The sequence below is a fragment of the Diabrotica virgifera genome, chromosome 6 (genome assembly GCF_917563875.1).
Source record: "Diabrotica virgifera virgifera chromosome 6, PGI_DIABVI_V3a".
Lineage (NCBI taxonomy): Eukaryota > Metazoa > Arthropoda > Insecta > Coleoptera > Chrysomelidae > Diabrotica > Diabrotica virgifera.
Window position 1 is genome coordinate 227,611,305 of NC_065448.1, and position 144,179 is coordinate 227,755,483.

Genomic DNA, 144,179 nt, shown 5'->3' on the forward strand with positions numbered 1-144,179 from the left:
AACATATTTTAGTATATATTCAAATATAACATAATATATAACATAACTATATATTTTAATATTTGAAAAAAGTAAGACTAAAAAGTACAAAATAAAAAAATATGAAAAAATTTTTTTTAAGAAACGCCTTTCTTTAGAGTGTCTAAAATTACAAATATAAAAAAAATGAACTAAAAGGCAAAACCTAAACAAAAATAAAACTCGAAGGATTATTCCAAAAAAAAACCGTTAGACATAATACAAAAATCTCACACATTCGTTAAAAAATTGAAAAAATCAACACATTCGTTAAAGAAAAGCGTGGGGCGAAAACCGTTGATTCGATGAAGACGCGCCCCACTCTTTTCTTTAACGAATGTATTAGATTTTTTTCAATTTTTTAACGAATGTGTATTTTTGAGAATTTTGAGAATGAGATTTTTGTATTTGTAATCTGTCTTTTCGAATATAGTAAACAGTTAATTTCGAATAATCCTTCGAGTTTGATTTTTCAAGTTATACTTCTTTAGGCGCGATTGAGGTTAAGGGTGAATTTGTATTGATCTGCGCGCATGCGCACACCGACACTATGGTATTAGTCGTTATACGGGCTCTGATTGGGTTTTGAAATGTCTGTCAATAATAAATAATTGTTCAATATGAAGGTAAACAAATGTATAATATATTAGTTTTATTGTTGTGAGGGCAGAAACAAAAAAGTTTATAATTGTAGTGACATTTAAATAGTTTTTAAAAGCAACAGGTACGTAATAATTATAAATGTATCATAGGTACTAGGCCGGGCCGAAAAAGGGCAAAAAACATTTTTTTAGGAAATTTTAAACGGGCTAGTAAAAAAAAGTTGTGTATGGTAGTCCTAATACTGTGTACCAAACATAGGCCGAATTAAATTATTTTCGACCGGGCCCCCAGGGGCCTTAAAAAATTATTGTTTTTTTGTTTTATTTTTGGGGCGGGTTAGTGTGTAAAATATTAATATGAATGTTACTATCTTATTAAAAAATTTTCATCATGATCTAAAAAGATTTAACCGCCCCCCAGGACCAAAAATGTAAAAGAGGGGTAACCAATGCATATTTATTTACTATTTTTGCCCTGTGAACTGCGCAGCTTTTTGCTTGAATTAATATTCGGCACAAAAGGTTTTTATATTAAACTATTATGCACATATTTAACGTTATTTCGTATATTCATTTAACCCAGTACTCACCACGATGAGGTTACTGCACGGTGAGTTCCACTCACCCACCCTCCTTTGCTAAACATTTTTACTTACTCATTCCTTGAAGCATAGTGTCGACATTTACTTTCAAATATTGCTTAATTCTTCCTGGCATCAAGTTTAGCTCGAATATAACTATCTCTAGATTCTTCACCACACACTTTTATTGATGCATCAGTAATTATCTTCACACACCTCTACACCGCTTGAATGTGACAAGGAAAATTGTCAAACTTTGGAACTTGTTTCACCATGTCCCACAATTATTCTTCGTCTGCTAAATGCTCTATTAGAGGAGGATTTGTTACAGTACTATTCATCCAGTCTATGAGATATATGTAATCTTCTGCATCGAAATTGATTTAGGGATTTGGGATACTATGAAAGCACAATTTTTATACCGGCCTTCCTACATTTTAAAATCCTTCTGAGAGCATTCTCTCTAATACGTTGACGTAAATCTGTTAACATACAAATTTGAATGATTTCCGGGTGTGCAAAGTAAGCATTGTCTTAAATAACTTTATTGATAAATTGATGAGATATTATTCGGAAAATCTCTCGAGGGCTGCATTGATTTCCATAGATGCCTGGCACCATATTCCAATTTTGGCTGTGTTTTTATCTCAAACCTCATACGTGAATATACTTGTATTACAAATAAAATCTTTAAGCTTTCTCAAGGATCAGTTGTAGCTACATAAACTCTAAGAATGCGGTTAGCTGTCGTCTGTCGTGAACCAACGTGTTTGTGCCATCTTCCCTGGACTTTTCTCTGCCAAACTTTGAGAACATATTCCATCTCCAATTATTGTTTAGGATAGTTTGGACAAATACTATTGATCTGAACTTGGATCATTTTCATTTACAAGAGGCAGGACAGCTTCCATGGTGTTAAATTTAATAACAGGCATTTTTTCGTAATTGGGAAGAAGGGATTCAATCGTCTCAGAATATGAATAGAAACCTTTTATGTTGCCATCTAGTTTTTGCAGCAAATATCGCAAGGGAAGTTCATTAGCGTGCAACGGGCATACAACGCACTGTACTGGTTTATTCACTCGCCTTTCTATAATTCGTATGATTACACCTTCCAGCCCCGTATTTACATTTGAACCATCACATCCCATAACACCTAATTTGCTTAGATCTATATTATGGCTTTGTACGTAGTCTAATATTCCTTCGACAATATCTATGACTTGAGACTGGCTAAGATCAAAGTACCCATAATATAAACTAAGGGGTCCTTTAATTAAAGCTATATGGTCTTTAGTTTTCATAATTCGTCTCGCCTTTCCGAATACCATGGTTTGATCTTTCCTTTCATCAAAGTGTAGCCCTTCAATATTGACTTGTTTAAATTTTTATTCCCATGCTAGAGTTGCCGTCTGTTTCCCTTAACTCCTCTCCGAATTTTATTTTTGTTGATGACTAGCACTGTATTATCTTTGAAGATTTAGTTTAGATCTTCTAAAACGGCATTTAAAAGCTTAAGTATTTTTCCTGTATACTGTATTATCTTTCTTTTGCTTAATAATAGAATATGACAACAGAAGCGTTTTTAATAGCCCCAAACATTTTTTTAACAATATCAAAATTCTTGAAAGGCCAGGGGGCCCGGTTAAATATTTTTTAAACCGGCCCAAATTTGGTATAGGATTATATAAATACTAGTCCCAACTTTTGGCAACTAGCCGTGTAGAAAAATTAAAAAAAAATTTTCGGCCCGGCCTATTAGGTACCTACCTATTTGAACCTACCAAAATACATAGTATGTAATACTTTTATTTACATAATCTGATTACCATCAAAATTTCTATCAATGTTCACCTAATATATTGTTTTCTTACTCTATGTTTTGTTGTATTTTTTCAATTATATATCATTTCAATTCAAAATCAAAATAATTTAATTTAATTCGAAAATCTAACATCCTTAATCCGTTTAGTTAGTCGATCTTCGCACATAATTACACATTGCCTCCGTGGCGAAGCGTTTAAGGCGAATGAACCCCAATATACCCACCGCGCTGATAGCTGGTTCGAATACCTACCAATAAAAACTTTTATTTTTTTATTTTTTTTGTACATTTTATGATTGTAAGTATATTTATTATATAATTTTATTTTTAGAAAATACGTATTTAGTTAAAAAAATGTCCGACAATTAATGTTCAGAAATCATTTGTGGCATTTTTAATATGTTTATGTGTGTTTTATTCTTTTATTATTTTAATTTTTGGCACTGTTTTAATAAAAATGTTTGAAAAGTAGTAAGTATAAATTAGTTTAATATTTAAATAAAATATAAATAAAAAGTATATTAATTTCGTTTAAATCATATAATAGAAGTATAACTTCTTACGTGCGTACAAAGTACACACACACTCTTTTATTTTATTTTTTGCTTTTTAGTTTATTTTTTTATATTGTTAATTTTAGACACTCTAAAGAAAAGAGTTTCTTAAAAAAAATTTTATATTTTTTATTTTTATTATTGATGACTAATTATAATTAATGTGCCTTCAGTAAGTTTTCGTTGGATGATTCGTGATCTTCCCACTGATCGTCTTCCTATTGGAGAACAGTCTCTCGGTGTCCCTACTATTTGTTTTCATTTAGTTTATGTGGACGTTTAATTCTACTATTCTGTTTCTTACTTATATTAGTAATTAATGTGACCCACATTGCATCCCTATCGTATACAGTCCGTCTTATACAGGGTGTAACAAAAATACAGGTCATAAATTAAACCACATATTCTGGGACCACAAATAGTTCGAATGAACCTAACTTACCTTAGTACAAGTATGCACATAAAAGAAGTTACAGCCCTTTGAAATTACAAAATGAAAACCGATTTTTTTAAATATATCGAAAACCATTAAAGATCTTTTGTTGAAAATGGACATGTGGCATTCTTATGGCAAGAACATATTAAAGAAAAATTATAGTGAAATTTGTGCACCCCATAAAAATTTTATGGGGGTTTCGTTCCCTTAAACCTCCCCAAACTTTTATGTCCGTTCCAAATAAATTATTATTGTGGTGCCATTAGTTAAATTCAATATTTTTAAAACCTTTTTGCCTCTTAGTATTTTTTCGATAAGGCAGTTTTTATCGAGTTGCGGCTTCTTTTTTAATATGTTTACATAAAATTTTTATGAGGGTTTTGTTCCTTTAAACCCCCCAAATGTTTGTGTACGTTCCAGTTAAACTATTACTGCAGAACCATTAGTTAAACACAGTGTTTTTAAAACTTTTTTGTCTCTTTGTATTTTTTTGATAAAGCATCTTTTATCGAGATGTGGCTTCTTTTTTAATATGGTTCAAAATATACTTAAAAATGTAAATCATAAATAAATTTTCATATTATTACCAAGTCTCCATAATCGTACTTTACCATATAAAAATATGTGGTGGATTTGACAAATATTTAAATATCTCGATAAAAACTGACTTTTGGAAAAAGTACTAAGAGACAAAAAAGTTTTTAAAAACTTGTGTTTAACTAATGGCGCTACAACAGTAATTAATTTGGAACGTACACAAAAGTTTGGGGGGTTTAAAGGAACCAAACCCCCATAAAATTTTTATGGGGTGTCCAAATTTCATTATCATTTTTTCTTAAAATACTACTACCATAAGAATACCACATGTCCATTTTCAATAAAAAATCTCTGATAGTTTTCGATATATTGGAAAAAATCGATTTTCATTTTGTAACTTCAAAGGGCTGTAACTTTTTTTCCGTGCATATTTGTACTAAGGTAAGTTAGGTTCAATCGAACTATTTTTGGTCCCAGAATATGCGATTAAATTTATGACCTGTATTTTTGTTACACCCTGTATACTTACCGTTGCACGTCATTATCTATGTCAGAGATCTAAGTTGACATAGTTGCCAAAGTATAAAAAAATTCTGAATTTATTTTAAATCAAATAGATCACATAAATATTGCGAAGTGGATTATAGAAAAAACAAATTAATATTCAATGTAAATAAATAAAATCATTAGAAATAGAAAACAAAAATTAAGTTATAATCTTATTTAAAGTAAATAATATAAACAATAAATTTAATAAAACAAATACTTCTAGCAAAAAATAAGAACAAATCTGATGTATTAATATCGCAACTATCAAATAAATGTTACCAGGAAAACAACGAAAAGCCCCAGATACAAAGTTTACTACTTTTTAAACAATTAGAATAATTGAAATAAAAATATAATAAACAATACTTTAAATCTAAGACTTTTCGTTAATAAACTGCTTTCTGGCTGCATCCCATATCTCCGGATTTTACAATATATAATCATGTAGAGACGACGAAAATAGGAGAAAGCAAATAGAGGACACTTAGGCCACGCATTTACCTTCTCTTCGTCTAGGAAAAGGACCGAAAGACAGTTTCTAAATACTCAAAAACTGAGTAAAATGAAAAAGATTAAAAAGGGTTCAAGGCAGGTTTTGTTTATATTCGATTCAGAGTTGGACTACCATCTCCATATACCAACTATTTCAGCATCCTTATGCATCATCAGTGAAGATTATGCAGTCACAACTCTGAAGGAAATATAAACATTCTGCCTCTTTTAAGGCAAAACATCGCGATGCAATGAACCCACCTTTTGAGACGCAAATCAGCGACATCTCTCGTATTACGAGGAAAACAACGAAAAGCCCCAGATACAAAGTTTACTACTTTTTAAACAATTAGAATAATTGAAATAAAAATATAATAAACAATATTTTAAATCTAAGACTTTTCGTTAATAAACTGCTTTCTGGCTGCATCCCATATCTCCGGATTTTACAATATATAATCACGTAGAGACGACGAAAATAGGAGAAAGCAAATAGAGGACACTTAGGCCATGCATTTACCTTCTCTTCGTCTAGGAAAAGGACCGAAAGACAGTTTCTAAATGTGACTGCATAATCTTCACTGATGATGCATAAGGATGCTGAAATAGTTGCTATATGGAGATGGTAGTCCAACTCTGAATCGAATATAAACAAAACCTGCCTTGAACCCTTTTTAATCTTTTTCATTTTACTCAGTTTTTGAGTATTTAGAAACTGTCTTTCGGTCCTTTTCCTAGACGAAGAGAAGGTAAATGCGTGGCCTAAGTGTCCTCTATTTGCTTTCTCCTATTTTCGTCGTCTCTACGTGATTATATATTGTAAAATCCGGAGATATGGGATGCAGCCAGAAAGCAGTTTATTAACGAAAAGTCTTAGATTTAAAATATTGTTTATTATATTTTTATTTCAATTACTCTAATTGTTTAAAAAGTAGTAAACTTTGTATCTGGGGCTTTTCGTTGTTTTCCTCGTAATACGAGAGATGTCGCTGATTTGCGTCTCAAAAGGTGGGTTCATTGCATCGCGATGTTTTGCCTTAAAAGAGGCAGAATGTTTATATTCCCTTCAGAGTTGTGACTGCATAATCTTCACTGATGATGCATAAGGATGCTGAAATAGTTGCTATATGGAGATGGTAGTCCAACTCTGAATCGAATATAAACAAAACCTGCCTTGAACCCTTTTTAATAAATGTTACCAATTTATGCCAAAATGTCACCTTCGTTCGATTACAGTTACAATGTATTCCGAACAAATGTGCTTCATAAAAACGCTTTATAATCCATTTATACAAATTAAATTAAACATATTATTGTGTATTTCTTTAAGTTAATATTAAAAGAAATCTTCCTTACCATCGAATTTTCGAAGGGTTTTCATCTCTGTTATTTCTAGCATTCGTTTTGTCTTCTGTGTCTTGCGTCGTGTTTCTGTCGCGTATTTTATTATTGATCTGATGACTGTTTTGTAAATTCTGCTTGTCATTACTTTTCGGATATCTTTATTTCTCCATACTGTTTCATTCGGATAATCTGCAGCTCTGTTTGCTGTAGTCACGTGATTTTCACTTCTGTTTCTATATTTCCGTAGCTACATAGTGTCATGCCTAGATATTTAAACGCCGTCACTTGTTCTATTATCTGACCCACCCTCCAGCTATAATTTCTATCTTCGTATATGTGCTATTATAACCACGCATTTTGTCTTTTGTCGGGAAATTAACATGTCAATTTTTTTGGCGCTTATATTAAATTGGTACAGCATACGTTGTGAATCATCTTCACTTTGCGAGATTGGTATTACTGGTATTACCACATTTCAAATGCCTCTAATGCATGGCTCCATGCAATTTAATGCAGGATGGGTTATCATTATACGAGTCGATCGCTTCTTTTTCATTAGTGGAAGCTGACAAGGAGAAATTGGCTGTTTTTTAAGCAACGATAGCTTTTAATTGATTTATCCAGAGTAGAGAATCTGGAGATGCATTCAGCAATCAAAATGTACCCTTCTCACAATTAACTAATTATTTTATTTGTGTTGGAAAAATACCCGCTGTAGTTAGACTGAAATGATTTTGACTATTTTACTGACAGTTTATAGAGTCTAAATACTCTGTCTGTGTTTAATCATTTGACTGAGTATTCGTAGGCATTGAAGCCCCTGCCTGAGTTGATTTTATGTATTTGATTCAGAGTTCACATTAATTAAAGAGTCCTGGGAAGTCTGAAAATTTAAAAATGGAACCTCACTATAGCTGTTCAAATGAAGCCCTTAGTATCCAATATTTTCTTTTACGATAGGAATAAAACAATCTCCAAGATCATACATAATCAGTGACATTTGCAGGCCTGAACATCCATCAGGAAGTATTTATTCGTTCAGCTATAAAGTGACTGGGGCAGCAAATCTAGAAGGAATGAAAGGACCATATTTTAAATTTCTCATTTTATAGTTTCCTAGTCTCTAGTTCTTTTGACTATGCACAGATTCAGCAGCTTATTAAACAAATGTTTGATTGGATTTTAATAACATTGCAAAAGATTTTGTTTGGAAACATACGAACACAGAATTATGTTGAACTTGTCCAGAAACTCTTGGGGAGCTCCAAATTGCTAGGTTTCAACAAGATCATCACTTCATTTTTTACGTAGCCAGTTTGTTGATTTCTCAAAAAATATTGGTGCAGTCAGTGATGAATAGAGTGAACGATTTCTCCAAAACTGTGAATTTCATAGAGGCACATTATCAAAATAGATGGGAAGTACATAGATGGCTGACTATATTTGGGGCATCATTTTGGGTAACTTCATATTCTTCTTTTATCCCATTTCTATCCAAATTTGGACATAGGCCTTCCCCAAATCTTTCCATTTCCGTCTGTCCTTGGCTGCGGTTTTCAGTTAGTTCCTGCAGCTTTTACAATATCGTCTTTCCATCGCATCTGAGGTCTCGTTCTTCCTCTTCTTCCTGTCCACAGTCTCCAGTTTTGTATTTCAGCATTCCATCTTTTATCTTTCTGTCTCGCATTGTGGCCCGCAAATCTCCATTTTAACCCTGTTATATGTTCAGTTACATTTTTTACTTTTGTTTTCTCTTATCCATTTTTTTGATTTTCTGTCTTGTAGTTTTATTCCCAACATGGATCTTTCCATTTTTCTCTGAGTTATTTCAATTTTGTTTATGTTGGCCTTTATTAATGTCCATATTTCTGAGCCATACGTCAGAACAGGAAAGATGCACTGGTCAAATACACGGGTTTTTAGGTACTGTTGTATCTTTGTGCTTTTTAGTATCCATCTTAACTTTCCAAATGCTGCCCACGCCAATCGGATTCTTCTCTGTACTTCAATTTTTTGGTTATCTTTATTAGCTTTGATTATTTGACCCAGGTATATATATATATATTCGTCAACAACCTCAATATTGTCATTATTTATATTTACATTTATTCTGTCGTTTGTATTTGTCATGATTTTGGTTTTACTCATGTTCATTTTTAATCCTATCTTCTCCGATGCATGTGCTAGTTGAGTCAGCATTGTGGCTAGTTCTTCTTGGTTTGTTGTAATAAGGACAACATCATCGCAATATCTGAGGTGATTGAGATTCTTCCCGTTTATGTTGATACCCAAGTCTTCCCATTCCATTTCTTTAAAGATGCAGTCCAGAGCTAAGTTGAAGAGTTTTGGGGATATTACATCTCCTTGTCTTGCGCCTCTACGTATTTTTATGGTATTAGTTTTGTTTGTTTTATTTTCCCATTCGACTGTCATAGTTGCTGTTTTATATATGTTATGTAAGAGTTGCCTGTACCTGGAGTCTATTCTGCTGTTATTTAGACCTTTTTCTATCGCCCATATCTCGACACTATCGAACGCTTTTTCATAGTCTACAAAGGCTAAACATAAATGTAGGTTGTATTCGTTTGCCTTCTCTATCAATATTTTCATAGTGAGGAGATGATCTATGGTACTAAACCCTTTTCTGAGACCTGCTTGTTCAACTGGCTGATAACTGTTTATTTTATTTGTTAGTCTATTGGTTATAATTCTAATAAAGAGTTCGTACATTTGTGAGAGTAGTGAGATAGGTCTGTAGTTTTTTAAGTCTCCTCTGTCTCCTTTTTTGAACAGGAGTATTGTAATACTCTCATTCATTTTGGGGAACACACTAGAATAATTTGTGTGTCCCAAAAGTAGAGGTACGGTCGCATATTTCGCGAAATGAACATCGGATCGAAAAGCTGAAAAAAATGGGTTCAATAATTTTTAAAAATCTATCGAATGACACTAAACACTATACTCCACACCACAGCCCCTGGAGATGGGGTGAGGGGTAACTTAAAAATATTAAAAAGGAACCCACATTTTTTTTTTCAAATTTGGTTTCCTTACGTAAAAAACAATCAATTTTTATTCGAGACATTTTTTGAAAATGTGGATAGATGGCTATAATCGCAAAAGATCATGTATCGTGATACCCTAGGTAAATTATATAAACTGTTTAATATTTCGAGAAATGCACTTCCTAATGGAAAACCAAAACAAACGTAACTGATATTTTTCAAAAACCTATCGACTAATATCAAACACGAACCCCCACTCCACCGCCAGGAAGTGGGGTGGAGGGCAATTTTAAAATGTTAAATATGTTAAATACCCCCATTTTGTTACAAATTTGGATTCCTCATATGAAAAGTAAGTGTATTTGAGACTGTTTTAAAATTATCGATAGATGGCGCTAATAAATCGTATTTTTCCGATTATAGCGTTATCTATCAACAAATTCTAAAAAAATGTTTCGAAAACCTCTTGCCTAGTTTTTCATTATGAATCCAAACCTGCATTTAAAAATGTGGGTTATTATTTAAGATTTTATAGTTACCCCCGACCCCATCTCCTCGCGGTGGAGTTACGGGATCGTGTTTGGTGTCATTCAAAAGGTTTTTGAAAAATAACACGTGTTTTTTCAAATTCCATTTGGAAATGTATTTCTAGAGATACTAGACCGTTTCTATAATTTACGTATCACTATAAATCGTGTTTTCCGATTATAGCGCGATCTATACGAAAAAGTGTCTCAAATAAAAGTTGCTTATAATTTTTATGTAAGAAATAGAAAATTACTCCGTAATAGAACACGGAGGTTCCCATGTAAGATTTAAAAGTTACTCCTACCTCACTCCCAAATACTGTGTGGGTGGTCGTGTCTCGTGACATTCGATAGATTTTAGAAAAATATTGAACACGTATTTTTAAGTATTTTAATCTGATGTTCATTTTGTGAAATACTTCCTACTACTTCCTTCCGGAAATACCGTCCTGCTACTTTGGGCAATCTGTATATGAATTTTGGGGTATCCTGAAGGTTATACATATATCTTAAAAGTTAACTGAAAAGCCAAAAGTTGGTAAAAAATTAGTAACAGTTTTAAGACAACGAAATTGTTGTCCTCCTGTGTTATTTGCTTTTCTTAATGACAGTAAGTATATACGTATTACAAATTCTTCTTAGAGTTTATGACACACGGTTCCCGGGAAGGGGGGTTATCGTGGGAGGTCTTGTCACTGGGAATTTTCCGGCGTCAACTTATTTCTTAATGATTCTTTAGTCAAAATTTACTGAGAGCGAAATCGCAGCACGTTCTTTTTTTAACTAAGCGCGAAATGCATTTTTTCTGCACAAAGCTGTACTATTCCTTAAGCATTTTACATCGTTTGAAATTCATATTGTATTACCAATTTTTTTTTCTTTCAAAAACTATCAGAAGTAGTTTTGGTGACATTAATACATTAGCCTGAATTTTTTCAGATTTTTCTGACTACTCTAAGACCGCTTTTTGAGGCTTTGAAAATGATATTTTCACTTTTTTAACAGTTTTAAACGCTTTTGAGGTAGTGCTCTTTTTCCGGGTGTGAGTATATAAATATACTTTATTCAATTTAACAATATTGTTAGTATATTATATATTATATAAAGACAAAGTGCAAGCTTAAATTATGCGACAATTTAAAAAATTAACCATAAGAGAGGTATGTATTTTTGCATTACAGGTGTTACAGGTAGACATTCAAAAACCATGCCGAATTCGACAAAAAATTAGTGCCGTTCAAAGGTATAATGGAACGCATATTTAAAATTTTCAGTACAAAAAATGTTGTAACACTTTGCCAATTTATTATACATCTAATATCTCTAATAATTGTTAATATTTTGCGGTCAACATATATCTGCACATTTATTTATTTATATAATAAATAAATAATATAATATATTATAATTATGTATGTTATGGAATTTCTACCTGTAACATCTATAGTGCAAAAATACGTATCTCACTTATATACTCTCGGACAAAAATATTGCATATGCGTGTGGAATGAAATTTCTTGTGCTGCTATCGTTAACCCCTCTGTATCATAGGAATAGAATTTATTTTCCGAGTGCCATTTTTTTAAATATCACATAAATACTATAATCGGATTTAAATCTGATCTCGCCTATATACTGGCCAATATAATTTTTAATTTGAATCTCATCAAGATAAGTATTCACCATGCTTACGACAAGAAGAAGTTCATTAGCACCAATATGTCATATCCAATATGGCTTTCAAATGGCAAAACATGATCTTCTAAAATGTTTTCAATGTACATATCAGTTGGCATTCGCCTAATCACCTTCACGTGTTCGATATGTCCTTTCAAAACAATACCGCTCCGTAGCACTATGTCGCCACCACCAAAACTAACGTTCTGTATGAGGTTACAACTGACATACTGTTCGCCAACTCTTCTGTAGACGAAATCTTGTAAATCTTGCTTCCATATGGTGAACGGTATGCCAGATGTAACCTCATACAGAGGGTTAATTTTAGTGATGGCGGCATAGTGCTATGGAGTGGTATTTCTTGGTAAGGGGATACTGAACTTGTGGAGGTGATTGGGTGAATGACAGCTGATATGTACATTAAAAACATTTTAGAAGATCATGTTTTGCCATTTACCAGCCACATTTGATAACAAATTCGTGTACCATGACGCAGGTCTTAATGTCGGTAGAATAGTGATTACTTATGTTGATGAGATTCAATTTAAAAATTATATTGGCCACCATATAAGCCACAATAAATTTAAATCCGATTATACCATTTACATGAAACATAAAACATCGGCATCTGAAAACAAATCCTATTTCTATGACACTGGGCTCAGCACAAATTTTTTTATTTCATACGTTAATTTCAAAATATGCAAAATTATTGTCCGTGAGTGTATATTAGTTTATTTTTCAAATTGGCGCCTAATTTAATAGTGTAGGAAACAAAGGTTGAACCTTGCAAAATGGACACAAGTCCAGTTTTATTTTTTTTCTGGTATATCAAGGGGTTCTTATTATAAGACTAACTTTTTCTGAAAAAATTTCGCCCCGGAACCTCCCTTTTCATCCCTTTAAAGGGGGTAATTTGTGGTTTTTGCGGAACGTAGCCCTTCCTGTAACTTTTACAAAAAATTTCTTTTATAGAAATATGAAGAGGACTATATTTTCTACGATTTATTTCCAACACCATCTCTCTATCATCCACCGTTTAGCGGGGGTGGCACCCTAAAGTTGACAAGTTTTTAAAAAAGATGTTTTTAAAAAATATATATTTTTCCCTAACTGTAACGGAAATTAAGAAAAAATTCTGCGGAAATTATTCACAACCAATTGACTGATTTTTTGGTATAGGTCTCACTTAAGAGTAATTGCCCTTTTTTTAATTACAGGGTGTTACATTTTAAAAAACCTCTTTTTATACCATCTGAACCGTTTATGCTAGAGTAAAAAGACTTTCACCGATTACCCATGTACTGGTGCTATTTACAAATTTTTATAATGCACCCCCATTTTTTCCCCGGAACCACCCCAAAAAAAAGAAGAATTAATAAGTAAATTGATTTTCTTGGAATCCTTCACACACAATGCCCTTTATTAATATGCTTCATATATCATTTTGTGCACGTTATTATTACCCATGCATGGACACCAAAAGCAATTTCCTAGTGCAACCCCTGTAGCAAAAAAAAATAAATAAAATGGGGGGTTGACACTTTTTTTTTTTTGCTTTTTGATCCATATGGGCATATGCTTCATAAATAGTGCTTTTCAAAAATATATCTGGTTATTGCAACATCTCTGCGAAAACCACCCCTATCCTTGAAAATATACTGCAGAAACTACCCCTATCCCTTGGTGAGCATGTTTTTACGATTTTCTCATTACCTATGTATTCTTTTTAAACAAAACTTTTACAAGGTTAAAGACCACTATTTACTCTAAAAATTATGTCCTATTCATTTTTTCGTATAAGCAACCGTTACGGCACAGTGGCGCCGTAAACCTCATATATGCTTTGGCGGGCTCCAGTTTTTGTTTTTTTTTCGTCATCTGTTCGTTTCATTGATTAAGTACTTATGCAAAATAAAACAACACAGTGCAACCTACAAATTATGACTTATGCACATTTTACATTCTTTGCTCCCCAAAGCCACAGTGGTGGCCCAAAATAAATTTTTGCATATTTTCGCCACCTACATGCATTTCATTGCATTCATGCTACCTTAATAGCACAATATTTACCCTTAGGTGGTCGCTACGCAGTGGCGGATCCAGGGAGGGGTGATGGGGGTGATCACCTCCCCCCCTCTCAAACCAAGTGATATTATATTCAAAGATTATAAAAATATCCATTTATTTTTATAGAAATTTAAAAAAGTCATTCTTATAAAAATAATATTAATATAATATAAGTATTTCTATAAAAATAAATGAATATTTTTATAATTTTCAAATATAATATCACTTGGTTTGAGAGGGGTGGGGTTGATCGCCCCCATCACCCCTCCCTGGATCCGCCACTGCTTAGTGACCACTTAGGGGTGAATATTGTGCTATTAAGGTAGCATTAACGCAATAAAATGCGTGTAGGTGGCGAAAATATGAAAAAATTTATTTTGGGCCACCACTGTAGCTTTGGGAAGCAAAGATTGTAAAATGTGCATAGGTCATGATTTGTAGGTTACACTGTGTTGTTTTATTTTACATAAGTACTTTATCAATAAAACAAACAGATGACGAAAAAATAAAGAAAAACTGGAGCCCGTCAAAGCATATATGAGGTTTACGGCGCCACTGTGCCGTAACGGTTGCTTAAACGAAAAAAATGAATAGGACCTAATTTTTAGAGTAAATAGTGGTCTTTAACCTTGTATAAGTTTTGTTTAAAAAAAATGAATAGGTAATGAGAAAATCGTAAAAACATGCTGGATAAGGTATAGGGGTAGTTTCTGCAGTATATTTTCAAGGATAGGGGTGGTTTGCGCAGGGATGTTGCAATAACCATATATATTTTTGAAAAGAACTATTGATGAAACATATGCCCATATGGATCAAAAAGCAAAAAACAAAAAAAAATTTTCAACCCCCCATTTTATTTATTATTTTTGGCTACAGGGGTTGGACTAGGAAATCGCTTTTAGTGTCCATGCATGAGTAATAATAACCTGCACAAAATGATATATGAAGCATATTAATGAAGGGCATTGTGTGTGAAGGATTCCAAGAAAATCACTTTATTTATTAATTCTTCTTTTTTGGGTGGTTCCGGGGAAAAAATGGGGGTGCATTATACAAATTTGTAAATAACACCAGTACATGGATAATCGCTGAAAGTCTTTTTACTCTAGCATAAACGGTTCAGATGGTATAAAAAGGGGTTTTTAAAAATGTAACACCCTGTAATTCAAAAAAGGGCAATTATCCTTAAGTGAAACCTATACCAAAAAATCAATCATCTATTTGTGAATAATTTCCGCAGCATTTATTTTTAATTTCCGTTACAGTTAGGGAAAAATATATATTTTTTAAAAACATCTTTTTTAAAAACTTGTCAACTTTGGGGCGCCACCCTTGCTAAACGGTGGATGATAGAGAGATGGTGTTGGAAATAAATCGTAGAAAATATAGTCCTCTTCATATTTCTATAAAAGAAATTTTTTGTAAAAGGTACAGGAAGGGCTACGTTCTGCAAAAACCATAAATTACCCCCTTTAAAGGGGTGAAAAGGGGGGTTCCGGGGCGAAATTTTTTTCAGAAAAAGTTAGTCTTATAATAAGCACCCCTTGATATGCCAGAAAAAAAATAAAACCGGACTTGTGTCCATTTTGCAAGGTTCAACCTCTGTTTCCTACACTATAAGCTTGTATTTTGTGTTTATATATACTAATAATATCATTAAATTGAATAAAGTATATTTATATACTCACACCGGGAAAAAGAACACTATCTCAAAAGCGTTTAAAAGTGTCAAAAAAGTGAAAAAATAATTTTCATAGCCTCAAAAGTAGTCTTAGAGTAGTCAAAAACATCTAAAGAAATTCAGGCTAATGTATTAATGTCCCCAAAACTACTTCTATATAGTTTTTGAAAAAAAATATTGGAAATACAATATGAATTTCAAACAATGTAAAATACTTACGGAATAGTAGAGCTTTGTGCAGAAAAAATGCATTTCGCGCTTAATTAAAAAAAGAACGTGCTGCGATTTCGCTCTCAGTGAATTTTGACTAAAGAATCATTAAGAAATAAGTTGATGCCGGAAAATTCCCAGTGACAAGACCTCCCACGATAACCCCCCTTCCCGGGAACCGTGGACAGTATTGTCCAAATATTCAATATTTCACGATATACAGTATCCACTTTTATATTTAACAGTGTCACATAAGGGAAACTGTGAACTTAAGATACTAAGCCCCTAGTGGTGTCAACTGTCAACAACACCAAGTAACTAAATTCCTTTGTCTACAGGTAAAATATTTATTATCCCGGTAAAGCATTTACTTGTTCCGAATATACACACACCAGTCCCGATGTCGCTAATTGCAAGTTCTAATACACAGCTAATTTTAAGACGACTCTAACACACATAATAAGAGATTTAGTCCTTTAATCTCAGACTTCCTTCACCGAAATAACATCTAAACACGCTGATTACAAACTACACTACAATTCTATTAGTGGCTTATATGTTGCTGCATCGTTAATCTCTCGCGGCTTTTGCAGCCAACCTTTGTGACTCTGATAGTTGCTCCAGTAATGCTTGCAGGTCGTTCTCAGAGAAACTTGCCTTGATCCCTTTGAAAGTGAATGGTGCAGTGTTTATAGGCATTCAACAGCATAAAGGGAGAAGTGGCCGAGAAAATAATGGAATTAATATTAATAACATTCACAAGAGGGGAGGCCGGTCCTGCATCGATAACTATAATGTTGTATTCAATGTGGGCTCCGAATATTTTTAATATTAACAAACTTTAATATAAGTTATAAATTGTGAATCTCGGTGATATATTGAAATAAACTGTAAGTGTACAAACTCTTTACATTATATTCAGTAAAATTAACATTAAAGTCAGCAAATTGCAATTATTTTTTATTGTTGTCAATAAACAAATCCAGTTTTACCAGCAAAATAACCGCTTTTAGTAAAGACCGATATACCTGTTTAAGCAGGTGTACAGGGTCGGACTTACTTTTCACTTAACGTTTATCGAAATGAATTCAAACATGGAATCACACAACAGTTTTACAATACAAGACCATCAAAGTCAAATAATCGCATCACAGTCATACCCTTTGGCAACGTCGAGAGTGCAATTGTCAAAGTAACAAGCAATTATTTTTAGTGCCTTAGAAAACACCAAACTTCAAGAATACTTTCTCCCACTTGGAAATATAATTCAACCGAAAAATATAGTCTTCTTTTCTAGATTATCTAATAATCGTATATGAATGTTTTTATCCAATAAACAAATAGTGGATGATTTTATGAGTAATCATGGTCAAATAGAAATACAAGGTGAAGTTGTCAGAGCAAGAAGGTTAGTTACACCAGCGGAACGACTTGTGCTCTCCGGCGTATGTCCTTCAATACCGCACGACTTGCTAATCAATGAGTTACAAAAAATCGGCATAGTTCCTGTCTCCCCCATGACATTCCTCAAAATTAGTGCTTCTATGCTTGAGTACAATCACATCCTTAGATTTCGAAGACAAATCTATATTAGTCCTCACAGTCTAACACTACCAGAGTCATTTACTCTTGTTTTTGACAACACGATATATAGAATATTCATTTCTCAAGACAGTTTAGTTTGTTTTAGATGCAAGAAGCCAGGTCACATTGCATCACAGTGCTCCGAACCACTAGCTCAACTAAACCCCAACCAAAACAATGAAGCATCGGTATCCAGCGCAACAAATATATCTTCGCAAGCACCCAATGATACAAACCCTTCTCAGTGTGAACAAATGTTCATTTCTAATATCCCGAAGATACCGAACAAAGTAGATGCATCAAATAAGGACAGTCACATAATTATTCAACCAAAACGTAACTTTGATGAAACTATTTCACCTGAAGTAGATCCGTCTTCAAAAGAACGTAACATTTTTTTACCACCTAAAGTCCAAGCAAAATCTAAAAAAGCTAAAATTAGTTCAGCAAGCACTTCTGAACGCTCATTTTCTCTCTTACTTGACCCTGCCAAAAATTTCATAGAAAATCACCCTCTACCTTTCCCTCTAAACTTTGATCAACTTAACATGCTCCTAACGAATATCACGGGATCAACAGATCCTATAGCCACGATTCAAGAATATACCACAGACCTATCAGCCTTGACCGATATGCTCTCTGAAGTTTACCCCCATTTAAAGGAAATATCTATAAAACGCAAAATCACGTCCTTAAGGAAAAACATTTATAAACACCTTGGTAGTGAGGCACCGGACTGGGAAAGTGACACATCTCAATTAAGTCAACATTAAGATTCAAGTTTCTACTTCAAAAGAATATTGATGGATTTTTCCATCGCCTTGCTATGCTCCAACGTCTTTTTCTAAATTCCAGCATCTATACTGCAGAGCTGTTTGGTTTTAAAGCCATCAAACGTGTAAATATTAAAAACCTCCCTTTTTATCTAGTCCTTTCAGGCTCTCTTAGTATAGTCAAAGCTATGCAAAATATATACCATAAACACCCTATTGAGAAAATAATCATGGCCGAACTAATGGAATTTCAAAAAAGTTTCAGAAGAATCCACTTCCTGTGGATACCATCCCACATAGGCATAGAAGGAAATATGAACAAGCAGAATACTAGTGCGCGTAACGCTATCACTAATGATGTATCAGAAAGAGAGTGTCGGAGTGTCGCTAGCGATCTGAAAGTTCATTTCAAAATAAAGTGTTAGTTCGTGGAATCCAATTATTGCTCCAAAAGTTTGATTGTTTACAAATCGTAATTAGTTTTTACTAATTTTTGAATTAATATTGTTACAAATGTTACAAAAATGTCGCTAATAACCTTCGGGTGGATGCGACTTTGACTTTTTTAAACAAAAAAAAATTCACAAGAATCTTATGAGAGGGATTAGCTAGAATAGCTAGAATAGAAAGTAATGATAAAAATCTTTCTTAATAATTTAATTTAAAATTATGTACAGGGTGCGGTGTTAGTGCGAGGAAGTTCAATTACTCACACTTTGTCTTAAGGGTTAACATGTTCGATGTGCTCATCGGCGATTTCCGTCTCCAGTGCTGATGTCACCGATGAGCGACGTGCTTACTTACATTACATTACAAAAATTACTTCAGGTTGTGAGAGAAGTACTTCAAAAAAATATACGCACTCAACGTGTTAAGAAAAAAATTGCTTGTAAAAGTTGGGGCGTATTATAGGACCGTGCTTTAAAAATATTTTCAAATATGCTGGGCCACCCATGCTGATAGTGGAACCAACTTATCTTTATTTAATGGAACACATTATATATTTTTACATTTTTAAAAAATTTTGAATGTTTTTTTTATTTAATTTTAGTATACAGAGTTGGTCAAATTTAGGAATGGGCATTTTCTGATCTGGTAATACCAGGAGCGACATACTCATTAGGAAATATCCTTCATCAAGAGATATCTATCAAGCTGGGACTTCTCCAAACGGCATATTATCAATACGTTGCAGAGAGTATGCTTGAGAACGACAACTACAAGCTATACTGGGACGGCACTGTGCTCACAGACCAAATAGTGGCACATAATAGACCAGATCTCGTATTACTCAATAAATTAACGAGACAAACAACACTTATTGATGTGGTGATTCCTAACAAAAATAACCTGCGTTCTAAACACATTGAAAAGATTGCCAAGTACAGAGATCTGGAAATTAAAATATGAAGACAATTATTGTCTATTATAGAGAATGCAAAGTACCCAAACAATATCTATTATAATTACCACTGGAGTCATTCCGAAGAATCACTTAAAAAACATAAAAAAGCTGGGTCAGAATGAACATATTTATAAAACCATGCAGAAAGATGTACTGCTCTCGACAGCCAGATGTGTACAAAATTTTTTGGGAGATATAGCTGCATACTAAGTCCCGCAGAGGTCGATAACACGGAAAGAGCCCCACCAGAGCTCAATCCTTTTGATACCGTAGGTATCTGGGATGAGTTAATTTTCCCTTTAGAGGTAGTGTGAGCCGTATGGCTAAATCTGGTTAATAATGTTCATAAGCTCATTAAAAATAAATGTAAATAAAACAAAAGTTATTACAAATCAAGATATTACAATCAATTTAGATGGGAGTGAGATCTAAAGCGTCGAAGAGTACATATACCTAGGTCACATGATCAAACCAGGCAAACAGAATCAAACGGCAGAAATAACTAGAAAATTCCGAATGACTTGAGCAGCAATATGCTGACCCAGAGATATGTTGTAAAACAAAAAGATACCAAAAAATCTAAAGAAAAGAGTATTCAACAGTTGTATTTTACCAGTTATGACCTATTGAATGGAGACGATAACACTTACAGAGGTATCAGCCAATATATTAAGAACAACAAATAGGGCGATCGAACGAGCTATGTTAGGAGTATCTCTAAGGAAACATATACAAAATGAGGACTTGCGAATGAGGACGAAGGTGGAAAATGTAATTGGAAGAATTGGAACTGGGTAAGACACGTGGATAAAACATCGAAAGGTGGACGAGAAACATTGTACATTGGAGACCACGCGAGCACAATCGTAGTAGAGGAAGGCCACAAAAACGATGGCTAGACGACATCAAATCAAAAATGGGGAGAAACTGGCACCAAATAGCACAAAACAGAGAAGAATGTAGAACTCATTTGTTCAGGAGTGGATGCACACAGGCTGAAGAAGGAGAAGGCTGAAGAATAGAGAAATTAATTATTATAATATATAATAAATAAGACGTTTAAAAATAAAATTTGAGTGTAGTTTGAAAGGAATAATCCATTAACAACTTTAAAAGGGTTCGTACACTTTTGTATAACGGCTTCCCCTTTAACAAGAGAAATATTAAATGGACTTCCTTCCAGGTATTATTGACGATTCAACGAAATGTTGATTATACTTCATAGATTAGTAAGGATCTGCTTTTAGGTGGATGTGAGAGGTGGCATTCAGATTTTTACGGATAAAGTTAGGTGATAACTTCGTTAATAATAATTGATTTATGCTCCTTCTCAAATATGCCCGGAACATTAATAAAAAAAATAAAATATTTAAAAATTTCAAAAAATTTCGTTTTTTTTTCTATTTTTTTGCTTATAACTTTAGAATAATTCATTTTGGAACAAAGTCGTATAGGTATAAAACAAAGATAATTAAATTTTCTATCAGACGCGATTTGTTTAAAATATCTAATTTTATCACCCTTGCTGCAAAATAGCAATAAATATAAAATAAGGGGGCAAAACAAGCCTGTTTTTATTCAATGATTTTCCATCATTTAGGTTACACTTGGAACCTTCCTAATTAACTTAGAAAATTTTTGTAATGTGCTAAAATCGTACACCAAGTTTCATTAAAATTGACTTACTAGATTTTGAATAATAATTTTGCAATCTAAACTTTTTTAAAAAATTAAATTTTTTTAAAATCTTGCACAACAAAAACTAGAACATACAAAGATTTGTCAATTTTTTTACCTATAAAGAAGCACTCCACCTATCTATTGCACTTTACAGAATTGAAATCGGATTGTTTAAGCAGCCTCAGCAATGTTTTAAAATTATAAACAATTTTTTGGCTTATAAACAAATTAGTTCTGTGGCCAGGAGGAGGTGCTCCTGGCTCCTTTATTTAGATGGACTTACCCAAGATTTTTATGTATTTTTTGACCCGTAGAACATGATTTTTTTGGGTAACAGTTGATCCGGATGTCGATAAGATTGTTATAAACAAAGAACTTGAGGAATTACATAACATCGATTTTTTGCAAAATAGAACCTTTCTTGTATTTCTTGGGTAATTCTAAGCAAAAAATGTTCTTACAAGTTTTTTCGTAGGATGCATAGTTTTCGAGATAAACGCAGTGGAACTTTCAAAAATTCAAAAAATTGCAATTTTTGAACGCGAATAACTTTTGTTTAAAAAATAAAATAGCAATTCTGCTTAGAGCATTTGAAAGTTTTTAAGTCAAAATATACCGGTTTTATTTATTTGCATTGCTAAAAATTATTATTTTTTTATTAAACAAAGCTATTTGTTCATAGGCCAAAAAATTGTTTATAAGTTTAAAACATTGCTGAGGCCCCTTAAATAATCCGATTTTAATTGTGTAAAGTGTATTAGATAGGTACAGCACCTCTGTATATGCAAAAAAATTAGACAACTTCTAAATGGTCTACTTTTTGTTCAGAAAGATTTTAAAAATTTGAACTTTTTTAAAAACATTTAGGTAGATTGCAAATTTATTATGAAAAATCTATTAGGTCGAATTTAATGAAATTTGGTACACGGTTTAAATATATTACAAAGAATTTTTTAAGCGAATTACTAAGGTTCTAAATGCCACCAAAGTGGTTATGGTTAAAAATATTGAACAACAACAGGCGTATTTTGCCCCCTTATTTTGTATTTATTGCTATATTGCAGAAAAGGTAATACGTTAAGGCATTTTTGACCAGTCGTATATCATACAAAATTCAATTATCTTTATTTTATTTTTGTACGACTTTGTTCTAAAACGAATCGTTTTAAAGTTATAAGCAAAGAAAACAGAAAAAAATCGACGTTTTTCGAAATTTTTAAATATTTTAATTTTTTTATTAATGTTCCGGACATATTTGAACAGGAACATAAGTCAATTATTATTACTTAAGGTGTCGCCTAACCTTATCTGCAAAAATCCGAATGCCACCTTTCACATCCAAAAATAGACGTTTTTTCACAGATCCTTACTGGTCTATCATCAGTAATTAAATTTTTCGCCAAATTGAGAATATTGTTTACTTTATTAAAAAAAAATAATTTAAAGCTTTATGTAATAACTTGATATTTACTTGTAAAAGTATATTTACTTTATGTAAAATAAAAATTCGTTTGAACGTTTTACGGGTAAAATCACTAGTATTTATTATACAGTGCGTTCATAAAGTGTGGAAACGGTATATTATCTCATGACTTAAATATTTTCAGAGTTAAAGCCCTGACAGGTCGATTTTTATTTTTAAATTATGATTTTTTGACATGTATCCCATAATAGCGACGTCATCGATTTGGGCGTGATGACGTCATCGACGATTTTTATAAATAAGGATAGGGGCCGTGTGGTAGCTTATTTGAAAGGTGATTTAAATCTCTATTCAGTAATATAAACATTAACGTCAATATTTGTACAGGGTGGTCAAACAATAATTTTCGAAATAAATTTATTGACGCAAAAAGAAGAATATATTGTATGTAATTTATTTAACTCAAAATACATTTTACGGCTGTCACAAAAGAGAAAAAAAAGTTTATTTCACAAATAAACATTGCTTTTTGCTTCAATTAAATGTTTAAACGAAAAGGCAGGTGGGTGACTGTTTGACATTTAATTTAAGCAAAAAGCAATGTTTATAAAGTAATAGCTATTTGTATAACAAGGGAGGCAACGGCGGATCCAGCAACCTTGCAAGGAGGGGGCAATGAAATAAAAATTTTCTCGTCACTCGCGTACGCAGGATTCTTTTTCGGTATGGGCCGTTACTTTATTTTTCTTCATGTACCATGTCCTTTCAGAACGTTGGGTACTATCATAGTTATCTTAATTTTATTCACTGCCACCCTAAATCAACCACGAAGTGCTTTTTCGTCCAGGACTGCCTTTGCCTTCTATTTTCACTTGCCTAATATTTTGTAGCAACCTATATTTGAAACTTCTCATTACATGTTCAAAATACTCCACTTTTCTCTTCTTGATGCCTTCTATAATCTTAATAGTCTTGCTGAGACGTTTTAGTATTGTGGAGTTTCGAATCTTCTTCACCCAAGATACTTTTAAAATTCTTCTATAGAACCAATTTTCGAAAGCCTCAAGGCGATTTAGGTAAGTGGATCGATTTTATTCACAGTTTAAGACTCGACACCATTACATACAGTAAGACCGAGAACACGTACTTTGGAGAAGGAATTCTCTTTTATGTTTCATTCCGTTATTCAGCTGTCAACAGGACACAACACTCACTATTTATTTTCAATCGTAATTATCTCTTTCTTAAAAAAGGTGACACCAGGCGAAGTCTCAAGGAGGGGGTAGTTGTGGATGTGGTGAAGAATTTTCAGAATTTCACGTAAATTTTAATACAACAGATCTAAAACAAATTACAATAACTTGAATGTAAGGAGTAAAAATGTTCGTTCATCGAAGCGTTAGTTTTTGTGTGTATTCTCGTCGTTATGTACTTTTTCGTCACCCAGTAACCCTGGCAAATGAACTTGGGTCACTTCGTTCGGCAATCTTCGGTAATACGCACTTGTACAATAATTGGCAGAGTCTAATAAATTTCAAAGTCAATGTACTTAACATATACTCCCCCACCTTGAAACCCCAAAGACCGGGTTTCAATAAAAAGTCTTAAAGAAAAAGTCAAAGATCATATTAATTATAGTTTTCAAACAAAAATTATTGATCTTGGTTAGGCAGAACACATAATTTCACAACCGGTCGTTTAATCGCACCAGAGTTTGTCTTTATCACAACCGACCGCACAATATTGTCACTTCCGGTGTAAGTTTTTAAAATTCTGCCTAACTGCCACTTCAAGGGAGGAAGTCCATCATCCTTTACTAGAACCATGCGTCCAGGCTGGATCAGCTGTTGGCAATTCTCCTTCCACTTGACCCGCTGCTGAAGATGGGATACATATTCTTTGGACCATCTTGTCCAAAAGTGCTGTAATATCTGTTGCACCCTTTGGAATCTTGAAAGACGATTTTCATTAATGTCCATTAAGTTTTGTTGTGGTATACTCGTCAATGAAGATCAAATTAATAAGTGTGCAGGAGTAAGAGGGTTAGGGTCATTTGGGTCATTAGAAAGAGGATAGAGTGGTCTAGAATTGAGACAAGCCTCTATTTGATATAAAACCGTGGTAAATTCTTCAAATGTTAAAATTGCATTACCTACTACACGTTTCATGTGGTGCTTAACTGATTTAATGTTTGACTCCCATAATCCACCGAAGTGGGGAGCACGTGGAGTAATGAAATGCCATTGAATACCGTCGATTGAGAGGTATGTAATAATGTGATCAGCATTTGCGTTAAAAAATTGTCTGAGTTCATTATTTGCTCCCACGAAAGTGCTGCCGTTATCTGAAAATATTTCGGAGCATTTACCGCGTCGTGCCGTGAATCGGCGTAATGCCGCTAAGAAGCATTCTGTCGTGAGATCACTGACAACTTCTAAATGTATAGCCTTACTGGCGAAGCAAATGAAGAGAGCAATATAAGCTTTAGAAGTTTTGTAATTACGACCCTTTCTATCTCGTAATAAAACGGGACCAGCATAATCGACACCAGAAACCGTGAAGGGACGTGAAGGGGTAACTCGTGACTCCGGAAGATTGTCCATAAGATACTGTTCGGGTTTATTGTTAAATCTAAAACATCGGACACAATCACGAACAATTTTTCGAACCAAATTGCGCCCTGATATTGGCCAGTAATTTTCTCTTAAGGAAGCAAGAAGTGCTTGAGGACCAATATGTAAAAGTTTCAAATGCTCATGGCGAGCAATGAGTATCGTGAGGTGATCTTTCTGAGGTAGGACTATGGGGTGTTTCTTGTTAAAATCAAATGACGAATGATGTAAACGACCGCCAACGCGTATTAATTTTGTTGTTGTATCAAAGAATGGAGTTAGGCCAAGAAGTTTACTTCTTTTGTCAATTTGGTTGGAATTGGAAAGTGCATCATAATCATATGGAAATGACTGACGTTGTACGAACCTAATTAAGGTTAAAAGGGAATTATTGAGTTCTATTGTGGTCAAGGGATCTGTTATTCGTAAATGTTTATGAATCGACAGATTGTCTTTAAATCTTAAGACATAAGCAAAGACGCGTGTTAGTTTATTTAATGAAGAATATTTGTAGTAAAAGGTAAATTCGTTGTTGATGTGATGAAACACAAGAGTTTTGTTACGCAGTTCAGGTAATTCAGAAGTTATACAAACTTCTTGATGTTTTGTATATTGAGGCCATTCTTCTTGAGGCAAAGTGAGCCAAGAAGGGCCATGAAACCATATGTGGGAATTACTGAGCGAAGAAGGAATTATACCTCGTGACAGTAGATCTGCTGGATTATCATAAGTATTAATATATTTCCAAAGTTCAGGGTTGGTCAGTTTATGTATTTGTGAGACTCGATTTGCTATAAAAGTCTTAACTAAATGGGGAGAGGTGTTTATCCATGAAATAACAATTTTAGAGTCAGTCCAATACGTAATGTTTTTAAAGGAGACATTTACAGATGAAGTGACCTTTTCAACAAGTTCAGAAAGTAGTGATGCCCCACAAAGTTCGAGTCTTGGAATGGTTACAAGTTTCATAGGAGAAACTCGAGTTTTAGCACAATAAAGATTTGAAGTGTAATTTCCAAATGTATCTGTGCAGCATATGTAAATACATGCACCGTAAGCCGCCTCCGAGGCGTCAGAAAACCCATGAAGTTGAACAGAAACTGGGTTAGAAGAAAGTACATGTCTAGGTATTTTTAAAGTGTTTAATTTTGTAAGTTCGAAGTAGTATTTCGACCAAAGTGTGTAAATACTTTCAGGAACAGATTCATCCCAACTTATCTTGAGTTTCCAGAGCTCTTTAAGAATAATTTTCGATATAACTGTTACGGGTGAAAGTAACCCCAAAGGATCAAATATTTGTGCTGTACAGGATAAAATCTGTCTTTTGATAATCTTTAAGTTAATTGTGGAGATATTTATAGAATATTGTAGGGAATCACAAGACGGATTCCAAAGTAATCCTAGTGTTTTGTTATGTTCGTCAGAACCAAAATGCAAAAAATCAGGATCAGAATGATTTTGTAGAGACGAATCATTGGTAGTCCATTTTCTCAGAGGAAAACCGTAGGAAGATAATAAATATGAAATAGTTTCCTTGATTTCTCGGAGTTCTTCCGATGTGTCACAACCAGTTAATAGATCATCTACATAAAAATCGTGCAAAATTATAGAGGAAATTTTTGGGTATTCGGAAATATGTCGATGAGCAATTTCATGAAGAGACCTAATGGCAAGAAAGGCTGCTGATGCAGTACCGTAGGTAACAGTATTCAGTGTATAAGCAGAAATTTCATCATTTTTATTAAATCTCCAAAGGATCTTTTGAAGGTAACGTTGTTCAGGAGTAAGGAAAACCTGACGATACATTTTAGTTATATCTGCACCCATTACGAATTTATGTTGACGAAATCTAAGTAAAATGTAAAATAAATTATCTTGTAAATGAGGGCCGACATACATGATGTCATTTAATGAGTAGCCTGTGGTAGTTTTCGCACTACCATCAAATACAACTCTTAACTTTGTAGTGGTTGAAGTTTCCTTTAAAACGCAGTGATGAGGTAAGATGAATCCAGAATTATCATTAGTGTCATTTATTAGGGACATGTGACCAAGTTTAATGTACTCACGTATGAAGTCATGATATTCTAATTTCAATTGAATGTTATTTTCAAGTTTTCTCTCTAAGTTTAAAAAACGTTTTTTGGCAGTAGTTAGAGAATCCCCTAAAACTGATGGAGATTCCTTTAGTGGAAGAGTAGTGATAAAACGACCATCACAATGGCGAGAAATATGCTGCTTAAAATGATTTTCACAATAGATGTCTTCTTCGGAAACAAACTTAGTTTTAGGACACTCCTCTAGTTCCCAAAACTTTGTGAGCTGTGAATCTAATTCACTGGTAGAAGAAAAGTAACAATTATGTTGGGGGTGGTGTTGAATATTTGTTGGAATTGGGCCAGAAATTATCCAACCAAGAGTGGTTTTTTGAATGATCGGTAACCCAGGACCAAGTTTGATTTGTCCCACGCTTAAAATATCCCAAAATGTGTCAGCTCCAATAAGAAGGTCTACTGGACCAGGTTTTTCAAAATTCTGGTCAGCTAGAAGTAATTTTGTTGGAATATTGAGCTGGGAACGATTGATCTGTATGTAAGGTAAATTACTTGTTATGTTGGGCAAAATTAGACAAGATATTTTTTTCGAGAAATTGTTAATATCTGATTTAAATGTTAGTGATGTCCGGAAGTTAATATTGTGAGTTAATTGATTAATTCCCGAGATCGAAGTGTTGATTTTTTCCTTTGAAAGTTGTAAAATATCACAAAATTTCTCAGATATAAAGTTGGATTGACTTCCGTTGTCCAAGAGTACTCTGCATTTATGTGAGTTGCCGAACTTGTCAAAAACGTTAACAACAGCAGTTGAGAGTAGAATATACGGTTTAATAGCAGTGTGAACACTTGAGCTTATATGATGTGTTGAAGAGAAGTTAGAGGTAGAAGTAGATTCATTTGACTGCAGCCCAGTGTTTGGAACATTGGAAGGTAATGAAGATTGAGAAGAATTGTTTTCTGTGGAAACTGAATTTGAGGATTGTGAATTCTCGAAGTGTAACATAGTGTGATGGATCTTTCCACATTTTCTACAACCAGTAGAACGACAATCCTTAGTACGATGGCATGTGCCAAGACAATTAAGGCATAAACGTAGACGTTTTGCATTGTTTAACCTATTAGTAGGATTTAGTTTTAAGAAGTCAGGACAATAATATATTTTATGTTCCTTGTTTCAAAAGTTGCATTTAAACCTATTCTCTGTGTTAGAAACAAAGGCTCTTGTCTCAGACTTATTACCTTTGTATCGTGGTGAATTTTGATCCTGTTTATTATCATTGTAGTTATCTAATGACTCTAAGATACGACATCGTTCTTTTAAAAATTTCAGTAAATCATCTAAAACTGGTAGGTTGTCTTTACAATTTTGTGACTCCCAAGAGCGTCTTGTTGAGTTATCAAATTTAGTTGTTAACAAATAAATAATCAAATCATCCCAGTGTTTAGTGGGGCGTTTTAAAACTTCTAAAGCACGTAAATGTTTTTGTGTATTGTCTAGAAGTTGTCTGAGACCTTCATTTGATTCTTTTGTGACTAGTGGTAGGTTAAAGAGAGCTTTAATGTGATTGTTTACAAGTAACTGTTTATTTTCAAATCTTTCGATCAATAAACTCCAAGCAATGTCGTAGTTTGCATCGCAGACTTGCAAAGATTTAATAGTGTCGGCAGCTATGCCACGTAATGACAGACGTAAGTAATGAAACTTTTGTACATTGGAAAGTGAATTATCATCATTAATAATAGAATTAAAACTGTCGCGAAAGAAGAGGAATTGATCAAACGATCCATCAAATGTAGCTAGATTCAATGGAGGTAACTTAATGTTGCTTGTATTTGTAGGCCTAGCTGCTATTGAACCATTGACACTACGTGAATCAGACGTGTCAGTAGGTCGTCTAGATAAAATAAGTTTTTTGATGTCAGATATTATTTTAAAATATCTGTCCTCAAAAGTCTGCCTTTCAATGGCATGTATTGTGTCATAATTTTCCTCGCAGTCAGGATCATCAGTTTCAATAAGCAGCTGAACCTCATTAAAAACATCTAAAAGCTCTTCGGCTTTGGATAATCGCATTTCTAAATCTACGAGGTCGATAACTTCATTATTTTCTACACTTCTAAAATATGTTGTTAAACGTGTAAGAGCACCTTTAGTGGCCATTCTCTTTGTTTCGTTTTGGTCTGACATTTTTGACAATTTGACCAAAATTTATGAGGATGCAAAATAATTAAATATTATGTATGTATGTGGCGTATATTATTATACAGATATAAACAATCAAAATGTGTTTGATGTTTAAAGAAATAAATATTTGATCTTCGATGAATGTAATTAAATAAAAAGAAATGATTTATTCAAGTGCAGAAAACGGAAATAAATGTTTTGTAATTCAATTATTATGTACGTAAGAATTATTATTAACGTTTAGTTACGATCTGTCAGAATAAAATAAAAAATCAGCTAGCACATTCACAATGAATACGAGAGTAGGTAAAACGTCAAATAATATGTCACTATTCGAAATAAATATATTAATTTAGATTGAAACTCATGTACTTAAAATATTTATCAAATAGAGACTGAAAAAATGTGAAATTATAAAAAGGATTCAGTATTCAGTGTTGTAAATGTAGCTTCCTGGGGTTGATACAGCGGGTCAAGTACGACGTCGGTTCGTAGAATGTAAAGCTGCTATTTTCTTTTGTAGTTCTGCTGGCACTGTAGATTCGTTGTTCGAAGGACCAATAGTTGTGGATGTGGTGAAGAATTTTCAGAATTTCACGTAAATTTTAATACAACAGATCTAAAACAAATTACAATAACTTGAATGTAAGGAGTAAAAATGTTCGTTCATCGAAGCGTTAGTTTTTGTGTGTATTCTCGTCGTTATGTACTTTTTCGTCACCCAGTAACCCTGGCAAATGAACTTGGGTCACTTCGTTCGGCAATCTTCGGTAATACGCACTTGTACAATAATTGGCAGAGTCTAATAAATTTCAAAGTCAATGTACTTAACAGGGGGCAATTGATCCCATTGACCCCCCCCCCCTTGGATCCGCGCCTGAAGGGAGGAAAGTGCTAGTTTTCCTCCCGAGAATGAAGTCTACTGCCCGACGCGTAGCGAAGGGCAGTAATCATTCGAGGGAGGAAAAGGCACATTACTCCCATGTTATACATATGATTTTTCCACCTTCCTCAAATATCAAGTAATTTTTTCGTTTTACTTAATTTATTTATGTAACTAACCAAAAAAATTTATTAGAACTAAAACTAACAAGTAGGTACAATATATCTGTCAACTGTCAAATATAAGTCAAATTATTAATGTAAGCATTGTTAAATCAAAATAAGAATTTACTGTTTTTACCAGTCTGCCAAATACAGGGTGTTTTATAAATAAACGTTAAAATGAATAGGTGCTTACGTAATAGAAAATACATATTGTACAGGGCGTCAATAAGTTATATTTCATGAATGAAATACCATGACGTCACTTTTACTTTTCCTCCCTAGGGAGGAAAAGTACAACTTTGCTCCCTACAATCAGGTCCGGAAAAGTATAGTTTCGGTAGAGGTAGGTGGAAAACATTTTTTTATATCCTCTAGCACCGGTAAAATGTATTTTAAGTTAAATAAATTACATTTATTCTTCTTTTTGCGTCAATTAATTTAATTCAAAAATTATTTTTTGGCCACCCTTTATAAATATTGATGTTAATGTTAATATTGCTGAATAGAGAATTGCATCACCTTTCAAATGAGCTATCACACGACCCTATTCCCATTAAAAAATCATCGATGACGTCATCACGCCCAAATCTATGACGTCACTATTATGGGATATACGTTAAAAAATCATAATTTAAAATTAAAAATGGACCTGTCATAGCTTTAACTCTAAAAATAATTAAGTCATGAGATAATAAACCGTTTCCACATTTTATGAACGCACGATAATGTAAAATTGTGTATATATTTATTGTTATATTTTAAATTATATACAGAATATATTATATTAAATAAAATTAAATCTAGTCGGATGGATTCGAATTGAATCGAACCGAATATAATCGAACATATAAGAAATATTTACTCTTGTCCGCAGTCCACAAGTGCTACGTTCTATTTTTTTTATATAAGTGTATATAGGGTGAGGCAGTTAAAGGGCCTATTAGAAATATCTCGAGAACTAAAGGCAACTGAATTATGACAATTGGAATAAGGGGGTTTTGAAGAGTGATCTATTTAATGAAAATATTTTCATCCATTTGGTACTTCCGGTTATACCGGAAGTTGCTTATAACTTCGTTTTTTTTTTAATTTGACACCCTGTATATTTTTACATTTTTGGATTCTCCTCGATTTCTTCTTTCTTAAAATATAAGGTTTTGTAACATTATACAGGGTAGGTTAAAAAATAATTACGTTTTTTTATTAATTTCGTAGCAATATTCACACCCTGTAGGACTGTAGTAGTTTGACATAATAAACTCTATTTATGTTCAAATCATTTTTAATATAGTCTACTATTGTTAACAATTATTAGTATAGCTAAATTTTTAATTTTTGTATACAGGGTGGGTCGAAACTCGGAATGAGTTTTTTCTGAGTTTTCTTAAATGGAACACCCTATATTTTAGTATTGTAATGAAATGATATTTCATGGTACTTTTTTACTTCTTAAGCATTCCCTATACCTAACTGCTTTAATTTGTGCTTAATTGTTAATCGTACCAACAGTCTTAACTTCCTCGGTATTTTGATATTTCAACCATTATTGGCAATTTTAAGTATCAGTCTAGATTAATATGTATTTATTTCCGAAAAATTATTTCTGATTGAATGTTTTTACGGCCAACCTAATACAATTTCACATATTTTGTGTTGCAATTAATGTTTGGCTTGAATCACCAATTACTCACAAAATAAAGCAGTTAGGTATAGGGACTGCTTAAGAAATTAAAAAGTACCATAAAATAACATTTCATTACAATACTAAAATACAGGGTGTTCCCATTAAAAAAACTCAGAAAACACTCATTCCGTGTTTCGACCAACCCTGTATCCTAAAATGAAAAATTTAACTATACCAATAATTCCTAACAGTAGTAGACTATATTAAACATCATTTGAACATAAATAGAGTTTATTATGTCAAACTACTACAATCTTACAGGGTGCGAATATTGCTACGAAATTAATAAGAAAACGTAATTATCTTTTAACCTACCTTGTATAATATTACAAAGCCTTATATTTTAAGAAAGAAGAAATCGAGGAGATTCCAAAAATGTAAAAATATACTGGGTAACCTATTTAAAAAAACGAAGTTACAAACAACTTCCGGTATAACCGGAAGTAGCAAAGAGACCAAAATATTTTCTTGAAATAGTTCATATCTCGAAACTCCTATATTCCAATTTTCATGATTTTCTTACCTTTAGTTCTCGAGATATTTCTAATAGGCCCTTTATCTGCCTCACCCTGTATAGTTATGTAAATTATACATAGATGCACATTTGCATATTATTTGTGCATATTAAGCCTGTTTTAAAATGCGTATTGCATGCATATTATGTTAAACATCTTTTAGTGTATATTTTCCAGTCTCTAGTAATAACCTGTTCGTTTATTTCAACGTCTCCACAGAAACGTTTACGCAAATTTGCGAAAACATCCATTGCGTGACGGCCTTTTATTAATTTAAAACAATAAAGGTTGTTTTTATATTCGCACGTCCTTATCGCTGTCAAATTAACCCTTCCCAACCCGTTGAAGGGCGCCTGAACCTTTGCCTGTAATTAAGGTAGCGATAATTTTTTCCCGACTTGCCGCATTTCGGGGTCTAATGAAAGTTATCTGCCGGTGGTGTCCACCCAATTTGTTCAGTGGATCGTTAATTGTTAAAATATAATGAACTTTTTCGGTAATTTATCGATGAAATACCCAAAAGAGGCCGCTCCCGATTAGACTGTATCTGGTTTTTGTATAACCAATAAATTACTTGAATCAGTCGAAATGGAAAGTAAGACTAAGCCTGGAGAAACGTGTTTTTGGAATTTAATTAATTAAATTAGGTGAGACATATATCTTCTATACGTTCAAAATTAGAATGGTTAAAAGCCTATTGGATTGTCATACTAAGGACTCATTCTAATAAGCGTTTACTCTATTTAATTTTGTAGCTGGTGAATTCAAGTGCGATTGTAAAATAATTTTCATTTATAATAAGTAAATAATTTTCAACTGCTTGGAACTAGAGCATGGAGAAAAGTTGCCACACATACAATTGTAACGTGGTCGTTGCGTTTGTTGCTTTAGGTAACAAAAATTCAGCCGAAGACAGAAGGTTCGTTTTTAAGACATTTATTTAGAACCAAAACATTACAGATGATCAGATAATTAGCCTTAATTACTACTCGTTAATTTCGTTAATAAAATATATTTATAACCTACGTATCAAATATTAGGTTCAGGTTGATATGACGATATCTGATACATAAATGAATACTACCGACGATCGCTTGGATTAGGAATTAAATTTATTAATATGAAACGGACATATAAGGGGAGGAAAGATCGCTCAACTCGCCAGCAGAGAAGACATGTAGGGAAATATGATCACCGCTCGTGTAAGGATAGGTAAAGGAAAAACCGTCGGATTCGTTCCACACACCAAAACGACGGCGGAAAATAGTCGGGATAACTCACCTCTTATACCTCGTTGTTGTTTATTAGTCTTCGATCAGCGCCCCAAGAATAATAATCAACCAGGCTTTTCGTTCCGACTTTTATATTGTACGAGACGGTACAAAAACAGGTTTTAATTAATTAATTGGCGTACTCTAGACGATAAAATTATATTATCGTCACACAATAATGGATGACATAAAATCATAACTAATATGGTACGGCCATGTACAGAAAATGCGAGATCACAGGATCCCTAAACAGATTTTGGCATAGACACCACAAGGGAGAAGTAAAAGAGAAAGGCCGAGAAGAAACTGAAGGGAGGGAATTAAAAAAAGAACTCGAGGAACGACAGATCCCCCAGGTCTATGCTTAAACAGATAATAATGGCGGTTAGGAGTCGGAAGGCGTCGGAGAACGCTGTAAACCGTAAACCTATAGTATTTGAAGAGTGACCAGAGACAGGGGTGAATGGAGGATTGTTCTGAAGGAGGCTTTGGCTCATGAAAAGCTGTGACGCTACTAATGATGATGAGTTTTTAACTGTTACAAGAATTAGTAACGAACAAATAAACTTTAAAATATATTACTTCAGAAAACAAAGCACTTAAAACTCAAAACATTATTAGTCCAGCAAATGAAGCATTTTGGCTCGCAATTTCTTCGTCCACCATGAATTTACTTGAAATTTTCACAGAAGGTAGGGACTAGTCCAAGGAGCATTTTCTATATCATGCTGCTGTACGCTAAAACCTTGGGAGTGGTTGCCACCCCATCTCAGGGGTGGGAATTTTTTATTACATTTTAACCATGTAAATGGATGTAAACAGTGTTTCTAAGAAAAAAAAAATGTTTTTTAGACTTCCTTCGTAAAACTAACATTTTTTGAATTATTCGCGGTTGAAAGTAATAGTTCTTCGACGAAAAAATCGACTTTTTTGGAGGGTTTTTTGAGAATAACTCGAAAAATATGCATTTAATGAAAAAAATTGTAGACATCAAAATTGTATATTTTTGTAATACAAACCACACCATTTTTCTATGATATGTTTTCGACCAATACAAACCGAGATACAACATGTTAATTAAAAGTTATCTTTTTTCGTCAAATGCATAATTTGAAATATTGTGTCCCGCATAAAGTACGTGCCTCCTAGTGGCGGGATACGGGCAACAATACATTGGCTTATAGGGCAGTCCTTACAGTAGGGATCCTGGCCTATACAGAAAAATGCAGGCGGGTGTGGGTTAATACTGCACTTTGGTTGCATTGGTGGTGTATTGGCTAAACGTGCAGGGCAGGGTATGGTGCTGATAGAAAAGGCATTCAGGCATCAAATATCCAAAAAATCTCTTCATGCCATAATAATGAAAAGACCTTCTCCAAACGCAATAAAAACTTATACTGAAATGAAGGCATCTCCTGAGGTAAAATGTTCCGGAAGTAAAATGAGCCTCCGTTCGGATCTCCGGGTGAGGACTATCTCAGGGGGAACACCATTACAGGTTAGAAAAATCAGGATAGGGTCTTGGAATCTTGGTAGTCTTACAGGTAAGAGTCTGGAGTTAGTGGATGCGCTCAAACGAAGAAGAGTTCAAATTGATTGTATTCAAGAAACTAGGTGGAAAGGACAAAGGGCGAAAGAACTAGGTGATGGATATAAATTGTGGTATGTAGGGAGTAGTAACACTAGAAATGGAGTTGGTATAATTGCTGATGGTGAAATGAAAGATAACGTAGTAGAAGTTGTAAGAACGAGTGATAGAATGATGTCAGTGAAATTTGTAATTGATAAAGAGGTATTGAATGTTGTGTTTGTGTATGCTCCTCAAACAGGCCTGGGTGAGAATGAAAGAAGAGCTTTCTATGACCAATTAGGAGATGTACTGAGTGATATTCCAGCAGAGGAGAAAGTTATAATAGGAGGTGATTTCAATGCACATGTGGGCCAAGCCAAGACAGGATATGAAACAATACATGGGTTAGGCTTTGGAACTAGAAATGAAGCTGGAGATGACATGCTAGAATTAGCAACAGCATTGGATATGGCGATTGTTAACACATTCTTTAAAAAGAGAGAAACTCAACTTATTACCTACAAAAGTGGACAACATCAATCCCAAATAGACTACTTCATGATAAGGAAAGAAGACATACGTGAATGCAAGGACTGCAAGGTAATAGTTAGTGAGACAGTAAGCGAACAACATAAGCTGCTTGTTCTGGACATCGAAGTAAAAAGCGAAACTAAACAAAAATATCGGAGAGGACCACAAAAAATCAAGTGGTTGATGCTAAAAGATGAGAAGGAGGGTCTATTCAGGAAAATAATAGTAGAAAAAATATGTTGGAACACGAAAGGAAGCCCTAATATAATTTGGAGAAAAATGGCCAATATTATTAGAGAGACGGCTATTAAAATACTTAGGAAAACGTCAGGAAAGAAGTTTGAGGATAAAGAGACTTGGTGGTGGTCAAATGAAGTACAAGGAAAAATAAAAGAGAAGGGAAAATTATATAAAAAGTGGCAAGAAACCAGATCGGATATAGATCTTCAAAACTATATGGTCGCCAAAAAGGAAGCGAAAGTAGCAGTAGCAAAAGCTAAAGCAGAAGCGTATTCAAACCTATACGATCAACTTGATACCAGGGAAGGCGAAGCAAAGATATATAAAATAGCCAGAGAGCAAAGAAAGCAAGAGATTTTAATCAGATTAGATATATCGGAGATGAAAATAATAAAATACTAATTCACGAAAAGGATGTCAAAAAGAGATGGAGAAAGTATTTTGACAGTTTATTAAATGAAGAATTTGACAGACAGCCTGTCGAATTAACGGAGACAGTAACAGCAATGGTTACCAGAATAACAAATGAGGAAGTGGCTCAAGCGCTTCAAAAAATAAAGAAAGGAAAAGCAGTAGGACCAGATGATATTCCTGGGGAAGTATGGAGAGCATTGGGAGAGACAGGAATAAGTTGGCTAGCAGGTCTATTTAACAGAATTATGGAAGTTGGACAAATGCCAGACGAATGGAGAAGCAGTATATTAGTACCTGTCTACAAAAACAAGGGAGACATACAACAATGCACAAACTACAGGGCTATAAAACTACTTAGCCACACCATGAAAATATGGGAGAGAGTAATTGATAGACGGATACGTGAAGAAACCGAAATATCCGATAATCAATTTGGCTTTATGCAGGGCAGATCAACAACAGATGCAATTTTCATTGTAAGGCAGCTGATGGAAAAATACAAGAATAAAGAGACCAACGCTCATACGGTATTCATTGATCTTGAGAAAGCATATGATAGAGTTCCTCGAGAGATTCTGTGGTGGGCTTTCAATAAGAAAGGAGTCCCTGGCGAATATGTAAAAATTGTGAGAGATATGTATGAGGGAGTAACGATTAGTGTTAGGAGAGGTGTGGGAGAGACTGATAAATTTCAGGTGAAAGTAGGATTGCACCAAGGCTCGGTGCTTAGTCCTTATTTATTCTCATTAGTTTTGGACCAGATAACATCGAAACTACAGGGTAGTATTCCATGGTGCCTAATGTATGCTGATGATGTAGTGTTAATAGGAAATAGTGAAAGAGACTTAGAACAAAAACTGGAACAGTGGAGACAAGCTCTGGAGGAAAAAGGTTTAAAACTTAGTAGGACAAAAACAGAGTATTTGGAATGTTCATTTAAAGATGGAGTTACTACAAATAAAATGGTATCTTTGGATGGTGAAACGATTGTGAAAAGCAATAGTTTTAAGTACCTAGGATCGGTATTACAGAGTAATGGAGAAATAGATGGAGATGCATGCAGTAGAATTAGGGCTGGATGGATGAAGTGGAAAGAAGCGAGTGGTGTGTTGTGTGACAGAAAAATTCCAATGAAGTTGAAGGGAAAATTCTATAAAACAGCCATAAGACCGGCTATGATGCACGGAAGTGAATATTGGGCAGTGAAAAAGAAAGAGGAACAACGAATGCATGTGGCGGAAATGAGAATGCTTAGATGGATGAGTGGAGTGACAAAGAAGGATAAAATTAGAAATGAGTATATTAGGGGAAGTCTAGGTGTGGCACCAATTGATGCCAAAATGAGAGAGCATAGGTTAAGATGGTTTGGTCATGTTCAACGTCGAGATGTTAATCACCCAATATGAAGAATAGCTGAAGTGCAGATTCCTGGAAGGAGTAGGAGAGGAAGACCAAAGAAGACCTGGGGGGAGACGATAAGGCAGGACATGTTGGTAAAGGGGATTAACATTGATATGATCCAAGATAGAATTGTGTGGAGAAATGCAATTAGGGAAGCCGACCCCGCATAGGGATAAGGCAAAGGGAATGATGATGATGATGCATAATTTGAAATATTCAAAGCCAGATAACGGAAAAACTTTGCATTTTCCGAGAACACTTACATACATTTTTTTCAAGAATACCATTAGGCCCTTCAAAAAAAAGTTCCTGGCATAAAAATTGAGCGACTTATGATCAAAAAAAGTAGGTACCTGCTTTCTCTACGAAAAAATTAGTGAAAATAACCCCCAAAACTACCCTCCTAATAAAAAATTGGTCTTCGCCTTTCTGTAGTTCCTTTTATATTAATATTATTAATACACCCAAGAAGTTTGACCTATTCAAAAGGCCTAATTTTAAAAAAATTGGAGTTTAAAGGAAAATTGATTTATTGCAATTTCGTATTTTTTACCCCTTTCTTTAAAATATCTCCGAAAATACTGAAGACACGAAAAAAATTATAGATTACTAAATTATAGATTTTTTAATAACTAAAATTTATTTGTGCAGAGATTTTCATTACAGTGAACAGTTAGCAAGATATGGCTGTTTAAAATCTCTACTTACGAGCAAACACCCCCTTATTTGACCCCTTTATACCCACCCTAAATAAAAAATAAGGGATCTAACGGAATTCAATTTACACAGTCTTACAGCTCTTCAAAAATCCTACAAAATCGTTTTTGAAAAAACTTTTTATCGCCAAAAATAAAGGAGCTGTTTATAAAACGAATTTGTTTTTCAAAAAATTCGAATAGTTCCGCTTATAGAGCATTTTCTTTGTATAACAGTACGTCCATAAAGTAACGCATAAATCCATTATTTCGTAAACCGGCGATATTAAGGAAAAATCCCGAAACAGGTCGATTTTTATTTTTAAATTTCGATTTTTTGGCATATATATGATACTAGTGACGTCATCCATCTGGGCATGATGACGTAATCGATAATTTTTTTAAATGAGAATAGGGGTCATGTGATAGCTCATTTGAAAGGGTATTCAATTCTCTATTCAATAATGTAAACACTAACATATTTATTTATACAAGGTGTTCAAAAAAACATTTTTTTAATTAAAATAATTGAGACAAAAAGAAGAATGTATGTAATTTATTTAATTGAAAATACGTTTTACCGTTGTCAGAAAACAGGAAAAAAATGTTTATTTGACAAGTAAATATTGTTTTTCGCTTAAATTCAATGTTAAAGCTGCCACCCACCTCTCTCTTGGCAGTTTGAACATTTCGTTTAAACGAAAATCAATGTTTATTTGTCAAATAAAATTTTTTTCTGTTTACTGACAGTAGTAAAATGTATTTTGAATTAAATAAATTACATATACATAATCTTCTTTTTGTCTCACTTATTTTAATTAAAAAAATGATTTTGCACATCCTGTATAAATAATTGTTAATGTTTATATTATTGGATAGGGAATTGAATACCCTTTCAAATGAGCGATCACATAACCCCTATTCCCTTTTAAAAAAATCGTTGATTACGTAATCACGCCCAGATGGATGACGTCACTAGTATGATATATATGCCAAAAAATCGTAATTTAAAAATAAAATTGACCTGTTTCGGGATTTTTCCTTAAAGTCGCCGGTTTACGAAATAGCGAATTTATGCGTTACTTTATGGACGCACTGTATAATACCACAGAACCGGTTCGTATAACTAGAAGATGACTAAAAAACTATTGTATTTGTGTTTTTGTATATATTTGTAAATTCGTATTTTTGTATAAATACATAAATGTTTTTGTAATTCTTAATTCTATTTTTCTGTATAGATCTATTAAATTATCTAATTATAAAAATTGCAATGTTATTAAGGGTGGTGTTTAAGGGTTGAAATATTCTGATATTATATCCTAAAGCATAAAACAATCATTATTTAACCAATCAAAACGGAATTTTACCCTTATTAACGTTTACAATGTTTTTATATAGTTTTTGATAATAAGGGGTAGTTTACACCCCTAAAAATAATCAACGCCCTTGAGCATGATATAGAATATAAAGTACAGGGTGAGATGATCCTAATCCCAAATTTTTATGTAAATCGATTGAAGCCGAAATTATTTTTATAGGATAAGTAAATTTTGTATATATAGCTCCAACAAGTGGTGCTTTAAGGGTTGAAATAATATGATATTATCTTAAAGCATAAAACAATAATTATGTAACTAATAAGAACCAACTATTGACAATATTAAAGTTTAAAAATGCTATTTTATAATTTTTTACAATTAGGGGTAGTTTTCACCCTTAAAAAACGAAAAGCGTACGACGGCCCAATATAGAAAATAAACTAGAGGGTGAAATGAGGCTAATCCCAAATTTTTGTACAAATCGATACTGGACGAAAAAATTGCGAGGTTGTGCCATTTTTTCAGTTTCATTTCCTCGGCTATATTGGGCGATTGTAACTGGAATAACTTGGCGATCAACAGGTAGCGAAAACGCGTTCCAAGATTGCAGCTGTAATTTTGAATATTTTTTCGAGATATTTGGCACACGTATTCGTAATATAATAAAGAATGGCGGTACAGAGCCTAATTTGAAAAATATATTAATATGTGGAAATTACTGTATAATTAAATTCAATATTAAAAAAACGAGCCTGTACCACCATTAAGAAGAACAAAAAAATACACTTTCTTCAAATAAATTTTTTATCCGATGCCTAGATTTTGTGTCATTTTGGAACTACTAAAATTTTTATTTCATTAGTAGTTCCAAAATGACACGAAATCTAGGCATCGGATAATAAATTTTATTTGAAGAAAGTGTATTTTTTTGTTCTCCTTAATGGCGGTACAAGCTCGTTTTTTTAATATTGTATTTAATTACAGAGTAATTTCCACATATTAATATATTTTTCAAATTGGGCTCTGTACTGCCATTCTTTATTATATTACGAACACATGTGCCAAATACCTCGAAAAAATATTCAAAATTACAGCCGCAATCTTGGAACGCGTTTTCGCTACCTGTTGATCGCTACTGTTTCCTCTTAAGAGAAAAGCTTAAAAACAGCTTTTTAAGCAAAAAGCTGACTTTTTATTCTCTTTTTAATAGTGTAAATAAACTGCGCACTACAATAGAGAAAACGTTCAAAAGATTTTTTCTTGAAAACAACTGTTTGCAAGGTATGGTGTTTTCAAGGGTATGGAAATCTGCATCCATCAACAAACGACGAAGAGGCAGGCCAGCAAGTACTTGGAACGTGGATATTGAAAGGCTTGCACAAAAAGAAATGTTGGGTGGAGAGAAGCAGAGAGACTATCTACTGACCGAAAGGCATGAAGAAGTCTGATTTCTCCAGTTACCTCGACACCGTAAAGTATGAGAGGACGGCTTAAGGGTAAAGAAAAACATTTAAATTTACGTTGTTACTATGTGTTTCAGCATTGAACTTATGATATAAATAAAGTAAATGCGAGTAAATCTCACTTAAGTGGGTAATTTCAGGTTTTTTATTCATGGTTTTCTCTGTAGGAGATAACAGAAACAATACCTCAAGGAACAATATCTTAAAATAATTATTTTTCAAAGATGAATAACCATTTTCAATTTCGTTGCAACACGAAACTACAGCCGCATCATTATTCCAGTTCAATCAGAGAGTGCAGCAAGCACCTCTACCGGTTTCGAAACTTATTAGTCTTTCATCAGGAGGTACATATGCTGCTCTCTCTGACCCAACTAGGACAAATCCCGGCGTGCAGTCACGGATTGCAACGAACAAAATGGCAGGGATGCCTTAGCGGCTTTGTAAAATACCCTCATGGCTTGCAAATTGTAGAAGCCTCGGAGGTGTTACCAGAGAAGGTTCTCATTGTTTTCAGTTTGGTACGATGTGGAATAACATTTTTGGACGTTGTTTTATGTGCTATTAGATTGAAAACTTAAATTTTTGTTAGCAGTTGCCGCTAGGGCATCCCTTCCATTTCGTTCGTTGCAATCCGTGAATGCACGCCGGGGTTTGTCCTAGTTGGGTCAGAGAGAGCAGCACATGTACCCCCTAATGAAAGACTAATAAGTTTCGAAACCGGTAGAGGTGCTTGCTGCACTCTCTGATAGAACTATAACATGATAAGGCGGTAGTTTCGTGTTGCAACAAAATTGAAAATGGTTATTCATTTTTGATTTACATGTTTACTATGACTGTAGTACGAAGGGAACCACTCTCGTTGGAACTTTACCGCGCTGAGCAGATAGGACGTGAATTATAAATTGTAAAATTCCCTCATCGTCCTTAGTCTCAGCATCCGTTATGGATTGCCAATTCTAGAAGCCTCGGAGGTCTTACCAGAGAAGGTTTCCATTGTTTTCAGTCTGGTAGGATGTAGAATAACATTTTTGGATGTTGTTTTATGTGCTATTAGATTGAAAATTTAGTTTTTTGCTAGCAGTTGCCGCTAGGTCATCCCTGTCATTTCGTTCGTTGCAATCCGTAACTGCACGCCGAGGTTTGTCCTAGTTGGGTCAGAGAGAGCAGCATAAATATGTGCCTCCTGATGAGAGACTAATAAGTTTCGAAACCGGTAGAGGTGCTTGCTGCACTCTATGGTTGATCTGCAATGATGATGCTGCTGTAGTTTCGTGTTGCAACGAAATTTGAAATGGTTATTCATTTTTGATTAACATATTTCATATAACATATGTTAAAAACTAACGTTACTATAGAACAATATTAATACTCACCACTGCAAATTTTGCGAAAATTTAACACCAATTGAATTGAATTAAAAAACTAAAGTTGTAACCAATTCGAGTCATTGCAAACTTTTAGAACGTCATATTTCTAGGATGAGTCTAATAAATTGGGCAGGACTGTAAGGATTAGCAATACCTTTTGATTAACATGGATTGCTAAACTGCACCCATCTTGATATTTCCTAATATTATTCTTGTATGAGAAAATAAAGTCCATTTGACGTCTAATATATTGCAAATTACAGTAGTAACTGAACTTTTAAAATAATTAATTGTTAGTCAAAGTTTTAAAGTTTTCAACCTAATAGAAATATTAAATATATTGAAAAATATTAAAAATATTCCTAAAAGATAACTGAAAACCCATTAGACCATTTTCCTTGTAACACCTCCATGGCTTCTAAAAATTGCAAGCCAGATGGATGCTGAAGCGAAGAAGACAAGTGGGAATTAAAAAACTTACATTTCACGACCCCGTCTGTTCAGCCGGTAAATTCCAACGGAAAATGGACCTAGTTACTCAAAGGAGTAAAACCAATATATGTAAAATGAAATAAAAATGTAAACAATTTTTATTCAGCTGCAATGCGAACACAAAACTATCTTATTTTTCACTTAGTACGGAGAGCGCAAACCAGCATTCTAAATCGACGATTTTCGACTCTAATTGGAGTCATCATCAGAGAGGCGTAGGTTTACTGCTCTCTGCCCAAGTGACGAATCTCCGAGAGCTTATCCCCGCATTGCAAGTGCGCAGTGCTGGTTTGCGCTCTCTGTTCTAAGTGAAAAATAAGACAGTTTTAGCTTCGCATTGCAACTGGATAAAAATGGTATACATTTTTATTTCATAATTAATTGCCTTTGTAGGCCCAGTTGATTGATGAAAAAATTCATAAATACAAAACACAGATACCTGGTTAATTATCTTTCACATTTAGTTTCCAGAAATGTCGTGCATACGAATCGCCGGATCATGATATTAATGAAAACGCCGCCATTGTTATTAGAGGGATAATAGTCACGGGGAGGAACAGAGCGCGTAAGTGAAAGACAATAAGGGAGTGTTTGCATTGTTTGCATGCGATCTAATATTAGATGATTAATTTGCGACGGACGTCATTCTCAAAATATTTACAAACTATCAACACGGACGTAGGTGCTGCACGAAATACCTAAAGGTAATTAAAGGGTTCGAGTAATTGAAAAAGCTATTCGGAGATGTTTACTTTAATACTAATTAAATGGTGAGATTATGGTTGACACTGTTCATTAATCGTGTGTGTTATGATCTAGAATTCGTGATTAGGATATCCAAACCCTAGAATTCGTAATAATTAAGATATCCAAAATAAAGGCACGTGTGACCAGAGATATAAGATTATTCACCGGACAGAGCATGTCGATGGCATAGAAGACAGATGTGGTAAGTGCGTTAGAACACATTTTCGGTACAGCAATTTTGGACGTCCTAGTTTCAGTAAGCCGTTCTAGTTATAAATTATAGTTTTATACTGCAGGGAAATAAGGTTTTTGTCGGGACACTTGAGCAGCCAGGTTGCAAATGGGTTTTTTGGGTACTATATACCTAATACATTTTACATACAAAAATTCCCGTCACAGTTCGGACGAGAATTTTAGTTATTAACAAATAAGAGTGGAAAATGGCAGTTTTTTCGTTTAAATCGCTACAGGTAAAAATAGGATAATTAAATATCTTAGTTATAGTATTCTTCTTTTAGTAGATGAGCCAATGTTTAAAACGGCAGTTTTTAATTTTGGTCCGATTATTTGTTGCTTCGAAAATTGCAAAATAAAACTAAAATTTCGAAAATAAAAAATTTGCTATAACTTTCGCGAAAGTGACCCTACGACTTTTATATTTCACAAAAAGTTGAGTCAAAGAGTCCATATACTGCACAAAAAATTATAAGACGATTCGTCAATTAGTTTAAATTTTATTAAATTTGATTATCCCAAAGAGCTTTTTTTTGTAATGTTATTGTTCAGAAAATAATTATATAGAAATTCTGTGAAAACCACATGAAAGAACAATAGTCTTGTTTTCAAATTATTGAAGAAAATCATTAAAAAGTAATTTTTGTCACTACGAAAACATTTTACTAAAGTAGAGTCATTTTTGGCTTGAAATCAATTTGAATAGCTTTGTTAATATTGACTGTAGAGTAAATTTACCTTGGAATTTCAAAAGCTGGTATTTTTACACAAATTAAAAAAAAAAACTTTTCGCCTATGTCAATATTACGGTCAAAGTTAGCCACTTTTATTATTTAATTCACAGTTACTTCAATATACATAAAATTCTCCTGTAACAGTGTTAGTTACCATACTACTCCGAAACGGCTCGGCCGATTTTTATGAAATTTTACAAGTGTATCCTATGGCACTGAGAATAGGTTTTAATCTATTTTTCATATCCATAAGTTATAAGGGGGGTTGCCCCCCTGACATTTTTTTTATTTTTTTTTGGACAAAATTATCTATCTTAATTTATATGACGTAGGATTAAAAAATACATACAACCTTTAATTTACACTTTTCCATCACCAACCCCTATTTGTTAATACCCATCTATATATTTACATCTATAAAATTCTCCTGTCACAGTGTTAGTTGTCATAGTCCTCCGAGACCGCTTGACCGATTTTTATGAAATTATATATGTATATTCAGTAGGTGTTAGAATCGGTCGTAATCTATTTTTCATATCCCTGAGTGATAAGGGGAACTCCCCCTAACATTTTAAAATGTTAGGTGGGGATTTACGTACATAACGTACTCTAAAAGACTACGAGTACATAAAATTTAAAAAAATTATGATCAAAATCCATCAACAAGCTCTGGAGATATTGATTGCAGCATATGCTTGAAGAATCAGTTTCCTTTTTTGAGTGCACGGATTTTAATAATTCATTTCCACCGACCAAAAATCGATTTCGTTAGAACGTTATTTTTAAAGCTTTATTAACAACTCTGTTGAAGTTTAAAGTTTACTCAAACTTTTACACATAAACTATATACCTTCAACTTCGAAATGGCTCTAGTTGGTTGCTTAATTGTTATAAACAAAGTAGCTGTCAATTAAATAAAAAAAGGCTAACTTTGACTGTAATTAACCTAGGCAAAAAGTGATTCTTTGAAAATTCGTATAAAAATACCAGTTTTTCAAATCCCAAAGTAGTTTTAATCTACAGTCAATATTAACAAAGTTATTCAAATTGTTTATGAACTAAAAATGACCCTACTTTAGTAAAATGTTTTCGGAATGATAAAAATGACTTCTTAATGATTTTTTTTAAATACTTTGAAATTATGACTTTTCTTCTTTCATGTGGTTTTCACAGAATTGCTATTACATTACTATTTTCTGAACAATATTATTGCGAAAAAAAAAAGCTCATTGGGATAAACAAATTGAATAAAATTTAAACTAATTGACGAATCGTCTTAAAAATTTTTGTGCATTATATGGACTATTTGTCTTAACTTTTCGTGCAATATTAAAGTCTTAAGGTCATTTTCACAAAAGTTATAGCAATTTTTTTATTTTCGAAATTTTAGTTTAATTTTGCAATTTCTGAAGCAACAAATGATCGAAGCGAAATTCAAAAATTGCTATTTTAAACCTTGGCTCATCTACTACGAGAATAATAGTATAAATAAGATATTTAAGTACCCCATTTTTACCCGTAGCGATTTAAACGAAAAAACTACCATTTTTGACGCTTATTTGTTAATAACTAAAATTCTCTGCCGAACTGTGACGGGCATTTTTGTATGTATAATGTATTAGGTATATAGTACCCAAAAAATTCATTTGCACCCTGGCTGCTCAAGTGTCCCGAGCATGGTATATTTTTGCTCTATTTCCCTGGAGTATTATTGCTATAAGAATTATACTAGTTTTTGACTACTATTATATTAATAACTTAGAACAAACATAATTACTAAAAGAAAGAAAAGAAAAACAATAAAACGACAATAATTACACTCGATTATACAGAGTGTCCACAAAAATAGTGCGTCCCTTTAAAGTACGGATATAATACAAAATTTAGAACAAAAAAGTCCTATAACATTTTTTTCTAAAGTTAACCCTTTCCAAGAAAAAAATTACATTGTTCTCCATATAAGTGGATTTTTATTTTCATAAATTTGAATGACATGGCAACGTAGCCTAGAAGAACTTGCTGTGATTGTGGAAATTGTACCTAATATTTACTTTGAGGTGTGATTTTTGGGGTTGTTGACATGGTAGGTACCTACCTCCAAAATAATGGATATGGGTTTGGTTGATATTTACATTATTTTACCTACCAGATGCAACTAACCTACAAAACTACTTTTTTAATCTTAAGATTTTTGAGTTGCGCGTTGTTGCCAGACTTCAATTTGCATATCAAAATGTATTGTCGTTTTTTGGTCAAACGGATCAATTTAGAAATAAATGTTATAAGACTTTTTTGATCTACATTGTGCCTTCTACCAATACCTTTAAGGAACGCACTATTTTCGGGGACACCCTGTATAAAGCGACGATATTATACAATAATACACGCAAAACTAAACACCATAATATGTTTAAGACAAGAGTGGAGACCTTTTCACTGTATGACACAGAGACATGGCTGAAAAATAAAAGATTGGAAAACAGAATAAATACAAAAGAAATTATGTTCTGGAGAAGAATCTGCAGATTAACACTAATACCCAAAGTGAGAGATGAACGAATTAGAGAACTAATCAATGTGAAAGAGGCACTAAATCACAAACTATACAAACGAAAATCACTCAGTTATGGACCTGTGCGAAAGAAGGACGAGACAAGAATACCTCTTTGAACTTTAAAATGGATACTAAACAGAAGGAATTTTTTCTTCCCCATACATCGCTACCATACGACACTCTGGGGCTAATTACCGTTTCATATTACATCCTCAATTTTGTATTTATTTCCCTTTCGAAATTATATTCCCTTGCTTGATTAGATATGAAAGTAAACTGTCCCTCTTCTTTTTGCTCTGTATTTCCGAGTATCATGTGTATGCCTGGATCCCGCGTACCAAAAATTTTATTAATAGCAAACTGAAAATTTGTTAATAGCTTAACGGTGTCTAGTTGGATAAACATTGATGTACGGGAACACTGGAAGAGGGAAAGTATTAATTGTGCAAAAATCAGACTGCTACTTACCACGAATATAATTTCTGTTATATCGGACTTATTAAAACGCCCATCATATTTTTCGGACAAACATTTTTTCATATATGTATTATATAAAGTTTGCCACTGAATAAACTTAAAAATAACCTGCTAGTTTTCACAATCATAAACTTGTCAGGATGACACGTTCCACAATTAGTAATGAGCAAAACAAGAACAAGAACAAGACCATGCTAGTTTTGGTCTTGGTCTTGTAGCTAAAAGGCAGTCTTGGTCTTGGCCTTGGTCTTGCACTATCCGGTCTTGTGCTTGGTCTTGGTCTTGCTGGTCTAGCTTTTTTGGTAGTAATAATTTGAACCAAACAATTTCGAATAAAATGTACATTGAAATAAATAAAGATGTGAAGAATGAAACTATATTTTTTGCTTTAAAATTTTAAAAGAATGTAGAATATAGTTTCAAACGGATACAAATTTTAACATTATACATTCACCTAATTATTTCATTATAAAGTATGCTTCAAATATAAGGGTTTATTTTAAAATTTCAATTTTAAGTTGAATTGAGACACAACCTGCTTTTGTACATTCAATAGCATAGGATATAAAAGAAAAAAAGTGAAAAAAAAAGAAAAAAAAAGTTATGACCTAGTTACATTTTATTTTATTTGGAGGAAATACGCGCTTTATTTAATTATACATACTTATACAAGGCAAAAGCATAACTGTGTTTTTTATGTAGAGAAAAAATTAAAAAACCTTCAGTTTTAACCAGATGTAAAATTCCTATTGAAATGATGTATCGAACGTGAACTCTGATTTCTCATTAAAAAAAAATCTATTTTCAGTTCATATGAACGTTTAACCTATGAAGTTTGTACACATACTTAGTAAACATTCTGCATAAACAGGGTGGCTGTATAGTTGCGAGAAAGCTCGATATCTCGGAAACTGTTCATAATAGAGAATAACTGAAAACAGAAAAATTAAAGAAAATCATTTTTCGAAGAATCCAGTATCACTAAAAAAAATTTCATTATTTTTAGCTTTAAGTTCCAATTAGAAACAAATATGGCGGAAAATCTATTATACTGGAAACTGTTGAACTGTCATAATAATTAAAACACACTGAAATTATTCGCATGCATTTCAAGTGTGGCACATACTATTTATACTGGCCTTTCTGGGGAAAACCTAGATTCTTCCAAATACTTTTCAACTATGAAATCAGTAAAATTCTTTACGCGTTTTTCATCCGGGATTTTCACAAATAATTCTAATCCAAAAAATAATTTTAAGAATTTCCCAGTATGGGAATTTTTATCATTATGTTCAGAAACTGAACCTAAGCTTTGGATTTTGCGATACCAATCTTGACACATTACAATCAACAACCAGTTATTTTTTATTCAGGCCACAATGCTTTCACAGCTTTGTGAATCTCTTTTCAAAATCTATTAGGATATTTTTTGTTATTAATTTTAAATTTAACGACATACATTTTTCCTCGATTATGCGAAAAGAATTGAAATAAGTGTCAGTATTTTTATTAGACAAAAAAACGAAAACTACTGGTACATAAGAACCGTTTTTTATGGCATTTTTTAAAATAGATTACCCTATCTATAATTATATTTTTTTGTCTTAAAAGTGATTTCAATTCTCCTTGAACTGTCGCCGTTTGGAAACTTGCCTTCTGGACACTTTGAAGGTTGAGAAAATGCAAACCGTTTGACTTAATCAAAACGACTTAAACATATAACCAAAATATTATGTATTTTAAAAATTTGATATGGTTTAAGCTTTTTAACAATGTCAGTATGTATTATTGAACTAAAAAAATAAAGTTAAATAATAAAAAACCAATTTCGAAAAAAAAGGACAAGAGTCTTGCAGGTTGGTCTTGGTCTTGCGTAATCTTGCAAGGTTTTGCAAGGTTCGGTATTGGTCTTGGTCTTGGTCTTGAATACCTGGTCTTGCAAACCAAAAGGCGGTCTTGGTCTTGGTCTTGCTGCAAGACAAAGACCAAGACCTCAAGACCAAAATCAGTCTCGCTCATCACTATCCACAATCAAAATCACGTTCCACAATCCTTATTAATCAATTAAAACTTCCCCGTTCCAGTGTTCCCGTAGATCAAAGTTTGTCCGACAAGACACCGTTAAGCTATTAACAAATTTTCAGCTTGCTCTTAATCAACTTTTTTTGGCACGCGGATCCAGGCCTAGTACTTTGACTTTTCCTGAGCACAGAAAAATACATCTTCATATATCTATATATTAATTTTAAAAAATGAACAAAATTTATGTCTTTATCTGATTTACCGTTTGAAATAATAAAAGGAACCGTCTTCCATACTAATATCAACTAATAAACATCATACTTTCATCGCATGTTACATTTCAGGAAACGCAATAACACGAAACACCAACTAATTTTCAGCCCTTCAGTGAGCAATATTTTCCTCCTTCACACAACTTTTACCAAAGTTAATATAGCCTGTATTTCCCTTAATTTCCTGTAATCGTTCTGTCAGTCAACGTCACAAGCTGCTGATTATTTAACATACTTCGTTTTGGAAAAGTGGAAATGGGCTCAATATGCACGCAAATTTTACAATTCGTGAGCTTAAATGGTAGATATAATAATATTATGCTTAATGGGTTCTAGGTCAGGGAAATACGCCACAGTTTCAATTCCAGTGAGAGTGGAAGGTATTCATAAGTTCATATAAATACCTATAAGTTAATTCATATGAATACCTATATATTCACAATAGTTTAGTAACTGAGCATTTCAAGTTTCTCGACTATAAAATTATGTAAAAAACACAAAATGCATTTTTATCTTTAGCCTCGACACTTCAAAATGTCACTAAATATAAAATCTACCTACAAATTCTTTAACTTGTACGTGTTTCTTTCATGATATTTTCCACATTCTTCGATAATACCACATGCTGAAGCTGGCAAGTATTTTTTCACTTGCGTCCGTAATCGTCCGGGCTTAAACTCCTACAAAAGAAAAGGGAATCTCTAACACCTCAGTACTACTATTTTAATTTTTATTCCCTGTTTTCCATTATAGAATACTATTTTTAACTTATTGAAAGTGCTTCTGGCCATCCTAACCCTTTTCATCATAGTGTATTCAATTGAATACATCAAATTCGTATACCTCAAATTAAAAAATTTACCGGAAATTTTCCTTTTAGTCCTAATGTATTCAATATCGTATTTAATTTTAGATGTAAAATATGTGTTATCATCTACGGTTAAATAGATAAACTTAGAAACAATTATTAAGAGAGGTTTTGTAGTAACTTCGCGATCTCATTACCATCACGTCCTAAATTATCAAGTGGACATAACCTGTGACAATTGTAAAAGATACTGATCATTGTATGTTGTTGAGAACGGTTATCTGTATGCCAATATTCAGTTGGATAATTTATGTACAGTGTAAAGTAGTAGACAAGTGATGTTATAATTTGTAGTATTCAATTGGACACAGTGTGAACGAAAAGGTGAAAAAAAGGCGAAAAGGTGAAAAAAAAAGGAGAAAAAGTCATGGTAAGTAAAATCTATATATAAAATTTTTTCTCAATAGAAGTAAATATATTTTGTATTTTAGAGTACCAAACGTGAATTCAAAGAAACCCTTAACAGCAGAAGTGCTGTTGGAAGAAATGGAGAAGGGTCTATTGGACATAGAATGTCTTAGTCATGAAGAGGAGAATACTGGATGGACAATTGAATGGAGTGATATTAAAGACCATTTTGATCTGGAAAATATCGAAGAAGTTGTCGGTGAAGAAGGGCATCAAATTGAAGAACAGGACAAGACATATGAAAAAATTGAGGAAGTTAATGCAGAGTCAGTTGTAAATATATCGCACCCAAGTACATCAGCTATCTGTATAAAACCTGCTAAACTTCAGAAAGTAATAAACATGAAAACAAAATCAAAGAAACAAAAAACTGTTAAAATTTATGGCTATGGATGACTGCTATCCGAGTAAGAATATGAAAACACTTCTTCGACACCCAAAAAGGCCAAATCTGGAACCAGATCAATTTTAGATGTCCGATATGATAACACAGAACACCTGCCTTCTGTTGGCGGAAATGCCTATGGATCAAGATGTAAAAATCCTGGTTGTAAAGGACCAAGTCGTATTCCTCCTCCTCTATCTGTTCTCCTTCGTAAGAATGTAGTGGCGTCACGTAAGTCGTTTTAATATTTCTGTCCAATTCTCTCTCTCTCTCTCTCTCTCTCTCTCCTGTGCGTGTTGTTTTGCTTCGGAGAATGAGTAATGAGTCATGTCCTTTATTTGGTCCGACCATCGTAATGGAGATCTTCCTCTGGATCTTCTGCCCTCTACGTTGCCTTCAACTATCATTCGTTCCATGCCTTCTCTTCTTCTAGTTATATGTCCAAAATATCTCAGTATATTTTGGTTGATATTTGTGCTGAGTCTAGTTTTTATGTTAAGTTTGGCTAATATTGAATTATTTGTGCGATGTGTAGTCCATGGTATGCGAAACATTCTCCGCTAGACCCACATTTCAAATGCCATTATACGTTTTGCATCTGCTTTTTTGATGGTCCAAGTCTCTGAAGCGTAGGTGGCGATAGGAAATATTAACGCTCGAACAATGAGTAATTTTTTGTTTTTTGTAATGTCAGTATTCTTCCATATTTTTGTGAATTTGGCAGTTGCTGATCTGGCCATTATGATGCGTCTACGGATCTCGCCTTCGCATCCTCCACTGTTAGTAATAACGGAGCCTAAATAATTAAATTGTCTGACCACTTCGTAACCTGCCAAGTCTCTTATCTCCGGTTGGTTGTTTCTGATTATATCAATGATCATTACTTTGGTTTTCTGTATATTATGTATTTTCAAACCATATTCCGTACTCACCGTTCCTAGCCTATTCATAATTTCTCGCAGTTCTTCTGGTGAAGACGCCAATATAACAGGGCCATCAGCATAACGTAGGTTTTTTAATTTTCTTCCTCCTATAGTGGCTCCACCTTGCCATTCCTTAGAAACTTGACGCACAATGTGTTCACTATATTATATTGAATGGAATGGGGGATATTATACATACCTACCGCACTCCAGATTTTAATTTGAAGTTTTTGACATAAAGTGCTTGTAATAGATAGATTAGATGTTCTGGCGTACCCATTTCTCTAATTATATGCCACATTTTATCCCATTTTACGTTATCGAAGGCCTTGAAGTAGCCAACAAAGCACAAATATGTTTCTATGTTAAACTCTCGATATTTTTCGATTATTTGACGAATATTAAGAATATGTTCTCATGATCCCCTACCTGGGACGAAAGTCGTATTATGTGTGTCAAATTTAACATTCACTTATATCTGCAAAAAAATAAAAATTGTTTTTTGGTATTTCATAATAAAAAAATAAAAGTAAAATAGAGTTTTTATAATAAGTACAAATGCTATATAGCAGGGGTGGTCAAGCACCTTGATAATCCGAGCCATTTTTCAAAATTTGAAATTTTTCGCGAGCCGCAATTAAACAATTATTTAAATTTAGAAAGTGTAAAAAAGGTACAAAATTTTTCTCTCAGTTTTATGGATTTCACGAATGTTAAATTGAAATAAAATTGTTCACATCGTTGTTTCAAATATGGAAATAATTCTACAAACAGCTACTTCAGTATATTTAGATCCTTCATCATCCTTCATCTTTTTCTGGCACGACCTACTGATCTTCTACCTTCTCTCAAAAAACACTGTCTGTAACATTCTGTCTTCCTCTGACCTCACCACATGACCTTCCCATTTTCTCTTAGCTTTTATAAATATATGTCTTACGATGTTTTTAGTACCATACAGTCACAAATTCAGCTTTGCGGCGACTTCTCCACTCTCCTGTCAATTCATCCCTTTCAGAACCAAATATCATTCTGAGAACTTTCTTTTTAAAACCAGCAGCATATTTATTTTCCGCTGGTTCACTTCCATATGTAACCATTGAGCGAATAATTGGCATGTACAGTATTAATTTAGAATGCCTTTTTAGCAACTTGGATTCTAACAATGCTGTAACATTGTGGATGAGGGAGTAACATGCTTTATTCACCGCAGCTATCCTTGCCGAGACCTCTTTTTATATGTGGTTATGATCATTAATAGTTATGTTCTGTCTAACTTGTGCTCTTGGATTTTTGGATACTAGCATGAGCATGTATTTCGTCTTCTCTTCATTTATTCGAAGGCCCAGACTACCTGTTTCTTCCTCGAGTTGTGAAAACACCTCTCTCACGTCTCTTGTAGAATAAGCAACTGCACCTAGATCACCAGCAAAGGCCAACAATAGTTTTGATCATCGATTCGCAAATCGTAAATGAAATGTCATCTCAGATATTTTACTTATTACATATTCTAAGGCCAAATTGAATAGCAACGGTGATAAGCGGTCTCCTTGTCAAAGTCCTGATGTTACACTTAGTCTTTTACATTTTTTGTTGTCAGTAATAATTAATTACTTAACTTATTTAAGACACTTTGAAAGAAAAAAATTAAAAGTAATTTAGATATTTATTGAGAGCCACAAATAATTCTTCAAAGAGCCACATGTGGCTCGCGAGCCACAGATTGGCCACCCCTGCTATATAGAGAAATCACCATTTTATTTTATTTTACATATAAAAATATAACTAATCAATTATTTTACCTATAAGACACAATGAATAGATACGTTTGGATACGTACTTTAACTCTAAATTGGAAAAATGGAGAATATTGCGAATTATATCAAAAATTATTTATTTTGTATCTTCAATTTTAAAATTTTTGCTTGTTAATCAAAAAGTCGTGAGCAAAATGGTATGCGATTTTGTTTCAAGGCTGTTCATTTAGCTCACATCCCAAGTAATTGCATCTGGCATTTTCTCTAAAGCTTTTCCTGGAACGTAGATTGTTTCGTCTTTAATCTTGTCCTTACTTATATGATTGTTGTTTTTTTGTGATTAGAGCCATTTCATATCTGTTGCAGTACTGAGTAGTGCAATTAACCAAAATGTGTAACCCTCTGCTGTACGCAAGGAATATTTTGTCTTGTGCATATTTTTCACTAGCGTTCCATTAATTGATATTCCTTTATTGATGTCATCTACTGCCGCTTTAAACATGTCTTCTGAGCACATATCAAAAAGTAAAGGAGATAGTATACATACTTGTACTCCTCTTCTTCTTGGAATCTCTTTAGATTTTTGTGGGTCTACTCGAATTATGGCTTTTTGATATTAGTGTATATCTGTAATAATTTTCAGATCCTGATCATCAATTCCTGTGTTCCATATTATGTTAAAAGTCTTCTGATAAGGGATATTTCTCTAAAGATTAAGAGAAATAATCGTAGTGTGAGAAAAATTAGTGAATCAGCAACCCTTCGAGCATGTACCATCGTAGGAAGGTGAGAATAGGGTGCCCCAAATAATAACATAAAAACCAGTACAACTTGTTACGGTTTACTATTGTACATTTACACAGAAAATAGGATTGGCATATTCCTGAGTTGCGTAGAAAATAAAGAAGCCTAACCTCTAGTTTACTGTTATTTTACTTTTAAACTGTTGCTTATTTTTGCATTGTATCGCTCGCAATAAAATTATTTTTTGTAAAATAATGTTATCAATGTTTTAGATATCAATGATGAGATAACAAAAGTCGGTCAAAACAACTTCTTAAGGGCGAGTTGCCTTGGGTTAAAAGTTTATTGAAACATTCCAAATGTTTTATCTGGTTGCGGATTCTTTGATTTTCTCATTAAAATTCAAAAGTATACACTCTGTAATACCAATTACTCTCTTCGTAGATTTAACTTTAACAAGGAAGGAAGCATTCTTATCTTTAGCCTTGGCACTTCAAAAAGTCCCTAAATATAAAATATACCTACAAAATCTTCAAAAGTTTATCAAGCTCCTTTTCCTTTGCCCTCTATTTAAAACACTGTTTACATAACTCTGGCTTTGTTTACGATATTGCTCGTTCCCGTTAATGAATCGAGATTGGCACGAATTCTAAAATGGCAAAACGCTCTAATTGGCTATACTGAAGATTATGGCTTTAGCTCATAATTTGCCTTTTAAATTTCGACTTTCCATAAATTTATCCTGTTTATTTTTGAGAGCAGTACAATTTCCGAATATAACTTTGAATATTATGGATATATATTTTAACTTTTGAGTTTGTGAAATGATAAGGAACTTTTGTCGAACAAACAGAATGGAAAATTGCTGTATTATATGACAAGTATAATAAATTAACAAAATGATTTTAAAATCCTTTCCTAATGTAATGCCTAAATACATATTACGTTATTATTACGTTAAATATATAACTTTTTAATTTTAATCAAAACGAAACCGTAGATTTTCTTATATAACTTTTTAGTTGTGTTTATATTCCGTTTGTATCCAATATTTTTGAAGATATTTTTCTTTAGCGGCGAATCGATTGAGGGTAAAATTTGATTGATCCGCGCGCATGCGCACACCGACAGTATGGTATTAGTCGTTATACGGGCTCTGATTAGATGTTGAAATTTTGAAATGATCTGTCAATAATTGTTCAATATGGAGGTTATCGGTTAACAAAAATATTGTATAATATTAGTTTTTATTGATGTGTGGACAGAAATAAAATCAAATTTATAATTATAGTGACTTTTTAAATAGTTTTGAAAAGCAGAATGTACGTAATTCTAAATGTTTCAGTTGGAAATACCTAATAGTTACAATACCTATCTATTTGGAAAATGTAAACAAAATAATGTAGTTACTTATTAGTAGGCAATGATTGAATTTACATAATCTGATTACGAACAAACTTTCTACAAATCTTCATCTCATATATCGTTTTCTTACTCTATATTTTGTTGTATTTTATTTCGACAAAACTCAAACTAATAATTTTATTAAATTCATATAAATTTATGGTGTAAACCTTTAGTTTGTGTATATTCCCACATGACGTATACGCGAATGTGGGGCAGTTTGAAATGCCGTCAAATTTCGTACGGCGCGGTACACGTGAAGTGGGTTCAAGCCCCAAGCAAGTTATTATTTTTTTTATTTTTTTTATAGATTTTATTATTTTAAGTATACTATTATATAATTTTTGAAGATATTCTTCTTTTTTGAAAGTGGTAGATAAGAAAGTTAGTTTGATTTTTAAATAAAATAAGTACAAATAACCTTTTAAATATATTTACTTCGTTTAAATTACCATTATATAATAGAAGAATATCTTCTTACGTGCGTACAAAGTACACACACATTCTTTTTTATTTTTATTTATAGACCTGGATCACGCGTACCAACAAAAAGTTGATTAATAGCAAGCTGAAAATTTGTTAATAGCTTATCGGTGTCTAGTCGGACCAACTTTGATGTACAGAAACACTAGAACAGGGAAAGTTTTAATTGTGGAACAGTTCAAAAATTTGTAACGTCAGTTACCCTTTCATTAAACTCTCATGCAAAAATCAGACTGCTTTACTAACCAACACGATTCCTGTCATTTGACATGTTCTTCATGTTCCACTCATTAAAATGTCCAGTTGGTGATAAACACCAGTCTGGTTTTTGCATGAGAGTTTAATGAAATGGTAACAAATCAATTGGAAGTTCTGCCCGACAAAATACATGGAAAGTTTTCGTAGTCTGACGTTCCAAATTTTTAACCTGTTCCACAATTAAAACTTCCCCTGTTCCAGTGTTCCCATACATAAAAGTTTGTCCGACTAGACACCCTTAAACTATTAACAAATTTTTAGCTTGCTATTAATCAACTTTTTATTTGTACGCGCGATCCAGGTCTATTAGACATTTTCCGCCGTTTTAGTTAAATCTGTATGTTAATTTTGATGTACTTTAATGCGTGACATTTTTCTTCTAAAATTGTGTGCTTTAAAACTAAGTAAATCGAATATTTCTTTTCTTTGTCGCTCACTACACAGATATTACTAGGTCTCATTACAGTATGGGACGAATAGGTGAAATTATTCATTAATAAAAAAATATGAAAACATTTTAACAATCGCTTTTCTTTAGTTACGAGTGCTTAAAATTAAAAATATTATAAAAAATCAACTAAAAAGCAAAAAATTAAAAAAATTGAAAAAATCTAACACATTCGTTAAAGAAAAGCGTGGAGCGTATTCATCGAATAAACGGTTTTCGCCCCACGCTTTTCTTTAGCGAATGTGTTAAATTTTTTCATTTTTTTTTTTAATTTTTGCTTTTTAGTTGATTTTTTATAATATTTTTAATTTTAGGCACTCGTAACTACAGAAATGCGTTTCTTAAATTTTTTTTTCATATTTTTTTATTTTTTACTTTTTAATCTTACACTTTTTAAACATTAAAATATATCGTCATGTTTATTAAAATTTGTATAAAACATATGATGCAGGTACAAACATAAAAAGTAGTCGGAATCGGCAAAAAATTTGAAATTTTATTGCATAACGTAAACAATTAACGTAAAAAGTGAAATTATGTATAGTTCATATAATTAGCTACAATCTGTAAAAGTTTCAAGTTTCTTAATTGTAAAAAACAAGAGATTTTAATAATTTTCCGTTAAAATCGTTTTTATTTTATTTAGACAATTAATAAACATAAACAATTTTTTTTATTGACTATTTGTGTATTGTTTCCGAGAATGCATATCTCTGCAAATGATTAGTCATTTGCATTGAGCAAAAGGCATCAAATTAACGTCTAAAGATGTGAGCGAAACGATTGAACTAAAGAAAAGCATTTAATTAATACCCCAAAACGAATGCGTTAATGTTAATTGTAGCACAAAACCTCTCTAACGGAAGTTTTTCTAAGACTACGATAAAAACAGGATTTTTTTTTAATTCGAGGTTTGGTTGAACGATGGCTTAGTGTGAAAACCTCGTATCTCATTTTACAGAAAATTTTACATGAGTGACTTTAAACTGAATTTCTGCATATTTTATCCAAAATATATATGAAAACATCTAAACATACTCTGAATCAAAAATATGTAAACATAGTCTTTTGTTTAAAGTTGTAGTATGCATAAATTAAGTTTAAAGTCTCTCCTGTAAAATTTTCTGTGAAATGAGATACGAGGTTTTCACACTAAGCTATCGTGAAGTTTTGTTTCGTACCATATTGAAATTTGACACGAATAATAGGGGAGCAAAGTATGCTAAATTTGAAGTCACTCGAGCGTTATGGGGACCTATTGGGTTGTGATTATTAGGTCCTAAAACTAAAAAAATTAAGTAAAATTTTCCATTTTAGTGGGAACTTTCCACTTTTTAATTTAATTTTCCATTTCCAACAATCGTTATTTCCGATTATTGCGCCATCTCTCCATAGCTCGAAAAAATATCTCGAATAAAAGTTGCCTATTTTTACGTAAAGAGTCCAAATCTGCAATAAAATTTTGGGGTTTCCACTTAAGATTTTTAAGTAACCTCCAACCCCACCTCCGTGGGAGGTCATGTTTGATACAATTCGATAGATTTTTCAAAAACATAATGAAGTTGTATTTTGCGAAATATCGCGGGTTTGAATTTAAAATTTTAAATTTACCCCGCAACCCTCTCCGTGGGGCGTCATGTTTGGTACCATTCAATCTATTTTTGAAAAATATTGAAGACGCATTTTTTAGTTTTTCGACCTTACGTTCATTTCGCGAAATATACGCTTTTTTTTTGTGAAACTTTTTGATTCGCGCATTTCGTTACGCCCCGCTCAAATCGTCAGATTTTTGAAATATACACTCTTTTGCATGTACAGTGGAACCCCGTTAACTCGGATTAATCGGGACCGCGGCCGATCCGGGTTATCGAAAATCCGGGTTAGCCGGAGATAATGGTAAAAATTAATAAAATCTGGTATGCTTACAGATAAACTCCGTTATAATTGTCACACAGACACTGGTAAACCATGTTCGCATTCCACACAAAACCACACATACAAAGCGTCGTCAAGAGTCTCATTCTTAGCTTTATTAGCTTTGCACCGATTGTCCAAACTGTCTTTTGTTATCATTTTGAAAAAAAAAATTCTTCGATTTTAGTTCTATTTTTCTTCCAATCCGATACTGTAGATGTACCGGCACCATATAATGCTGCAAGATTCACTTTTATCAATTCTACTTAATGCTTCTAGTTTCTTTTCCATTGTCACTACAACATTTTTACGTTTTGTTGCCCTTATAGACAAAAGACACGCACACAAAATCTGAATAGGTTTACGAACGATTACAGAACGGAAGCGAACACTACGACTTTACTACACACAATACCGTCTCTGATGTTATGTTATTTAATAACAGTGATGACTAAGCCCATTGTTAAAAAAAGAATTTTAATAGTCTTTTCTAAACAATGCTAAGACAATTTAAAATAAATAAAGGATAATACAGGTGCCTGTTGTTTTCGATAACACGACAATGAATGTGGTGTGCCATGAGTCATTTTTACTATGGTATATGTAGTTCAAATTACACAAATACCCATTATCTCTCAAATATTATATTACATAGACTTGGTACAAAACCTCGTGAACCTTGAAAATACGTATGTATAACCGAAATAAAATGAAGCCAAAAACATACCACTATTTTATTTGCTGCGAATTGCGCGACAGGGTCCCATCTGCACCCTGATATTTTCAGTAATGTCGGATTCAATCGTTTCGTTCGTATATTGACGTCACCAAATGAATGAATTAGGTTCACGAGATTTTGTAACAGCAATACATTTTTATTGTTGAAATGTTTGTCTGATAAAATCGGTCCGGGTTAGCCGGAGTTCCGGGTTATCGGGGGCCGACTTATCGGGGTTCCACTGTACTTAACTTACCATATTATCTTAGTCTGACAATTTCGAGTATTTTTAAGGATAGATTTTTTTTCGGGCTCGCCATAACGAACTTCCCTGTGTTAAGAGCCAATATATGGCAAAGGTACACCTGCAGGTTACCAGATTTTTCCCCATATGATAATCTGACGCGCTCGGGTAACTGCAAAAATCCCCGCTTGGGATCCTCTACCATAAGCGCCGATTTTTATATAAACAAATATGAGCGTTCAAAATTTGAAACTTCATTGTTTATCTATAAAGGATAACGTAAACAATTAACGTAAAAAGTGAAATTATGTATAGTTCATATCATTGGCTACAAAAGGTAAAAGTTTTAAGTTTCTACATTGTAAAAATCAAGAGAATTTAAGAATTTTCCATTAAAATCGTTTTTTTATTTAAACAATTATTAAACATAAAAACAATTTTTTATTATTCGTGTATTCTTTCCGCGAATACGTATGTCTGCAAATTTTCATTCAATTGCATTGAAGAAAAGGCAGTCAAATTAACGTCTAAAGATTTGATGTAAACTATTGAACTAAATAAAAGCGTTTAAAAAAGTTGATGGATTCGACAGTTTCTTAATTGAAACTAATTTCATCTGACAATAAAACACTGAAAAGTTTAGTGTACACTAAAAAGTACAAGTTAATGTCACTAACGGCATAGGTTCAGAAGTGAGTAGCTGTTAGACTCAAGTTGGCCAATAAAAATCATGGTAGACGAAACAAGCTTTCAATCCTAATAGTAAATTAATAATATTGAAAAATATTAAAAATCACTAAAAGATTTTTAAATTGAAAACTTATTGGTACATTTTCATGGTAACACCTCCAAGACTTCTATAATTTGCAAGTCATATGGATGCTGCAGTGAAGACGAAAGGGAAGGAATTCTACACCTTGCAATTCACATCCCCCGTCTGCAGCCGGCAAAGTTCCAACTGAAAAATGCACCTGATTACTCTACGGAGTAATACGAAAAATAAAAAAAAAAAAAAAAAATTTTATTTTAAAAATCATGGTATCGGTGTTTCTTAATTTATTTATTTCCATCATCATCATAATCATCCAGCCTTCTGCATCCGAAGTTAAACATAGGCTTCCCCTAATTTCTTCCAGTTTGTTCGATCTTGGGCTTTCTGCAACCAATTCCCAGCAATCCTTTTGACGTCGTCTGTCCATCGTGTAGGTGGGGCTTTATTTATTTCCATAGGCTCTAATATAGATAGCTAATGGCCTTTATTTTAAATATGAAGAATTGGAAACTGTTCATTTAAAGAACGATTATGATCTAGAACAGCGATACTCAACCTTTTTTATCCCTGGGCCACATAATAGCTATTGCCACATATTGCGGGCCTCATAGGTGGAGTAGTATACAGTAAATGGTGAATAAGGTCACTGAAGCGGTTATAGATATTCTACATTTATTGCCCCACCGATTTTTGTAACCGAGTTACAGGGTGTTTTTATCGATTTTGCCCATTTTTGTCTGGATCCATAACTTTATAACCACCTTGTATATTTTTTGATATATGATACAAGTATGTCTTATTTAGAACCCAATTCATGGAACTACTATAATAAGAAGAAAAATCCAGGTCCGGATTAAAAAAATTATACTTAAATTCATTGTGACCTTAAAACAACATCCTGTATGCAACATCCTGCATATTGGAAAAGAGCACAAAAAACTGAGTTTATAGGTTCGCTTTAATGTTTTCCGCAGAAATTTTAATCACTTTAATTTTGAAATGACATATGTATATTGAAATTTTTAAGAACTCTGAGATTACAAAGCAGGTTTTTAAAGCACTTTAAATAATAAATTATTGAATTTAATGAATATACATATTCTTATTTTAGTCACTACATTGGAACGACACAGCGGTACCACAAACACAGCGGTACACTATCAAATAATTTGACAAACACGTGAAACTTGACAAATAATTTGATCGTTTACAGGGACTTTTAGTGAGCCTTCGGACCGCATGAAAAACGCTAGAGGGCCGCATGCGGCCCGCAGGCCGCAGGTTGAGTATCACTGATCTAGAAGATGACATGTGTTCCTAAAATACGTTTTAAAATATCTTTTATGTTCTGCTGCTGTACGCTTATCAAATATTCTGTCAGTTTAAGGCGACGTAAAAACTTCAATGTGATAAATAAATAATAAATATTCATTGTATTTTGTGGAACTGCTACTTTTATGTCAAAGATTAGCTTTACCGATATCGGTATCTGTCAACTGTCATCTCAGTCACTTCTAGTACCACAAACTCGTAATTTTAAATAGGGAATAGATCATATGTAGCACATCGTAGACAGGTATTTCGCTATAAAATTCGATTTTTTATATACATTTACATTATAAATATTTATATACATTTTTTAGAAATATAGGAAAACCTTTCAAAATATTTTAACCTCCGCTAATTTCTATAATTTTATCCATATTACGGTAGATTTAGCTAATTTTTTTCTTAATACAAAAAAGTACTTATAAACTAAGTAAACTTCGAATATACTTGTAAAATGTTGTGATGTGAAACTTACCAAAAGTTGAAGAGTTTTTTACCTGAAACAGAAATCACAACTTAAAACATGTATTACACATTTTGTTATTGACTATAGTTTATTTTTTAACCAGGAGGAGTAAACTAAAAAGACAGATTCACACCCAAGAAAGTCAGGATAATAACCAAATATATCTTCTTTTTTGGTTGATCTACTCGGCCCTCAACGGTAATCCATAAATATTATAGTAAAATAATAGGTTGCTAAAGAGTTCCAAAAACAACTGCTTTTTATATAAAAGTAGACTAACGATCTAAAAATTAAAGGAATAAAAAAGGAAACACAAAAATCGCCGATAGTTATTAATTAACCTATGAAATGTTACTAGTGTCAAAATTTGATAAATGTCATTAGTGTCAAAATTTTACAACAGTGTAGTAAACTTGCCTGCGGTTGGACCAATTACATACAAGCAATACAGCGCGGTAAATTAAATTTGAACCACTCCTCTTGGTTAAGAAACAAACCATAGTAATGATAGTAGACTAGTAGTGCTAAAGAAAAGGTAGTAAAAGGCTAAGTGGTTACAAAGGCAAAAAAGGTCATTTTCTCAGGACCCTCCATAAGAAATTTCAATGTCCATTCCGGTTATTTTGGGCACTTTGGACATAAAAAAAATGTGATAGGTTATGATGTCACGTCAAATATCTCTTCTCAGGTAAAATCTCACATTGCATGGTAATATCTAGGGTGCTCGGTAAAAGTAGCATAAATCAATTTAGTCAACTTTTCAGGAGAAGCAAAAAACGATAATAAATTTGACATATCTACTACCAATATTATCTACGACCAAATAATTTTACTTATATTATATTACAATATTGACTTGTTCTATTGATACCAAGGTAAAGATATACTCATATAGTCCTCTATAGTCTTTTTCGGCACAAATAATATTTTGACCATTTTTGACTTATAATGGTAGAGGAGCAAACTATTGGGTTGTGATTATTAGGTCCTAAAACCAAAAAAAGTTAAGTAAAATTTTCCACTTGAGTGGGGACTTTCCATTTTTTAATTTAATTTTCCATTTCCAACGATCATGTTTTCCGATTATAGCGTCATCTCTCCATAATTCGAAAAAATATCTCGAATAAAAGTTGCTTATTTTTACGTAAAGAATCCAAATCTGCAATAAAAATTTGGGGGTGTCATTTAAGATTTTAAAGTAACCCCCCACCAAAACTCCGTGCGGGGTCGTGTTTAGCACCATTCGATAGATTTTTCAAAAACATTTTGAAAGTGTATTTTACAGTTTTTTGATTTGATGTTTATTTTGCGAAATATCGCGGGGTTTGTATTTAAAATTTTATATTTACCCCCCCCTCTCCGTGGGCTCTAGTTTAGTACCAATCGATAGATTTTTAAAAAATATTAAAGTCGAATTTTTTAGTTTTTCTATCTGATGTTCATTTCGCGAAATATTAGCTATTTTTTGTGAAACTTTTTGACTCACTCCCCCTTCCTTCCTTTCACCCCGCTCAAATCGTCAAATTTTTGAAATATACACTCTTCTGCATGTACTTAACTTACCTTATGTTAATCTGACAATTTCGAGTATTTTTAAATTTTTAATGATATATTTTTTTTTTCCGGCCCTCCTTAACGAACTTCCCTGTGTTAAGAGGCAATATATGGTAGAGGTTCGTCTGCAGGGTACCAGGTTTCTCCCCATATGATAATCTGACACTTTCGAGTAACTGCAAAAATCCCCGCTTGGGCTTGTAACGATGAGTACCATATTATGTTTATTCCTATAAGCCACCTAATAAGTATGCAACCAGTTATACGTTCATGCTCAGAAAGAGTTGCCTAAATTTGGGACCAATGATAATATAAGGTTGGTAATATGTTTGGGGAATTCTGGTCTTAGCGTGTGGCTGCATGGCTTCCAACGGAGGGGCATGTCATATCGCCCAGCGGAGCGGGTTGTCACTTCAATTTTCAATCTGGTTGGATGAACAAGTAAATTTTTCCGTGGTCACTGTTTAAAGAATACAATATTTGGTTAAAATATTCATTTATTGTAAGATTGGTTTATTTTGGAAGGAGTTATTTTTTGTTTTGGATTTGTGCGGTGAGAGGAAGAGTTTTATTTCCAAGTTTCCTTTTTGGAAAACAGTGGGTAAGTCCGCCATTAGTTTTTTCTTGTAAAAAAAACCATTGTTCTCATTCTCAATACAATACTTACAGTAATATTGTAATTGTTATTCTATAAAGCATCAGGCCTTAACGAGTCAATCTCACTATCACATTTATGTTTCTACCGAGAAAAATTCTTTAAAATTAAATTTCCATTTCAAAATAATTTCTGAATTAATGACACTTTTCATTTTCTTTTTAGTATCTACGTCTATAAAGTAATCCTTTATTGCAATATATACATACCTTATTGGTTCATATGTCCTTCCATTTCTTTACATTTCCATTTTTGTTCAAGGTTAATGACACTTACTTATAAATATCAATAGCTCATCCTTTTTCTGTAATTTGTTCTAGAAGTTTTTTTATACCTTTCTTATATGCCCTGTTTCTTGCGTACTTAAGGAACACCAGCTAATAGGAGATTCTTATGCTTTTAGCCACGGAAGAAAAGAAGAGAAGATGGAAAATTAAGGCAATCATACTTTAATTTGCTTTTTTTTGGAATAAATAATCATTTTGGGGATATTTTTTGGATGGAATGTGGATGTTTTGTTTGGTTTTTGTGGAATAAAAGTTGAGTTTTCCGAAACTGGGCAGCTACATGCTTGTCGTACCTTCCTGTTGGTGTGGAGTACCTCCCTAGGGTTGGAAAACCGGAGGATACCTTATTTGGCTCTCCCCACATCAGCTTCACTGGAGGTTGGAAGAAGCAATACGCCTACTTTTTGTAGGGACAGGTTTTTATATAACTAGATTTCCATGTCAATTTGTTTAATAATACTCTTCACCTTTACTTAGTTTTGTATCAATAACTTTTAAATAATTCTAATAATAATATACCTTCATTTTTCCTTAAACATAATTAACATATAATATTCAATAATTTTTCAACACATTTTATATTTCACAATTATATCATTTAATTAAAATAGTCTGAGGATTATAAACTATCTGGGAAGGTCTTGTGCACAGTATCTCGGTTTATAACCTATTTAATAATATTTATTTCATTGGTCAGGTATTTTCAGGTTTGTTACTTCCGATCAGATGTGAAATTGTTAGCCAATATTGTATTCCTCATTAATAATAAGTTTGTACACACATCTTTATGTCAATTAACTGTCTAATATAATAAATTCATTACATATTTTTTTTTCATATTGTAAAACCTGCGTTATCGACAGGAGCGTACTAGCCTAGTACGTTGGGTAGTTAGCTAGTGTATAAAATTGTATATAGGGTTATAGGTATTTTCATTAAAACTTTTGGTTGTACATAAATATATGTTTAATTTCCTATAATTTCTAATATCTATATAAAAGTAATTGTAATATAATAGTAATAATTAAGTGCAGGCAGCAGTATAAGTCACTCGGCGAATCATTAATTAAATACTTCCCTGGCGCCTAACACTACTTCTGAATATCTTCTTGGTCAATAGATATTTTCCTTTTCATTATTTTTCTTATTTTAATTTAGTTTCTTTAACACTCCAGTACTTCATTAGGTACCGTCTTATTTCGGGCGTGCAAATACCTGATCCTCTCCTGAGTCCCCTTGATAAAGTCTCTTAAATATCCACCTAGCCTAGCTTCATAAGACTTCCACAACTAAGTATACTACCCATTTAAAGCTTACATCATATATCTATTCTGTTACATCACACCGATTTGTTACAGGCTCCCCTATTATAACTACTGTTTCTACCGAGCACCTTAGACATTATGGTGGAGGTACTGGGGCGCCTCCACCATAAAATACAGAGCCTCCACTGCTCGTAATTTTTACCTAATTAACCAGATTCGTCCAACGATTAAACAATTAAATTCATAAAAAAAACAGACGCTTTGTTAATTAATTTACCCTTTTATTGTCTCTATTTTTAACTTTCCTAGTTAATTTCTATTCACAACAGATATGATTTCAGTTGCAACATTTTGGTTGATATTGATTAAAAAATTCATCAAGCCTTTCATCAACAGTTCCGGGCGCACCCTTAAAACTTCGACGAATGGAACACATAATTAAGCTCTTCAGCAGAGCAGAGGCAACTTTGTCATCGGAAGCCGCTCCTGCTTCGAAACTTCTCTTCTCAGTCATTTTTGCGAAATTCATTTCATAATCAACGTATTTTTATTTTCGCTTTAATCACGAGTTCGACGTCGAACAACTTAATTTGGGACCGAATTAAAGAACAAATTTAAACTTTTTGATCGCAGCTCGTCTGCTTAATTCCGGTTACGCGACTCGGTTGAAATTTCGAGAATTATTTCGAAGGACGCTGATGAAGGGTAAAGTATAAGTAAAGCGTTTTTTTTTTATTTAAAATCGAAGATTTATCCTTGACGATTTTTAAGAGAGTGATTGGTTTAATTAGCTTTTATAATTGTATTTCAAACTCTTCTTTTTTAAGTATGTCTCTCAATCGGAGTTTGATATCATTATCACTATTTTTATTCTATCTACCACTGCTCTGAAGATAAAAAAATTATAATAATAATATTAAAACTCTTCAAAGAATTCATTTACCTACCCTCCTTATGGAGTATTCCACGCTCTTATTTTTCTAAATCAAACGTAAAAGAAATCTAATTGGCCCAAACAGCTCATTCTGTTCTGATTTATTCCTTCAAAATTTCCCCTTCAAGTGTTTTCCATTTATCTTTATTTTTTGCCCTCGCCAAGAGAGCTTTGAGCTCTCTTCATTTTAGTCCAATTATTTTATGGTCTCTGATTACAACCTTTTTTTCGTTGTTCCTTTTTTCAGTTCTTTCTCCTTTTCTCCTTTTATCTCGTTGGTATTCAATTGCCTGTCTTGTTATATTGTTTTAGCCTTTATTTGGCAGATGTCCATATCCAATCCATTTCCTTCTTTTAACCGTGACTGTTTTTTTCTCTTTTTTTATTCTTATCTATACTTACGCGTTTGTTGGTGGTGACCAACGAATAGCTGCCATGTTTGGAAATGCAGCTTATAGCGCTCCGATTTCAGGTAAACTGCACCTATTTGACATGCCCACGACTACATTGTTTCCGCCTTGAACAGTTTCTAGTGAAGTCTTGAACAGAGCTGGTAAATATGCACTACTGTCGGTATCTCTCTCTCGTTCCATCCCTCCTTGTGGAGTATTGGGCGCTTATGCGTTTCTTGGCCAAAAGTTTAAGATTGCTGTCTGGCCGGGACAGCGCATCTTCTTTTGTTTTTATTCTCTGGATAAATTGTGAAATGATTCCCTCCGCTCTCTTCTATCTTTTGCTCTCTTTTTGACTTCGCCCCATCTTAGTCCAATTTTTTCGTGTTCTCTCGTTGTTGTTCTTTTCCAGCTGTTGTCTGGTCTGCCCCTCTTTCTTTTCCCCTCTCGTTGGTATTCAAGTGCTTGTCTTGCTATGCTGCTTTGGTCTTTCCTTAAAGTGTGGCCGATCCATTTCCATTTTTTTCCTTGACTGTAGTAGAAAAGTTAGTTTAATTTGTCCTTTCCCATAGTTCTGTATTAGTTATTTTGTTTGGCCAGTATATTTTCAGGATTTTTCTTAGAGATTTGTTTACGAATGTTTGTAGTTTTTTAGTTGTATTTTCGTCCTGTTTCCATGTTTCTGCTCCATAGAGCAGTATACTTTTAATGCAACTGTTAAAGATTTTAATTTTTGTTGTTTCCGATATTTCGTTTGTTTGCCAAATTCTATTTAAAGCCTGTTAAATGCGTGTTGCGCCTTTGTTATTCTCGTCTGTATATCCTTTTAACACCCCCCGCTCCTTTTCATGACAGATCCCAGATATGTGAACTTGTCTACCTCTTCTACTTCTTTACCGTTTATCATTATTTTATTATTTGGATGGTTATTATTTTTTAGAAGTTTAGTTTTTTCTGTGTTTATTCGAAGTTCGATCGTGTCAGAGTACTGTGCCAATTTGTCAATTTTTGCTTGCATATGATTTCGACGTTCAGTTATCAGGCAGATTTCATCTGCAAATTCGAGATCTTCTAACTGTTTGAAAAGGTTCCACCTGATGCCTGTTCGATCGTCGATTACTTTCCTCATTACCCAATCTATCATAATAAGAAATAGGGTAGGGGATAGTACACAACTCTGTTTGACTCCACTTTCTATGGATATTTCTTCTGCTACTTCACCTGAATATTCTAGTTTGGCTTTGTATCCTTAGTAGAAGAGTTTAATAAAGTTTATGATTTTTTGTGGTATTCCATATAATCTAAGGATTTTCCACATCTGTGCCCTATTTACACGGTCAAAGGCCTTTTCGAAGTCGATAAAACTCACATCTATATCTTTATTCCATTCATTTGTTTGTTCCAAGATAATTCTAAGGGTGCAAATATGACCAATAGTGGAATGGTTGGAACGGAATCCTGCTTGGTTGTTTCTCAGTTTTTTATCTAGTTCCGGCTTCAATCTTTCCAAAATGATTTTGGTCAGTACTTTGGATGTGGCACTTAGTAGTGTTATTGCACGCCAATTGTTGCATTTGCTCAGGTCTCCTTTTTTGGGTATTTTTATTTTATTTTATTCAAAAGTGTATGTAGCATCTCTACTGACTGCTCGGTGTCTGCTTTTATTATGTCAATTGGTATATTGTCGATTCCTGCGGCTTTGCTATTTTTTAGTAGTTTTAGGGTGTTTCCAATTTCTTCCATTGTAATTTCTCCAATATTCACTTCTAGCTCTGGTGATTCTACTTCATCTTTTATGATTTGGGTTATTTCATACTTAGCATATTATATCTCTTCGAAGTATTCCTTCCATCTTTGTATTATTTCTTTCCATTTTTATTATATTTCCTTGTTTATCCTTTACTTCTCGTATATTTCGTTGTGCTTTTCCTGTTAAGTTTCGTATGATTGTATATTGTGTTCGTAAGTCGTTTTCTTTCGCTCCTCCTTCTGATATATTTAGCATCTCATTTATATAGTTTCTTTTATCTTTTATGGCTTGTTTTTTTACTTCTGCGTTTTTTGCCTTGTATTTCCTTTCAAGTGCCCTGTCTTCTTCCGATCCTACTATCGGTATACAGCCTTCCTACTCCTAGCCTCCTACTCCATTATTCTCTCTTTAACCATAGAGCTGGAAGGATTTCTCCCTTGATTTTTAGTTCGCTTTCAATTCCCTTCCTCCAGCTTCTTTTCGGCCTTCCGCTTTTCTTTCTTCCTTATGGTGTCCACGCCAAGATCTGTTTAAGGCTTCTGTCGTCTGGCATTATCTGTACATGGCCGTACAATATTAGTTGTTTTGTTTTTATGTCATCAGTTACTGTATGTGTGACTCCCATCATTTCTCCTATTCTCTAATTTGGTATCTGATCTCTTCTTGATTTCCTGGTGCTCTTCCCCGTAAGTCCATTTATGCTACTAGCAACATTTTCTCTGTTCTTTGTTTCAATAGTCAAACTTCAATGTGATTAAACTTTTAAGTATGGTATTATATAATAATATGAGCTGTTTGTTTGCCTTACATATTGATTGGTCTCACAAAATGCCATTCATCATGAATATGACTTTTATACACTGCATGGTCTTGTCTTTTATAGCAGCATCGAGTCTTTTATCTTGAGTTGTCTTCATGCAAAAGTATAACGGAAATTATATACAGTGATTATTGCTCTAAGAACCGGCAAAATAACGCAAAAGATGGAAAATATAACACGTTGTGAAATAAAAAGAGACGAAACTAGTTGAAATGGGAAATTATCGATAAAGATCTATAAATTTTATAGCTTTTCACCTTTAGAGCTTAGGTTCTTTAGAGCTACCGTGAATCTTTACCCGTGCGTCATCATTTAAAGCATACGAAATAAGTCGATGATCAGTCGGAAATTGAAATTTTCTAAATGCAACAGCAAGTCACTTATGCCCGGTTGCACCAACAGATCTTAAGCTTAAGTCGAGAATATCACAAGAATTAATATAATATAATTATAATACATTACAATAAGAATACCATAATATCATAATATATATAATTGATAATAAGGTAAGAATCTAAAATTATGGTGAAACATAAGTGATACTCAAGGAGGCATAATCTATAAGTAGAGCTTAGCTAAGCTGTAGCTTAAGTTCTGTTGGTGCAACCAGGCATTACTGTCACTTGATGTTGCGTTTAGTAAATTTCAATTTTCGACTTATTATCGACTTATTTCGTATGCTTTAAATGATGACGCACAGGTAAAGATTCAGGGACTCAACTGTAGTTGACTTTAGTCATAATTATACGTAGGTATGACGTTGAACATTAATTTTTTTTTAATTTCGCTTAAAGCAAAAATTGATGGACGACGATAAAACAAAAAATGTATATAAAAACAGTTTAATTAGTGGAAATTTTTTAATCCAAAATTAAATTATTGTTAAAGAATAATTTTTTCGTCACGTTTATCGAGTAATACGTATAAGCCTGAAGTCCACTATGCACGTATAAGAATATGTTCCATATTTTGCGTTATTTTTCCAGTTAAGTGCACTCATCACTGTGTACTTACTGTGTAAGTAAATTAAAATAAGTTTAAAATAAAGACTAAACAAAATAGGTGTAAAGCTATTATCACAAGAGATACCACAACACAAGCAACAAAAGTAGCAATAGTATGTGGTTGCTTCCGAGAAACCATATGGACCGATACAAGAAAGACGAAACAACAAATCAACAATATCGAAATAAATAAATAAATAAATAAATAAATAAATGTTTATTAAAAGTAAAGATACAATACATAAAACGATTATACATTAAAATCATTATAATTCCCTATAAATAAACACAAAAATACCACTTGAAACAGGATGCTTGTGCAGTGGTTAATTTGGTTCATTCTAATGTAAAAAAATATCCTGAGTAGGTAGGTATACACTATATTTTCACAATAATATATTACTTAATAAAAAGAGAACAAAAAAAGCAAAGAACATTACATTGTTTTTTGAATAATTAAATAATTAAAGAAGATAATTCAAGTTCACAACCTGAAAAAAAAAATACATCATCCCCACGATGTGTTTATCAAAAAATAACAGCAACAAATGAAAAAAAAACACAATTACAACAACTATGAATCTAATATTCAAACACTTATTTTATTTTCTAATTTCAACTAAATCGTGAATTACTGTAAGAGACGTAAGAGACGTATCTGTAATATCTTTCTTTTATTTAATTTGAAATGAAAGTGTTAACATCAATAGCGGGCATATCATTAACAGAAAGACAAAGCAACAGAAGTATACGAGAAGGATGCAAAATTGAAAATAATAACTGGTGGAAAAAAACAAGAAAGAAAAACTGGAACGAACATATAAACCGAATGGAACCAGATAGATTAGCGAACACCTGTAAAAACAACAAGCCGTATAGCAGAAGACCCGTTGGAAGGCCGCCGAAAAGGTGGAAAGATAATTAGTCCAGTCGGGTTAGACGAATAACAGGCCTAACCTTGCATTAGGAGCTGCCCCAAATTTTTTTTATCTTTAGGGGGCTCAATAGTAGTGTAAATCTAAAATCTCGACTGAATTCCGCCATTGCGTTAGCCGCCATTTTGATTTTAAACGAGAACCATTTTTGCTCAATATATCCGCCATTTTCGACTTTTCGACAAAAAGTATAAAAATCAAAATTGCTGAAAATGTAATTTTCTATTATTTTTTTAAATTTTTTCGTGCCATTGATATTTTCCGAATTATAGCGGAAAATATTGACAGTTATATATAAATAGAGCATATTTATTGAATTATCTCGTTTATTGTTAGTTTTACGACAAAAGTGTTCCCATACAAAAATAGAGAGAATTGAAGTCTACACAATTTTAGTTTGTTTCATTTTTTTGCTAAAGTTAATATTTAAGGTAGTATGTATGCGATAATGGCGCGAGCGTAAGACATGATTGATTTTGTAGCAATTGATTTTGTTCAATATCTATGCCATTTTCAACTTAAATTGTTCCAAATATGATTTCCTCCCATTTTTTTTAACAATTTTTTTCATGCGGTTGATATTTTCCAAGTTAAGTGGGAAAATAGTAAAAAGTGGTGGGGGTAGCATAATTACTGAATTGAACCTTTTTTCCGAGCTGTCCCGAATTTTATAATTCTATCCTTTAGGGAAGATCAATAGTAGTGTAAATTTAAAATCTCGACTGAATTCCGCGGTTGCATTAGCCGCCATATTGATTTTAAAGGAGAACCGTTGTTGTTTAATATCTCCGCCATTTTCAACTTTTCGACAAAAACGGTAGAAACTAAAATTGTTGGAAACGTAATTTCCTACAATTTTCTTTTTACAATTTTTTTTTTGTGCGATCAATATTCTCCGAGTTAAGGAGGAAAATAGTGGAAGCGGAGGAGAAGCATAATTATTGAATTGTCTTATTTATTATTAACTTTACGACATAATTGTACATGAACAAAAATTAAGAGAATTATATTTTATACAATTTTTGAAACTTCCAATGAAACAAAAACCAAACTAAGTACATAAAAGACATAAATAATAACCTATATGCATTAAGTTCACTTAATTTTATTAATTAGCGGGTTTTATTGGTTGAATTTGTCTGTCGATTATTAAGCTTCATGTCAGCTAACATATTTTAATATTTCAACATTTTTTTTTTTAATTTGGACCATGTTGGGGCGAATTTTACCGTTCCCCCCTCTTAGACCCGCCACTGATTCTCTCGAAAAATTGTAGTAAATCGTAATTGCAACAATTTCAGTCCTTACACTTTTTGTCGAAAAGTTGAAAATGGGGAAGATATTGAACAAAAACCATTGCTTTAAAATCAATCGGGACTTACGCTCGCGCATTTACGGCATACGTACTACCTTAAATATTGATTTTATCAAAAAAATGAAAGAGATCAAAATTGTACAAAATTTAATTACCTTTAGTTTTGTATATATTAAAATTTGTTGTAAAAGTAATAATAAACGAGATAATTCAATAAATCAATAATTATGCTTTAACTGTCATTGTTTTTCCCCGTAACTCGGAAAATGTGGACCGCACGAAAAAAACTATAATAAATGAAATTATAGAAAATCACATTTTCAATAATTTCAGTATATATATTATTTGTCGAAAAGTTGAAAATGGCGGAGATATTGAGCAAAAACGGTTCTCGTTTAAAATCAAGGTGGCGGCTAACGCAACGGTCAAATTCAGTCGAGATTTTAAATTTATACTACTATTGACCCCCCCCCCTAAAGATAAGAAAAATAAAATTTGGGGCAGCTCCTAATGCAAGGTCAAATTGTATCTCGACTGGGCTAAATGTATAGTCAACAACAACTGAAACAGAATAAGAGGCAGACAAACCGGAGTAATCCTAGTCGCTCTAAGAAAAAGAAGAAGCTATTAATAAATTAGAAACCAACAAGTTACAATAATAAAAATTTTTCTATATAATTTTCATTCTCAGTTTATAAAACGTAGTTTTCGTCTTTTAGTTTTCCTGCAAAAGTTTCATCGATTTGTTTGACGATCACTGTTAAATTCAATTATGTATTCCAACAACGCTAGAAAATTACGAAACTTTCTCTTAATGTTTACGCATTGCACCAACAATATCGTCATAATTCGGTTCAAACATTTACAATTTCTCTCATTTGTATTTAGTTTGGTATGAGGGGCGAAACAGCTAGAGCTTCAATAAACTGGGGCATTTATTAAAATAATTGCATTATGATGGACGTTATTGTTAATTATTGTTAACTACAACTATGTTAAATATAAGTAAATACGATTATAATGATTGCGGAAAAGTTTCAACAATTAATATAATGAAATTATATTATATTATAGAAGGGTTATTAAATTATATTATGGTAGGAGAGCAAAGTATGCTCAATGTGCAGTCACTCGAGCGTTATGGGGACCTACTGGGTTGTGATATTTGGGTCCTCAAACCAAAAAAAGTTAAGAAAAGTTTTTCATTTTAGTGGGAACTTGAATACTGTGATTATACCATTGACTGAAATTATACAGGAAATAGACAAAAAAGTATGGCAACATTGTGATTCTTCAGATAACAAATCAATTCAATGTTATTCGAATTTGCAGTCTTTCCGGTGCAAATTCTTCTAATATGCGTATAAAATTTCGAAGAACTTTCAATACACATTTACGTTCGTATACAAAATTTTTCATTCGAGTTAACTCGTATGCGAAAATTTTCGATTGAATTCGAAAATACGACCCTAGAAGAGGATAATTATTCGTTTCAATTCGCACGTTTGATTGTCTCTCGTGATTTGTATTTCACGACGAAGATATTTGTATTTTTCTGCAAACTCCATTTCGCAGTCATTAATGACAATGTTTTCACTGGGGACCAGGTTTGTCATTAGCTTTGTCTTAGATATGTTAATTTTTAACCCAACCTGAGAGCACACTTCTTGAAGGTCCTGAAAATTATTCCAATATCCTTTAAATTATCTACCAGGAGAACTACATCGTCTGCAAAACGCAAGTTTGTTAGAATTTTTCAATCTATATTTAAACCTTTCTTCCTCTAATCAAGCATTCTAAAGGCGTATCCCTGAACGGTGATAAACAGCTTGGGTGACATAGTATCGGCCTGCCGTACTCCTCTGCCAATTCGTATGAGATTGGTAATATCATGCAGCTCCGCTACCATTGTGGCGTTCTTATATATTATGTTGTATATTAGTTTAGTATGTCAATAATCGATACAGCATACATTATATAAAGTACTCAAGACAGTGTCCAGCTCAACGGTATCAAAGGCCTTGTGGAAGTCTACGAAGGCGAGGAAAAGTGGCCTATTGTACTCAATCGATTTTTCAGTTACCGTCATAACACTTTGAAGATGGTAATTTGTTCCGAATCCACTACGAAAACCGCCCTGTTCTGTTGGTTGTCTGGTACGCTTATATTTTTCTTAACAAATTATATCAAAATTACTTTTAAAAAAATGTTTAGCTATAAACGTAAATCAAACCAAATTGCTTCATTAAGCCTATACGAAGAATCTAAAATACAACCGATATTAAACTTGTCTATTTCATTATAATTACCACCTAACGAGAAATTGTAAAAGGAAATATCGAACAGTAATCCAATTACATGCCGTAAAAGCACCTTTTAACGACGTCAAGCTCACAGAGTAATAATTAACCTTTAAATAGCAGGAAAAAAGATTTCCATCAGAATATTTAATTATTGCAGATATTAGATGACTACCTGACAGGCCAGTAAATGAACGTTTAGAAGTATAACTTTTCTCGTTACGACAAATTTGCTTGAAAATTTTCGATTTATGTTCATATTACCCTCCACTTTATTTTGACTAATTCTAAGCAAGTTTTGATCTATAGCTTTTCCACTAAGTCAATAATTTTTTAGTTAATTGCCAGTGAAAACATTCATTTTCAACAAAATACCTAGTTTTTTTATGTAGTTTGAGATGATTTTCCCAAATAACTCAAAAAGAAAAAAATATTCAGTGAAAATAAAAGTGAAAATAACACTATACTAAAATCAGAGAATAAAAAAACTAAAAAACGGTGTATGTATGAAGCCTGTAGACCCAGTAAAAAATTCCAAATCGAATGTTTTAACGTGAAATGTAACCAAAAAATGAATCATTTTTGGGAGAACTCATCGAAACATTTTTAAGGTGTTTAAAAAGGTCTTTATTTTTGTTATCATAAAAGTTTCTAGCATCAAAAATAAGCAAATTGTGCTCCAAAGAAATTGATCTCTTGTGAAAATCGTGAAAATCTTCCTCTAAGCATCATTCCAAATAAAATTAATCATTACTCCTTTACAATTTACTTTATTTCTGTATTGTTTATATAATATGTAAGCTAAACCGGTTAAAAGTGCTTTTTTGGGAAGGGTTGTAGTAGAAAGGGCTTGAACGAGTCACTAGTCACGGCCTAGGACGTTCCATCGCCGCCAGTTCATCGCCGCCAGTTCGTCGCCGGCACTTCATCGCCGACCGATTCATCGCCAGTCAGTTAAGCGCTAATTGATTTATTTCCGAATTTCCGGCCAATTTTCGGCAGTTACATTTATTATTTATTTTTAATATTAATTAGGAATTCTAGGAAATGACCTAACACAACGTAACACTACATAAATTTGAATATATATATTATTTCTACAAAGGCCTTTTAACATTACAAATTTAGTACTATTTAGTATAAAATTTAGTGGAAATACAAATAGAACAGTAAATATAATAATATTTTTTATTTGTTTAATTGACATAAGTTTTGAACTGAATTTAACGTCGTGTCGAATTATCTCCTATAATACAAAATCAACTGACTAACTGGCGATGAAACGGACGGCGATGAAATGGACTGGCGATGAATCGGCGACATCGAAACCGCAACGATGAACCGGCGGCGATGAAACGTCCCATTCCGACTAATCACGAGTGTGCAAAGTTTGGACAGCCATATCTTATCTAAAAGTACAGTGGAACCCCGATAAGTCGGTCTCCGATAACCCGGAACTCCGGCTAACCCGGACCGATTTTTATCAGACAAACATTTCAACAATAAAAATGTATTGCTGTTACAAAATCTCGTGAACCTAATTCATTCATTTGGTGACGTCAATATACGAACGAAACGATTGATGAATCCGACATTACTGAAAATATCAGGGTGCAGATGGGACCCTGTCGCGCAATTCGCAGCAAATAAAATAGTCGTATGTTTTTGGCTTCATTTTATTTCGGTTATACATACGCATTTTCAAGGTTCACGAGGTTTTGTATCAACTCTATGTAATATAATATTTGAGAGATAATGGAACCGGATTGAACTACATATACCATAGTAAAAATTACTCATGGCACACCACATTCATTGTCGAAAACAACAGGTATTATCCTTTATTTGAAACTGTCTTAGTTGAAACATTGTTTAGAAAAGACTATTAAAATTCTTTTTTTAACAATGGTCTTAGTCACCACTGTTATTAAATAACATAACATCAGAGACGGTATTGTGTGTAGTAAAGTCGTGTTTTGTAATCGTTCGTAAATTTATTCAGATTTTGTGTTTGCGTGTCTTTTGTCTATAAGGGCAACAAAACGTAAAAATGTTGTAGTGACAATGGAAAAAAAACTAGAAGCATTAAGTAGAATTGATAAAGGTGAAGCTTGCAGCATTATATTATGGTGTCGGTACATCTACAGTATCGGATTGGAAGAAAAATAGAACTAAAATCGAAGAATTTTTTTTTCAAAATGATAACAAAAGACAGTTTGGACAATCGGTGCAAAGCTAATAAAGCTAAGAATGAGACTTTTGACGACGCTTTGTATGTGTGGTTTTGTGTGGAATGCGAACGTGGTTTACCAGTGTCTGTGTGACAATTATAACGGAGTTTATCTGTAAGCACACCATATTTTATTAATTTTTACCATTTTCTCCGGCTAACCCGGATTTTCGATAACCCGGATCGGCCGCGGTCCCAATTAATCCGAGTTAACGGGGTTCCACTGTATATATAAATATCCGAAATACATATGTAATTCAAAAATTCACAAAGTAAAACCTACAGTTTTTTACTGTTTCAGATTTCTCATATCACTAATACTTTTTAAGATATTTCGATTTTTTTTTAATTTAATGACCATGAAACCCAATTTTTTTAATAAGCAATTTAAACTGGTGAAATTACAGATTATGTTATAATTACAAACAATAAAAGAGTTAAGTAAATTGTATATCGTTAACGATTAATTTCATTTTAGACGCCAATTAGGGGTTTCTTGCCACAAAAAATAGAACCAATTTTATTTTCAGCATAAATTACTTAGTTTTGATTCTAGAAAGCTTTGTAACAAACACAAACAAATATTTTTTAAACACTTTTTTTATGAGTTATTCCCGAAATGTGCTTAATTTTCTGGTTATTTTATTTTAAAATATTTGATTTGGAATTCGTCGAATAAGAACCAACTTTTCGTGAGCTAAAATTCTGCTTCTTCTGGGTGTGTAGACTTCATACTATATTTTTGCTAAGAATATTTTATTCAAATTGAAAAATTGAAAAATTTTCCTTTATAAAAGGTATATTTATGTAAAAACCCTTAAAAGAGCTACAATTATCACAAAACGTTTTCTCTGCCTAAAAAGAGGATCATCAGTGCTGTTACAGGACTGACATGCGTAGCCCCCAAAAAATACATAGGTTAAAACCTTTTATATGTTGACTAAATGTCTTACATTGAAAAAATAATTAAAAAATTCAAAGGGTGGATATAATCTCTAAACATTTGGCCCTGGGACAAATCGTTTGGATTTCTCAATTAGTTATCTAATGTAAGGCATTTCGTCAACATTTAAAAGGTTTTAACTTATGTATTTTTTGGGGGCTCTGATGATTCTCTTTTTAGAGAGCGAAAACGTTCTGTGACAATTATCATAATATCATCATTATCATCATTAAGCCTTCTGTATCCAAAGTGGAACATAGGCCTACCTAATTTCTTCCAGTTTTGTCGATCTTGGGCTTCCTGTAACCAATTCCCAGCAATCCTTTTAACGTCGTCTGTCCAACGTGTAGGTGGTTTACCACTGTTTCTTCTGTCGGCTCTTGGACTTCACACTGTAATTTTTTGGGTCCACGTCCTGTCCAATTCCACTTCAGCCATGTTACTCGCTCTATGACATCTGTGACGCCTCTGAGAGTTAGTCCAAGTAGTGACCGTTCCATTCTTCTTTAGAACAGGTTTTTAAATACAGTGGAAAAAAAACTTAACATTGTTTCGATTGTGACCGTATTGTGTAGTACAGTCGTATTTTTCGCTTCCGTTCTGTAATCGTGCTTCAGATAGGTTTATATTTGCGTGTTTTTTTGTCTACGCATTAGTTTTTTACCAAGAAATGGATAATACTGTATACTCTATACAACTATACGTAATTTAGATGTGTACTGTGCATTTACAGGGTGTAACAAAAATACAGGTCATAAATTTAATCACATATTCTGGGACCCAAAATAGTACGATTCAACCTAACTTACCTTAGTATAAATGTGCACATAAAAAAAGTTACAGACCTTTGAAGTTACAAAATAAAAATCGATTTTTTCCAATATATCGAAAACTATTAGAGATCTTTTATTAAAAATAGACATGTGGTATTCTTATGGTAGTAGTATCTTATGAAAAAATTATAGTGAAATTTGGGCACCCCATAAAAATTTTATGGGGGGTTTTGTTCCTTTAAACCCCCCCCCCAGACTTTTGTGTACGTTCCAATTTAATTATTATTGTAGTACCATTAGCTAAACACAATATTTTAAAAACTTTTTTGCCTCTTAGTACTTTTTCCAAAAGTGAGTTTTTATCGAGATATTTTGAATATTTGTCAAATCCACCACATATTTGTATATGGCTAAGTACGATTATGGAGACTTGGTAATAATATGAACATTTATTTATGATTTACATTTTTAGGTATATTTTGAACCATATTAAAAAAGAGGTAATATCTCGATAAAAAGTGCCTTCTCGAAAAAATACAAAGAGGCAAAAAAGTTTTAAAAACACTGTGTTTAACTAATTGTACCGCAGTAAAAGTTTAATTGGAACATACACAAACATTTGGGGGGTTTAAAGGAACAAAACCCCCATAAAATTTTTATGTAAACATATTAAAAAAGAAGCCGCAACTTGATAAAAACTGCCTTATCGAAAAAATACTAGGAGGCAAAAAAGTTATAGAAATATTTAATTTAACTAATGGTACCACAATAATAATTTAATTGGAACGTACACAAAAGTTTGGGGTGGTTTAAGGGAACAAAACCACCATAAAATTTTTATGGGGTGCACAAATTTCACTATAATTCTTTTTTAAGATATTCCTGCCATAAGAATACCACATGTCCATTTTCAATAAAAAATCTCTAATAGTTTTCGATATATTCGAAAAAATCGATTTTTATTTTGTAACTTCAAAGGGCTGTAACTTTTTTTATGTGCATATTTGTATTAAGGTAAATTAGGTTAATTCGAACTATTTTTGGTCTCAGAATAGGTGATTTAATTTATGACCTGTATTTTCGTTACACCCTGTATATTTTATGATATTTCCATTATAATGGAGTTTATCTGTAAGTATACCGCATTTTATTAATTTTACCATATTCTCCGACTAACCCGGATTTTCGATAATCTGGATCGGCCGCGGTCCCAATTAATCCGAGTTATCGAGGTTCCACTGTATACCTTTTATAACAGAAAATGTTTCATTAAATTTATGTTTAATTATTGGTATATAGCCAGTCCAGCCCTACAGGAAATTCTTCCTTGTGAATTAATTTTTTTTCGGTAAAGTACTTACTCTTTCAGTCATTTTCGAAAAACCGTCTAGACACTTTTTTTTTGTTGAAAATGAAGATTTTCACTCGCAAACAACTTGCAAAGTATTGACTCACAAATAATTTGGAAACTATGGATTGAATAGGTAAGTCCTATTTCAGGACTTATATTGAACAAATTTTTTCACCCCCGAAAAGGGGTGCCTTTCACTCCCAACTAAAAGCAACCCTGGTCCAAAGTAGAGGGGAAGAAGCAAGTCCGTCGTGGCCAGGAAAATTACACTTCAATACGGTTATCTACTGGCCTAATATTAGATGACTGCCTGCCTGCTGCGAAGGAAAATTGGGTAAAAAATTGCTTTCTAACCTGTAAAGAGGAGTTAATTGCGGCAAGATCGGATGAAAGTTTGTTTAATGGTATTCTTGCACCCAGATAATAAGGATGGGGTTAATGTATTAATTTAACACCAGTTTGACTTCAGATTTTGTCTGGTTTCGGGTACATATTAGATTACGTTTATTTATAGACATTTATGTAGATAGAGATACGAAATGTTGATTCCTCTTCAGAATTGGTTTTGTGGAACCGTGTCAAGAAAATAATTATAATAATAATACTTTCACGTGCAGAAAGAGGGAGGACGGTTATAGATATTACCCAACTACATAAGCAAAAAATCAACAACAGCATTTTTTTAAGCGTTAAAGTGCCTGGTAAAAGATGCTGCCAACGACATGACTCTGGAAATATTAGTTATTAACTCTATGATTAACTGTTAAATTTATTTTCTAAAAGATACGTAAAATAATAAGTCTTTAGAGAAAATAAGAAATGTTTTACCTTTACCTTTAACCACTACCTTTTCCTACCTTTAGCCAATGTTACTCTATAAATCCGTATGTAGTTTTCCGTGTGTCTATAAACTGCCCGTCGGCCCAATCTAGCAGATTTGATTAGTACCTAGCCTATAAGAGGAAAATGAAAATTTTGGAAAACTGGTAATTTATTTCTGAACGTAGTCTTCTTTTAACATTATAAACTTGACCCAGCGATTATCCAACTCCCGTGGCGGTGATGAACTCGTCATTCGACTTAAATTTCTGACCGTCGAGTGACTTTTTTAAATTTGGAAACAAAACGAAATTACCCAGGGCCAAATCTGGAGAATAAGGTGGACGAAATAGCAATTCGTAGCCTCATTCGACAAATTTGGTCATAGCGACGGTGAAGGTACGAGACAGTGCATTGTCATAGTGGAAAAACACTTTTTCTTCAAAAATTGGGGCTATTTTCTGCAATTCGTCGTTGAATCACGACTGATATGGCTCTTTTTTCATTTTGCAATCCGTAGACACGCTCGCTTCCACATGCGGTTAAAACAACTACGAGTCAGATTCGCATCTATAATAAAGATACACATCTATAATAGTAGATTCCTCTTACGAGAGTTGCGCCATCCGACGGAGAATCTCACTACTTAGCGGAACCGCACGTATACAAAAACTATGTTGTACTATACATTTTATTTGAGAGAAAATAAGTAACCTCTCGGGTCCTGTGATATTGGAATATAAAGGTTTACATTATTTGGTTTGTTTAGTGGTACCAAATACTACAATTTCCGTATTAACATCTTCTTCTTCTTTAGGTGCCGTGTCTGTATTCAGACGTTGGCTGTCATCATGTTTACCAGTTCCTGAAACCTCTCTCTATCGGCTGCTGCGCGAAATAATTCTTCTACTGTGCAGCCACACCACTGTCTAATATTACGCATCCATGAAAGTTTCTTTCGACCAATCCATCTTTTCCCTCCACTTTTCCTTGTATTATAAGGCGCAGCAGATGGTATTTAGGTCCTCTAATTATATGGCCGAAGTATTCTGTTTTTCTCCTCTTTATGATGCTTATCAGCAGACGTTCTGAATTCAGCATTTGAAGAACATCTTCATTGAAAGTGTGCGAAACCCACGATATCTTTAGGATTCGTCGATAGCACCACAATTCGAATGATTCTATTTTGTTTAGCATTGTGGTTTTTAACGTCCATGTCTCACAACCATACAATAGGATAGACCACACATAACATTTCAGCACCTTCTTTCGAATATTTATCGACAGGTTTCTGTTGCATAAAACTGACTTCCAGGTAATAAAAGCCTTCCGTGATATTTCGATCCTAGTTATTATCTCTTCATCAGAGTCACAATTTACATTTAACCAGCTGCCAAGGTACTTGAAATGATTTACCCGTTCTAACTCCTCTCCATTAAGAGAAAGCTGACCTTAAAGCCTCTCCGATAACTTGCTTCACTGACTAGATTTAGTAGTGTCTGAAGATCTTGTAAATTTTCAGCAAGAATGGCTGTAACGTGAGCGTATCTAATATTGTTGATTACTTCTCCGCCTAGCCTTACTCCCTCTTGTCTGTCATCCAAAGCCTCCCTAAAGATTTCTTCAGAGTAAAGATTAAAAAGGGTGGGTGATAAAACACAACCTTGTCGTACTCCACGTTTTATCGGCAGTCTTTCAGTACGACTGTCTCCAATTTCAGTATAAGTATTTATATAATAAGTATTTCAGCAGTCTTATATCGTAGTGGTCAAGTCCTGCTGCCGGCAGGCAATCTAAAAGTGTATCATATTGTACTCGGTCGAATGCCTTCTCGAAGTCGATGAAACAAACATAAACGTTCTTTCGGAATTTACAACTTTTTTGTAATAGAACGCGCACACAAAATAGTGCTTCTCTAGTTCCTAGACCAGTTCTAAATCCAAGTTGCTTATTACCCATTCTAGTTTCGCACAGAAGGAATACTCGGTTTTGTATAATACGTAAAAGTATCTTAAGTGTGTGACTCATCAAACTGATTAGTCTAAAATCGCTGCATTTGGTGGGCCTGCTTTTCTTTGGTAATGTTATAAACAGTGACTCCAACCAATCATCTGGTATTTTTCCTTCGTTTAAATTTTGTTAAAGAAAGTAGTCAAGTAGGTAATGTTTTCCTCATCTAAAAATTTAAGTAACTAAAAAGGGATTTGATCTGGTCCAGGTGCTTTATTTTTTTTGGCTTTTTGCAATACACTTTTATGACTTCTGACTTCAGTATACTGGGACCTCTGTCTAATTGCTTGTCACAGGTAGTATTTGGAGCATTTTCTCGAGAAGCATCGTCAAAAAGGTCACTGATGTGTCTCCCCATTCTTTGCACTGTTGTTCGTGATCACAAATTTTTCCGTCTGCGGTTTTAAGTACGTGAGCATTAACATCAGACATCTGAAAACTTTTTCGACCGCCCTCGTAATTGAACAGTCGGACATTAAGTATTCCACGTTACGGTAAAGCAGGCTGGGCGCTGGGAGAAAGAATTACATCCATCGATGAAGATGGAAGGCCTTTATTAAAGAGGTGAAGCATAATTCAATATTGATCGCTTCATTATCAGGATGGCGTGAGTCCTTCTACACGAGATGAATGTTAATAAATGAAATATGGAAATCAGAGGAGAGCCAGAGAATTCTGAACGGATGATTAATAAAGGGTCAAGTTAAAAATTAATCCAGACAGGGTTTATTAGTATGGTGATCTCATAAATGGTTAATTTACCAATAAAATTGTATAGTGAAAAGGTTTGTTTCAGCATTATTGGGTACCTATTTATATAAAATATTATCTTCTTCTTCTTCTTTACGTGCCATCTCCGCGACTAACGTTGGCAATCATCATTGCTATTCTCACTTTTGGCACTACAGCCCGAAAGATTTCAGTTAAGCTGTATCCAAACCATTCTCTGAGATTTCTTAGCCAGGACATTTTTCTCCTACCTATGCTGCGCCTTCCTTGAATCTTTCCCTGCATAAATAATTTTAGGGGTTCATATTTGTCACCACGTGTTATACGACCCATGTATTGAAATTTTCTTATTTTTATGGAATCCAGTATCTCCCTGCTGTTCTGTATTCTCCTTAGTACTTCCTCATTGGTTATTCTGTCTGTCCAGGAGATTCTCAGCATTTTTCGATACGTCCACATCTCAAATGCTTCCAATATATTGCGGCATTGTTTATTTAGAGTCCATGTTTCCACACCATACAAAATAACAGAAAATACATTTTATTAGTCGCTTTCTAAGATTTAGGCTGAGGTCTCTACTACATAATATTTGTTTCATATTAGTGAATGCAGTTCTAGCCTTTTCTAATCTAATTCGGATTTCTTTGCTACAATCGTTTGTTTCACTAATGCTTGTCCCTAAATAGTTATAATTCTGAACTCGTTCTATCGTCTTATTATTTACGGGTAGATTGATGTTTCTAATAATTTTCTTTGATTTAACCATGAATTTCGTTTTCTTTATGTTTAGTGACAGACCAAATTCTTAACTCGTTGCAACAACCTTATCTAAAATTCTTTGTAGATCTGTAATAGTTTTCAAATTTCACATATGGATAGACCATTTATTTTTATGCCTGCTACTTCACCTTCTAATGCTTTTTGGAATATTTCTCCTGAGTATGCATTAAACAGTGATGGCGGCAAGACACAGCCTTGTCTGACACCTCTTTTGATTTTTATTTTATTGGTGTTTAAATTATTTATTCTAATGACAGCTTCTTGTTCATAATGCAGATTATCTATTATTCTTATATCCCGTGTGTCGATGTTCTTTTTTCTCAGTAGTTTTATTAACGGATTATATTTCACCGTGTCTAATGCCTTGTTGTAATCTAGGAAGCAGACATAGATGTCCTGGTTTACATCTAAACATCTCTGTATTAGCACATATTGACTGCAAATAATGCTTCTCTGGTTCCTTGAGCATTTCTAAATCCGAACTGAGTTTGTCCAATGTCTTGTTCTAACTTTTTGTATATTCTACGATGAACAATCTTTAGAAATACTTTGAGTATGTGCCTATGTGCCACATTAGACTGACGGTACGGTGTTCGCAACATTGTCTGGCGTTTCTCTTTTTCGGTATAGTCACGAATGTTGATAGAAGCCATTCTTTAGGTAATATACCTGTTCTGTATATGATATTAAATAATTCGACAATTACGTATATATTGCAGTCGGCTAAAAGTTGCAATATTTCTGTCGGTATTTCGTCCGGTCCTACAGCTTTCCCAGTTTTCAGTTCTTTAATGCTGTTTTTTACTTCACTTTCTGTTATTTCTGGTCCAGTTTCTTCAATGAAATATTCGTTATCTATTGTGTCCCGCTTGTCGTTAAACAGCTGTTCTATATAGTTTGTCCATACCATCAATTTGTTTTCGCTATCCATTACTATATCTCCCTTTTCATCAACTATTTTTTGTTTTTTAACCAAGAGGAGTGATTTAAATTTACCGCGCTGTATTGCTTGTTTGTAATTAGTCCAACCGCAGGCAAGTTTACTCCACTGTTATAAAATTTTGACGTTAATGACATTTATCAAATTTTGACACTAGTGACATTTCATAGGTTAATTAAGTTATATCGGCGATTTTTGTGTTTTCTGTGTTATTCCTTTAATTTTTAGATTGTTAGTCTGCTTTTATATAAACGGCAGTTGTTTTTGGAATTCTTTAGCGACGCATTAATTTAATATAATATTTATCGATTACCTTTGAGGATCGACTAGATCAACCAAAAAAAGAAGATTTATTTGGTTATTATTCTAGTGACTTTTTTGGGTGTAAATATGTCTTTTTAGTTTACTCCTCCTGGTTAAAAAATAAACTATAGTATATTTTGTTTGTATTCTGGTTTTCTAGTTAATTCTTTTATTTTGCTGTGTACGTTAAAGCTGTCATGTTTATGTTTTAGCGTTTCTATTTCATCACATTTTTCTTTTAACCAATTTTCTTTTGCTATGCGAATTTGTCGCCGTATTTCATTTTGTACGAATTTAAGTACTTAGGAGCGATCATAACATCTGAAAATAACTATGAAAAGGACGTAGCAGCCAGGATTATTGCAGGAAACAGGGCATATTACTCGTTAAGGACCCTACTTAAATCAAAAATACTCTCAAGACCAGCAAAAATAAGAGTATAATATATTATATTATATTATCTTATATTATAAGACAATAATTCGTCCCACAATAACGTATGGAAGCGAAACCTAGACTCTGAATCAGCGGGAAACAACAAAATTACTGGTACTTGAAAGAAAGATACTGCGGACTATCTATGGGCCTTGCAGAGAAGAGACAACAGGAGAATGGAGAAGAAGACACAATGATGAACTCCAGACAATATACGGAGATGAAAACATAGTACGCTACATTAAATCAAACAGAATACGATGGACGGGTCACGTACTAAGGTCAAGTGACGAAAGACTTCTAAACGCCACATTCTGGGAAAGGCCCGATGGAAAAAGGTCAGATGGTCGCCCAAGAAAGGGATGGAAGGACGCAGTAGCCAGCGATCTACGCAAAATGGGAGTACAGCAATGAGAAATAGCTGCTCAGGACCGACAACAATGGAGAAAAATAGTAAACGCGGCCAAGACTCACATAGAGTTGTAGAGCCAAATGATGATGATGATTTCGTTTTGTGTTTGCTGGTATAACGATTTATTTTGTCCTTATATACTCTTCTTTTGTTCATTACGTTTAGTATTTCGTCTGTCATCCAATATTTTTTATTTTCTTTTGATTTGCGTAGATATTTTTTTGAAGGTTCTATTAAGTCAGCCTTTATTTTTTTCCAGTTTTTGTTGATATTTTCTTCATTGTATTCCGCTTCAATCTGTATGATATTTAGACATTCGTTAATTCTTTCTTTGATATTTTCTCTGATTTCTGGATTTCTTAGTGCACTTATATCAGTTCTTTCTTCCTCCGCTGGTTTCTCTATTCTTCTCATTTATAGAACATATTATACAACGTCCGAAAAACTGTAACGATTATAGAATAATAAGCCTTATGAGCCACACTTTAAAAATATTTCTACGTACCATCCACAATAGAATCAGGGATAAATATGAAGAAGGCCAGGATGAAACACAATTTGGCTTCATAAATGGATTGGGAGAACAGGATGCACTCTTTGCACTAAATGTATTATTGCAGAAATGTCGAGATCAAAGGCAAGACGTCTTTTCTGTATTTATTGACTAGGAAAAGGCCTTTGATCCTGTGCAGCATCTCAAATTAATTAAAATATTAAAGGATAAAGGAGTTGATGTACAAGACGTACAAATCATAGAAACATTATACTGGCGTCAAACAGCGGCAGCTTGCATAAATGGAAAATCAACAGAAACATGTAAAATTCAAAGAGGTGTCAGACAGGGTTGAATACTGTTATTCAATTTATATCCAGATAGAATATTTAAAGAAGCGCTTCATAATTTGGAATGGGGCGTGAAAGTTAATGGAATCCTGATATGGATCCTAAATGGGATCCAGAGACCATCGCCGACGTGATATTAGTGTTCAGCGACACCCAAAAAACTATTAAGTAACCAGTTTGCATTAATTTTGTATCAAACGTTCATAAACTCCAGAAAACGAGGCCCATCCTGAGCACCAGGTGCCTCGTAGGCCATTGTTTTCATCATAATCGTGTTCCCAAAAACCTCCACGTTGCAAAAATTGAACTCGTTTACGAAAACTATTTCTGAATTACAAATTTACATTTTTCATCACTTCGAGGTGCATTTCAGAAAATGCATTTTCCTGGTTCAATGATACAATTTTCATTTCGACATTATTATTTTTGTTCACAAAGTTTCCTAATGTTCTTGCGAATCGAATGCTAAAAGTTTTATTGAAATTCGTTCAATTCCAAAAATTTAGAAAGATTTGGACCTTTTATTGCTTCATTGTAGGGATGGGAAAAACCTACCGGTTATAACCGAAAACCGGTTTTTTAATTTTGTATCCTGCCTATAACCGGTTTTTTCTTTTTAAAGCAATAACCGGTGAAAAACCTAATAAGTTACATCATCATCATTCTCTTTGCCTTATCCCTATGCGGGGTCGGCTTCACTAATTGCATTTCTCCACACAATTCTATCTTGGGTCATATCAATGTTAATCCCCTTTACCAACATATCCTGCCTTATCGCCTCCCCCCAGGTCTTCTTTGGTCTTCCTCTCCTACTCCTTCCAGGAATCTGCACTTCAGCTATTCTTCGTATTGGGTGATTAACGTCTCGACGTTGAACATGACCAAACCATCTTAACCTATGCTCTCTCATTTTGGCATCAATTGGTGCCACACCTAGACTTCCCCTAATGTACTCATTTCTAATTTTATCCTTCTTTGTCACTCCACTCATCCATCTAAGCATTCTCATTTCCGCCACATGCATTCGTTGTTCCTCTTTCTTTTTCACTGCCCAACATTCAGTTCCGTACATCATAGCCGGTCTTATGGCTGTTTTATAGAATTTTCTCTTCAGCTTCATTGGAATTTTTCTGTCACACAACACACCACTCGCTTCTTTCCACTTCATCCATCCAGCCCTAATTATACTGCATGCATCTCCATCTATTTCTCCATTACTCTGTAATACCGATCCTAGGTACTTAAAACTATTGCTTTTCACAATCATTTCACCTAATAAGTTACCTGTGGAAAAATAATTAATTCAGAGAAAAAATGAAGAGATTTCTATCTAATTTCGATGTCATTCATACGTATTATAATTATAAATAATAATATGTGAAGCAATTAACCCAAACAACCATAATCTAAATTTTATTTACTAATAAAGAACTTTACGAAAATGTCACATCAGCTTTTATGAAACAATTAAATTTTAAGTTTGGGAATATGGATGATAATATTTACATAAAACTGTAAGGGCCGGTATTTCCAACCTCACTTAAGCCAAAGCTTACTTTAAGCCTTTGATTAAGCTTAGATGCCTGTATTTCCACTTCAATTTGAGGCTTAAGCCTAGGCTTAAACCAAATAATTTTAAGCTAGCGCGGGAGTTGGTTTAAGCCTTTGCTTAAAATTCGTTTTCCGTTTTTTGAGGTTATTTCTATAGATTATTAATTATAGAGTTGTTTTCAAAACTAACTTTTAAGTAATAACGTTATTATTGGATTATTAAATAATAATCTATTAATGTATTAATCGTAATAACGATTATTAAAATTCTTACTACTTTTGGAAGGTGTAGACACATGAAATTTGTTTATTTCTACAATTCTTGGTAGGTATAGTTATTTTACAAAAATAAACTTACATTACAATTTGACATTTTAAGGAATATATCCAATAAACAAAATTACAAAGACGGATCTATTGCTTATGCAAAATAACAATAAAAATATAACCAGAGAAAATATAGACAATAAATTAAAAACACATGTACCATGTATACAAAATTAAGTGAAGTAAAAATAACATTGATACAGATAACAAGATAAAACTAAATGTCAACAGTAGTGGTTTTTACCTCAAAACAGTTAGCTCTGGAACTTTGACGTATTCAGAGGTACCAAACCAATTAACTTTACAGCTGAGCATCAGTTTAGTTAAGGGAATGATGGAAATACGGCACCCAGCTTAAGCTTCTCCTTAACTTTTGACACAGGCTTAGCTAAGCAAAAGCTTAAGTAGCTATTGAAATACCGGCCCTTAGCGATTTGCTTGAAATCGATATTCCAACCATCATCTAATATAATTGTTTATACTTGAGTACTTGATACTCTTGTATGTTATGATTGTGATGTAGATCCAAGGGACATTTCGGTAGATCGGTAGGATCATCACTTTTGGGAATATCGCAAGACACGCCGACGCCGTCTACAATGAGCGAGGAATCGGAGTTACCAGATTGGGTACTGTAGCCCAATTTTAGGGTAATTTGAAAGAGCATGGGGAAATTTTTATGGGTTGAAATAGTTGGGGAATTTTTGGGGAGGAAAATTGAGTAAACTAAAGTGCAATTGATTAAAAAAAAACGAAAACCGGTTTTTGGAATAACCGGTTATTTTGACCAGTCATAACCGTTAGGTTAAACCGTAATTAAAAAAACGGTATAACCGAAAAGGTTTTTGTCAACAACCGCCATCCCTACTTCATTGCCTCGCTTATTTGCGTTTAAAGGAATTGTTGCTTTCTACTTTGAATGCCTTTAGTCACCATTTTTAAATTATAATCACTATACTCTGTTGTTTGTTCAGAACTAATTATTTGATTAAAATCATACAGTTCTATTAACCGAGCAGCAATCGTGTATATGCTTTGTGATAAATAATTGTATGCCGACAATTATATCTCCGCCGTTTAAAGCCTAAAATTGTCTGTCTATTAACATAATACGGTCTATAGTCGCTTTGTATATGTTGATGTAGCATATTTCACCGTAAAGTTGGATAATAAATTACCCGAAGCAAATTTCAAATTGAAACTAATATTCTAGTCAACCAGAAATGTAAAGATCAGAAGAAATATTATAGATGTCTTACGTTGAAAATCAAAATTCTGGTAAAAACCTGAAATCTGAGAGTATCTACAGTGTCATAGCCACCTTTACTTTACAAGCCACGGAGAGAAAAAGGCAACGTCGCAATTGATGACGTCGCTAGTCTGACTTTCGGACCACCGCTTTCGAAACTACGATTTAAAGTACAAATTCTGGTAAAATTTATAGTATTTTTTGAGTCGAACAAGAAAATAATATTAATTAGAAGTTTGTACAAAATAATATTAAAAGTAATTCCTTGTAAATAATGTTTATTATACAAAAAAAAACCAATAACAAGAATAAAAACGGGATTTATTTTTTTTGGAATCCTAAGAAAACTAATAAGTATTTTTCAAAAATTTAAACGCAGAGTGAAAGATTACGTTAGAACCGAGGGCCCAAAGTCCCTGAAAACTTCTATGTTTATTTTAATAAGTTACAGGGGTGAAAAACTAAGAAAATTTAGTGTGATTTTTAGTTTCAAATATGTCATTAAAAAAACTTTTTATTCATTCTAAGGGACTTTCCGCCCTCCGTAATATAGTAGTCTTTTATTCTGCGTTTAAATTTTTCAGAAATACTTATTAGTTTTCTCAGAATTCGAAAAAAATGATTACATTTAAAATACAGGCGTCAAAATTTTGCATTTTGTTCCTTTCCCCTTAAAGCTTGCCGCACTTATTTAGAAACACCCTGAATTGATAAAGAACAAAAATCTAGTTTTTAAACATAAGCGAATTAATAAAAAAAAAACAGAATGTTAAGAAAACCGGAGGCTATAGTTGGGTTTTAATTTCAGTATTTTATAAATGCTCTGTACACCATAAAAATTTAACTGGCTAGCAACAATATTATTACAGCCGTATTTTTAAAGAATTAAGCTATAACATATTAAAAAAATCACTTAAATCTGCCAACACGTTTAGGAAATATAATACATTAAAAATGACAAAATTAAGTGGACGGATTTCTATATGCCCGCAAGTTTATATAAAAATATATTATATTGAACTAAAATCACCTTAATAACATACCTACCTTTTAATGTTCTTTATAATTTGGAGCACGAAATATTGTAAAATATTTCAGTTTCTCTGTAAATACAGTGAAAATTATTTAAAAACAAATGAGAACTGTCAGAATTAATCGGTCTACCAATAGATGTTGCCAAGTTTCAACTTCATGGCTTGTTACGTAAAGGTGGTTATGACAGTGTTTTCAACGAAAACGGACCGAGAAGAGATAGACAAGGCGAATGTACAATTGCATTTCACAGTCCTCCTACTTATTTTTACATAAAAATCTAACGAATTTTTATCTAGATATAGGCCGTTCTCTGTGGTCTCTTATCTAGATGGCGGTGATCTCTGAAATAGATTAAATGGTAAGCTGTCTCTCATTACCTTAATTATTATAAAAGGTGTTTCATTGAGAAAGTAACATAAGTTAACCGTAGAAAAAGGACACTTAGGCGGTCTCAAAAATAACATACTTAATGGGTCTTACTTCATTAATAACAAAGATACTGGGTGTTTTATTTATTTTGCCATTTTCTTATTTGGTTCATATCTTTTTAACCACACTCTATATTTATTTTATATTTGGCACGCAAATATTATATAAGATGTAGAATCAAGTAATTTATTTGAAATTACAATATATTCAAAATATTGGAAATTTTTTCCGATCCAAAAACAACAGTCTGTACATTAAATTTTTTTAAAATAGATTTTGCATTTGAGAAGAGGATAAAATAATAAATTTAGTGGTACAATTTGAATTTTAGGCAAAATGATTTTTCGGGTTAAATTTTGAATTTGAATTCTGAAATTATGCGAATTGCGAGAGCTCTAAGTAGCAAAAAAATTGAAATACGACTTACAACTTGTTAAAAACACTGTATATTTATTTTATGTTTAACACCGAATATTATTGAAGGTGCCCAATCAATTAATTTATTTGCAATTAAAAAATATCCAGGGCCGGATTAAAAAATATTGGAAAAATGTTTCAACCCAAAAAACACCCTGTACATTATTTTTTTAAATGGATTTTATATTTAAAAAGGGAATAAAAAACTACATTTAGTGGTACCTTTTGAATTTTCGGCAAAATGATTTTTCGGGAAAAATTTTGAATTTGATTTCTGAAAATATGGGAATTGCGAGAGCTAGAAGTAAAAAATTTTTAAATGTGACTTAATTTTAATTTATACCATTATTTAATCTAAATTGGTAGAATGTTAATATTTTAGTATTTTCTTATTATGGCGACAAATAATTCATAACAAATATCCACCTTTAATAATTATTAGGGAGCGGATTTATATGCGATCAATTTTGAGGAAATATGCGCATATATATGCAGTAAAAAATTACGAAATATGCGCAAGATATGCACAAAAATTCAAAAAATGCGCATTTCGAGAAACCACAAATTTTCTGTTCTATTCTTTTCTAGTTGGATCTTTTATAGAGGGTTGCAATATTATTCTTTATCTTTCAAATAAAATCATTATTTTTGATATATGCAATTTATTCTTCGATTATAATTCACTACAATGTGTTTTTCCAATTTTTTTTTACGAGGAAACATTTTCTTTGATCAGATAAAATATTTTTATAACTTAAAAAACTCCTTTCAACATCACCAGAAGTAAATGGGGCGTATTTAAAATAACGATTTATTTCAACTCCGTTAGAAAATCGTAAAACTATGGTTAAAGGTGTTAATTCTCTTAAAAATAGGGGATTTAAAAGAATCACCAGAATTATAGGTACCTACTAAATATAATAAAAGTAAATTCAGATTTCCCGGTAAACCGTCTTTCATCATTTTAACATCCTACAATCATTTTATAACAGCGCACTATAAGTACTTTGTGTAAATATCGGGTATTTTCTAATAAAAAATGAAAAGGCAGAAAATGAGCCGTCTCTCTTCAGGTAGTTCTCGAATTAAAAGAACAGTCTGTGCGGGGAAATATTTTGTGTCGAAATAAAAAATTAAATTTTTTTTGGACTTAAATGTTTTTAAATAGGCACAAAATATGCATGTGTTTTTTAAAATATGCAAAATTTAGTAAAGTTCTCAAATATGCGAAATATGCATGCAATATGCATTTAGCTTAAAATCCGCTCCCTAATAATTATTAATGCATAAATAATAAAGAGTCCACACAAAATACATAACTTTAATCAACGAACTATCTTAAAAATTAAAAAAAAAACAGAAAAAAATTGCTGAAAAATAACTTTTGGATATCTAAAAATCCAAAATTTATAACGAGGAAATAAATAGTAGGGAATACATTCTTGACCAGATTCGAGACGCGTTCCAAGAAATTAAGAATAACCCTGACGAAATTAAGAAGTTAGTCAGACAAATAACAAAAAGAGCAAGACTTTGTCTTCAACAAGGTGGTGGTCATTTTGAACAATTATTACTATAGTTTTAATAATTAATTTTTTTGAAAAAAATTTCAGATTTTTTTTAATTTTTAAGATCCTTGGTTAATTAAAGTTATGTATTATTTTATTATTTTTATTATCTTTATAACTTACTCTTTATTATTTATTAATTAATTATTATTAAAGGTGAATATTTGTTATGAATTATTTGTCGCCATAATAAAAAAAACACTGAAATGTTAACATTTAACCAATTTAGATTAAGTAATGTTATTAATTAAGATTAGTCCTTTTTTTTTATGACTAATCTGGTGCTAAATCGTAATATTGTTGTTGATGGAATATACAGCGTGTCTGCTTAAGTTGGAAACATATGGGAAACTTTTTTATTATTAATTTTACGAAAAAAAGTTATTCTTTATAAAAAGTTCTGCATGCCCCAAAACCGAAGATTCAATCATCAGATATCATTTTTTCTCAATATTATACGAGGTATGTCAAAAAATATGAATTTCGGTCAAGGGTAAAGTACCTTTATTTCTCTCAATATCAAAAATTCTTATGATAAAAAGTTGTTTGTAATTAAAAACTAAGATCAAATATGCAATTACATGCTTCTAATTGAAAAAAAAAATTTCTCAAATTTATGGATACCCAACATCATTTTTAATTATTACAAATATGATAACTCTTTTATTATTCATTTTACGAAAAAAAGTTAATCTTCATAAAAAGATCTGCATGGTCTAAAATCTAAGACACAACCATGATATATCAACTTTTATTAATTTTATACGAGGTGTGTCAAAAAATATGAAATTCATATGTAATTGCATATTGAAACAAAGTTTTTAATTCTAAACAACTTTTTTAATAACCATTTTCAATATTGTGAAAAATAAAAGTACTTTACTCTTGAGTGAAATTCATATTTTTTGACATACCTCGTATAAAATTAATAAAATGTGATATCTGATAGTTGCATCTACGGTCTTGGGACATAAAGAGCTTTTTATAAAGAATACTTTTCATTCGTAAAAGTAACAATAGAAGAGTTATCGTATGTGTAATAAATACAAACGAATTTAAGTATCAATAAATTTGAGAAAAATTTGGAAAATATTTTTTTCCAATTAGAAGCATGTAATTGCATGTTTGATCTTAGTTTTTATTTCCAAACAACTTTTCATAATAAGAATTTTCGATATTAAGAGAAATAAAGGTACTTTACTCTTGAACGAAGTTCATATTTTTTTAGATACCTCGTATAATATTGACAAAATTTGATATCTGATGATTGAGTCTTAGGTTTTAGAGCATGCAGAACTTTTTATAAAGAATAACTTTTTTTCGTAAAGTGAATAACAAAAAAGTTTCCCATATGTTGCCAACTTAAGTAGACACGCTGTATATTGAGCAGACTGCATCTTATAAGTACTTGGGACATGAAATTCGGTTGGGAAGAGATAGCCAGACTTGCGAGCTCCCACGTCGCATAGGATTAGCCTGGGCAGCGTTTGGTTAACTGAGCTATGTATTTAAATCGGATTTACCCATATGCCTGAAAAGGAAAATCTTTGACTAGTGTGTATTGCCTGTACATACCTATATATGAAGCGGAAACATTAACACTCACAAAAAAGGTAGTGAACAAGATTGGCATAACTCAGAGGGCTATGGAGCGCCAGATGTTGGGTGTCTCCCTGAGGGACCGAATCCCAAACGAAGAAATACGTCGTAGAACAAAAACAGGGAACGCCGTCGAAAGAATCGCGTCGCTCAAGTGGAATTGGGCAGGACACGTCGCCAGATTGTCAGACAGCCGATGGACAAAACGTATTGTCGAGTGGAGGCCACGAGAAGAAGCACTACGGAGCAGAGGGCGACCACCAACCAGATGGGCTGACGATCTGAAGCGTATTGTCGGCAACTGGATGCAAGCCGCACAATACAGAGAAATATGAAAAGAGCTGAGGGAGATCTATGTCCAGCAGTCGACGCGTACGGGTTGATGATGGTGATTAATTAAAATTAAGTCACATTTTAATTTTTTAATTCGAACTCTCGCAATTCACATAATTTCAGAATTCAAATTCAAAATTTAGCAAGAAAGATAAGAAAATGGCAAAATAGATAAAACACCCTGTATCTTTGTTATTAATGAAGTAAGACCCATTAAGGATGATATTTTTGAGACTGCCGAATACGGCCAATTTCGTGATATGACAAACCCATATATCTATAGGCAATTATTCTACCTCTGTCAAAATCGGTAAAATGATGGAAATTTTGGTTTCTTCGAACTCAAGGCATATTTTTGCACTGAATACAATCAGACTGAGGAATAATAACCGAAAGTTTCTGTACCAACCGGTCTTCATAAGAGGGGCTTTTCACAAAAAAATTTAAGGATGAAACTTTGTTTTTAGAATAGAATAGAATAGAAATAGGCTTTATTGTCATGAAAAATTTAACAATTTTATAGACAAAGCTTACAAGAATCATAAATAAGAACAATAACAAATAACAAATACAATTTACTAAAATGATATAAATCGTCTATATAAATAAAAATAATGAAGAGAAACAAAAAAAATAGTAACAATCTATTGCAAAATTTAAAAAAAAATTTGCAAATTGCATATTCTACCTTAAGAAATTTAATAAGTTAAGTTAAGCTGCTGCATATTATGACACTCAAATATAGATTAAGATTATACTTATAAATAAGAATACTTTACTTTCTTAGTCATTGGTTAAGAAACTCTGCTGTTGAATAATATGGTCTTTCAGATAAATAGGCTTTAGAGGGAGATAGTTGTAAAGTTTTTTTGCAGAATATAATATAGATTTCTTTACTAACTCACTGGACGGGATCGGTAAATAGATGTCAAAGGTAGAATTTCTGGTGGAATAGTCATGTCTAGGTCTTGCTGGAAAGACATGTAGATGTTTACGAATTAAGCAAACAGTTTCTAAAATATATAAAGAAGGTAGTGTCAGAATCCTGTGCTCTTTGAAGTAGCTTCTGCAATGTGTTGTTCTTCTGAGGCCAAACAGATATCTTATTGCTCTTTTTTGTAATTTAAAAATAACATCAGTTTGGGCAGCCTACCAGAACCCCAAAAAGGGAGACCATATCGAAGGTGTGACTCGAACAAAGAAAAATATGTTATTTTGGAAGAGGCTAAATTCATTTCCTTCGAAACAGATCTTATTGCAAAGCAAGCTGAGGATAGTTTCTTGCTTAACACATCAATATGAAGGGACCATTTCAGATTGCTATCTAAAAAAATACCAAGAAACTTTACAGAATCAACGATACTGATCTGGCAGTTATGAAGAGGTAAGGGTTGAAGAGCTCCTTTATAGGACAGTGCTACTGTTTTATCTACGTTAAAAGAGAGTAAATTTGAATCGGACCAAGATTTTATTGTAAGTAGATCAGAAGTTATAGTAGCATGAAGAGTTGCGATATTTGAGTTGCTCCAAGTGATACTGGTATCCTCAGCAAAAAGAAAAACTTTTCCATCGATTTTTAAGCTAGTGATGTCATTAATAAAGATAAGGAAAAGTAGAGGACCCAATACTGAACCTTGTGGTACCCCACATACAACATTTTTGAGACTAGAGTCTGTATCATTTGCTCTAACCAGTTGTTTCCTATTATCCAAGTAAGATTGAAACCAGTTCGAAGAAATACCTCGAATTCCGTAGAAATCTAGTTTTTTTATCAAAATGTCGTGATTCACACAATCAAAAGCTTTGGCATAATCACAAGAAACAGTGGCAGTGTGCAGATTATTGTTTAATGCTTGATAAACCTCATGTAGTACAGAAAACGTGGCATCTGTGGTACATTTTTTATTTAAAATGCCGAACTGATTTTGTGATAAAATATTGTTATCAACGAGAAAGGACATAAGTCGGGCTTTTATGAGTCTCTCAATAATTTTGGAGAGTACCGGTAGTAATGCAATAGGTCTATAATTGCAGGCATTTGATTTTTCACCACCCTTATGAAGAGGAATAATGATGGCCGTCTTTAGGCCATCAACAGGCCTAGGCCTTTACAACAACTATAAAAGATTAAACATTAATGCTGTTATCATAGCGTGCTTTAAATATAGTCATTGTGCTGCCAAAAAATTAAGTTCAAGAAATGATTTCTTCTGGGTGTAGCACTTCTAATGACACTGAGATTTTTAGTTATATCTAGAATATGAAGTTCTTCCAAAATTTTGTCTTTTTTCACACGATCAAAAGTTTGTTTTAAATAGTTCTTCATCGTATTCATAATAGATCTGGATCCCGCATAAGAAAAAAAAGTTGATTAATAGCAAGCTGAAAATTTGTTATTAGCTTAACGGTGTCTAGTCGGACAAACATTGATGCACGGGAACACTGGAACAGGGGAAGTTTTAACGGTGGAACATGATAAACGTGTCGTCCTGACAAGTTTATGATGGTGAAAAATAGCAAGTTGTTTTTAAGTTTATTCAATAGCCAACGTTATATAATATATGAAAAAATGTTTGTCCGACAAAAAGGTTGGGCATTTTAACGAGTCCGACACGTAGAACATGTCACATCACAGGAACTATGTTGGTGATGAATAGCAGTCTGATTTTTGCATGAGAGTTTAATGAAAGGTTAAAAAAGCAATTGGAAGTTATATCCGACAAGTTCTGTCGGACAAAATTAATGGGAAATTTTCCTAGTCGGGCATTCTAAACATGTAAGATATAGACAAAAATGTTGGTGATAAATAGCAAGCTAATTTTGATTTGTTTATGTACAAATTATATTTTGTAACGCAAAAAGTTATATGTCGGACAAAAAGTTTGGGCAAATCGAAGGAAATAAATAAAAAGCATTTTTTCAGAATGACTTAGTCACATATTGATAAAGCTATTTTAGTTGTATATTATTATTTATATTCACATATTTGCATGTGCATATATATACATGCACACTCCAAAAACAGTGAGGTTAGTATCAATGCATGTATATATTGCAAAACAATTATTTTTTGGGTGGAGTTTGTTCTAGATATTCTCAAAATGACAATAAAAAATGTCAAAGAACATGTGAAAGCAATATCTTAGGGTTTTCTAATTAGGCGCATCAGAAAGTACGGAAAATTTCCTACAAAAAACGTTGTATACATTTTTTTCCATACGCAAATCTTAACCCTGTAAACGACATTGAAAAATGTGAAGAGTCTTAAACTTTGGTGCTTATAAGAATAGACGTAAATATGACACATTATGCTTAGAAGTATATATTAGAAGGCTGCATTTGTCAGTGTGACACTTTGTGCTATACAAAGCAGTATTTGAAAGTACATGGTCTCTGAGTTTCTGTTTGCGACGTGTGTTGGAAATTAAATTTTATATTAACTATGGAGTGTTTTTGAGTGTTTTTGTGTCTATTTTTGAGTGTCAACAATTTAAATTTTAAGTCGCCAAATCAAAAGCGAAATCATTCAACGGAACATTTTTGAGTAATTTTCGAACATTTTACAAAGTTAGTAAAATACTTGGTCATCAATTCAATGATATTCAGTTGCCAGATAATTGTGAAAATTCTATTAAATATCATTCTTCGTGCTATAATGCTTTGCTTGATTGAAAAAGGGTACCTAAATAAATTATTACTAAAATTGTATCACCTAATTTTTTTCAACTTTCTACAAATGAAATAATAATGTAATTAATATGTCACATGGCTAGAAATAATTTGCTGCCAAAATAAATCGATTAGTTTAAATTTGAAGTTACGATTGCAATTTATTATGAATTATTGTCAAAAGTGACAGTTTTTCTTAAATGGAAATGTATTCATAGACATAAGGGTCGACAGGGAATACAGTGCAAAAAGTCGATAGGTGGTCTATCTATCTCTTTTAACCAAGCGATCCCGCGAATGTGGCAGACAAAGATAGCTAGACCACTCAATCCATAATATAATTTGCCTGATCTACTATAAATGTATTACAGTGAGGTATCTAAATGATGTTGAGATAAATCGAAAGATATCGATTGTAATTGATTGCAGGTACTTTTGACATAGAATAATCACCCCTTATTGAAATTTCAAAAATAATTTTTTTAAATTGTCCGACTACAAATTCTACCCCTTATTTTTTTCCGACAACAGTCATTCTTGGTAAGGAATAATTTACTTAATTAAATTTCGTCTTTGTCGGAAAGCTATTTATCACCAGCATTTTTGTCTATATCTTACCTGTTTAGAATGTCCGACTACGAAAACTTCCAATTAATTTTGTCGGACAGAACTTCCAATTGCTTTTTTAACCTTTCATTAAACTCTCATGCAAAAATCAGACTGCCATTCATCACCAACATAATTCCTGTGATGTGACATGTTCTACGTGTCGGACTCATTAAAATGCCCAACATTTTTGTCGGACAAACATTTTCTCATATATTACATAACGTTGGCTATCGAATAAACTTAAAAACAACTTGCTATTTTTCACAATCATAAACTTGTCAGGACGACTCGTTTATCATGTTCCACAGTTAAAACTTCCCCTGTTCCAGTGTTCCCGTGCATCAAAGTTTGTCCGACTAGACACCGTTAAGCTATTAACAAATTTTCAGCTTGCTATTAATCAACTTTTCTTTCTTACGCGGGATCCAGGTCTATAAGCTTTTTCTTGCATCGTAATATTATGTGGCTTATGCACCCGTCGTATAATATATTTTACATGAGAGGATGTTAATTTAAAAATTGCGGCATATTTACCCATCAACAGCCGAGTGTAAATATATTATATTCCTTTTATACGTGATGACGTTTATTGAGCAGAATCACCCACACACCGTCACAAAATTCTTCAAACGAAAAAATAAAAGATTATTCATATTATGAAACACATCCAAACAACTTCATCATGCACGCCCTGATGATCTTCACACTACGTTTACCAAATGGGATTCCAAAATGATCATTTGTTTAAGTCGCGTCCTTTCTATGAAAAACATTCGCCGGTAATGGCGACGGTGGACGCGGTGGAGGTTTTGTAATTACGGCGGAGCTAACAATAATTTTCAGTGGTTTTTTCCACTAGCTGCTTGGTTAAAAGAGCGGGCTAAGCTTTATGTATGCTTCCAGAGTTGTGTTATTTTCGGGAATATTAATACCACGACCAGAAAAACTCCCGAGTTTATTATTTTCAGATTTTTGCACAGTCTGCACAGAGTTTTTTTTCTTTTTTAATTGCCGACGATTCTGTTGGAGGGTTTCTTTTACGTCAAACAGTCATTTTTGTTTTGATTAAAATTATTGTAAATTCTGAACGTTTTATGTGTGTTAGTAAATAAGTCTGACAAACTTAAAAAAGTAAAAAAAATGAATAACCATTTTCAATTTCGTTGCAAAACGAAAATACAGCCGAACCATATTCTAGTCCAATCAGAGAGTGCTGCAAGCACCTCTACCGGTTTCGAAACTTATTAGTCTCTCATCAGGAGGCACATATGCTGCTTTCCCCGATCCAACCAAAACAAACCCCAGCGTGCAGTCCCGGATTGCAACGAACGAAATGGCATAGATACCCTAGCGGCAACTGCTACCAAAAAGACTAAGTTTTCACTCTAATGGCATATAAAACAACATAATGGTATTGTACACTGAGACTAAGGAAGATGAGGGAATTCTACAATTTACAATTCACGTCCCATCTGCTCAGCGCGGTAAAGTTCCAACGAGAATGGTTCCCTTCATACTCCACACAGAGTAAATGTAAATCAAAAATGAATAACCATTTTCAATTTCGTTGCAAAACGAAAATACAGCCGAACCATATTCTAGTCCAATCAGAGAGTGCTGGAAGCACCTCTACCGGTTTCGAAACTTATTAGTCTCTCATCAGGAGTCACATATGCTGCTCTCCCCGGTCCAACCAAAACAAACCCCAGCGTGCAGTCCAGGATTGCAACGAACGAAATGGCATATATGCCCTAGCGGCAACTGCTACCAAAAAGACTAAGTTTTCACTCTAATGGCATATAAAACAACATAATGCTATTCTACACCCCACCAGAATGAAAACAATGGGAACCTTCTCTGGTTACACCTCCGAGCCTTCTACAATTTGCAAGCCATACGAATGCTGAGACTAGGGAAGATGAGGGAATTCTACAATTTACAATTCACGTCCCATCTGCTCAGCGCGGTAAAGTTCCAACGAGAATGGTTCCCTTCATAATCCACACAGAGTAAATGTAAATCAAAAATGAATAACCATTTTCAATTTCGTTGCAAAACCAAAATACAGCCAAACCATATTCTAGTCCAATCAGAGAGTGCTGCAAGCACCTCTACCGGGTTCCAAACTTATTAGTCTCTCATCAGGAGGTACATATGCTGCTCTCCCCGATCCAACCAAAACAAACCCCAGCGTGCAGTCCCGGATTGCAACTAACGAAATGGCATAGATGCCCTAGCGGCAACTGCTACCAAAAAGACTAAGTTTTCACTCTAATGGCATATAAAACAACATAATGCTATTCTACACCCCACCAGAATGAAAACAATGGGAACCTTCTCTGGTTACACCTCCGAGGCTTCTACAATTTGCAAGCCATACGGATGCTGAGACTAAGGAAGATGAGGGAATTCTACAATTTACAATTCACGTCCCATCTGCTCAGCGCGGTAAAGTTCCAACGAGAATGGTTCCCTTCATACTCCACACAGAGTAAATGTAAATTAAAAATGAATAACCATTTTCAATTTCGTTGCAAAACGAAAATACAGCCGAACCATATTCTAGTCCAATCAGAGAGTGCTGCAAGCACCTCTACCGGGTTCGAAACTTATTAGTCTCTCATCAGGAGGCACATATGCTGCTCTCCCCGATCCAACCAAAACAAACCCCAGCGTGCAGTCCCGGATTGCAACAAACGAAATGGCATAGATACCCTAGCGGAAACTGCTACCAAAAAGACTAAGTTTTCACTCTAATGGCATATAAAACAACATAATGCTATTCTACACCCCACCAGAATGAAAACAATGGGAACCTTCTCTGGTTACACCTCCGAGGCTTCTACAATTTGCAAGCCATACGGATGCTGAGACTAAGGAAGATGAGGGTATTCTACAATTTACAATTCACGTCCCATCTGCTCAGCGCGGTAAAGTTCCAACGAGAATGGTTCCCTTCATACTCCACACAGAGTAAATGTAAATTAAAAATGAATAACCATTTTCAATTTCGTTGCAAAACGAAAATACAGCCGAACCATATTCTAGTCCAATCAGAGAGTGCTGCAAGCACCTCTACCGGGTTCGAAACTTATTAGTCTCTCATCAGGAGGCACATATGCTGCTCTCCCCGATCCAACCAAAACAAACCCCAGCGTGCAGTCCCGGATTGCAACGAACGAAATGGCATAGATACCCTAGCGGAAACTGCTACCAAAAAGACTAAGTTTTCACTCTAATGGCATATAAAACAACATAATGCTATTGTACACCCCACCAGAATGAAAACAATGGGAACCTTCTCTGGTTACACCTCCGAGGCTACAGTTTGCAAGCCATACGGATGCTGAGACTAAGGAAGATGAGGGAATTCTACAATTTACAATTCACGTCCCATCTGCTCAGCGCGGTAAAGTTCCAACGAGAATGGTTCCCTTCATACTCCACACAGAGTAAATGTAAATCAAAAATGAATAACCATTTTCAATTTCGTTGCCAAACGAAAATACAGCCGAACCGAAATAAAATAAATCCGAATAAAAAGTAACATGAAAAAATAATGACAGCATGCTCTATAAATATATGTCCGAAAATGCTTGGTTTCCGAGATACGGGGTGATAAAATTTTTATTTCAAACTGCCAATTTATTTATTGCTCTAAGACCGGTTGAGCTATGAAAATGAAATTTGGTGTGTTTTAAGAGGTAGTTATTGTGCATTTTTTGATATACAATTAAGAATTTTGGTTTTATCATTGGCGCGCCTACGGGTAATGGCCTTATTTAAAAAAAAATAGTACGCCATTGAGATATTTCGAATTAAAAATTAGTTTACGTCTAATTTGTGGTAAAAAGCCTTTCCTGTTTTTTCCTATGGTGCACCGTTTTTATGCAGAAAAATAAAAAGTGTTGACGCGTATTTTTTATTTTTTACATTATCAAGAACTATCCGATATAATATTACTAAACTAGAACAATAACAGAAAATATTACTAATAAAATTTTAACTGGCTACAAAGTTACAAGATACGTTTAAAATGATCTTCTTTACAGGTAACAAAAGAATTTTATATTCATCATTGGCGCGCGTACGGGTAATGGTCTGAAATTTTTTAAGAAAAAATAGTACGCCACGGAGATATGTCAAACTAAAAATCATTTTTGAATTCCCCGTTCAATTTCCGACAAAAATCTTTCTTGCCTTTTTTCATACGAGGCGCAGTTTTTATACAAAAAAAAAATAAAACATCTTAACGTTTACAAAGTATTCGAGGTAGTTTCCATATAGAAACTTATTTCAAATACTCTGTAAACGTTAAAATGTTTTATTTTTTTTTGCATAAAAACGGTGCCGCCTATGAAAAAAAGACAATAAAATTTTTTGTCGTAAATTGAACGAGCAAATTAAAAATAATTTTTAATTTGACATCTCAGTGGCGTACAATTTTGTTCTTAAAAAATTCAAACCATTTTCCGTACGCGCGCCAATGATGAATATAAAATTATTCTGTCATCTCTAAAGGACGTCATTTTTAACATTTGTTGTAGCTCTGCACCTGGTTAAAATCTTATTGGTAATTTCTGTTATTGTTCTAGTTTAGTATTATTATATTGGATAGTTCTTGATAATATATTAAAAAAATTAAAAATACGCGTCAAGATCTTTAATTTTTCTGCATAAAAACGGTGCACCATATGAAAAAAAGAACAGGAAACATTTTTTATCACAAATTAGATGTGGAATATAAAAATAATTTTTAATTCGAAATATCTCAGTGGCGTACTATTTTTTTCTTTAAAAAAATTCAGACCATTACCCCTACGCGCGCCAATGATGAATACAAAATCCTTAATTGGATGTCAAAAAAATACACAATAACTACCTCTTGAAACGCACCAAATTTCATTTTCATAGCTCAACCCGTCTTCGAGCAATAAATAAATTGACATTTTGAAATATAAATTTCAACACCCCGTATCTCGGAAACGAAGCATTTGCGGACATATATTTATCAAGCAAAATGTCATTATTTTTTCATGTATAATTCCGCATTAAAGTTTTTCATACTTATTTACTAACACCCTGTATATTGTGTAATTGGTTGCGCTATTGCTTTTAGCATAAGCTTTTTTCTGAATGAACGGACAATACACACGGCAAACAATACACGAAAATGATTATCGTTAGCATCTTGTAAAGCTAGTAACAGCGAATATACAAGTGATGTTGAAGCTATATGGGTTGGTTTCTGGTTTAAGGAGAATTATTCTGTCCTTCATCATTACCAACCTGCATGCGTTCACTCCCATGTGTCTGTCTTGTGGAATTTGCATCTACTTAGTTACGTGTCTCAAGATTCATGTCGTCAATCTATCAGGTTTCTGTGCATTTTCTGCTTCGTAGTATTTCTTGCCTTAGCATCCAATAGCCTGACAATAGGTTTTGTCCATCGGTTCTCTGATAATGAGGCGCGCGCCGTGTCCTACTGAATCCTATTTTAGCCACACAATTTTTGCACAGCGTGTATTGGTTTTGTTCTACGACGTATTTTTTCATTTGGGATTCGATATCTCAGATACACATACAACATCTGGTGCTCCAGAGCTCTCTAAGCCACGCGATTATTGTTCACTACATTTTTTTGGGAGTGTTAATGATTTTACTGCATATGTGAGTACAGGTCGGAGACACTGGTCAACAATTTTATTTTTGGAGTATATGGGTAGGTTCATGTTAAATACATAAATGTAGTGTCATTTACCAAACGCTACCCAGGTTAATCCTATGCGACGTGGAAGCTCACATGTCTGGTAATTTCTGCCCATCCTAGTTTCGTGTCAGATGTATTTATACGATGCGATCTCTGCTCAATATTCCTTCCATCAACAGGAACATGAAATGGTTGAGCTTGTCTATATTTATGTTGATCCCATACTCGTTCAGATCTGCCAACTTTTTTGACAAGTATGTCCTAAAAGCCTCGTCGAACATACTTATACTTCTTACAAGTATGTGCGAATAGCTTTGGAAGGACGGTATACCCTTGCCCGGTGCCGCCCAAAATCCCGACAGCCAAAATTCCGACAGCCAAAATCCCGACGGCCAAAACACCGGCACGCCAGAATTCCGACACACCAGAATCCCGACAGGCCAAAATCGCCACGTGTCAATTATTATGTATTTTAAAAGAAATAATTATTTAAACACTTCATTTTATAATATATAAAAGAAGACAAGGAAGGATTTGTTTTTAGGTGGATGTGAGAGGTGGCATTCGGATTTTTGCGGATAAAGTTAGGTGATAGCTTCGTTAATAGTAATTGACTTATGCTTCTTCTCAAATAAGCGCGGAACATTAATAAAAAAATAAAATATTTAAAAATATCAAAAAATTGCGTTTTTTTTACTTCCTTTGCTTATAACTTCTAAAACGATTCATTTTGGAACAAAGTCGTATAAAAATAAAATAAAGATAATTAAATAAAGATACTATTGGTTAAAAATGTCTTAGTTTAACACCCTTGCTGCAAAATAGCAATAAATATAAAATAAGAGGGCAAAACAAGCCTGTTTTTTCCAATGTTTTTCCATCACTTAGGTTACACTTGGAACCTTCCCAACTCGCTAAGAAAAGTTTTGTTATATGCTTAAACCGTCCACCAAACTTCAATAAAATTGACTTGCTAGATTTTGCATAATAATTTTGCAATCTAAACATTTAAAATAAAAAATTTAATTTTTAAAATCTGGCACAACAAAAACTAGAACATACAAAGATTTGTCAATTTTTTTACATATAAAGAAGCACTCCACCTATCTAATGCACTTTACAGAATTGAAATCGGATTATTTAAGAAGCTTCAGCAATGTTTTAAAATTATATACAGTCGGAAAAATGAAAGAATACCCATGAACGAACATATAAAACACGCTGTATTTTCCTGTCACCGTGTCACAAAGAAAATTGCCCAGCGCAAGTACTTGTAATAATAATTATTACATGTACTTGCGCTGGCCAATTTTTTGTATGACACGGTGACAGGAAAATACTGTGTGTTTTATATGTTCATTCATGGGTATTCTTTCATTTTTCCTACTGTACAATTTTTTGGCTTATAAACAAATTAGTGCTGTGTCCAGGAGTGGGTACTACGGGATCCTTTATTTACATGGACTTACACAAGTTTTTTTATGTATTTTGACCCATAGAACACGAATTTTTTGGGTAACAGTTGATCCGGATGTCGATAAGATTGTTATAAACAAAGAACTTGAAGAATTACATAACATCGATTTTTCGCAAAATAAAACTTTTTTTGTATTTCTTGGGCAATTCTAAGCAAAAAATGTTCTTACAGGTTTTTTTGTAGGATGCATAGTTTTCGAGATAAACGCGGTGGAACATTCAAAAAATCGAAAAATTGCAATTTTTGAACGAGAATAACTTTTGATTAAAAAATAAAATAGCAATTCTGCTGACAGCATTTGAAAGTTTAATTCAAATTATACCGGTTTTAATAATTATTTGCATTGCTGAAAATTAATTTTTTTATTATTAAACAAAGCTATTTGTTTATAAGCCAAAAAATTGTTTATAATTTTAAAACATTGCTGATGCCCCTTAAATAATCCGATTTTAATTATGTAAAGTGTATTTGATAGGTAATGCACCTATTTTATGTAAAAAAATTAGCCAACTTCTAAATGGTCTACTTTTTGTTCAGAAAGATTTTAAAAAATTTGAACTTTATTAAAAACATTTATATTGCAAGTTTATTATGCAAAATCTATTAAATCGATTTTAATGAAATTTTATAGACCATTTTAGTAAGTTATAAGAATTTTATAAGCGAATTAATAAGGTTCTATGTGCCACCAAAGTGGTTAAGAAACATTGAATAACAACAATCGTATTTTGCCCCCTTATTTTGTATTTATTGCTATATTACAGAAAATGTAATACCCATAAGACATTTTTGACCAGTCGTATGTCATACAAAATTCAATTATCTTTATTTTATTTCTCTACGACTTTGTTCCAAAACGAACCGTTTTAAAGTTATAAGCAAAGAAAGCAGAAAAAAAATCGATGTTTTTCGAAATTTTTAAATATTTTAATTTTTTTATTAATGTTCCGGGCATATGTGAGAAGGAGCATAAGTCAATTATTATTACTGAAGTTGTCACCTAACTTTAAAAATACACGTTTTTTTTACAGATTAGTCCTGGTCTAAAGCTTTACTTACTGAAATGGAAGGTTGTAAGTGACATGATAATATCTATTATATGAAAGTAAATTTGAATTCAGGATTTGACATATTATTTATATTATTGGACTATATATTGCAAAAAAAATAATTTAATTCATATACCCATGTTAAAAATTTTATTTAGAAAATTAGTTCATATTAAATGGTAAATACTTTTGTTTAGTAACAAAAAGTAAAAAACAGATGGCCATAAACAAAAAAGAAGAAGTAAATGTAATTATAATATGTTAAAAAGAAACATCAAACCTGTCGGAATTCTGGTCTGTCGGGATTTTGGCCTGTCGGGATTCTGGCGTGTCGGGATTTTGGCCGTCGGGATTGGGGCTGTCGGGATTTTGGCTGTCGGGATTTTGGAGTAGACCCGTCTTTGCCATACTACTCGCCGCTAGCTGTGGGACTTTAGTAGATATAATAATTGATTATGTTAGTGTAGCGATGGTATTCAGCATTTTATGAGGGCTTTTAACATTTTCTGCTGACTTAGGGTATCGAATGCTTTGTCGTATTAAACGAAAATCAGTGCAAATGGTTTGCTGTAGTCTGCAGACTTCTCAATCCGGTTCTTTATCATTAGTAAGTGGTCGTTTATATTGTACTTTCTGACTTTTACATTCAAAGTATGTAGAAATGTTTAGAAAAGTTATTTCTAAATTCCTGTTACAATTAAAAATTGTTATATTTCGATCCATAAGCTTTTATAAAAGTTCACACCGTAACCCGTTTAATTAGTTTTATCAAAAAATAAACGAGAAACTTTCTTTGACAAAAATAAACACCGTACCACGCCGGTATTAACTAAGTCAGCGACTTTGCCGCTTTACCGTAATATTCACGGATAGAGTGCAAGCATTAAAAATGTCGAGCACACATTAAAGTTCTTAAATAAATGGACACAATTAACTTGACATTTTGTTACAAGATTAACTTAATCTGGAGTCGTTATGATACGCGCATATATACCCGCGATTTTTCATTTCCAAGCCACTGGTGCATTGCAGGAACAATTTAGGAATATCTGCAATTATATTTCATAAAGCAGAAAATGGCGAAATGCAGTGATGGCTTAATATAAAATAATAGTGTACTTAGGTGCATTTGGAAAAAGCAGGAGCTATATTAATGGATTTAAAAAATCGACGATTTTTATAACTTGACATAAAGATGGTAGATTTAAAGGAAATTAGTATAAACGATGACCAATATATTGCATCATATCTATTTAATGAGAATATTAACCTTTCCCATTTATAAATACGGAAATTTACGAAACGAGTGCCCCTAACAATGTACTTAAAAATAATATATATTTTGAACGACAAATGTACGCATTCGTGAATATAAAAATCGCTAGACAAGGCGATTCTCTCGTCCAAGCTCTTTATTTTAGACTAGAAGATATGTTTCGAACTTAAAAATGGACAAATAAAGGAGTGGCGAGAGACGAAGAATATTTGAACCACCTTAGATTTTGTCGATTATGTGCGTTTAATAGCAAACAACGAGAGAAATTGCAGGAAATGCTATTAGAACTAAATAGGTCTGGATCCCGCGTACCAAAAAAAAGTTGATTTATAGCAAGCTAAAAATTTGTTAATAGCTTAACGGTGTCTAGTCGGACAAACTTTGATATATTGGGACACTGGAACAGGGGAAGTTTTAATTGTGGAACAGGTTAAAAATTTGGAACGTCAGACTACGAAAACGTCAGATGTATTTTTTCCGACAGAACTTCCAATTGATTTGTTACCCTTTCATTAAACTCTCATGCAAAAATCAGACTGCTTTACTAACCAACACGATTCCTGTCATTTGACATGTTCTTCATGTTCCACTCATTTAAATGTCCACTTGGTGATAAACACCAGTCTGGTTTTTGCATGAAAGTTTAATGAAATGGTAACAAATCAATTGGAAGTTCTGCCCGACAAAACACATGGAAAGTTTTCGTAGTCTGACGTTCCAAATTTTTAACCTTTTCCACAATTAAAACTTACCCTGTTCCAGTGTTCCCATACATAAAAGTTTGTCCGACTAGACACCCTTAAGCTATTAACAAATTTTTAGCTTGCATTAATCAACTTTTTATTGGTACGCGGGATCCAGGTCTATTACGGTAGGGGAGCAAAGTATGCTAAATGTGCAGTCACTCGAGCGTTATGGAGACCTATTGGGTTGTGAAGAGTAGGTCCTAAAACCAAAAAAAGTTAAGTAAATTTTTCCATTTAAGTGGGCGCTTGCCATTTTTAATTTGATTTTCCATTTCAAACAATGGTTTTTTCCGGTTATAACGCCATCTATCCATAATTCGAAAAAATGTTTCGAATTAAAGTTACTTATTTTTACGTAATAAATCCAAATCTGCAATAAAAAATGGGGGCTAAAATTAACCAACATGATTTCTGTCATTTGACATATTCTTCGTGTGCCACTCATTAAAATGCCCAGTTGGTGATACACACCAGTCTGATTTTTGCATGAGACTTTAATGAAAGGGCAACAAATCAATTGGAAGTTCTGTCCGACAAAATACATCTGACGTTTTCGTAGTCTGACGTTCCAAATTTTTAACCTATTCTACCATTAAAACTACCCCTGTTCCAGTGTTTTCATATATCAAAGTTTGTCCGACTAGACACAGTTAAGCTATTAACAAATTTTCAGCTTGCTATTAGTCAACTTTTTTTTCATATGCGGGATCCAGAATTAAAATAGGAAATAAAAAAACGTGACTAAAAGTAAATCTAGCAAAAACTAAATATCTATCAAGCGAATCTCTAGATATAACTAAATATATACACTGGAAAAGTTTAATTCTATAAATACTTAGAACAAAAAATAAAGACTGATTTAAATGTAAGATGCTCCCTAGCATTAACAAAATTTGGAAGATTCATCTACTTCTTCACGTACCACATCAGAATTATCCGACTTTTGCGATAGCCAATGGCTTTCCCGATCTTCTTCAATTTGAAATAATAATTGTCCTCCGTTTTAGTCCATCTATGGATGTTTTGTAACCAGGAAACTTGTTTTATTTTTACACTCCATCGGCCCTCTATTTTATCTTAGAGGATCAGTTGTAGAATACGATATCCATATCGGCCTTACCTCACTATAATATGTCCCGGATAAGACATTTTTCGATGTTTAACAGTATTTACTGGCTACAAGTGGCCCAGTGTAGATAACACCGGAAAGAACCGAAAGAGGCTCCATCCAACAGTGGAAGCGACTGGCTGATCGATGATGATAATGAAGAGTCTCTAGCAGTTCTCTGACTTTGTTGACCCTCCTTAATACTCACTCATGCTGTCCAAGATATCTTTACCCTCCCAACATGAATCCACATGTCCAATGCTTCAATTCTGTTCATAGTCGATACACTTAGTCTCCAATTTTCTGCATCATAATATAAAGGTGGTGCTTTGAAATGTGGTCCTGGAGAAGAATGCTTCAGATCTCATGGACAGAACACAGAACAAATCACTAAATCCTCCAAGAGCTTAATATTCAGACTCGACTTTCCTCTATTTGCCTCTTCACCGTCTTAAAATTTTTCGGCTATATTGCAAGAAGAAGTAATGATAATCTTGAGAGACTTATAATTTCGGGAAACGTTGAAGGGCGCAGAGGTAGAGGTCGCTCACCTACTCGAAGACCAGTCGAAAAACATTCTCTGAATCCATGAGGGAAGCACAGGACAGAAGCCGATGGAAAGAGATAGTTGCTCGTATTATAGGGAATCACGACACTCAGCAATGAGGAAACGACTGAGGAAGAGAGAATATAAAGTTACAGACAAAATATAGCACTTAACCATTTTTGTTTTAGTTTTAAATTGAGATGATTATTGCAAAGAAATTACTCTATTTTCTTAAAAGAATTTTAGTCATGGCTATTCTGCATTTTATTTTTATATCTGGATCTGGTTGTACCGTTATGACAGTTCTCAAATATGCCATTTTGCGAACTTTTTCAACTTTGACTCCATTTAGTTGAATCTCTATATTATCTGGATGTGGGTTACGCCAAATGACCAAACATTTGGTATTTTACATTTACTTTTACACGGGAATAAAACAACGATATAATGAAAATATCAGAAATGAAAACGGAGACCTTCTGACGGACCTCTGCAGCATAAATGAAATACGAATTAACAATATATTTTTCCCTCACAAAGAACAATACAAATACACTTTTGAAAACACTAGAGGACAAAGATCTATGATAGACTATATTCTGTCGAATAGAGAGTTACACCCGTCTCTAATCTTGGATGTAAGAGCACTAACATCAGCAGAAATAGGAAGCGATCATAAATTGGTATTGTGCAAAATCAGAATGAAAACACATCTATGTGATAACAAAACAGCAGAATACACCACCAAGATTAAAGTCGAAAGCTTACAGGACGACTCCACCAGATACCTATTCCAAAAAAGACTAACGGAAAAAAGCAGCAACATGTATATCACAGAAAGTGACGGAGTCGAAGAAAGCTGGGCAAAAATTAAGTCTAATATCTTAGCTTCAGGCAAGGAAGTTCTTGGTGAAAGAAACATTAATAAAAATAAATCGCTTCCAAGACGAAGAACTCCATGGTTTTGTACAGAAGTGAAGGAAAAATGTAAAGAGAAGAAAAAAGCCTACCTAAAATACATGTCAACTAAAACACAAGAGGCATACGATAATTATAAAACCATAAGAAACGAAACACATTCAGTAGTAAGAAGAATAAAAAACGATCACTGGGAACGTTTTTCGAAAGAAATGGAACATGATTCTTATGGTCTCCAAAAGGAAATATGGCGCTTTATAAGAGGTCAAAGAATGGAGGTAAAGGAACTAATAGAACCAAAACACATAGAAAAGGATACATGAATTGACTATCTAAAAAAGCTTTATGCAGAGGAAGAACAAATAATGCCAGAACCGGAAACACCAGAAATTACCACAGATGAAGATGTTAATATAAGTGCACAGGAAGTACGAAAAACACTCGAAAAGCTGAAGAACAGAAAAGCTGCAGGTAAGGATGGAATACCAAACGAACTACTGAAATATTGTGGAGCAGCAATGACAGAACAATTAACAACATTAATTAACAAAATCATAAAACACGGTAAAATACCGGAAGAATGGAGAACGAGCGAACTAATCCTACTATTCAAAAAAGGAGATAAAAAGCAGCCAGAGAACTACAGAGGTATCAACTTGTTAAATACTACCCTAAAACTTACAACTAAAATATTACAAGACGTAATGAATCAGAGGATAAGTTTAGCAGATGAACAACAGGGTTTTCGTACTGGAAGATCGTGTACAGATGCAATATTCGTCATAAAGCAAATTACTGAGAAATCACTAGAGTATAATAGACCAGCATTTCTATGTCTGATTGACTTAAAGAAAGCATTTGACAGAGTAAGACTCAGGGATGTAATCCACCTTCTGTATAATAGAGAAATCCCTCTAGATATCATAAAAACTATTGAGAACATCTACCAAAATAACAAGATGGAAGTCAGAATAGATGGACAACTTACAGAACCTGTAGATATAGGCAGCGGAATAAGACAGGGAGACTCATTGAGTCCTCTGCTTTTCAATTTAATCATGGATGAAATCATCAAAAACGTCAACAAAGGAAGAGGATATAGAATGGGAAACAAAGAAGTAAAAATACTCTGCTACGCAGACGACGCAATATTGATAGCCCAAGATGAAGATAGTCTGCAAAGATTAGTCCACAGATTTAACATAAGAGCAAAAGAATTCAATATGACAATTTCATCTCAAAAAACTAAAACTTTAGTAATCAGTAAAGAACCAATCAGATGCAAAATAGAAATTGATGGTATCAGTATTGAACAAGTAATGGAAGTAAAATACCTTGGAATTACATTGTCAAGTTACGGAGACCTAGACAAAGAAGTGAGAAATCAAGTACAAAAAGCAAATAGATTGGCCTTAATAACACTATATGGCGAAACCGACATATTAACACTGATATGAAGTCAAGAATTTATAAAGCTAGTGTAAGACCAATAATGACATATGCATCAGAAACAAGACCCGATACAGCCACAATACAAAGACTACTGGAAACGGCAGAGATGAGAGTACTGAAAAGAATTACAGGAAATACACTGAGAGATCGAAAGAGGAACGAAGATATTAGAAGACAATGTAACGTACAGTGTATAAACGAATGGACACTAAATAGAAAAAAAGAATGGAACAACCATATAACCAGAATGGGGGAGACACGTGTGGTCAAAATAGCAAGAGGTGAATCACCAATCGGCAGAAGAAGTATCGGCCGACCGCGCAAAAGATGGAGCGACAACCTTCCATAGAGGTATCAATCCGCCAATGAACAAGCAGAATTGCTTATAAAGAGGAAGAAGAAGAAGAAGAAGACATTTACTTTTATAAAGTCCATTTCTTCTCCTACTTTAATACGAACAAGTAGAATTTGTAGACCTTCAATAGTTTTTGACATAAATTACTGTATCTGTACTCTACTGTATTAGGTAGTTCCCCGTTGATTTTTGAAGTTATACTTCTTTAGGCCGCGTTCAGAGTGGACGAGCAAAGAGCAAAGAGCAAAGAGCAAAGAGCAAAGCGGAGAAATCAAACTCATACTGGGAAATGAAGGTACACAGAGTGCTAGCAAAGAGCAAAGCGGCGAAACCAAACAAGTTTGATTTCTCCGCTCGCACTCTTTTTTCCATGTTGTGAGACCGCTCCCGTCTGAAAAATTTTTTGATTCGGTTTCTTTGTCAATTCCTATTCAAAAATGTCCCCTTTAAACAAATCTGAAGAGCACCGGGCGGAATTTTTGGGCAGAAATTGTTTAAACAATTGTATCTACTCTATGTTATATTATGTGTAAGTTTTTAGTTTGTGAAAACTGTCATTCTAGATAGCAGTGCGTGAAGTGTTTAAAGTGAGCGTGAAGTAACAATGAATTTTAAATGGGACTTACTTTTTCGCACTGTAACACACTTTCATATAATTAAATATCCTTAAATTTGGCGTTGTCATGGTGATGACATAATGAGCAATAAATTACGACAAAAGTTTTTACAGTTTTGTGGTTTGAAAGAAGTTAGAATTTTTAAATATCAAAGTTCTAAAAATTGTAGAATAGAAATGAATTCCAGTGACGAAGAGTTACAGTTTTTTGTTTGTTTATGGTAGAGTAGATAAAATATTGTATGAAACTGTGCGTGAAGTACTTTTCATCAAGATGTATAGCACTCGCGCCGCTGTCGCTCGTGCTCTAAATATCGCGTGCGTTCGCAAAAAGCATACTTCACAAACTGTTTCATAAATAACTAATTTTAAACAAATACAAAAGATCACGTTTTTTTGCTCCGGAACATATATTTTTAGTTTTTTTGGGTTATTCTAAACAAAAAAGGTATCTTGTAATTTTTCCCAAAAATTAATAGTGTTCGAGTTATAGGCGATTTAAAATCTGAAAAATGCGAAAATACGCATTTTCGAGGCTTAAAAATTCATATTTCAATTAGTATTTTTGAGGTTGCCAGATACTTAAATTGATGATTAAACATTCAGCTTCGATTCTGAAGAGTGATCGCGTCTAACCTTAATTTATACCGTTGTTTTTTAATTGTTAAATATGCGTGTTTATCCGATTTTTTTGCCGGTGCGGCGCGCTCTATTTCAAAAATCTCCTATTTCCTCCGAAAATTATTTTTTCTAGATTTTTTGGGATTTTCTAAATAAAATAAGTTTCTTGACATTTTTCTCAAAAGTTAATAGTTTTAAAGTTATAAGTTAATAAAAAACTCATTTTTGGATTTTAAATCGCTTATAACTTTAAAACTGTTAACTTTTGAGTAAAATGTCAAGAAACTTATTTTATTTAGAAAATCCCAAAAAATCTAGAAAAAATAATTTTCGGAGGAAAATAGGAGATTTTTGAAATAGAGCCCGCCGCACCGGCAAAAAAATCGGATAAACACGCATATTTAACAATTAAAAAACATCGGTATAAATTAAGGTTAGACGCGATCACTCTTCAGAGTCTTGAAGCTCAATGTTTAAACTTCAATTTAAGTATCTGGAAACCTCAAAAATACTAATTTAAATATGAGTTTTTAGGCCTCGAAAATGCGCATTTTCGCATTTTTCAGATTTTAAATTGCCTATAACTCGAAAACTATCAATTTTTGAGAACATTTACAAGATACCTTTGTTGTTTAGAATGACCCACAAAACTTAAAAATATATGTTCCAGAGCAAAAAACGTGATCTTTTGTATTTGTTTAAAAAAATTGTTTAAACAATTTCGGCCCAAAAATTCCGCCCGGCGCCCTTCAGATTTGTTTAAAGGAAATTTTAAAATATTTTTAAATAGGAATCCACAAAGAGACCGAATCGGAAATTTTTTCAGACGGGAGTGGTCTCACTAGATGGACTACTGTGAGAGTAAAGAGCAAATATCCTACCGCTCCTATCCATACTGCCGAGTGGAAAAGAACTAAACTCTCGTCTAGCGTAACTACCCGCTATTAGCACTTCTTTGCTCTTTGCTCTTTGCTCTTTGCTCGTTGCTCTTTGCTCTTTGCTCTTTGCTCTTTGCTCGTCCACTCTGAACGCGGCCTTAGGCGCGTTGCGAGTAAATTCATATGTGCGCGAAATCATCAAAATCTTGGTTCCCGCGCAGCTTAAATGTTATACGCTCTGAGCTTCGCTGTTGTCGCTCCTAGCGGACTACTAATTCAACTTTCACCGGTCATTTTTAAATTTATTATTTAATTGTTATCGCTTAATATTTACAACACAAAAAAGTTATTAAATTGTAATCGATTTCTTTAAGATTTTACTAATCATTTTGACGTTTTATTGACAAAATATGAATTTATTACTTCGGATACTTTCACAATTATCGTGTAGATGGCGCTAAGATTAATAGATTAATTTATAATTACATATTACGGAACATTAAAAAAACTTAAATTCAGTATTTAAACCGTAAGTATATTTAAGGTAAAAATATATACCACAGCTTAATTAATATTTTTTATAATTAATTAATATTAAAAATAATATTATCAATTAATATTTTTTATAAATAATGTTTTTAATTTTAATTTTAAATTAATCACTTTGATATTTATGTCAAATTTCCAGTAAACGTTTACAGACTTGCCACTACTGGCGCTCGCGAATTTGTAAATATCCCCTCTACGTACGAGCTCACAGCGTATACATCCTCTGATTGGGTAATAACAATGACCTGTCAACAATTGTTCAATATGTCGGTTATTTTATTAATACGTCAATGGTTATGGGTAGCGATGTGAAATTACGTGTAATTTCAGAAATTGTAAGTTACACGTGTAAAATTACCCAAAAATTACAAACCAGATGTAATTTATGTAACTTATGTAATTTATGTTCATTGTATTAAAAAATCAATTGTTTGCATTCATATTGAATATAATAAACACAAAGTAACTACATACTTATGAAATAAAGAAAAGTGGATAAGAAATACATACAAATAATAAAGAAATGAAAACATAGGTTCTTTAGTTTTGTTTTAAGCGGCTTTTATAAATCACAACTTCCTTTTTCGCAGACAACTGGAGACCTTCTTGTTATAAAACGTCGAAGTTTCAATTGTTTGCTCTTCCAATGAGCCTTGTGTAATTTTTTTTATCTCCGGCAAATCCAGAACTGCATCCTGAAATTAAATAGGAAAGTGTAAACATAGAGAGTAAAAATAATGGGTTTATAATATAATATATACAGATCTAACTACCTTGTTTTCGGCATCTGAAGTATCCTTCTCGACTTCCGTTTTTTTTTGGGGTTGTTCTGTGCCTTTACCCTGAAATTGATAATTTTGGAATATAAACAATAAATATGTATGTGTTTACACTAATTTACCGATTTCATTAAGACGTTTTCTAAAATGTTCACTTTGCTTTGTCTCAAAATGCGTGCTGGTCTCTGTTCCCTAGTTTCCATTCTTTGATCAATTTCATCATCGGTCATTGCAAAGTCAGCAAAATTAAAATCATCGTCGGAATTTCCATTTCCTGTTGTATTTGAATGCCATGATGATATTGTCTGAAAACATAAGATTTATAATTTTTTATTCGAAAACGGTGGAATGCATTGGAAAATCGGAAAAGAAGCAAACTGCATATATCACATGCACATATCACATATCTAAAAAATGCCTAAATTTAAAATTACCTCGTCTAATTCTTCCTCTTCGGAAATATGGTTTTCAATTACTTCTATCTCCTTCTGTAAGTTTCTACCTTCTATCGAAACGTTGTTCTGTACAGTCTCTTCTATAGGATATTGACTTTGTATGTGATGTTGTCGTGAACGTTTCAGCAATTTTGAATTATATTGTATATAATTTAAATTTGCTGCCCTTTGAGTTGTTAGGCGATTTCTTCTCTTCGTATGAATGCTGCTCTGGGAGCTAAAGCTTCTCTCTGTTGCCGCAGAAGTGCACGGCATTGTCAATATCCTGACTGCAACTTTGGAGAGGCATGAATGTCCACAAAATCCTTTCCACCATGTAACCAAAGAGACATTATCGAGTATGTTCCATAAAAATGTTTCGCCAAAAAAGTCTGTTTTAGCTAAATAGTTTCCTAAATCCTCAGTAATCTTTGACACTCCTTCATCACCAATCTCTATCGTGGTCGTGGTTGACATAGTAGTAATGTATTTCATCGCTTCAATCCTTTCGGCTGATGATAAATTTGCACCAACAGACCGAGGGTTTAGTAAGTCTGCGGCAAAATGGATCGGTTGAAGGGCGTATTCCTTCCTTGATATAAATTTATCCATCGCTTCTGTTTTTTCGCAATCCGTTAGTTTCACGCATTCTAAATGAGTAGATATGTTACTACCGATTTTCGCGAAAGTTTCACAAACCAAATGAATTGACGAAGAATCTCCTTCAAGACGTGTTATTGCTTCAGTAATTGGCTTAAGCAATTCAACAAGAGCGCTAGAATTTATCCAGAATCCTTCATCAAGTAAATTTGCTTTTGCGCTGCGTATTCTATCTTGAATTGTTTTATCTGGAGATATTGCTAGACGTTGTAGGACGGACTTGCATTTAGTCAGATCTTGAAGACATTTTACATGTGAACCCCATCTTGTTTTTACAGGTAGGCTAAGAGACACTCCACACTTCATCTCATTTCTTATTTCTGTGAATTGAGCTCTCAGTACTTGACACTGGTTAATAGTTTTAACGATATGTATAATATGTGACAAATGTGTCTCTATTGAAGATAATTTCAAAATATCGCTGCACAATAAATGTAATGTGTGCGCTAAACAGCCGTATGATACAAGATGGGGATACATCTCTTCACATTGTCTCACAGCCTTCCTCATATTCTTTGCGTTATCAGTCACAATAGCGAAAAATTTTTTAGGTCCATACTCCTCCAGAACTTCAACCATTAATTTTGTTATATATTCTGCGGTATGCTTCTCTGCTTTTGTTAGTACTGATTTGACAAATAACGGTTCGGGTGTTGTAACAATGAAATTAATTACACTTTCATTTCGCAAGTTGGACCAACCATCGCATTGCAATGATAAATTGTCAGCTTGCTTAATTTTATCATTAACTTGAACTTCAACTCGCTCGTACTCTTCGGTCAGGAGACGATTTGATAACATATATCTCGATGGTAAGGTGTATGAAGGTCTAATTTTTTTAAAAAACAATTTCCAATCTTCATTCTCGGTAATTGAATGTGGTGCTGAACTGGTGTAAATAGCTCTAGCAAGCAAAATATTCAATTCGTTATTTTGTTCGTGTGTCATTCGATCACAAAATGATTGTATTCTGTTGATTTTTGTGCAAACAGGTGTTTCCACATGAATGTTATCAGAAGCAGATGTTGATGCTGTGGAAACCGTTGATGATGTACAAGCAGCATCAGTGTTATCGTTATCCAATTTTGCCGATGTGATCTTTTTCATGGATGTTTCAAATGGAAATTTAGAGTGATTCCCCTTTGACTTTGGAGTTAAAATATTGAATTTAAGTTTTATCATATGCGGCACATAAGTGCATTGTTGAAGATGAGATTTCATTCTTGTAGCATTTTTTGCATGTACACTCTTGCAAAATTTACACCTCACATTTATGGTCTTTTGATTAGAAGAACCCGCAGGTAACACTTCAAAATAAAGCCAGATATCTGTCTTACGTTTCACCATGTTTTATGACCTAAAAAAAATATTCAGGTAGACTTAAACATTAAGAAGGGAAAAAACATTATTTTTCAAAGTATTTGATGGGCACGAGGGCATAAAAAATTGTTAGGCATCCTTAAATAGAAGAAAGATTAAAATTGAATCTGTGTAACAATTTAATGAAATTCGAATAAGCAGAATACTGGATCGGACAACTACATTATTTTGCCCTCAACGTTATCAAAATTTTTTATTTAGTAAGTTATGTCAGTGTAATTCAATTACACATGCTACATGCACAAGTACCCCCGTTGCTCCTATCATTCTTATAGTTATTGTACAGTAAACTAATCTAAAAAATCGAATAAAACTTGGTAAACCGAATTCAGAATTAAGTACTGTAGCCACATATAAAATGACGCGCGTTAGATTTAACGTACAGTCGATATGCGATAGGCCCGCCCCTGTGTTTCCCAATCTAAGGTTGCTATGGACATCACCGGCACGTGTTTTGCTGTTTGTAGAAATAATATATTTCTTACCTTATAGTTTCTGTGCTTCCTTATAAATAAATGTAAAGTAACCAACGCTGCGTGAATGAATAGAGAAAGAACAGTCGAAAACTAACTTATACATACACATTACACATACAATAACAGAAATGTAAACATAACCTGCCTGACTCAGACTAAGGAACGACTAACGAGCGACGAGCGTAATAGCACCCACTGGTTCGCGCGCGCCGGCACCGGCGCACCGCACTTACGACAATTGCGCGCGCATAAGTTGCCATAATATATGTAATTTTACCAGTAATTACATAAATTACGGTAATTTATGTAAATTTATCATAAGTTACGTTAAATTTCATAAATTACGTAAATTCCAAAAATTACATAAATTACATTAAGTTACGGGTATCATGTAATATTACCGTAAGTTACGTGTAATTTATGTAACGTAAGTTATGTAATTTTACAACTCACATCACTAGTTATGGGTAAACAAATTATATATAGTATATTAGTTTTTATTGTTTTGAGGACAGACACAAAAATCAAGTTAATAATTGTAGTGACTTTTTAAATAGTTTTTAAAAGCAACAGGTACGTAATTTTAAATGTTTCAGTGTTGTAATAAAAGATTAGGACCTACATACGTATTTGGAAAAAGTAGGTACCTAGCTAGTAGGTAATGCTTTGATTTACATATTTTGATTACCGATATAATTTCTACTAATCTTCATATCTAATAAATTGCTTTTTTTAGTCTATGTTTTGTTGTATTTTAATATTTTAATTTCGCAAGAATCAAACTTTTTTAATTAAACTAAGATAATAAGCAACTGTCAAAAAAGTTTAAAACGTTTAGTTGCTATATCTTCCCACATCATCCAAATGTCTCGCTAGCTAAGTTCTGCGTGCAATGAGTTCAAATTCTAACAACCTTATAGACGCAGGTTTAATTCCAATATGCAAATTTTTATTTTTTACAACGTAGAATGAAGTAAACACTTCTGTTGTATGTAGGTATATTAATTTATTATTAAAATTCTTAAATTTTATCCACAAGGGAGTGGGAGTACAAAACGTTTTCGGTCAAAATGACCATCATCAGTGTAAACCTGGAAATAAGTGAACCACTTAGATTGAAGTGCAAAAGGGTGAAATTTTGACAGTTAGAAAAAAGAAAATGTGGTTACTTACGTCCAGTGTACAAGTAGTTGAAACTAGCCACTTCAAAAGTGTAAAAACCTCTAAATAACATTATTGCTACATTATAAGCTATATAATAATCGACCTTAAGTCGATGTCTTAAGATTATATATTATCACATGTGGATGTATGTCATCCTTGCTCGGAAATTGCACAAGGTTAATGTGCTCAGGTGAGAGGTTAACAACCAACTGATTAGACAGAATGGTGCCTGAAATTTTATGACAAGATGTCAAGGAAGATAGGTGAATTTTTCAAATGTCGCCCGAAAAATTTTTGACAAAGTGAATTTATATTTAACTGAATTGTTAGATTGGAAATAAGTAATTATTCAAAATGTTAGTTGTGAGTTCTAAGTTGTAAATAAAGGTTAAAGAGCTGTAATATATTCATTAATGGACCGAATTCAAAGGCAAAATTCTACTCATATGCTGTGACATCATAGACTGTTTTTCAAACGTAACTGACTGAAAATAATTATATTTAGTTATGTAGAGTTGTGATGAATGAATATTACTGAAATTATCTGGAAATATTTAGAAAAAAAAAATTTTTTTTTAAAAACATGGTATTTTAATTGGGTAATATCTGTAGAATTTGAAAGAATTGTGACTAAGGAGTAGTTGGTTGCATACGCTTCCGGGGAACCAACGAACATAATAAGAAATTCTTTCAAATTCTACAGATGTTACCCAATTAAAATACCATGTTTAAAAAAAAATTTTCTAAATATTTCCAGGTATTTTTAGTAATATTCATTCATCACAACTCTACATAACTAAATATAATTATTTTCAGTCAGTTACATTTGAAAAACAGTCTATGACGTCACAGCATATGAGTAGAATTTTGCCTTTGATTTCGGTCCATTAATGAGTATATTACAGCTCTTTAACCTTTATTTACAACTTAGAATTCACAACTAACATGTTCAATAATTACTTATTTCCAATCTAACAATTCAGTTAAATATAAATTTACTTTGTCAAAAATTTTTCGGGTGACATTTGAAAAATCCACCTATCTTCCTTGACATCTTGTCATAAAATTTCAGGCACCATTCTGTCTAATCAGTTGGTTGTTAACCTCTCACCTGAGCACATTAACCTTGTGCAATTTCCGAGCAAGGATGACATACATCCACATGTGATAATATATAATCTTAAGACATCGACTTAAGGTCGATTATTATATAGCTTATAATGTAGCAATAATGTTATTTAGAGGTGTTTACACCTTTTGAAGTGGCTAGTTTTAACTACTTGTACACTGGACGTAAGTAACCACATTTTCTTTTTTCTAACTGTCAAAATTTCACCCTTTTGCATTTCAATCTAAGTGGTTCACTTATTTCCAGGTTTACACTGATGATGGTCATTTTGACCGAAAACGTTTTGTACTCCCACTCCCTTGTGGATAAATTTTAAGAATTTTAATAATAAATTAATATACCTACATACAACAGAAGTGTTTACTTCATTCTACGTTGTTTTAACGAAGGTATACACCCAACTAGAAGGTTTACCCCTTTTAAGTTTTTATTTTTTATTTTTTTATACATTTTATGATTGTAAGTATCTTTATTTTTTTTTTTTCAGAAAAGACGTATTTAGTTTAAATTTTTGTCAAAAATTACTGTTCAGAAATCATTTATTTGTTTCATTTTTCAATGGGTTTGCGTGTGTTTTATTCTTATATTTTTTTAATTTTTCGTATTGTTTTAATAAAAATTTTTGGGAAATAGTGAGTATTAAAATTAGTTTAGTATTTAAATAAAATATAAATAAACTGTTTAAAGTATATTGATTTCGTTAAAATATAATAGAAGTATAAATTTTTACTTGCGTACAAAGTACACACACATTCTTTTTTTTTTCATATGGCTGTCTCTCAATTGCTTTTTTAAATAACTGGAAGATTAAAATGAGTATTTAAATCGAACTTACAAAATACTTTAAAGGCAATAAAATGTCTATCAATACATCTTGCCGGTTCATGACACGGGTATATGGCACTGAAAGATGGGACTAAATAACAATATATTCCACAAACTTCAAGTGACTCTTATGAAAGCGATGGAACGGAGAATGCTCAAAATTAATAAAGAAAGAATGGAAGGCAACCGCTGGACGAATTTAATTGTTGAATGGCGGCCAAAAGCAGAGAATTAGCTAGGCGCAGACCTTAAACCAGATAGACCGATGACATCAAGTGAATGGCTGGTTACATCCGATGTAGGATGGTAGAGCTGTTACCATCATCATCATCATCATCATCATCATCATCATCATCATCATCATCATCATCATCATCATCATCATCATCATCATCATCATCCAGCCCTTTGCGTTCACTGCTAGGCATAGGCCTACCTCATTTTTGCCCAGTGTGCTCTATTTTGAGCACTTTGCATCCAATTTTTAGACATTTCCTTGAGATCGTCAGTCCAACGAGTAGGTGGTCGTCCTATACTTCTTTTGTCTAATCTCGGCCTTCACTCAAGTAATCACTGATTCGGGCGACGTGTCCGGTCCAGTTCCATTTCAGGGTGGCAATTCGGGAAATTAAATCGGTATCTCCTGTTCTTCGTCTTAAGTCTTCATTTCTAACTCGGTCACGAAGCGATATACTCAGCATTGACCTTTCCATTTTCCTCTGGGCTATTTGCAGCATTTTAGAAGTTGTAGCTGTCAATGTCAAAGTTTCGGCACCATATGTGATCACAGGCAACACACATTGGTCAAATATTTTACGTCTTAAAGAAATTGGTATATCGCTTTTAAATATGTCTTTGAGTTTTCCATAGGCTGCCCATGCTAGGTTTATTCTTCTTCGTAGTTCGCATGTTTGGTTGTCTCTTGTAATCTTTATTTCATGTCCAATGTATATGTTTTTTTCCACTAGCTCTACTTCGTTGTCTCCAATATCGATATTTTCGCTAGGTACTAGTAGGTCTGGATCCCGCGTATGAAAAAAAAGTTGATTAATAGCAAACTGAAAATTTGTGAATAGCTTAAGGGTGTCTAGTCGGATAAACTTTGATATATGGGAACACTGGAACAGGGGCAGTTTTAATTGTGGAACAGGTTAAAAATTTGGAACGGTCACACCACGAAAACGGCACATTTATTTTTTCCGACAGAACAGACTTAAACTCTTTGAACAGAGATTAAACTCTCATGCCAAAATCAGACTGCTATTTATCACGAAATGGGCGTTTTAATGAGTGGAACATGTAGAATATGTCAAATGACAGAAATTATGACAGGTGATAAATAGCAGTCTGATTTTTGCAAGAGAGTTTAATCTCTGTTCGGAGAGTTTAAGTCTGTTCTGTCGGACAAAATAAATGTGCCGTTTTCGTGGTCTGACCGTTCCAAATTTTTAACCTGTTCCACAATTAAAACTGCCCCTGTTACAGTGTTCCCATATATCAAAGTTTATCCGACTAGACACCCTTAAGCTATTAACAAATTTTCAGCTTGCTATTAATCAACTTTTTTTTCATATGCGGGATCCAGACCTATAGGTTTGTCATGAATTTTGTTTCGGAGATGTTTATTTTAAGACCTACACTGGCACACACTAACTTCAGTTCATGTAGCATTGTACATATCGCCTTAAGGTTGTCAGAGAATAAAACTATGTCGCCTGCGAATTTCAAATTTGTTAATCTTCTATCGTCAATATTCAGGCCTCGCTCTTCCCAGTAAAGTTTTTTAAAGAGCTGTTAATGATAATAATAATATTGTGATGTTTAGTTTCTCGCTTATAAATTATTTCGAAAAGCTTTACAATAACATCATATAGTCTGGAAATTTATAAATTTTTTTTATAGTTTATTTCAAATTGAGCCTGTGTCTGTAATAGATAATTATTACAACAAAACAAACAAAGCACACAGGGATTAATTTCTATAAATACAAAACTTACAAAATATATACAATTTTGTAACAAATACTTAACAATAGTTTATTTATATAATGGAATTAAATAAAAGAGCGTAATTAATAAACATTTCATTAAACCCTGCCGTTCTAAATCCAATTACAGTACACCACTAATAGAATTTGTTAATAAATATACCGCATTGTAAAGGGAATGTCTGATGCAGTTGTTAATTTGTTTGGCTTAGGCATCAGTATGTTTACATTTACTACCTTTTTTTATCAATTCAATACGTTTGATCAAACATACTAATTCACAATACTGTAGCGGAATATATTATAAAATATATTTCGGGATTATAATATCATGGCCTACATATATATCTAACAAATAATCAAATAATATACTTGTTTTTGGCGCATTATGCAAATTAATTGCTATTGAAAAACTAGAACTGCTTTATTTTAGAAGTACAGTTTAGCCTGTAAATCGTCAGTAAAGTTTAACAGAACAATGAATGCTTACATTGATGCGGTTCGATTTAAAAGATTATATTGGTCATCATGAATCAAACCCTTAATATCCTGAATTTTAATTTCTTTACAAAATTTTTTTTTTTTTATTTCGATGTATACGGAGAAGGTTTTAAAACAAAATACACACACTTTATTTCTTAAATTATTTTTGATTTCTTATAAAATTACCGTAACATAATATTATGTAACCCTAGAATGATATAAAAACAAAAATATTTTAATTATCCCCTATTATAAATATTATAAGAAATAGCAACCAAATAATACAAAAGTAGATAAATAAAAAAGGGAGGCAAGGCAACATTTTTTTGTCACTTAAACGTTTTAAGGTTTTATTTTCAGAAAAAAATAATTTGAAAACAGGAGCTCATCATATTGAACATATTTACGATAATTTAGAAATATTGTATATCTATTTCCATGAGCGTATTATAAAAATATTTAGAAAAATTATAATTTTTTCTGGTTTAATTCAGTGTTAAAAATATCCTCCCATTGCAAAGCGCTAGGCGTTTTCCACTTGTATTCATCGAAATAAAGCACTGTGACTGATATATTCGCGCTTTGAATCGCTCGGAAAATTTCTAGGGATATAAAACTGTCATATATTTTTCGAAGCGTTTTAAACTTGCTGAATAATTTTCACGTACAATAAATTAACGTTTTTGATACTTGATTTACATAAAATCTGATATAGCCCAAGTAATGAAGCTTAAAATACGACAAAACCTCGCAATTTTTACAAAATGTATAGATTTGCTCGTGATTTTCATACCCAGGTATTTATATTCGTTACATTTACTGATGGTTTCTCCTCCTTCTAGTATTAAGTACTGCTGCGTTCCACCGATATTCATATATTTGATTTTTCCTATGTTGATCTCTAGTCCCCATTTCCTGTATTCCTCTATTAGCTTTTTGTCATGTAATAAATATTATCGTAGTCTTGTGCTATTAGTATTTGGTCGTCTGCAAAACAAAGAGTATATATAGTGTATGATCATTTAGTGGGAGTCCCACATTCTTGCATTCCGTTTCCAAAACCTAGGACTTACGAAGTCCAATTGCTTGTTCATATATCTGTAATTAGGCCTTCTACTTGACAGTTCGACAGCGTTGCCACATCTAATATTACGGCTGATGAGTCAAGGATTGCCATGCGTATACATTTAACAATCGGTTCCATAACATCTCGTAACGCGACAGTTCGTAAGCGGACAAATGGTACAGACAATTCGTAACAGCGACAGTTCGTACATTCGTACCGGCGACAGTTCGTAGCTATACAAATGCGTAATAGACAATTCGTAACGTAAAATTGAATTATTCTGTTTATTTTTGTTAACGTGGAAACTAACTGTTATTAATAGTTATAAATGAAATTATGTTTATCAATTTAACTGATCAGTATCAGGATAAACATTTTTAAGGTATTTCATATTTCGTGTTTCAGAACATAATAAAAGTATTTAAACACGCAACAAATATTTAAATAAAATACTTACATGCAAACTTTTAAAACTATTTTTAAATATTTTGAAAACGCATTTTGCATATTTTCTACTTACCACTTCATTCTATAGTTATTTTCCATATATATAAGTGCCGAAAATCATAGGTTGTCAAAACCAAACTTTCAATATAATTAGTTAGCATGACGACGATCTTGGTTTCCATGACGATGATTCAAAACGACTGTTATTGTCTACCGATTTGACTTTAGAATATTATGTCAAAATAATTTTATTTCATCGAATTGTCGCGTTAATTTCATTAAAACAGGAACATAATAAGACACATTTGAAATAAAATAGTAAATTATATCCAAATATTAGTCATTGCATGTATTATAATTATTTTAAGGTCATATTAAAATATCTATGTGCGGAAAAGTAAAATTCCGCGTGCGGAAAAGTAAAACGCGTGCGGAAAAGTAAAACGCGGGCGGAAAAGTAAAACGCGTGCGCAAAAGTAAAATTTTCTAAACCAAAACGCGTGCGCGAAAGTAGACATTTTTGCACGCTCGTAGAGAAAATATATTTCGTACACATTTTTGCATATATTTTTGTTAATATAGCAACTAATTTTTTTAAATTTTTTATCTTGAATTATCACAAACTAGGGGAGTCAGTGTATGTAGATCCAAAATTTGCATTGTTTCAGAAAAAATACAAACAAGCTTATATTTTTCTAAAACCTTTTTTGATAGTTTATAATATAATAAATGTTAAAGTAAAAAGTTCTACTTACAGATTTAGCCGCTAATTTGTTATTAATTTGTTTAAATAATAAAAGCAATTCTTTTGTTAATAATCCAATTTCGATGTTACGAATTGTCCGTTACGAATTTGTATAGTTACGAACTGTTGCCGTTACGAAGTGTCGCTGTTACGAACTGTCGCCGTTACAAGTTGTCCGTTACCACTTGTCCGGTTACGAATTGTCGCGTTACGAGATGTTTGGTCACGGTAAAAATGTAGTGATATAATAGTTTTTAATAAATTGTAACTAAATAAATGAAATGTTGCCAGTATCTCCACATAATAGAGAGTTGAGGTCGGGAAATTTCGTAGGGCGTGTACCTTTAAAGACCGTATGTCACCTTTAAAAGTACAACCCCAGGTTAAAGGCCCCATCCTCAGTAATAAAAACGCGTTGATTTCAAAAATCACAATTCATTCCAAAACTGGTCTTAGCATTGTCAAAAAACATATTATTAAACTCGTAACTCTTCGCGGCAAGTCACGATTTCCGGACGAGACATCAGAAAATAAAAAAAGCGTCATAAAAATGTTGATACCAGTGTGAAAGCAATAAGCAAGTTGTTTACTACTTTTTTGACTTTATGACTTTCATTTATTAGCTGCCGGAGTTGAGACCGGCCCTTTTTTTATCATTAATATTAGATTAGGAAAGTGACGCTCTATAAATTATTAAAAAGTACCTTAAACAACGTGTCTGATATAAAATTGGACAATATTTGTGTTTGTTTTATACTCTATTTACCGAGTTTTACTTATATGTCAAAAACATTAATAAAGTGATCGTATTATGAAAATTACGTTTTTAATTTCAGCTAGGAATGTATATAAAAGTACTGTCTTTCATTTTTATATAAAGCCATCGAAAACATAGACCGTATGTGAGATAGACCACTGAATTATGTACATAAAAATATAAAATATCTAATGGTATGGTAAAACTAGACACAAACCCACACATTAAAACTGAAAGTTATCCTTCAAAACCAAATTGTTCTATGTATATGGTCCATATATTGTTCTGTAAAAAGTCACACCATTTTGAGCGTCGGGTTGGGGGGGGGTGGGGTAGGAAAGGGAGAAGTTGGTAAATTAGGGGTTTCTTTAAGTTTTTCGTTAATATTTCTAAAATTATGCGGTTTAGCGTGAACAATGTTCTATACAAAAATGTTCTACATTAAATTTTCAACAAAAAAAGTCGTATGCACAATCCTTTTAAAACGAACGGTTCCAAAGTTACGGAGGTAGTATAGTTTAATTGGTCCAAATAAAGGCTTAACCCCGTTATCCCAAATTAAAGTTTCCCTCCAACACCAAATTGTTCTATATGGTCCACATATTCTTCAGTAAAAGTTACACCATTTTGATAGTCAAGTTTGGGGGGAGGGGAGGGGAAAAGTCGGTTAATCAGTAGTTTTTTACGTTTTTCGTCAATATTTCAAAACCTATAAGCTGTTTAGCGTGAACAATATTCTATTAAAAAATGTTCTACATTAAATTTGAAACGAAAATTTTACTGTTGGAAAGATATTCTTGCAACATTGTCCATAGAAAGTTCAGATTGGGTTTCTCCGTACCAGAGATTTATATGGCCTAGGCCTGTAGAAGACTTTTGGTGACGTTGACGTTCCTTCAAGTGCTTATCAGTAACATACCGCCGGCCATTGAAATAGCAAATTATATTTACAAAACGCAATCCTGTTAAAAAAATTAGTTTCTTCGGTAATAATAATAAAATTTTCCAAGCAATATAAAGAATATGGAAAACCTCCACTTTACACCCTCCGTAACTCCGGAACCGTTGATTTTAGAACAATTATGCATACGACCTTTTCATTTCAAATTTAATGTAGAATATTTTTGTATAGAATATTGTTCACGCTAAACAGATTAGGTTTTGAAATATTGACGAAAAACATAAAAAACTACTAATTTGCCGACTTCTCCCCCATCTCCCCCCAAACCGGACGCTCAAAATGGTGTAACTTTTTACTGAACAATATATGGACCATATAGAACAATTTGGTGTTGGAGGAAAAATTTTACTTTGGATGTTTGGGTTAGGCCTTTTTTTGGACCAATTATACTATACTACCTCTGTAACTTTGGAACCGTTCGTTTTATAGGGATTATGCATAAGAACTTTTTTGTTTAAAATTTAATGTAGAACATTTTTTATAGAAAATTGTTCACGCTAAACCGCCTGGTTTTAGAAATATTGACGAAAAACTTAAAAACTCCTAATTTACCAACTTCTCCCCACCTCCCCGCCCCCCTCAAACCTGACGCTCAAAATGGTGTGACTTTTTACTGAACAATATATGGACCATAAATAACAATTTGGTGTTGAAGGATAACTTTCACTTTGGATGTCTGGGTTATGCCTTTTTTTTGGAACAACTGTATCATACTATAATAGTCTATTTACTATGCTGATTGACGTGATAATAATTATCATAAGTACCTACACGCTGAGGTGCATACAAGAAGTAGCAATAAGGACTGAAACTGTAAAATTTTTAGGAAACAATCGTCAGAGATAATTTGCTTTACAATTGTCTTGTTGAAGGTCTTAACTTAATGAAATAAAATCCCAAAGGCAGATGTCTAAGTGGATACAAAAGGGCTAAATAACATCAGGTATGCAGATGACATCATGGTATTCGCGAACAAATTAGAAGACCTGTAATTCTTCATGAAAAAAGAAATGATCCTTAAATCGTCGATATTAGTTGACGTTAAAATATTTATTAGTTTATCATGTTTCACCATATCAAAAGCTTTCTCAAAGTTTATAAAACGCAAGTGTATGTTCATCAGAATCGACATCACTACATCTTTCAACTAGCACATGTGTTAAAAAAAGTGCTGTCTTGTTCAGAAGCCATTCTTAAAACCAAATTGATTTTGACCAGTGTGTTCGTCTAGTTTATTGTATGTATACTCTATTGTGTATTAGATTCGTATAGGTCTGGATCCCGCGTATGAAAAAAAGTTGACTAATAGCAAGCTGAAAATTTGTTAATAGCTTAAGGGTGTCTAGTTGGATAAACTTTGATGCATGGGAATACTGGAACGGGGGGAGTTTTAATTGTGGAAGAGGTTAAAAATTTGGAACGATCAGACCACGAAAACGTTACATGTATTTTTTCCGACAGAACTTCCAATTGATTTGTTACCCTTTCATTAAACTCTCATGCAAAAATCTGACTGCTATTTATCACCTTCCATAATTCCTGTCATTTGACATATTCTACGTGTTCCACTCATTATAATTCCCATTTGGTGATAAATAGCAGCCTGATTTTTGCATGAGAGTTTAATGAAAGGGTAACAAATTAGTTGGAAGTTCTGTCGGACAAAATACATGTGACGTTTTCGTGGTCTGACCGTTCCAAATTTAATTTTAACCTGTTCCACAATTAAACTTCCCCTGTTCAGTGTTCCCATATATCAAAGTCTGTCCGACTAGACACCCTTAAGCTATTAAAAAATTTTCAGCTTGCTATTAATGAACTTTTTTTTCATACGCGGGATCCAGACCTAGTAGGAAAAGGTCATGATCCATATTCATTAGGCTAATAATCCTATGGTCTTCATATTTCTTGGAGTTTCTCTTCGTTGGTGGTGAATATAAACACCGATGTTAGCCAACCATTTAGTGTTATGCCTATATTTTGATAAATGTGTGAAATTATTAATCAACTTAAATAAATGAAACGTTGAAAATTTAATTAGACGTAGTTCTCTCTTCGATATTCTTTATTCACTTGTAAGATAAATTTCCGAGTCCAAAATTGCACTTGTTACAGCAAATTACTTGAATTTTCGCCGGTAAGTAAAAATAAACCCCGTGGGCCATACGTTCGGATCTTCTTCTACTTTCTAACAACTTCAGTTAAACTTTTCTAAAACAAAGGGTTTGCTTTCTTAAGTAAAAGCAGAGACTGACTAGTTTCTACTAAAAAATTCGAATAAAAATATTTGATGTGTTAAATTTGCTTTACTTAATTCAATTTTTGCATAAATTGTTTTAGGTTTAGATAGTTTCTTGTGTTCTGCTCAGGATTATTTTTATGTCCTTAAAACCAACGGAATAAAAAAGGGAATTCGACGGCCTAATTAACAAACCCAAACCACGTAACTCCAAAAAAGCGAATTTTAAATTTTAATGTTATTATAATGATCTATGGTAGCTCTACATTGCTGCCTAAGCACTAAATCCCAAAAAAATTGAAATAATAATTCTAGAAATGGAAAAAACAAAACACGTATCTTTTTTGGTGGGAAATTTGTTAATGAAAACATGGTAACTCCTGGCTGCGGCAGCCTGTTTCCATAGTGTAGCATGTGTGTTGTGTAGTGCTTGCCTGATTCATTCTGCCTGTGTAAAATATATTTCCAGTTCATCCAATGACTCTGAAATTGATGGTAAGTTACTTTAGTGTTCTAACCTCAGCTTATTCTCGCCTGTTTAAGCTCAAATATATTAGCAAATCGATAAAGTCCAAGGGCAGCATAGTTACTTGGTTTTCTTACAAATCAAAATGTTTGGTTAGTTTCCTATTTAGTGGAGTTACGGGTTTTGTTACTTAGGTACTCTTCGTTTGTTAAATAATTTATCGTTGAAATGTGTGGACATAATAAAGTTTTAATAGGTTTCATGTTAAATAATTATCAACTATATTATACCATAAGGATTATACGACAAAGTATAAATATTTTTAGTGTTAGGAGTTACGTGTTATGTAACAAATCTATTTTTGGAGTTACGAGTTTTATCGATGAATGATAACGGAGTTACGTGTTTTTACAATGGTGGTTTACATAAGAATGGTATACATTCTGGGAGCTAAGTGGTCATATTTTCAAATAAAGCTGACCACTAACAGGTTTTTTTTTGGTTTTCAGGAGAAAAATGGCTTCGAGAACAAGAAAAATTTTAGACTTAGCAAATGTGCAGCTAAATCGTTTCAAGACGATACACCTATACCAACAGAGAAACAAATTAACTTAACTCCCGAGGCTAACACAGCAGTTGACAGCAGTGATTCCAAATCAGATTTTTTAATAGAGAATGATAATGGTACATTACTTCCGGTTCAGACCTCCTACAATGAAGTCACTTTAGGTGACTCCGGTTTATGCACCGACATAGTAGCAGAATGCACCACAAAATCACTTGAAGTTAACGAATCTTTTGGTTGATCTCCAGCTTGAAAGTAGCACAGAAAAAGATGATAAAAAAATACAAAAATAATGTCAAGGCAACATGATTTAAACAAAAGATTGAAATCATTTAAATAATTTTTATTGACTTTACTGAACGTGAAATTACACTACTGCCGGGCGAGCTAAAAAAACTCTACTTGGAGCCGAATTTGTTATCAAAAGCTCAAGTATAATTACATGCAGAGAACTGGTGCAGAGCAAAATATTATAAGCCTTTATTATTACTGGTGCAGGGCAAAAGAGTTCTTCTTGCACATTTCACAAGACCTTCGAGGACCTGAATTTATCTTTATTTAAGACAAAAAAGGATCAATGAGATATATTCAGGACATACAGGCTAAATCCCATTAATAAAGACGATTTTGAAAACCACAGAACAAAGAAAGATGAAGCTAGAGAAGAAACGTCAAAAGATAAAATGAATGAAGAGCACGTATACACAGTTGATCTTCGCTACCTTTGGAACAAAACGGAAAGGGATCTTTCAGCAAATGATTTGCCAGCATTTTAACACATTTTGTTGATACAATAGAAAGCGAATATATGAAATTTACGGAAACAAAAGGCAGATATCGAGCACTGAGTTTATTTAATCTTGCCCAAGTATACTTTCGCTATCTAGAGCATCTTCAGGGGCATTTCGTCAATAAAAAGAAGGTAATATCCTCGAATGTCATCTAATAAAATAGTTTGGTGGCAACTTAAATTAACATATAAATACACACTTAACAAAGGACAAAACAGATAAATTTGAGTGCCTCGTAAGATTCTACATTTTTGCAAGATGGAACCAGAATGAAGTGAAGTGAAAAATTTATTTATTAATTTATATTTTTAGGTATATTTTGAAAAGGAAGCCACATCTCGATAAAAGGTGACTTTTCAAAAAAAGATTAAGAGGCAAAAAAGTTTTAAAAACGTTGTGTTTAACTAATGGTACCACAATAATGAATTAATTGGAACGTACACAAAAGTTTGTGGGGTTTAAGGAAACAAAACCCCCATACAATTTTTATGGGGTGGACAAATTTCACTATAATTTTGTTTTAAGATGTTCCTGCCATAAGAATACTACATGTCCATTTTCAATAAAATATCGCTAATACTTTTCGATATATTGAAAAAAATCGATTTTCATTTTGTAACTTCAAAGAGCTGTAACCTTTTTTATGAGCATATTTGTACTAAGGTAAATTAGATTGAATCGAACCATTTTTGACCACAGAATGTGTGGTATAATTTATGACAAATCTTTTCGGGGCACCCTGTATATTCGGGCCTTTGTTTATATGAATTATCTTTAGGAACAATTTAAGGAGATCTCTTATCAGGCTTATCACATGGTATCCTTGCTGTTTTTTTTTGGAACTGCAATAAACTCAGGCTTCAGCCATTCTACCAAATATTTCTCCAGATTTGTATAAGTTGTTGAGTATTTTTGTGATTATTGCTATTTATTCGTTGTCCATTAGTTTAAGGTTGCTTATGTATACCTATAGTAATTAATTTTATCGCCAACTGTCACTGAAGTCATTCATTATTGTACTCATTTGCCCTTATTTGCGGCAGTAAAGTAACACTTTATTGTACTGAAAGAAGAATTTTACTTTACCTGCCGCGATTAATCGAGATTGAAGGTAAGTGGTCGATGGCAGTAATCGATTATTCATTTGAGTTAACTTACAATTTATGTACTTTAATTATTAAAAATATTGTACAAATTTGTTAATTAATTTTATGCCAAAAAGTGAAATTCTGTAGTATTTTTTAATTTTATTCTATCAATATTGATAACTATCGATTAAAAATCGAAAGCGGCCATCATGCAAAAGTCATCTGTCATCACTGTCATAAAATTTTTATTACGTCTAAAATTTAAAAAAATTCTTAAATTTTAAATTGTAAGTAAGTGTTAACCAATATCAAATTGTTGGCGATAAAATTTTGTATGCTCCACGTCAGTAAAGACTCTATCGGACTCGTCCGTTATTCGCATCGCTCGCTAGGCTCGCTCTGCTCATAATATCAGACTCGTTCGATAAAGAGTAACTTTACTGACTTGGTACATAAATAACTATTACTCTCCATGGCACAGTTGTATATATGTTATAGTCAAAGCCCGAATTTCAGGCACTCCTAGGTTTGACTAGGCAATCCTCAAGTCTGACTGACGGCCTTAGTCAGAGCCCGAAATAAATTACAGTTTCGGCCTTTGACTAGTCAAACCTAGGAGAGACTAAGTTGGTCAGGCAAAGGTCGAAATTTAATTTTATGAAATCGGGGTTTGACTAGTCAAACCTCGATCAGCTTTTAAAATGTCGTAATTTGTTAGATTAGATTTAATAATTTAATAATTAGGTAAAATAAAAAAAATAGTGTTTATTCTCACATGTTGAGGCATTATGGCATTGAGAGTTACACAATACGTTAGACCTTTTACACTTACATTATTTTGAAAAACATTTCTTATTGCAGTAGCATTTTTAAAGCCTTGTCCTGCAAATTTAGAATTTTTTGTACTAATTTCTCTTTGAGGCAGCTTATCGTATGGAACATCTTCGAAATTAAGAAAATTCTATTTGCATTCTCTTATTTGATTTCTTGAAAAAAATGTGTTTATTGTTCCTAATTTCATACCAACTCTATATAAAACATCAATTTTTTTTATATGATATTCAAAATATTTCGAGCATCGCCTTTGACCCTATCAAAGTTGGTGAGAGGTATTGTTACAGTTTTTCCGATCGAAATTGAAGGAAATTTTTTTTCACTTAATTGTTTCTTAGCATTATCCTGGGCATGAAGACCTTCAATCGGATTTTCTTTGTTTATTTTAATCTTTTCTGTCTGTGCACAACGCATGCATGTACCTTTTCTGTCAAAACCTTCATAGTATGCACCAAGTGTGCTGTCAGCGCACACAACATGTACCAACTAATTACCAATAATTATGCACTTGTTTGACAATTTTTTTCATCTCCTAGTGACGATGGTCCAGGGACTTCCTTAGTATTAGGATGATCCTTAGTTTTTTCTCCGACTGAAATATCTTCTTTCACAGTTGACGATGACGTTCCACTTCCATTTGTTTGTGCTAAAATAAAATTCATATACTTAGTCAAACCAAATTACGTTTTTCAAGAAATCAAATAAGAGAATGCAAAGAGAATTTTCTTAATTTCGAAGATGTTCCACATGTTAAGCTGTCTCTATAAAGAGAAATTTGTACAAAAGTTTCTGAATTTGGAGGAAAAGGCTTTATAAAATGCTACTACAATAAGAAATGCTCTTCAAAATTATGTAAGTGTAAAGGGTCTAACGTATTGTGCAACTCTAAATGCTATAATGCCTCAACATGAGAGAATAAACAGTAATTTTTTTATTTTAATTACGACAATATAAAAATATTAAACATTAAAATCAAAAAAAAAGTTTCATTAAACATAATCTAACAATTTACGACATTTTAATAGCTGATCGGGGTTTGACTAGTCAAACTCCGATTTCATAAAATTAAATTTCGACTTTTGCCTGACCAACTTAGTCTCTCCTAGATTTGACTAGTCAAAGGCCGAAATTCTAATTTATTTCGGGCTTTGACTAAGACCGTCAGTCAGACTTAAGGATTGCCTAGTCAAACCTAGGAGTGCCTGAAATTCGAGCTTTGCCTATAACATATATACTAAAAAAGTAGTTTATAGTGTAGGCAAGTTCTGAATTAGAATGTAGATTATTAAAATATAAGATCCACCCCTGAAAAGTAGGACGACATGTTACAAAATGAAGTAATTCCCGACATTTCTCACGGAGTTATAATAACTCAACAGTCAGGGAAGAAGTATTTTTCTGAGAACAGACGCTGCACAATATTCAACAAATCATCTCGCAGCATCATCAAGAAAAGCTGTGACTGGGAATCTCGGCTGTGCCCGTATTATAAACAATTTTTCTTTTCAGAAGAAAACTAGGAATGTAAATGTGAGCTACAGCTGAAAACTATTTTTCTCTTATAAAAGAGGAGGTCATGGGAGTCGAATTTCAACAAAGCTCGGATTGCGAATGTGATGTTGCATGTGAATGCGCGACTGCCTTTTGTCATTTTTGTAGCTGGTCTTGAAATATTTTAGGTGTACCATGCAGTTCTCGTTTATGCGTTTTTACAATGGTTTACTTTTTATTGTCCTTAAACAATTTCTCTGCAGCCTTTTGAGTATATGGGCACTTACTGTTTTTGCTACATTCTGTTTTAGATTAGGAATGCAAAAAAGTTTGGAAAATAAAATTTTTATATGCTTTAAGAAAATGTAATAACATGTTTGATATACAGGGTTGCGAGAAAGTCTGGCAACACGGTAATTTCTCAGAAACTGCTTTAACGATTTTTATTGGTTTTGGTGGGTGAGGTCTTTTAATACGGCCGATATTATAGTGGTAATTACACTGTTGTCAAATCTTCCGTTTTTCTGGAAATCTAACGAACTTTCTTATTTCTAATGAAATACCCTGTATATTTTTTGCGTTTTGAAATTAATAAGGGATACTGATTATTTTTCATATGATATTCCCTATACCTAAATGCCATAATTTCGGAGTTATTGCCAGATTTATTAAACAATAACTTTTTTTAACAATTTATAAAAATAAATTTTTTCGGACCGGGTAGATATTAATTTAGGTTCTTTAGATCATTGTGAACAAAAAAGGTCTTTTTTAATTTTTCTCCAAAAATTAATCGTTTTCGAGTTATACATAATTTGAAACTGAAAAAAATCGAAAAATGACGAAAAATTGGGAGGTTAGATCTTCAAATAAAGCTATCACCTAAATAAAAAGTAGTGTGCAGATGGGGAAAACTGGCAAGTTTAAAACAAATTCTAATAAAACATCTATATTTATCATAATATACGCCTGCATTGTGACTAATTTATTACCTTAATTTCATGTTTTATAATTAACTAGCGCTAGAGTAAGTTTCTCAAATCTAAAACTTTCCAACTATAATAAACCTCGCGTTCAGCCACAACAAAACGCTGAAAACATACTATTGAAATTAAATTCAGCTACTCCGATCAAAACAGTATGCACAACGAAGTCTGCTATTAGGTTTGTTCTAGCATCAGTTTCAAACGGTTTGAAACCATCAGCGAATAGTGGACCAGCGCGAGTAGAGGGGATAGCACTGACTGTATTATGTTTTGTCACTGACCAACTGTTTGCTGACGGTTTTTGACTAGTTTGACTGTTTGCTAGAACAAACCTATTATATCTCCGGACCCACGGACAGCTTGTCCACTTCTGCAAACTAGCCTTAACAAAATAGTGCAATCACTGAAGGTGGATATGAGCTATTACCTCAGATTTTGTTCAACCTCCATCGGTTTGCATGAAAATGGGTGAGTGGTTAGAGGATATCCCAAGGAACAAAGGTGACATGGTGCCAACTTGCGCTTTTACCCTGGGGGTGGATGCCATTCCTTCTCGTGGGTGAAAATTAGTTTGTAAAAATAACCCCATAGTGAGATAGGGGGACAAATTCTAAGCAACATTTGTTATATAAAGTACTAAAATAAATCAAAACTTTTTGAGTTATTAAACATCAAAAATTTTTATTTTTCGTGAGAAAAATACATGTTTTGAAACAATTTTTCATAATTAACTCAAAAACTATAAGTTTTTACAAAAAAGTTGTGATTAACAAAATTGAAGCTAATAAAAGATGAAATAAACCCCTTACTAAAAAACCTTTTAATGTTAACTAAAAGTGAGTTATAGGTAACTAAATGTATATTTTTTTCGGCGAGTACCCAAATCTAAGCGTTCAAGCTTAAATTATGGGAAAATGATGCATTTTATAATATAATATTATTAAACATTTGTGAAAGTACCTAGAAATCTATCAAATGAGATTCGGAACAAGTTGATAGCATTAAAATTTATGCTCCAAACATTTTTCAAACTATATGTTTTAAAAATTTTTCCAAAACATGTTACCGTTTTTTTAAATAACTTCGACAATTTTCATGCCATAAGATTCACCTAAAAACGATTTAAAATATAATTCCAAAGGTTATTAAAACACGTTGAATTTAATCTTTTAAACCCCTTACTTTTCAAAAAATCAAAGATTAAATGGCCACAGTTACATGGTTCTCGGAGCAAAATTTAAGCTTTAACGTTTCTATCTCGGTTATTTTTCACCCCATAGAAATAGTAAAAAAAGGAAAATATTTGATATAGAAAAAACTAAAATTTGATTATGTAACATTTTTTACATATATTGAGTATTTCTGGAGTTATTATCAAAAGAAAATGAAAATGACGATAATTTTAAAAATTCTGATTTTTTTTAAATTATATTTTTCTTTCTAAATATGCATTTTAAACCGGTGAAAATTGTTGAAATCATTACTTACGCTAATATAAAGAAATTCTTATAAGGATTACTATAAACTTTAATTTTTATATAAATGTCGAATGTTTTATTTTTCATTTGTTCCTAAAAAATTCTAAAGGTTTATCTTATTTTCATCATAACTTGCTTAATTCTGATACTATTAACTTCTACTGGAGCTCATTTGATAGATATTTCGAAGTACTTTGACAAGTGTTTAGTAGGTATATTTTGTGAAATCCATCGTTTTCCCGTTATTTAAGCTTGAATACTTAGATTTGAGTACTCGTCGTAAAAAATATACATTCAGTTACCCATAACTCACTTTGAATTAATATTAGTTTAGTTCTTTAAGTGAATAGTTTATTTAGGTTTTCATTATCTTCAATAGTGTTATTAACTTTTTTGTAAAAGCTTATAGTTTTTGAGTTATACGTGCTAAACCGCTTTAAAACATGCATTTTTTTATGAAAAAATAAAATCTTTGATCTTTAATAACTCATAAAGAATTGATTTATGTTGATAACTTTATATAGCAAATTTTGCTTACAATTTGTCCTTCTATCGATTTATGGTATTATTTTTAATATAATAATTTTTACCCCCGAAAAGGGGTGACATCCACCCCCAGAGTAAAAGCGCAAGTTGGCATCATGTCACCTTTGTTCCTTGAGGTATCCTCTAACTGCTCACCAATTTTCATGAAAATCGATGGAGGTTCAACGAAATCGGAGGTGAAAACCTTCTGTGACTGCACTAAAATGCAAACTTTGCTGAAACGGTTGCGTTTCCAAACGAATGAAACACAAAGTCGGTTCATTAAAACAGCAAGAAACAGTCAAATATCTTGGCTTGCACCTTGACTAAAAATTTAAACTGGAAAACACACATTTTTGTGACACCTAAACAACATGGTGTCAAAATAAATAATCTATGATAGCTCATTGTATGCAAAACAATCCTGAAGCCAATAAGGACTTGCGGAGCCCAACTTTGAGGTACTGTATCAACATCAAAGTCATATGGAGAGGTAGCAGTCAAAGGTTCTGCAAATTATCACAACTGTCCCATGGTATGGTACAAATGATAT